Raw genomic sequence first — 144,179 nt, 5'->3', positions numbered from 1 at the left:
GGCCGGAATAATTAAAAATCATGGATATTAGGGCACCCCTGTGGGATACTGATTTTTATTACTTCTCAGATGCTGGTGCTAGGATGCAAGTTGGGTTAGTGATTCATGGCACCTGTCCATGAGTAAATTACTGTACTTGAAATGATATATTTATTCAGTCAGTTATAAGAAAACAAAAAACAACAAAAAAATTGAAGCCCTTATTCAGTATCCTGTATTAACCAAAACTAACATGTGTGTTATTTGACTTTTCTTTCTCTTAATCATCCTGAATTCCAATAACTGGTCTATTAATAATAAAGTGTTGAATTTTTAATATCTCTTTCTATACCAAGACTTTATTACTACTTATATTTTAGCATCTATATTCACTGTGTCATTCTGAAAAGGTCAAAGAAAAAATAATTGTCATATTATAGGGTTTTTAATAAATCTGACAAACATAAATGAATTCCTTAATGTTCTCAGATGTAATCACATGGAGTTCTTTGCAAACTATAATTACATAGGATGCATATAATTTCATCTAGCAGAAACTTTGCAATTCAAGTCTTATTTTATGATTACTTTACATTCAGAGTCAAAAAATCTGTTCAGTTAATCTTTAGCATAGAATTTAGTGGTGAAAACATTTGTACCTTCTTTTCTATTTATGATTGTTTTGCTTTTCCCTTTTTTTTAATTTTTATTTGATTGTGTTGCTTTAACAGTTTAATTCCTGGTTTTCTTTGATATTTCTCTTTTGCATATGGTATTAAAATTCTAATAGTATGTCAGGAATAAAGACTGGGGTTGAATGATATGTTTTACCTTGAATATGACATGTTTTAGAAGAAACAAAATTATGAGTGCTACATTTTTCTTCATTTCAACACACTCCTTTCAGCAATAATTTCAGTATTTGTCTCAAGTTTATATACTCCTAAATAGATTTTAAAGGGCAAAAGAGAAATCTAGATCCATAATAAAGTCAACAGAGATTCAGAAGACCTCAGGATTTCATCTCAAATCTTCAGGGATGTCAGTTCCCAACCTTTGGTCTGAAGGTGGTATCCAAAGGGAAAAAAAACATTTAAGTGCTAAGAAATAAAATATATTAGTGTAGGCTCAATGATAGACTAATGGGGTTGCATAAGTTTCTGGCTGATTTGGAACATGGGCAAAGGAATTCTGCATCTGCTTTGAGCACATGTCAGGATGCAGTCTGTTAATATATGCTTAGAAATAGGAGCTACAAGAAATAATTCCTCAAAGATCCAAGGCAGAAATATTTTGAATAACCTGTAAATTACTTCTTGAAGATACCCTTTAAGTGTCTTTAATTTCTTCATTTATTTATTTTTCTTTCTTTGTGTGTCGGTTAGGATGTACATGTATGCAAACCTAAATACATGTGTAACACAAAAGGATGAAGGTGAGAGGTGAGATTCAGCTCTCCATTTCATACATCAGTGAGTGAGACTTCTAAATCAGAATTAACCTGGGCTTCTTTGTGGTCGATAGAGAGAAATGGACATCTCTAGAGGGTGATTTTTTCAAGACTCCTAGATACCTATTTAAGAATTTATTCAGTAATTCAAAATTTATCACTTTTTCTAGTACTTCACAACATTTGAAGATAAATCACAATTAATTAAAGTCTTTTTCTCTATATCATAATAACATTCTGCAAAGCTGTATACACTAGCAATGAAAAAGAAATATATATATACCCTTATATGGTGTTTGGAAACGAGGCATCTTGCTCTACCTGTGTAGAAGCAATTATATCACTGTGAAATAACAAGCATGATTGAAGCTTTGAATTTTTTAGTTTAGAGCTAAAAGAACTTAAAGCAGGTGTCTGTACTTCAGTACTGTATAGATTCAGTAGCCATTAAAAAAAGACACTATTCCAGTTTTAAGGTAATTAATTAAATGAAAATAAGATATTTTCTTTGCTAGTACACTGTAACCTGAGAGACATAGCTGGTGAACTTCTGATAGTGTCAGAAATTTTGAGCAATTCAGAACTGCAGCTGAGCGGTTCATGAAAGAGCTGAAGTTAAATCTGGAAATGTATTTGATTCTAGAAAAACATGGCACAGCTGTCATTCTTCACAGGGAAGCAGTTACCTTATCTAGACTAGAACACTCTAGGTTTGCTGCTTTATCTCTAGATGACAATCACTGGCACTGTTGTGCTCAGTGAAGAGTACATCCTTCTGCCTTCAAAAAAAGCAGGAGAGAAATCTGTCACAAGAAGGAAGGAGAAGCAGCAAAAAATTATTGAGTAGAAAGCTGAAATAGACTTGAAGGCAGGCCATTTAGTGATCTTGTACCATGACATTCATGACGGATCCTGGCCTAAGAACTTCATCCATAACATATCTCGATATCTTTACAAATACTAACATCAATAAAAAACCCTGAAAAACTCTTTGTGCATCCTATCTTCTGCTCCTCTTGAATGATTTGGGAACTTTAGAGCCATTTATTGAAGAGGTTTTCCAGAAAACCTTCAAATTCGTCCCCAGGAATGGCCTTCTTAACCCAGGACATGCCCAGATGAAAAGAGGACTCTATCATGTTCACAAACTCTGGTGTAACCTCAGGATTGGAGACACAGTTGTCCTTATTCCTACACTGCAGGGCAGGGGATTTATTCAGGGCAAAGGGATCAGCTGTGGCTTTCTCTTTTTTTTGTGGTGGCAAGCTGAATGTTTAATGGTAGTGTGAAAATAATTTGGGTTTTGGACTTTGTAGAGGCAGAAAAGTCCCATTACTATTCTTTGATGGACAAGACTCTCCTGTTAGAGTATTCTTTGTCTACTACTTCCACATGTAGTAATAATAACTTTTCCTGTCTGTTTAGGCCTACAGGACTGATGAGAGAGAGATGTGATTTTTTTCTGTCTCCTAATTACTTACAGCTTGGTGGTAGATGAGAGACTCTAGCAAGAGTTCAGTGGCAGAGTCAGCAAATGCTTAGTGAAGAGAAGCAAGACTGCCTTATAACAAAAAAAAAAAAAAAAGGGGGGGGGGAGGGCAAAAAAAAACAAATCAAAAAAGTCTATCACCTTCTTGTTCTTTGCCCAGCAAGGGCCTTTTAGATTCCACTTTCTAATTCATCTTATTTATGACAGCACACATCTTCAAGCAAATAGCAGTTACATCAAGTGGGGATGAAATCCTGGCATGCATGCCTCACTCTCCTCAGTTATGTTTGTCCAAGGAAAAGAAAGTCCAAGAAATTTTTAGAAAATACCAAAATTGGAAATTTTGTAATAAATACATAAAGTTGAACTCAAATTAACTTATTTTTCTAAGTTTGTTGTAAAACATATATCATTCCAGAAATATGACACATTGTCCATCCTAGCATATGAGATTCACAACGATGTAAAAGGAAAAAAACCCTACTATACCAGAAAATAACAAAAAGCTATTTTAGATTAGAGAAGATGAGAGAAATAATTCAGCACTTTTCAAAGATTTGGAAAGGTGAGATGTGATCTGAATTGGTTAATTAGTATCCAAGTCGTTCCTGTAAAATAGACTTGTTTCATTTTTATTGTAACTCAGTGAGTTGTTTCAGAACCAAACAAATATAAATCTATTATTAAACACTGTATGATCAGCATAAGACAAAGCCCTGATTTTGCCTGGGGTAATATACAGTTAGAATACTAGTTTCATACATTACTGTCAGAGTAGATCTCACAAATATTCCAAAAGAAGACCTTAAAAAATTCAGTCAGGTCTGGTGCCAAATTTTTCACTGGATTACACAGAATAAAGCATATGATTCTCTGCAATAAATGCCTTTGATCTTGAGTCTTTCTATTCCAGATTTTGAGGGCTACTATACCTTTTACTATTTTATTTCATCTTTTTTTTGTTAATTTCATTTTATTTATGTATTTCACATTTTACTAGCTGCAAGAACAGATTATTGTAATTGTCTCTGCTACAGACTGCTGAGTACAGTTATCTCTAGATTACAGAATGTCCGAAACTCCTCAGCTCATCTTTTAGTGTTCAACGTTAAGAGACAGCCTATTAGTACTATCTTCGAAGATTTATAGTGGCCTTCTGTTTCAAGTAGAATTATCTGCAAAATATTAATTCTATTTGTTGAGTCATTAAATGAACTTGAAGCCTCATCTCTGAGCTTCTGGCAAGCATATAGCGTGCTAGGATCTTTACCCCTCTGATCAATGTCCTGTGAACTGTATGTCTTTCAAATGGAAAGCCTACGACTAAAATTTGGTCTTGTCTGTTTTCCTTTTTCTCCATTTTATTAGTTGTTTTGTTTTGTTTTGTTTTGTTTTGTTTTGTTTTCCACATTTGTGTGTCTTCTATCTATAATTCAAATGTACTGAATTAACTTAAGACAGCTTTATATTTTCCCTTGTGTTTACATCTTTGGGGTTTTTTTTAATTAAAAAGTAAAATAATTGGACAGAAAATATGAAATCGACAGCCCCATTACTTAAAGGACTTCCATTAAAACATCATGTCAGATTAAAAACTCCCACTGTTTTCAGAAATGCCTTGATTCTTATTTCTATTTACCAGTTTTCAAAGGTCTGTGAGATTTTTATGTACAAGCCTGAAGGGGACAGCAGACTCCCCTCATTTCATATTATCCACCAAACAGCTGTACAATGGCATTGTTCTTCATATTTGAAACTATTACGTTCCTTTGTAAAACGGATGTTAAAATAGCTCTCTTTCCAAGTGAAAGGAGATTGATACTTAAAAATTTAGGCTACAAAATAATACATGAATTCATTTAAATATATTCATAATATTTTATTTTCAATAATAGTGTAAACTTCAGAGAGGTATTTGGTTGAATGAACTTTTTTGTTAATTTAACTAAGAAATAGAGGTTATAGAAGCTTGTGCTCAAAACAGCTCTGAAGATTATAAATAGTCAGTTTACTAAATGTATAGATGGGGAATAAAAAAAAAATTATTTACCCAACATCATTTAAGAAGCTTGTTTTTGCTAAGAAAGAAAAAATTAAACCAGAGTTTCAGAGTTCCTTGCATGTTGTTTATTGAGTTAATTATTTTCAGTCTGTTTAAATGAATTGGGAGGGAGGATAGTACTTTTTAAAAAATTGTCAAATACACATGCATATGAATATATCAAAATACTTTGGGGATGGTAGTTCATTGGCTGTAATTAGCTAAATCACCATTTCTTTACACTGATATAATTTCTATACTTGTGACATTATCAGGGTCACAAAGACCTTAAATATACTTCATCAACTTCCTTAATTGCTGCAGTAATTTTCCTAATTTCTTAGTTTATCTTTGGTGTTAAAAGCCTACTCTCAAAATTCTTTTGTCATGTAATAGTATAACATTTTTATGCATCACAAGACTTTTATTACCCTCTACACTTCTATGACAAACAAATCACTTCCACCTCTGCTTTGCCAGTCCACATAATTTCCAATCAGCTAGGCTTGTCAAAAGTCTTATTCTTTCAAACTTTCGCCACTGTATACACTGCAAAACTTTTTAATGGTCAAGTGTGAAATATGTGGACTGGCATTTAACTATGCAATACACAGTTTTTCATTAGGTTTCAACTTTGTTTTTCATATTAATTTAATTCATCAAAGCCCAGTACACCAGATTTTGAACATTTAATATTATGCTTTTTGGGTTTGGGTTTTTTTTGGTTTGGGTTTTTTTTTTCAGATTATCTCAGCCACCTTCCCTGTCCTAACCCTATATAAACAAAACCTGACTGTAAAAGAGTTTAAGCTTTCTGTAAATATTTTGCTATACTGTACTTTACCATAGCTGCTTCTTCAGTCTTTTCAGATATGCCTGCTTTATAGAGATTTTATGTTCTTCCTCTGAACTGGAAGTACTGTTGAATTCATTATGGTTTCAGGTTTGATGATACGTCCACCATTGACTTTCCATCTATTGACTTCACCAGTAGTTCCACTGTCTGAGAATGATTAAATCCCTGTTTTGATTCTACATTTGATTTATCTGGCATTAAACCTTAACAGCTAAATGTATATCTATTGCTTGCAGGAGAAAGTTTCCACAGGAAACCAGTCACAGAAAGAAACTTCTGCTTACATTACTACTACACCCTGAAAGATAGAAACTATCTATAGTTATAGCTGATAGAAACAGACTCCATGAATGCGGCAAAACGAAACCCAGGTATGCAAGAGCTTTCTACATAGCTCTGTTCTCAAGAGATTTTTGCAGCTACTATAGTCCCTTCAAGCCCTCTGTATCATGTTTAATGAGGGCTCACAGCAAAGTTTGTATAAATGGTCTCTAATTGTATTTGTCTATGGAAAGCTGGAGTCATTTAGGGGAGGCTACCACTGAAAAATCACACTATACAATTTACAGAGCTTTAGACTTTAAGGGGAGGAGGGGAAGGAAGGACAATGAATAATTTTCATTATTGTAACCAATTCTAATTTCAAGAATTATTTGATATAATTTCAATCCCAACTGCTTCAAAACATTCCACATGATTGCAAGATGATGAAACTAATGAGCATCAGAACTTTAATAATGTTATAACAATTTTTCAATGGTAGAAGGAACTGTACAGTTGAGGACAGACAAATCAGTTGTCTACAGCCAGATAAGAAAATATGTTGAATCACAAACTTCACAGATAGTTTAAGAAGTGATTGCAAAGGCTGCAGAAGGAATTGGGTTTAGCTCTTATCACATTCACGACATTTTATTTGGATTTATAATAATTTAATTAGTAAGAAAAAAACAATTAACATGGAATCCCCTTACTTGGACAGCTTACCTGTTTTTTAATTGTAGCATAAGAAAGACTGAATTTAACTAAAGGAAGCTTGTATGTTTTCTGTAGAATCAGCAGAGAGAAAAGGAAGTCTGCAAAGAGAGAGCCATTCTATCCAGGTCAGGCCCTACTCTCTATCCATTAGCTGTATAAGAAACCCAGGCTGCATTTCCCCCTTCCAGCTTCTACGTCTGCATTTCTTCCTGCTGGAAGTTAAATCTCAGGAGGAAATAAGAAAAGGGAAGAGGAAGGGAAGGGGATCCAGGCAAGAGAGGCTGGTGAACATTTAGTTCTCAGCCAGGAGCTTCCAAGGCATGTTACCAGACCTATGAAATGACATTGAATTCTGATGTTTCAACAAAACTGTATGCAATCTACAAGGAGTTACTTAGTCCACTTTGTATCTCTTCTATGGAAAGTATAGGACATGTTGGCTATCCTCATCTTCTCAAGATACAGTCAGATTTGTCATCTGTAATGTGTCAGCTTCAATGGAAGCAGGAGATCATAGGATATAAATTTGCTGATTTGTCAGGATGCTCACCAAAGACAGACACAAGTTCAGCTTTTAAAAGATAGAGTAGAATCTGAAGTGCAGACTTCTGTTTCTTGGTTTAATTTCCATTTTTGATTGAGAACAGAGGGGTTACAGCACTGCCACAGTGATAATTCAGGATTAATATAATGAACAAATTCAGATTTTCTGACTTCTTGGGTGACTTAAGTGCATTCACCTGAATCTCCGGAGAACTTGTTGCATTATCAGATTTCCAGAACATTTCTGTTATCCAGACAAAAGAAGCTGAGTGGCCAGGAAATCCACAGTCTACAAAGAATGCTTCCCACAGTTAGACAATTCTGCACGGCAATCAACCCAGCAGATGGTTTTTAACACAAATGTTCTCCCTCAGTAAGACTTAGGTGGACTACAGCTAACCTCAAAATATTAAAGCAGAAAACACTGCAAATGGAGTAAAATGTTAAAGGTACCAGAAAGGCTCAAAATAAGCAGAAGAAAAGAGGACAATCCTGATTCTTTATTACATCATATCAAGTCCATTTTAGTGTCGCTCTAGGTGGTCAACACATTTATGCAAATTTATAAAATTATCTGTTCAAGTGAGATTATAGAAGCTAAAAACCATGTCCATTCCTTGCTGATTTGAAGAAGTTAATTTCCATTTGTCCTATGGCAGACAATTTTGAACTCGGCATTAAATGCATCTTTTCATAGGAAAAGGCTTATGTGCATTCAGACTAAGAATGAAATAACGTATGCTGCATCACTGTAAAGGAATTAACATCTGCTTCTATTTAATATTCAAATTAAAGCAAATTATTAATTCTGTATAATGTTATACTGACTGTAAAATTATTAGATAATGGTAGCCATCACTATACAATAACAGATTAATAGTATTGATACATACTAAAATAACAAAATCAAGAAGCTAGTAATTTAATAAAGTAATATAAACACATTAATCAAGAAATAAAACTCTGCCAGTACTCTGTAGCACACAGTGGATCAGTCACTATTAAGATGATTTGTAAAAGTAAAATTCTGATTCAGGAAGCATCTGAAACTGGACTCTCAAAATGTAACAGAGAATGTCAGTAGTGTCAGGTTCATTTCAAATAAATATGCTGTCTAGTGGTCTGTTAAGCCATAGTTTACTAATCTCATTTAATTTATGTAATATTTTATTGTCTTCATCTAAACTATGACAGGTTCCCTTATATGCATTAGAAAAGAGTAAGTACCTCTCAGGAGCTTACTATGCTCTTTTGACTAAAGAGGAGCCTAGAGTGAGAAGATAGATTTAGACACATAAATTTGAATCAGTGAAACAAGGGTGAATGAATTCCACTCATCAACTTGAACTTTTAATTAATTAAATACAAGAGAGAAGAATATAAGCATTATGTTCAAATTGCTAGACCACAGAGCTCTGTGCTCTATCTGCAACACCAGAAATGCTGATTTGAACCCTTGCTCCAAAAAGGTCACAGAGACCTGATAATACACCTTTATCAACTGAAATGATATGCCATTGACTGTTCCAGGGGCTCCTTTTTCCTTCCTTCTCCTCAAATAAATAAATAAAATCTGTATGTAAACAACAAATATTTCAAAAATTCCCCCCCAAGCTAAAGCAGATAGTCAGAGGTTTTAGTGGCCAGCCCTAACCAACAACTGCAATAAAACCACGTGATGTGATGGCAGAATGGGGCAAGCTGTTCTTTACATCATTTCAGTATCCTTTTTAATGCATCTCCCAACAACTGTACTAAATCGCAGTCAGAGCTTCTGACATTAGGTACTTAAAATAACCTGAAGAAAGGACATCTGAATTAACATGAAATAATTAATCAATTTACTCATTAAAGCAGAGCAGTTTGTCCCAAGCTTCACTTAGGCTGAATTTGATCATTCTTTTTTTCAGACTGTGAGTCATTTCTTTCCAACCATAGTATTTGCTCTAAAAATACATACCACTCTATAAATCTGACTCTTTTCAAAATACAGCTTCATTTGGTTAACAACGAAAAAGTACATAGAAGGCAAAGAAACAAATGAAAATCAGAAAATAAAAATTCCCTTTGTTTTCATGTTTTATTTATTCCCTTCAACACGTACTGACATTTTAGGAAAAGACATCCTGAGTTTTGTCTCTTTTCCATTGCTTCCTAAACATTTCCTAGACTTTGTTTTTCACTTCCTACTTCTTACTTACCATTCTCCACATTCATCTGTAGATACATCTTTTAACAGGCTATTATCCTTTTTGATCTGAGCATCAGATGTTACAGGTTTTAATGCTTATTGGTTTGGTTGAAATGAATCAGAGGTACCCCCAGACTCTCAGGGGGACCTTGATAGGCTGGATAAATGGGCAGAGAGGAAACTCATGATTTTCAACAAGGACAAATGCAAAGTCCAGCATCTGGGGAGGAACAACCTCTGTCACCAGTACACGCTGGGTGCTGATTGGCTGGAAAGTAGCTTTGCCAAGAAGGGCCCTGGGGTCCTGATAGACACTGAGATGAACATGAGCCAGCAATGTGTCCTTGCAGCAAAAAAGGCCACGGGCCTCCTGGGCTACATTTGGAAGACTGTTGCCAGCAGGTCAAGGGAGGTGATCCTTCCTCTTTATTCAGCACTGGTGAGCCCACGACTGGAGTACTGTGCCCAGTTTTAGGCTGCCCAGAACAGCAAAGATAGGAACTTACTGGGGCAAGTATAGCGCTGGACCACAAAGGAGATTAAGGGACTGGAGTATCTTTCATATGAGGAGAGGCAGAGCGAGCTGGGACTGTTCAGACTGGAGAAGAGAAGACTCAGGGTAACCCATCAATGTCTATAAATATCAAGTGGAAAAGAATGAAGACAAGGGAAACAAGCTCTTCTTGGCAGTGCCCAGTGAAAGGACAGGATGCAGTTGGCACAAATTGAAACACATTAAATTCCATCTGAACACAAGAAAACGCTTTCTTAACCCGAGGATCATCAAACACTGAAATAGGTTTCCCAGAGACGCTATGAAGTTTCCATCTGTGGAGATACTCAGAAGCTGTTGGGACATGGTCCTGGGAAACCTAATCTGGGTGACCCTACCTAAACAAGGGAGTTGGACCAGATGATCTCAATAGGTCCCTTCCAACCTTAATCATTCTGTGATTCTAATGATCCTTAACATTCCTGTCTTAACACTATGATGTAACAGAGTATTTCAGATACTTGAACATGAAAAGCATGAAAAAATATCCATCAAAAGTAACTCTTGAACTTTTATTTCACAGAACTGCATAGAATTTCTTTTTGTTTTACTGATATTCACGTGAATATTGGTGAGTCTAAATGCTCTACTCTGGGGAATATTATCCTCTTTGCACTGGCTCTGGCACAGTTCTATGTTCTGAATTATGTAGCTTAATGGATGGCATCACTTAACCAGGATATCACCACCATCAGCTGTCCCTCAAACTCTCAGGAGCAAGCTGATCCCAACCAGCCCAATTCTGAAATATCTACTGGAGTTTCTGAGTTGGTTGCCTGCCCTCAACAAAGGATATAAATATTTAGACAAGTGTCTTAATTTATCAAGTCATCTTCTGATTTCAACCACGCAACAAAAGAAGACAAAGATCTCTGAAGGAGAAGCTAGAGAAGAAACAGAACATAGGCAGAAGCAGCAAGACATTTTAATTGTGACGTCCACATATTCATACTTCATTTTTAATGCAGACACACAGTGAGAGTTGGAGCCACCATTGAACTTTCTGCTGACATTAACCAGGAACAGCATACAGAAAGCTCTTGCTCCTAAAATAGGTTGAAGATTACATAGTCTTCAGCATTATGTTTTTGTTCAATTTACTAAGCACAACTCCGAAAAACCACTGCTCATCTATAAAGCCTCTGTGGAACTAGCACTCACTTCTACAAACACTCATGTGTTGTGGTTTAACCCCAGCTGGCAACTAAGACACACACAGCAGCTCACTTACTCTCCCCACACCAGGATTGGGGAGAGAATCAGAAGAGTAAAAGTGAGAAAACTTGTGGGTTGAGATAAAGACAGTTTAATAGGTAAAGCAAAAGCCGCTCACACAAGCAAAGCAAAAAAAAGGAGTTCATTCACTGCTTCTCATGGGCAGGCAGATGTTCAGCCATCTCCAGGCAAGCAGGGCTCCATCGCGCATAACAGTTATTTGCAAAGACAAACGCCATTACTCTGAATGTCCCCCCCTTTCTTCTTCTTCCCCCAGTTTTCTATCACTGAGCATGACGTCATATGGTCTGGAATATCCCTCTGGTCAGTTGGGGTCAGCCATCCCAGCTGTGTCCCCTCCCAACTCCTTGTGCCCCCCCAGCCTGCTCGCTGGTGGGGTGGGGTGAGAAGCAGAAAAGACCTTGGCTCTGTGTAAGCCCTGCTCAGCAGTAACAAAAACATCCCTGCGTTATCAACACTGTTTTCAGCACAAATCCAAAACACAGTCCTATACAAGCTACTATGGAAAAAAAATTAACTCTATCCCAGTCAAAATCAGCACACCATGTCATAGAAACATAAATAACTGATATCTGCCTAGCATGCCTTTATTCCCTTAGAAGAAAAGACTATCACATTTAGTTTATACAGCTTCTTCCAGACAGTACAGATAATACGTGGCAGAAATCTTGTCAGCTAAACAATGCCAACACACATGCCTTTCAATCAACAGTATTAGATGTAGATTTTAGGGACAAGATATTGAGCAATGAAAAATAAAGGCCGAAAAGATTCCAAAATTTTCTTAGCTAAACAATTTTTTTTCTGGTTTGAACCTTTTTCTGTGAAATTGCTTGCAATCAAATAATATAGGTCTCAAACTCATGTTAAAACCCCAAAATGAAGCTCAGTCCAAAATATTATTTTTTCTAATATTCCAGAGAAAAATATTTCCAAACTGACTTCCATTTTCATTTGTTTGCTCCTTCTTTTCTCTTCTCCTGCTTTTCCCTGTTGTGGAAACAATTTGTAATAAATAATAATCTGTACAACTTCACATATCAGCTTAGTAGTAATTAATACATACTGATATCATTATAAAAAAGTAAATTAATTAAATTAATCTGATTTTATAAATTCCTAAAAGACAGGTTCTCAAAATTATTTCAGTAAGCACTGAAACCTAAACTATATAAAGATAACAGCTCTTCATAAGGGCACTGGGCAGTTAAGGAATACAAACAGGATAGGAATTGAGTCAGTCATAACTCCTTTAACTAAGGTTTGTTCAAATACACATGTAACCTTTAGTCAGTAGTAAAACAGTCAATAGTAAATGTTACTAGTTCAATAACAGAAGTTAAAAATAAATTAAATTTTTGCTTGTTTTTTTTTTTACATGTTCTTACTTTTCTTACTGAATGATTTGCAAACTGTGTGCTCTTCAAAGCATGATACTTGCATGGCTTCATGCATTACTCCCAGAACTCTCAGAAGGAGCTTTCAGTTACCATCATTAGTCCAGTGAAGATATAATGTGTAACAAGAGATTCCTAGAGGAAGTGGTTGCTTATGTTTAATTGTAACTGCTTACGACTGAAATTTTCTGGTGCTTGTTCATCTCCTGTGGTGACAAAAAGAATAATTTATTTTTTGCAAGTATGAGATACTTTATAAATTTTAATGAGTAGTATGAGATACTATTTACCATTAATGGCAGGAAATATTCTTGTCAAATACATCATTTGTACTTCCCTGAATCCAGAAGGAAAAAAAAAAAAAAAGCTTGGCATGTTATGTAAAATGCTGTCTTTATTCATCTACAGATGAAGTATAATTGACAGTCAGCAAAAGGTTATTCATGGAATATTCTAATATGAAAAGAGAAAATCAACTTGGACACTCAAGTGATAAGTAGTAAGTTCCATCAAGGTTGGAAATTCATGCAAATTAATTGACAGATATACAAAAAAGAGACAGATTGCCTCTCATTGAATAACAGAAACTGAACCCTCACCACTGGTATCATGGTATTGCAGCAGTCAGATGCATGGATGTCTCTTTCTCTCTCACACACAAGTACATCAACAGCGCTTAGCAAAATGAAGTTATTATTACACAACTTAAGTTAAATCAGATGCATAGCCGTAAAATTCTGAGACTGGTCTTCCTTGTATCCAGTGGAGGTTAGTTCCTTTTAGCTGAAAGTTGGTCTTGTTAAGTGCTAGGTCTTTCCCTACTGGGAAGAAAGTAAATTCCTAAAGTTTTTTTCTGGAATAGTGAGAGATTTTCACCTACTGTTCTTTACAATACCTCTGCAATTCAGGGAACTTTACAAAGATTGAAGTACGTATTCATTGTTTTCATTTTCAATATGTGTTTTTTTCTATTTGCTGAACCAGAATATACAGACAAACAGGAAATAACCCAAACATCCTACCTGTCTTTTACCTGCTAAAAGTAGAGTGCTTGTGCTATCTATTTTTTGAGACAGAATTTCCAGTTGAATTAATCTTGGAAAAACTATTGGATAAATGAACAATTGAAGGGTTTCTGTTGAATTATGTAAATGAATTTTGGGTAGATAAAAAACCTGCGAAGACCTTGAAACATGGTACTTAATTTTGGTGCTGAAGAGCAAGGATTTATAGCAAAAAATGTTAATAACTCCAGGAAATATTCAATAGGCCTTGGACCTCAAGATCATACAACACTTAAAATATTTTTCTGTGCATTTTTTCATGTTTTACTTTTGTCTTTTAAAGAAAAAAAGGAAGAGTTGGGATATTTTAGAGGGCAAACATTTAAAATAATTAAAAGGCCCAGAATTTTAACATTATGAATCATGAATATTATGCATGGTGAATTTATTGAATTTGTAAAAGAATCTTGGATCCTAGGGTTTTTTTAATCTCTTTGACAATACAATACTATACAATTCAAATACAAGCTATTTTACCTGTAGGTTCAGTTTAGACCAATTGCTGTAGAAAATGAGGTTTTTGTTTCTTGATGTCAGGCGTAACATTACAAAATAGACGTAACAAGAAACATGGGAAATTTTAGAAATCTAGTTAACATTGACTGAAAACAAACAGACAAAACCCCCAAACATATATTTGTACTCCACTGGTCTAAAACAATAACCTGAAAAAAAATTAATTCTTATTTGGTAATGTAACACTAGAAAATAAAGTGTCACTTGCCTGGAAAATTATATGGACTATTCATATGGCTTTTTTCCTAAACTGGTTAAATCTCTCCTGGTTTTAATTTTTTTGCAAATATCAATTTTATCTCAAGAAAAGTCTCAAAATATGCTGTTCTTAATGATTCAAAGCCCAAGTGCTTCAGCAAAGAGCTGGAGCATTTTTCAGTCCTTATCTTTATATCTTATATAAAAAAGTCTTTCTGACAAAATATGGAAGATGACTAACAGACTATAGTGGAAAGCCAAGTGGATGAAATTTTATGAGAAAAGAAAACATTGATACCAAAATAGGAAAACCCCAGACTCCTCTGAAGCCTTGAAAAACACACATAATTTTTAAATTTCTGATTTTAATAACATCTAAAGTTCCAAGTATAAAATGATCAGAAAGGTAATGTTTTTTTATACACAAGGAAGTTAGTCTGCAGAAAAGAAAAATAGGTTTACAATATGCAATGTATTAGCTCTTCTGCAGTCACAGCTGAATTTACACTAATTACTTTAAGAAGTTAATATAGAAGATGAACATATCAATTTACTTATTACAGACTGTGTTTACGTCCATCAAAAGACAGAAAACTCTGAAGTACTTGTCTTACCTTTCTTATCCATAAAGAGAGATACAGGAAATTACTTCTCTGACTTAAGAGGGAATCCAGGGCAAAAGGGCTCCAAACTGAGCCATCAGAGTTAAGGTTCAAAGATGGATGTGATGCAGCCATAATCAATTTGTCAGGAAAAAAACCCAAAGTCAACATTACTAATACTCTTGTAAATACATTCATACATACATTACTCACTTTTCCCCCCCATATAAACATATGCATACAGATCTTTCCATGTAGTATATGGGAGTGTACAAGAATTAATATCTTACAGATTAATAATTGTTCTCTAAATTACATGTTTCAAGCAGAAGTTAAATCAAGTATCTGGGTACTGTTTCCAAGTCGACAAATTCAGTAAAGTTCTTTTTTTCCATTGCCTTAGCAGTTGCCAAATACATTTTCATTCTAATATCAGTAGGTTATGAAGAAAACGAGAAATTCCCTATGTCTGTCTAGTCTTTATTTTTAATGTTATCTATGAGATGGTGAACGTAAAACACCCAATAACTACTGTGAGCACCACAATGTTATGAGGAGTAGCATAGTTAAAGAACAATGTACTGGCAGTTTCACTTGCCATGACCCCATAGCTAATATATCTTTGTTGGAGATATTTGCAAACATCTTGCCACAGTCATTTAAAGAAGATTAATATAAAGTGATTAAGACAGGGTTGTATAAAAACCTGCTGCCTTTGACTCTTAGTATTACTTCCATAAAATGGCTTAACTATCAGTCAAAAAGGCTATAGGACCTATTCCTATTCAAAATGAAGTCGACGAGAGCAGAAACTTGGCTTCAGAAACTTACCAAATTGTATTGGTTTTTCATGTATAATATGACAAGGCTATATCACATGCTTGATTACACTTTCATAAAGATGAGGGGGTTTTTTGCCCCATTTTTAGCAGTTAACCCAATAAAAATATTTTGCTCCCTTTACAGATACATAAAGGAAGCCAACCTTTTATGCTTGCTCGATTTTGGAAGTAAATTTATTTTTATTATAAATGATACAAGTAGAAAGTGTTATATAAGAACAAAAATCTTATATAATAGGAAAAAAAAAAGTTAAATGTTCCATCTTCTCCAGAGACTGGTATTGAATTAATCTTACATTTAATATTATATTTTTAATTTGATCATAAATATATTAAATGCCAATGCTAAACATAGTACACTACAAAAGTCTAAAACAAGAATAAGAATGTTTGTATTCAGGTTTTCATTATAAATAAGAGTTTTAAGTCTTGCTCTAGAGGAATGGTAAAAATCTTCAGAAAAGGAAGGACAAAATGTAGTGATTCTAAAACTTTAAGCCAGGTAGAGAGAGGAGAAGTAAAAGGGGAAAGGCCATTTTTAACAGAGTCACTGTGTAGTGCAAAATCCTAATAATGTTTCCTGCACTCTACAGACAAACACTTTAAGTAATTTGGGATTTTCTAGGCTAATGATATAAAAGCATCTCTTCTCCACCTTTTCAGTAATGAACATATTTTCTGCTCCATTACCCTCCATTAATTAGGTACCTTTAGCAGCATTATACAATATTTCTGTCATTCACTCAGGCTAATATGAGCATAAACCAGTGTTTTTTGTTGGTAATGGGAGACATAATAAGGGGGAAAATTGATTGCTTTACCTTTAAGTCAACAGGAATCTTTGCCTGAGGTGAGGGCAAAATCTTGAGGCATTGTATATAATTGTCAGTCTTTGGTGTTGAAACAAGATTGGTAAACTCTATTTATCTATTCAAGTGTTTTCCTTTCAGTATCCTTGAAAAGTGCAGTCAGGAAGAAATCAGAAAAAGACCACTATAAATACTTTTTTCATAGATTATGAAGTCCTTTCAAGTTAATTCACTAAACACTGAGTGCTTGGAAAGAATACTAAGATATTAATGGGTGTCGGTCTCTTCTGTCAGGTGGCTGGAGATAGGACAAGAGGAAATGGCCTCAAGTTGAGGCAGGGGAGATTTAGGTTAGATATTAGGAAAAATTTCTTTACTGAAAGGGTTGTCAGGTATTGGAACAGTCTGCCCAGGGAAGTGGTTGAGTCACCATCCCTGGAGGTATTCAAAAAGCAAGTGGACGGGGTACTTCAGGACATGGTTTAGTGGGCATGGTTGATGGTTGGACTCGATGATCTTGAAGGTCTTTTCCAACCTAAATGATTCTATGATTCTATTAAAATGCTAACCAAAATGTGGACATAGTAAGTTGAAAATTGTATAGCATTTTCAGACTGCTTTCAATTCCACTTTTTCTTTAGACTTGCATTCAAAAAACACCTAGCAAACAATTTTTGCTACATAATGAATAAAAAATAATGAATGATAAATAATTTTCAATATATTGAGAAGCTCCCTAATTCTACCAGCACTATTAACTGATCTCTAATTACAATGTAATATAAAACCTGTGTTTAAGAACAAGTATGGGATTGTCAGTAGCAAAATGTAAAAGGAAAGACATCAGAGTTTGGAATATACAATAAAGTTACTTCCAAAACACCCCAATGACTGGTAAATTTAGTTTGATTTAAGATGACAGGTACAGATTTTGAGATAATTTCACTTGACATTCTCATAAGTATTAAGAAATAAGAAGTAAGGAAATTACTGTGAAGGTACAAAACTAAACAAAAGGAACAGAAATACTCAAAGAAATACTCAAAGAGTAGTTATTGAATTATTTGTTGTTAGTTTGGGAAGACACAAGTAGTCTGGCAAGAGTACAGCAAGGATTTCTCTTGCATTGAGTACTACTCCATTCCTTTATTAATTTTCTGTATAACAGAATAGAGAATATATTTGTCATATATGTACATTACACCAGATTAGACTAGTTGGAAACACTTTGGGATAGTAGAGTCAAACTTGTTTTGATTCCTTGTCGGTCTTTATATTCTTAATCTATTTGTGTTACATCATGAATACCACTGGGGGACAGATTTAGACTTCAGAATAATCAAAAGTCAATAGTTTCTGTGCAGACTCCTTGTACTCCTGTAACTTCTTAGGTATCCTTTACATTTTCATTTTCTATATGAGTACAAAACTCTACCTCTGGAAACAACCTTCTTCAGTTCAGTCCTTAGAATGCACTTTCTGGAAGAAGACTCTATAGCATGTTCCCAGTACAACTGTGCGTGGACTTCCCCTATTGTTTCTGGGTAGGATGTTGTATACAATCTATCCGAGATATCCCTCCATGTCTTGCTCTCTCCTCCATACATATGGCAGCACATGAAAATAGGGAAGATTCTACTTGTGATCAATATGAAGAATTCATTTCCCTTCCTTTTAGCCTTTCTTGGTAGTCCATTATTTACAAAGAGTTTTAAGTTTTTCTTTTTAGATAGTTTGTTTGTTTTTTTTTTTGTTGGGGGGGTGGGTGGGGTGGGGTTTTTGTTGTTGTTGTTGTTGTTTTTTCTCTCAAGAGTATGTACTTACCAATTAAAGAAAGTCTGTAAAGAATTGGAAGTTTTCTGAATTTCACAGGTACTTCTTTACCATACCTAAACCAGAACATTCTGCTTTTTCAACTGATCCCCTTCCTTTTGTTTTTTATTTTTTATTTTGCCATGTTTGGAAAAAAATATTTGCAAGGTATTAAGTCTCTCCAGAAAGTGTGAACACTAGACAGGTGAGATCTTTGATAGCATCAGAATGTAATTATTAGGATTTCTAGGTAAGTATTCTTATGATATGGATCTTTTTATCAGCTCTTGGAAGCAGGTGTACTTTCTTTTTTTCCTTGTAAACTTTTCCTCTTTGGGGGATGTGTATCTCACCTTATTAACAGTCCTACTTTTTGAAATCAAATGTGGGACTTCCAAGAATTGTTTTTGCACCTTTGCATTCTTCCTCAGAGTGCTACTTGAGCACTAGCATGTTGATTTATGGCTATATGGTAGGACCACATATCAGGCAAAGTAGGGAAGATGGACTTTTACAAAGTTTTCAGACAAAATACTTTGTTATGCTTAAGGCACACAACAGTCTGTAGGTAAATTAACAAAGATCTAGACTCTTCATTTATGCACAACTGTGATTGTGAGTTTTAGGCATCTATTATCTATTCTCCAAGCGAGACTTTTCATTTTAACTGTGCTCTGTTTCTCTGTTGTGTGAACAACTGTGAGTAGCACAGCTCTGGTCCAAAGGTTACATCAAATGTTCCATCTCACAGGAACCTGAAATAGAATAATCAGGTTCCTTCAGCCAGACTATTTCTTATAGTGCGAATACTTAAAGAAGTAATTTTTTTCTTGGAAAAGACCCAGTGCTGGTGACTTCTCTTTTACTACTCCAGGAGGTGCCAGACATGATAATATGCTATTCTCTAATCCTCTGTTCTGCAATACTCAAAGTGTAGCACACACTCTTTAGCTGTATCTACAGTGTAAATGAAAGTCCACATATTTTGGCAGACATGTACAAATCTGTCATGATAGTTTCATTTCTTTTTAGATACTAAAAGGTACTACAATAAATATTTTCTCAGGCTGGCAGGTAAGCCACCTTCATAAAGCACAGACACTAAATCACTGTTCACATTCAACTTTTTCTTATTTTCCTCACTCTTTTGACTTCTTTAGGATTTCTGGATTTCCCATCTATTTTGTATGTTGCCATATGTGTTGAAACCACTGTATGTCTATCCTTTAAACATTATATGCCATCATTAGAATTTAAATAATTACTTACAAGTTTTAGTCTTATAATAGGGTATAACTACTTACTGCATTAAATTTTTTGATGTGCAGAAAATAATTTTGACCTTTTAGAGTACTCATCTATAAGTATATCCACCCTTAAGATGATCTGAGCTTTGAAATTCAGCTACTAAATCAGACACCAAAATGTAGACTACAATAAAGGTATCTTTAAAAAAGTTAGATGTCTCATTTCCCATTCCTATCAATGTATACAGACATCTGAACTCGGACATCTTAATCTAAAATTAAGTCTACTTCTAAAGTCAGTAGCTTGATTCAGAGAACAGAAGACCCCTTTTTGAGATTTTCGTTCTTTATATTTAAAAAATTCTGAGTTTTGACTCAGTTTTATGTCTCCATAATGTATGCAAAAACAGGGAAAGCAACAATATTTTGACAGATTTTATTAACAATAAAATTTTTACAACTACATACTTCCCTTGGTCAAAGCATGAGATCACATGTTCAGTTCATACTGAATTCATATGCTAGTTTCTGCTGATGCTCTTGATCAACTCTAAGGCAGCTGTGGTAAGGACAATTTATATTCTGAGAGCAATGGCTTCAGTGTTTCAGAAAAATCAATTCTTATGTACTGAAGATAATCATCTCCCACAGGTTGTGGTAGTAAGGTAAGTCTGCTATGAATAAGTACTCTTCTTGCTGTCAAACTATGTTCCTTTGTACAATATACAACCTCAGTAAACCAGTGGTGGTGAATATAGTTTCAAAAATACCGTTGGATCAATCTACCTTTACTTTGTTCCATACATGAGTAGATTTCTCTTTATGGGCTCCATGATTCATAAGTTTGAATCACTGGCTAAAATATGCAAAAAAAATTCAAGAAAATACACTTTTCTTGATGTCTATGGCATCTAGGCCACAGGCATCCTGTGAGAGAGTGATTCATAACTTAGTTTTATAAGCTGTGATATTATTTACTGTGATGTGCTTAACAGTAGAAGGAAGAAGGACTATCACAGTAATATACTCCAGTGATTCTTCTCCATTAGTCTTACTAGGACAGAGCTGTTGTCAGGCAGCATGGAAGATACACGGCTGAACATTATGTAGATTATATTGTTTTCCATGTCATTTATGAACTGTAATTAGACATTAAGCAAAACTTACAATGACAAGAATAACGAAGGCTGTGGATACTGCTTAGAGAAGTCACAGATTATCCATACAGGAGAAATTTGCAAACAGAATGCATAAATAACTGCTAGCAATTACTCAAGTAAGGTTATTTGCAGGGAGAAGCAATTTCTGTCATTCAGCTACAAAAACAGGCAAGCCTTCAAACTGACAATGCTTCTTTAGGTCTGAAATAGAACAAATTTCAAACTCAGTAAACTTAAAACAATTTATGAATAATGTAGTTGCTACTGCTTTGGAGTCAGGGAATACTCTACATGGTCTCTTGAGGACCCAGTTTTCTATTTTGCAAGTACCTTTAATTTTTCCTGTGCCAATTATGACTACATTAATTTGCAAAGGATCTTCTGTACTCATTGCCTACTGGATTCTTGGCAGTATTTGGCTACATAGCTTCAGAAGATTTTGGATGTTTTCTCATTTGGCTCATGAGAGAATAACCAGATTCAGTCAGGAGTCCAGATCACCAGAGAAGTATGAAGTGATGAGGCAGATCTGAGGTCAGGCTGGGAAAACAAGTTGGCAGATCAGGGTGAGGATCAGTGTGGTACGTGGCCAGGCACAGAAGTACTTGCAATGCATCTCACGCAGGAACCAAGGCTAATATCTAGAGCTTAGATGCAGCTCCTGAGTGCATGGGGATAGGCCCTTGGTGAGGCTTCTTTCACCTTCTTTCACAAGGCTCTTTCCAGGCAGTCAGATCCAAGGTTGCAAAGCTGCACTGTATCAGTGGGTGCACGCAGTCAAACCCCGCTGGGGGTGAGAGGTTGCATTCATGGACTCTTGCTGCCAAACAGTTGGAGAGAAGACCTTAATGCCATACACTGTGTATGCAATATAATCAAATACTCAGAAGAGCTATTCAATTTTCCATATGCATTTACAAAAACCACAATTATTGGAGAAATCTCCTTCCAGAGTAATTTTATTCTCTGGTTTAGTAAAACTCTGTTCTAGATGTTGAGATATCCATAAGAAATTTGTATACACTTTCTGAATCTGTTTCCCTGCATAGTACTCGGTTGCTCAGAAAAAACATCATCTTGGGTCAGAGATGTACATGGAGTCAACGGAATTATCTGCAAACTCTTTGGTTGGCCATGATAACTTAGATGTTTGTTGTGCTCTGTTGTGTATCTGCTGTAATATTTGGGGTACTTTACAAATACCTAACTACACCTAAGTGAGTTAATATTAGTCTAGTGTGAAGTGCTGGGATCTCTGGCAAAAAGACTCTTCACAGGTAGAATGAAGTAATTGCTGCTGATCCGTTATTTGCAGGAATTTTTTAAGTTGTTTTGTAGTTGTTCAGCAGAACAACATCACTTTATTTTGTTTTTAAATAAAAAGGTGATAAATTTGCAGAGTGGTCTGTGAGAAAACGTATCTATCATTTTTGAAATTTAAATAATTTAAGGCTGCTGTTCTTAGCACTCAGGATGTTTAGATGGCCTCCTGTAGATGACCTTTTGCAGAGTGAGGGAGAGCACCCAGCCCAGCACTTCCCTGACTGCACAGGGCAAACATGTGTAAGTTTTGCTGGAGAAAAAAAAACCACAACAAAATAGGTTTATTCTCTAGCTCCAATCTGACATGATCAGGCACAGAGCTGCTCCACAGGTATCCTGAACAGCCCCAGTCATTGATTTACTTCACCTTGTATTTCCCTTTTCCCTTCTCAAGTTCTTCTTCTTTACCACCCCTATTCCCTTTCAAGTAAACAGCTCACTTTCTGTTTACCCTTTTCCTACAGGCCATAGTTTAGCAGACTTTATAACCTTATTTTGTATTTATTATTTTATTGCCCTGGTAATTTCTACCTTGTTCAGTAATTCTGCTAAGCTACTACTTTCTTTTGTTATCTACAGTTTCCTGCTGAGTCTTATGTTGTTGTCTTGTTAATGGTGCTCTGGGTCAGAGCTAGTCCTCTGTGTATACGTTACTCCTACCTCATTATCTGTAGCAGCCTGTTATTCCTCATATTGCTATTTTTTAGAGGTGCCACATGTCAGGATTCACCATAACATCCTATCTGATTGTTTGAACATCTATACACTTCTGTGACACTCTTCGCCTTCATTATCTGGTTATACAGATGTGCGATGGTGGGAAAATACTAAGTAAACAAAATTTTCTCTTTTTTTTTCCATCAATTTTCACAATTGCCATTTTAGAAGTAGTGATCAGTGAAGGTGTTGAGTAACAACATTGTAAACATTGTCTGACACATGATGTGGCACCTTGTCCACTTAAATGAAGTATTTTCTGTGTGCAGCTCTTTCACTGGGAGGATAAAAACTAAGTGCATTTTAGGTAATGAAATTGGACAGACTGGATCCTATCCACAGAGTATAAAAAGGAATAATGAAACACAGAGATAAAGTTCTGGAGCTAATTATTTAAATGGTTAATGTTATTTTATTTCTATTTATCTCATTATGTCAAGAGATCCATTTCTTTGCATTTTGTCAGTGATAATTTTGTGATGTATAACAACTGATTAATCATGAATAATTGATCTATAAGTCTTTCAACAGAAAAAGAGTTGTACATTGAATTACTTAAATAATTTGAAGTTCATTTTTTAAAATAAGCACAATGACTTATAACAGAAGTTATGCCCAACTAAAATATGTGGATTGGATATAGCGCAAAACTGTAATGAACACCAAAAGTGAAAAAGGCCCAGTTAACAGACTGCTGATAAATTAAAGATGTCTCATTTTTTTCTTAACATTTAGGGCATTTGTGTGGTGAACTTGAAAAAGTAAGTGTTGTATCTGGAAGCTAATTCAGTACTTGAGATGTAGCACATAACAACTGAAATTCTCAAAGTATGGTTGAAATCCTTCTATTACTCTTCACTTGGTAATAAATCCTGTTTTACAAGCTCAGGCAGAAAAGGTTTGATGATTGAGTAATCCTTAAAATGTTTGTGCTCATCCGTTGTTTCTTGTAAGGAAAGGTCTTCAATAGCAACCAAAAGATCACTGCCAATTAATGTTTATTTGAAAGGGAAATGAAAGAAAAAATAGAGTTGGTTTAGGTAGTTACCTTCAGGGAAGTCATACATATCTTTCCAGTGCTTCACCACAGTTATGGGAAAGAGGGTAAAATCCTTCTTCAGTTGTCACAGTGACTAGACCAAATCTAAAGTTGATACAGGGCTTTATCCTACAGGCCTTTCTTACTTCAACTGTAAAGATGATTTCTCACCTAAATCTTGTCCTGTCAGCTCTTACTAATTTCTTCCTCAGGAAAAAAACACTTTTGGCTTCATTTGGTTTCACTGACATTTAGTGAAGGGTAAATAACAGTTCTGGGCATTGGGATATTTTTTTCCAGAATTTCTGAGCACTGAAACATTTTGGAGTACAGCAGCATTCAGGCTGAATGATAATGGTGGTCTATGGTAGTAATCTAAAATGCAATGATAAGCAGTTATTCATATAAATCGTCTTACAAAACAAAGCCTGTACAGCAAAATAAGAGAGGCTGGGAGTGAGATGAAACACTGGACCCTTGAATATCCACACTGCTTAATGCTTAATTCATTCCATGGTTTTATCTGAGTCTGCCTCAGCTAGTTCTCTTGTGCAGCCTTAGCTAAGTAGAAACGGTATCACCTTACTAGTATAAAACTGTCTGCGCAGATCAGTCAAACTGCATAGAAAGGAACTTAAGGCTGAATCACTAGTCTTACTAAAACATTCTTGTTCCATGCTTAAGAACTTTAACAGTGAACCCGTTGTCACCTTCTTCAGTGGGAATATCCTACATAAACCTTGAAACTGCACTTCACATCTTCACAGTTATTTTTTGTTCTACTGTCTTGTTAAAACTCACCCTTAAATTCCAGCAGCACTAGAACTGACTAGCTATAGCTAAAAACATGGCTTCCCTTATGTGTTCTAGTTAGCACCTTTTTCAGTTGCATTTTTCACATGTACGAGAAAGAGCTAATTTGAAAAAGAATCTGTGAGAAAGGATTATATATTTGGTCTCTCAGATTTTTATTTCCCCTAACTTCAGCTTTGCATGTGTTTGCCAAAAATGTCAAGTGCTTTTCTATGTTGATTTTGTTTGTCTTGTGCTTTCAGCTCTTGTTTGGGTTTTTTGTTGTTGTTGTTTGTTGGTTTTTTTTCTTTTTTCTCTTTTTTTTTTAATAAAAGAGATTATTTTACTTATTTACTTCTACTAAAAAGGGTAAGGAGTTTTAAAGACCTTCTTTGTGTCTAATAATTGTGTATGCTTACCTTTCAAACTTTATCCTCATTTTCAGGTACATTGAGTTGCTATTTTTTAATTTGTCTCAAATACCTATGGAAGTAAAAATCAGATTTAAGTCAGACATTCCAACACCCAAAATTAAAAGTCTATTCTTAGCAAAGCAATTGCTTGTCAACTGCCTGTATCCAATGACTGTGAAGGTTAATTCTTTTTAAAAAATAACTATCTGAGTTAGAAGCACTTACCTTCTATAGAATAGCTTGTAGAATGCTGGAAACAAACTTCTAACAATCTGTTCTGGCTCAGGATGCTGAAGACATTATGCATTTTAATGATAAAATTTAATACATGGGAAAATTCAAGCCAAACTCTTTTCCTACTAACATTCCAGTGCACCTTGTCTCAGGCTATGTACTTGTGTTTGCAGCATCCTCACTCAGAATGTGTATTATTCTTCCCCTAGACTTCCAAGCACGGATAGATAGCTTTTCATTGCTGATATGTATCTTGCCACGATGGCTCTTGTTTATAGCTAATTTATTTATTGCCATATTGGCAGCAAAAGGAAGGTTAAGTACAGTGTGGGCCCATTGCTTAATGAGGCAGGGCGATAGTGACAAGGAACATGGCTGAGGTAAACAATGTCTTTTTTTCACCTTAGTTTTCCCTGGCAAGACTTGCAATCGGGCAAGTCAGGTCTGCCTATCAGAGTCTGTGAGAGTGAGCAGTACCCCCAGCACAAGAAGAAAAGAGTTAGAGATCACTTAGCCCACTTGAACATGTGGAAGTCCATGGGACCTGATGGAATGCACAGGTACAGGGAAGGAGCTGGCCAATGTCATTGCAAGGCTACTGTCTACCATCTTTGCCCAATCATGGCAATCAAGGCAGGTTCCTGTTGACTGGGAAAAAAAAGTCAGACATCACACTCATCTACAAGAAGGGGAAGGAGGATTGAAGTAACTACAGCCAGTCAGCTCAGTCCTCAGGAATGTTATGGAGCAAATCCTCCTGAAAGATATTTCAAAGCACATGAAGGACAAGAAAGTGATTGGGAGCAGCCAAGGGTAAATCATGCCTGACTGACTTCATTGTTTTCTATGATAAAGTTACTAGTGCTTACTTTGAATTTACCAAGTCTTTTACAAAGTGTCCACTTTTCCAGATTCAAGTTACCAGATTGGTGAGATAGGCAGTGGATAACTGGATGATAAGGTGTGTGAAAAATTGGCTGGTCTGCTGGGCTTAAAGAGTTGTGATCAGTGGTGCATTTTTCAGCTGATGACCAGTTAGTTACTAGTGGGGTCCCTCAGAGATCAGTACCAGGACCAGTGCTGTTTAAAGTCTTCATCAACAACCTAGATGACAGGTCAGAGTGAGTTCTCAGCAAGTCTGTGGACAACATCAGATTGGAAGAACCACTCAATACACTGGAGGGCAGGGCGGCAATTCAGAGGGACATCAACAGGCCAGAGAAATGGGCTGACAGGAGACTCATGAAGCTCAGCAAAGGGAAATGCAAAATCTTGCACGGGGAGAGGAACAACCCCATGCCAGTTTATAGGCTGAGAGTGACTGTCTGGGAAGCAGCTTTGCAGGAAAGAACCTGTCAGTCCTGGTGGACAGCAAAAGGAACATGAGCCAGCCGCATGTTCTGATTGTAAATGTGGCCAACAGTAGCCTGAGCTGTATCAGTAGAATTTTTGTCAAAAGGTCCAGCAAAGTGGTCCTTCCTCTTTACCTGGCACTTGTGTAGAATAATTACTGGAGGTGACTTATTGATATGTCCATCCCCCTCTCTCTTAAGGGGAGGTGAAGCTCCAGGATGGAACACAGTGGATATGCAAGGAATCTGTTCCATAATAATTCCCTAAGCAACATAACCTGCAACCTTAGATGTTAGCAACACCAGGAGAGCTTGGTATGCTGACCCTAAGAGAAGCAACACGGAGAGTGGAGTGGAGTGGACACACCACAGCCAGGCTCTGTGATATCACTGCAGGGATGGGGAACTGGAACTACTGGAACAAGAATGGAAGGTCCCTGCATCGAGTTCACTGAAGCAAGGAGGTGAAACAATGGGGTTCTGTCGATACTGTGGCCTTACTTCTGATTTATATCATAAGAGCCCAGTTCTGGAGTACTGACATGCTAAATCATGTCCTCTGCGTGAACTTTGCTCATTATAATCTCATAATACCAAAAAACACTCCCATCCCAAAACCCGAAACACACCCCCATCCCAAAAGCTACCCACCTTCAAGGTGCGACCACCCCTCACTGAGCATGTGCTCTGAATTTTCTCTAGCATACACCTTTAAATGTAAAGTGAGAGAACTTTATGCCAATGAAAGTAAAGGTATGTATGACTAGAGTCACTCAGGCTCCATCTAAAAATAAGAAAATAGTATAAAAGGGCTTAAGAGAGGAGGAATGCTGGGGAAGATACCATCATAGACAAGTTGGGAGGACATTGCTGACTTCTGGAATCAGTCGATGGGCTGAAACTCTCTTCCTCCCCATAGGGACGTCTATTCAGGAAGATTCAAACCCTTGGTTGTACTGAGTGCTCCCCTGGGAAACTTAGAAATCTCTGTAGAGTTTTTCCATAATTTAGTGTGCTTATAGTCAACTGTATTATTATTTGCACATGTTTTGCAGACAGTGTGTTTATCACCAGCAATCCAAAAGAACCTGTACTCCTATTGCTTTATTAAACTGTACTGTTCATTAATCTAGCTGTGATAGTTCATTGAATGCAAGCAAACTCCTTAAGTCTGGCCATTCTAGTTCGTTGACCGTGACTGAATTGAAAGTACAATGCACTATTAGTGCAACCGTAATTGTGATAGTTCAATATGTTGAATGTGACCGGCCTTACAGCATTGAATTGGGCATCACCCAGAATCTAAGCCTAGCTGCCGCCAGCCCCTCTGATATCTGAGGACAAGCTGGAATGCAAGGGGGTTTATTTTCTGCCAAACTTCTTTACCCTTTAATGCAACACACTTGTAAGACCAAATATGGAGTACTATGTCCAGTTTTGGGCTCCACAGTACAAGAAACATTGACATAGTAGAGTGAGTCCAGGGGAGGCCAATAAGATGGCTTGGGGCTGGTACACAGGACATATGAGGAAAGTCTGCAAGAGCTCAGTTTGTTCAGCCCAGAGAGGACACAGCTTGAGGAAGATTTTGCTGCTTACAACTACCTGATTAGAGGATACAGAAAAGACTGAAGCAGTCTTCTTAGAGATGTACAGTGATAGGATGAGTGGCAACATACACAAGGTGGAACATTGAAAATTCCCACCAGATAATAGGGAAAAAAAATTACCACAAGGGTGGTCTAACACTGGAAAATGTTGTCTTGTAGAGCTGAAGAATCTCCATCTTTGAGGTGTTCAAGACTCAACTTCTAAACAGGAGTTTGGACTAGATGATCTTCAGAGGCCCTTTCAACCTAAATTATTCTATGATTTGAATTATCTATGAAAAATAAATAGAAATTGTGAAAATACCTGTATTCATAATTGTATTTCTCCCAGTATCAGTTATTGTCTATTTAGGATACTGCGCATATAGGTTTGTTATTTTTATTGTTTGGGGATTTTTGTTTTATACTCTGCTGTCTCACATCTTGCGTACAACATGGGGTCCTCAGACTAAAATTAAGAAACATTGGACTACACAGTGCAGCAACTCTCAGAGGCAAAATTAAAGTGATTTAGAGAAATGTGCAAGTTATCTGCTCTCTGCTATACTAACACTTTTAATAAGCAATTCAAAAAAGCTGAAGCTTAAAAGTATTTTTATGGATATATTAATTTATTTGTGCCTCAATCAGCAAACTACAAAATGATCAGTTTAAACATTTACATTGATTTTTTCTTCTCTGACACCCAGTTCTATTCCTTCTCATTGCTTTCCATATTAAGGGAGAAAAAATTAGTTAAACTCTTCTTGAAAAAAACCCAAACAAATAAACAAAAACCCAAACCAAAACAAAAGGTCCTCCTGACCTGCAGGTACACTGCTGAATTCTACTGCTGTGTTATTTTATCTCAAGAAAATCCAGCTGTAACTATAAAGATACAAGCCTATATTGCTCAGTAGCCCAGGAAGCAAAAAGTTAGTCGTCCTCTTTATAGTTGTCAAAATATGCCGTCTCTCTTCCTCATTAGGACGTTTGAAGCAGAAAAGCAGCAGTCATAACTGCAACATGCAGCTGCTTTGCATTTTTTTCCTGGCTGCTGTCATCAGTTAACAGATTCCCTTGCTCAGCCTCAGGTGCCAGGAAAGGCATCTTGCTGAGATGCCTTAACTCATGCAGATACAAAGCTGATGGAACTGTCATAGTTATTGGCTAATGTCACCCCCATCTACAAGAAGGGCTTAGAGGAGGATCCAGAAAATTATGAGCCCACTAGTCTTACTTCAGTCCCTGGGAAAGTTATGGAACAAATCCTCCTGGGGGCTATCACAAGTCAAATGAAGCATGTGATTGGGAAAAGCCAGCATGGATTTACCAAGGGCAAATCATGCTTGACAAACCTGATCACCTTCTACAACAAAGTAACCCGCTCAGTTGATGTGGGGTGAGCAGTGGATATTGTCTACCTGGATTTCTCCAAGGCTTTTGATACGGTTTCCCACAGCCTCCTCCTAGAGAAACTGATGCGTTACGGTCTAGACAAGTGGTCTGTGTGGTGGGTGGGGAACTGGCTAGCAGGCCACACCCAGAGGGTGGTGATAAGTAGCTCCTTTTCAGACTGGCAACCTGTCACAAGTGGGGTCCCCCAGGGTTTGATACTGGGCCCAACACTGCTTGGATGATGGGATCAGGTGTTCCCTGATGAAGTTTGCTGATGATACCAAACTGAGTGGGGAAGTGGACACTTTGGAAGGGAGACCCAACCTGCAGGAAGACCTGGATAGGCTGGAAGAGTGGGCTAACAAGAACCTTATGAAGTTCAGCAAGGACAAGTATAAAGTCGTGCACCTGGGAAAACATAATCCAGGAGTGTGGCACAGGCTGGGGTCTACCTAGCTGGGGAGCAGCTCTGTGGAAAGGGACCTGGGGGTCCTGGTGGACAACCAGCTCAGTATGAGTGAATAGTGTGCTGCTGTGGCAAAGAAAGACAACAGGATGCTGGGTTACATCAACAAGGACATTGCAAGCAGAGATAAAGAAGTCATTATCTCATTCTGCTTAGCGCTTGTCAGGCCACACCTGGAATACTGTGTTTAGTTTTGGTTCCCGCTAGACAAAAAAGATGTGGACAGGCTGGAGAGGGTGCAGAGAAGGGCCACAAAGATGATCAAAGGACTTGGAATCCTGCCATATGAGGAAAGTCTGAGAACTGGATTTATTCAGCCTTAAGAAAAGAAGGCTTAGGGGATACCTTATCACCATGTTCCAGTATTTAGGGGTGGCTAAGATGGAGACTTCTTTTTCACAAGGAGTCAGATGGAAAAGATGAGGGGTAATGGGTACAAGTTACTCCTGGGAAGATTCTGATTAGACACAAGAGGAAAATTATTCACTGTGAGAACCATCAGCCATTAGAATAATCTCCCCAGGGAAGTGGTGGATTCCCCAACACTGGATGCTTTTAAGATCCAGCTGGACAGGGTGCAGGGCCATCTCATCTAGACCATGCTTTTGCCAAGCAAGGTTGGACCAGATGATCCTTGATGTCCCTACTGACCTGGTATTCTATGATTTTATGACTCCTTCAGTGGTCAGAATACTAGATGCATGGAAGAGCATCTGGAAGACATCTAGGTTGCAAATGAGGGTTTGTGCAGGGTGAAAGAGTCATTTGATGCAATAATGAGAGATTTGGCACAGTGGAGAATGTCCTCATGACACACACCCAGAAGCTGAAGTTTTCAACTTTCAAACAAGCAAATACTATAGCAAATTAAAATTTTCTTCCTGACCAAAGGGTATTTTCCTATACATTTCCAATGACTGTGATTCCTAAGGTCAGTTTGGCAGACTGCGCTAGGGCCCCACCCATAACATGCTCAAGTAAAGCTAATCACAGTTCTTGTAATGAAGATAATGTAATCATCAACAATATAGTAGAGACCACCATGAAAGATTCCAGAGGAAAGGTTTGCCAGTTCATAACAGAGAGGTCCTAGAAATGTTTCTCTTGATGTGTCATACTCCAAAAGTGTATGCTTGTGCATCACTCTACTCTCAAGGGAAGAGCAGCCAGTTTTTCCACCCAGGAAACAAGAGAGGCATTACTAAATAAAGGCTACTTTTCCATTAGTTACTTGTTTTCTGTTTGCTTTTCATTCAGCCTGCCACAAACCTCCATGGCATCACAACCTTTTGGTACCCTTCCTTATTAAAACTTTTCTAGTTACTTAAAATATATGTTCCATATACAATCAGAACGCATAACATTCTTGTTCATCATTATTTAAGCTTCTGTTTGTATTAGTCTTATGAATCTATTAAAGTAATTATTAACTGAATGTTTTTGAATATATACTATTTACAGAGTATTACTGCTAGGTCTTTAGAAACTCATAATAAAAGAAGCTAAGCAGTAACACTAATTAAGAAATGTTAAAGAAAATATCTTCGTAACTTCTTGATTATGTGATATCTCTGTAAATACAGCATAAGGGTTTTTTTTAAGGGGGCTTAGACAGAAAGCAAGGGAGTTAAGAAGCTGTCTTCAGAACTCTTAACTTTGTTCTTTCCAAGGGAGAAGGACAGGCAACCACAAACTTTTTTAAATGGTAAAACAGAAGTTGGTGGAGTTCTGAAAACACTCTACAGTACGCCAGTGGAGAAGCATAAGGAAGCTAACTTAAGAAAGTAGGGAAGATACTGATTAAACTAATATATAATTAGTTTTTATTTTAAGTACTTACAGTTATGTGACTTTTAAAATATTTCAAGTCATTTTAGACATCCAGTACATTTTTTATAAAATAAAATAAAACAAATCCTTTCACCTTTAAATGTTATGCAGTACTAAAGCTGACCAAAAAATTTAATAAACACTAAAAGTTCTATCCCCACAATGTGGCAAATGTGATTAGGGTATTGTTATAATTCTTGTAAATGATAGATGCCTTTCACAGATTTGTATCACCAAAAATGAACTGGAAACTTTTCTATTAAACTATAAAGCTGTAACATTTTGACAGACTTTTGGAGAAGTTCTCTTAGAAAACATTACTCTCAGAAGCTTTGGATTACAACAGACAATACAACTGAGAGTTTACCATACTTGCCATACTCATAGTGCTGAGTTTTGCTTTTGTCTCAAGGATTCCCTCCCTGTGATGGGTAATTAAAAACAACCAACCAACCTACCAACCAACCAATACAGAAAAACACCCTCATTCATTTCTGCTTGAAATAGTATGCTCTTGTGTAATGAAACACTGATTTGGCCTCAACCTTCTGGTAGAACCTGATTTAAAAAATTAACTACATATGAGAATGGTAGGAGAGATTCAAGTGCTCTTAGTCCCTAAATTAAAGATTTGTTAAATATAATAATAAGCCTAAAGAAGAAAAACAGCAAAAGAGAATCCCGCAAATCCCAGGTCTATTGAGTGAGATGTATTAATAAAAGGTGGTTTGAAAAGAAATTTCCCCATTGTTCATGATGTTATTACTGGGTGGAATCTTACTACAGTGAGACTGAATATATATATTTCATATATTGGGCTACAATATACAGAGGTTACCTCCTCTCACTCATTTTATGTAACTATATGTACTTCTGGGTTTGATTCTGTGACCCATTGACAAGATACTTTATTGGAATGAGAAGTAGAAATCTTGGCCTTTTGTGCCTGGCACTATCCCACTTCAAGAAACTCAAAACCACCACAGTTTATCCTTAGTGGACTCCAGGAAATGAGCAAACTGCTGATCAGTCAGTGTACTTGTGTGGAAAAGAAGAACCCTGTACTTCAGTCCTTGTACAGATTTAATTTCTCAGTTTAATCAATAACTATTCACATTAGATGAACAGATTCCCATCAAAGTATTCTAGCCACCTAGGAGGTGGAACTAAGCTTTTTCTTGCTTGCTTGTTTTCTCTGATTATGATGGTGTGAACACCAATATGAGATGGGAGTGGGCAGTATTTTCTTCTTGAGGTTGGTACCTTGGATATATGCAGACCATTCCAGTTTGAATCCCTCAGGTTGAGCAGCCTCAATTTAGATCCTCCACTTCCCCAATGACAGCTCTAACTACATACTCTTTGTATTTGAGGTACATGCTTTAAATATAAAAACAAGTCACATCCTGATAAATTCATAAAACAATTCTGGACATTTGCCTTGAGGAGTGGATTCTGAGCAGAAAGAGGCACTTGCCTGTAGCATCAAATTCAGCACCAATAGCTGGGGAAAGGTGGAGCTGAAGACAAACTCCTGTAAGAGCCCTGGGCTAGGTGCCTGTTGCTTACTACTAGGCATGCTAAGCCTACCTTTTCACCCACTATGTGTTTTGACATCCATTTCTGATGTGTCTAACTGCCCCATGCTCTTTAAAACAACCTAGTTTCTTTATTCCAACCCTAGGAAGCAGGAAAAGAGGATGTGTCTAGTTCCCTAATTATCTACTTTGGGGACTGCAGATACTTTAATCCTTTGAATTGCTTTCCACTAATACGGAAGTAGGATGTAAAAGAGAAATTGAAAGCAAGAGAAAAGAATAATCAAAATACTAACTGGATGGGTAAAATGTTTGCTCTTGTGACAAAAGAAATTTAGACTACGGTACCAAAGCCCTTGTAGAATAATCATCTTCAGTAAGGCAGCAGCTTCAATAGAAGCTAGAAACAGTAATCTCAAAACTAATTTCACAGAAACCTCTTTGGCTGTATCACAAATTGCATGTAGGGAATTTACTATATTGTTTTAAAATCAATTTATCTGTCCATGAGGTGTAAAATATAAAGTTCCAACTTTGTAACCTACAATCTGAAATAGGAAAGGTATAAAATTCTTAGTACAAAAAAGTGAATCAGAAAGTCTACTTACCATTAGCACCAAACACTGCAGAAACATTTAGAATTGTTAGACAACTCCATTAAGGTGCTGAAAGTTCACTCAGCATCCAGATATGAATAGAAAAACACTGAAAGTTATTACAAGTAAAAGATATGACAGTTTTGTGAATTCCACTTAACTGCTTGCATATTAACTTGATTAATTTTCTCCCAGAATTTTTAATACAAATAATTTTTTGTAATATGCTAGTCATGAGATTGTTTGCCAGGCAAATTATGCTGGGTACCCATCTGTTGGTAAGCCCCAGGAAAATGAAATCCACACCATTCATAGGAGTGTACTAACCAAAACTACAAAACATTATGTGTAGCGGGATATGTCAGTTGGTGGTACCCTTTGTAACTTTTGATCAAATTTTATCAATATAAATCCAAGAATGCAACTTCCTGAAGAAAAAAATAATGTATTCAGTTGTCTATTTTTTACATCTGCATAGGATGTTCCCTGAAATTAGGTTGCCTAGTAGCAGAAGAGTATATGCATCTTTCACTAAACATTCAGTTGATAAAAAAATAAAAACACAAACACTTGAAAAAATTACCTTTGGCCTGAACAGAATACCATCCTTTCAGGTAAGGGTGAAACTGAACTTGCAGCTCTCATTCTCTGAATGAGATCAGTAATTTCTGGTAAACATTATCTCTTCCTTTGCTTTCTTTTAAAAGTGATATAAAAGAGATCATATGCCAACTTTTGCATTTGAGGGGAGAAATGTGCTGAGGAGAATATCAGGAAATCACGAAAGGAGGAAGTGAAAAAATACCCTAAAACACTGTGCCTATCATGTCAGTAGCTACCTATGAGAGGCAGTTTTAGATTTGGTTCTACCCTTTGGAATCTCTTAACATTGTCTACCAGACTGCTTCAGAAGTTAAGACAGGCACTTAATTCAGTCACTTTGATTGATGGGCTGGGTCTCAAGTTCTTAATTTTTAAATAATTACGTTCAAGGTATGTCATTTTGGGATGAGTGCTGCCGTCTTGCTATGCTTCCTTTTCCATTCGGCAAAGCAGCGTGTGTGCAGCTAACTGAGGCATCTAACATATGCAGCAGTTTGTGCAGAAAGGCACAAAGAAGGAGCCAGCAGCTCTGTGCCAACCAGCACACATGTCCCTAGCTATGGTGGTTACGTGCCACAGGTGACAGGGCACAGTTCCCAGCTGCTGTTAGAGCTACTGTCCCTGCAACATCCAAGGCTTGACCCAGGCAAGTCTTCAGAACGAGGACCTACAAATCTCAAGCTGCGGGGACTGCCTGGGACATCTCACTGACGTAAGGCCAGATGGTCTTACAGCTTGTAGCAGCTGTGCAGTTGTCAAGAAGCTGTACCACCAAATGAAAGAGCTGCAGGAAGAGGTCAGCAGACTGAGCAGCATCAGAGATGAAAAGCAAGCAATTGAATGGCTCTTCTCTGAGAGACTGCAGCTTCAAGAGCTCAAACCTCCAACCATAGCAGAGGGGCAGGCAAAGCCTGTGCCTGTCAGGGTGGCTAGTGGAAACTCCCATGATGGCAAAGCCTGGAAGCTGATACCAGGAAGATGGCTTCTGCTACTCCTGAAGACTTGCAGCTACAGAATATGTTCACTGCCCGCATAGTTGATGAGAAACTGGGAGCATTGTAAAAAGAAACATCTGAGCCAGTTGAGCCTAAGCCACACAGGAGCACCAGTGTTAGTAGTGGGAGACAGCCTGCTGTAGGCAATGGGTTTTCCCATCTGCCAACCTGACCTGTGATCTAGGGACGTTCACACCTGAGCTGTCGTGGAGAGGCTAACAAGGCTCATCCAGTCTTCAAACTATTACCTGCTACTGCTTTCCCACGTGGACATCAATTATACTTTCAGGGATGACCTGGAAAGTATCAAGTACGGCTCTGGGAGTGATGATCTAGGGTGTGGGGGCCCTGGTGGTCTTTTCTTCCATCCTGCCAGTGCAGGGTGAAGGGCTTGAGAAGGAGTGGCTGGATCCTGCAGGACAAGAATTGGTTGTGGAGCTGGTGTCAGAAACAGGTTTTTGGTTTCTATGACAACTGCATGGAAAAGATGTTATCCAACTGAGTAAGTGAAGCAGAAGTATCTTTGCCAACAGGCTGCCCAGAAGACCTTTAAAGTAAGAACAACAAGGAAGAGGGAGAATGATCAACAATCATGTGAGAAAGTGGTGGATAGAGTTGGCAACAAGAGGATGCAGGTGACATAAAAAAAGAACTTCATAACCAACAGAACAGGGCTGAAGTGGGGTCACTCCAAGTATACGCACATAAATAAGTAACTGCCTGTGGGACAACATTATGGGGAATACTCCCATGTTGTTTCTGGGAAATCAGCATGTTTAGGTGCCTCTATGAATTGCCTGTACACTGACGCACGCTGCATGGGCAACAAATGGGAAGAATTGGAAGTCCCTGTGCAGTTGAAGGGCTATGGTCTCGTTCAGATCGTAGACATGGTGGGATAGTTTGCAATGGATGGAAACAGGGTCTTTAGGGTGGACAGATTGTGACCATGAAAGCAGGGAATTGCCCTTTGTGCGAGAGAGCAGCAGGAATGCATGGGGCTCTGTCTGGGTGTTGGTGAGAAACCATCTGAGAATTTATGGGTTAGGATTAGCGAGCAAACCAGCATAAGTGAGGTTGTGGTGGGTGCCTAGACCATTTGGTCAGTAAATTCACCAGTAGCTGAGGCCTTCTTTAGACAACTGGAAGAAGCCTTACACTCACAGGCCCTGGTCCTCATGGGGAACTTCAACACCCCAATACCTGCTGGAGGGACAATACAGCAGAGCACAAGAAAACCCAAAGGTTTCTGCAGTGCATTGATGAAAAATTCCTAACATAGGTGATCAGCGAGCCAATGGGGAGATGTGCTCTACTGGACCTTGTACTTACAAACAAGGAAGAACTGTTTGGGAATGGGAGGGTCATGGACAGTCTAAGCTGCAGTGACCAGGAGATGGTGGATTTCAGGACCCTAAAAGGACAGAACACGGCAAAAAGCAAGACCATAACATTAAAAGGAAGCATAAAGGAGGTCAAAGCAGGGACAGGTGACCCAGGAGGAAAATAGAGGCACTATCTGAACATGCATGGATGGATTAGGAAAGCCAAAACCCATTTGGAGTTGAATCAGGTGAGGGATGTGAGAGATAACAAGAAGGTCTTCTACAAATACACATGCAGCAAAAGGAAGGCTGGGAAAAATGGACCCATTGTTGAATGGAGCGGGGGCCTTGGTGGCAAAGCACATGGAAAAAGGCAAAGTACTTAATGCCTTCTTCATCTCGATCTTTATTGGTGAGACCAGCCTTCAGGAGTCCCAGGCCCCTGAGAGAAGAGGTAAAGTCTGGAGCAAGAGGAATTACCCTCACTGGAGATGGATCAGGTTAGAGAACATTTAAACAAACTGGACATAAACAATTCCATGGGGCCAGACAGAATGCACCCATGAGTGGTGAGGAAGCTGGCTGACATCACTTGCAAGCCCACTCTCAACTGTCTTTGAAAGGTTGTGGTGACTGGGGGAGATTCCTCAGTCTGGAAGAAAATCCTATCTTCAAGAAAGGAGGAAGATCCAGGGAATTACAGGCTGATCATCATCACTTTGATTCCTGCAAAGGTGATGAGGCAACTAATACTGGATGCTATTTTAAGTCACATGAAGGACAAGAAAGTGCTTGGGAGTAGTCTGCACAGATTTATGAAGGGTAAATCATGCTTAACCCACCTGATAGCCTTCTGCAATGAGATGACTGACATGGTGGATGGGCATAGGGTAGTGATCATTATTTATTACAACTTTTTAAGGTTTTTGACACTATTTCCCATAACATCCTCACTGACAAACTGATGAAATACAGACTAGATGAGTTGACTATAAAGTGGATTGAAAAGATAGTGGGCTCAAAACTGTTCAACATCCCCATTAACAACCTGGATGATGAGACAGAGTGCATCCTCAGCAAGTTTGTGGATGATACAAAATTAGGGGGAGCAGTTCATGCACCACATAGTTGAGACAACATTCAGACGGATCTTGACAGGCTAGAGAAATGGGCAGAGAGGAAACTCATGAATTTCAACAAGGAGAAATGAAAAATTCTCCATCTAGGGAGGAATAACTGGCTGGAAAGCAGGTTGGCAGAAAAGGACCTGAGGGTCCTTGTGGACAAAAAGTTGATCATAAACCACAATGTGCCTCTGCAGCAAAGAGGACTGACAACCTCTTGGGCTGTATTAGGAAGATCATCTCCAGCAGGCTGAGGGAGGTGATCTTCCCTCTCAATTCAGTACTGGTGAAACCACAACTAGGGTACTGGGTCCAGTTCTCGTCTCCCCAGGACCAGGAAGACATAGACATACTGGAGCAAATACAGCAAAGAGCTATGAAGATGATTAAGGGACTGGAACATCTGATATATGAAGAGAGGCTGAAAGAACTGGGATTGGTTAGACATATGTGAAGTAACAAAAAAAAACACTTTTAATCTACTTCCATTAAAATTTAATCAATTTGCATTAAGGTTTAATCAGAAAGGTTTCTTACTCTCTTTCTCCAGCTGAATTGCTATAGATTTTTCCTGTCACCCATCTACCAGGAAGTCTTTATGTATAAAATCTACTTGAGGTTGCATTTATTAAAAATAAGCCCTTATTTATGTAGTGTCAGCTGTGATCATTAACTGAGTTTCTGAAGTTATTCAGAAGATGTAAAAACACTTAGTGTCTGAAAACTATTTTCTTTTTTTTTTGTTAAGGGATAGTGAATCAAATTTAGTTGTCTAAACATAGTTACCTAATGACAATTTAGGCAAATACCTGAACTATCCATAAGGGGCTGGCAGTTACAACACAAAACATATGTGAGATCGTTTCCTCTGGCAGCGGCAGTTAGAAGACAGACAGGATGAGCCAATGCAGCTCAAATGGCTTCAGGAGGTACCTAATTATAGACAGGTGATACCACCAGTTCCTGTACTTTTACTAGTTAGTTACCTTTGCTTTACTTCTTTGAGAGGTAAATCTCTTTGTTAGACCGAATATGATCACCTGTTTTAAAGGATTATCAGCTCCTGGCATCCACAGGTAACTATGGCATCTTGCTGTTTTTACCTTTCTGTATAGGCAGATCAGCAATAGCAGATATTTAAAAATGGCAGTATACCCTCTCAGAATGCAAGCAATGTGAGATGTTACTGCAGATACAGCTGCTGGTTTTGAACTATAACATATGTTATTTGTGGCATAGTGATAATGTGCTCTAGAACATTTCCTCTCACCTCTCCAACTCCTCAGAACACTACCTAGCCAGCCTCCAAAAATTGCCATCCATATCTTTTTCCACACATTTGTAGCATATTTTCTTCCACAGTCAGTCTCTTACAGTACAGGATGCAGAGCGTTCAGTTAGCAACTCATTGATTGGAACTGAAGAGAGAAATTCAGTTGCTAGCCATTTCACTATACATGACAGGCACCTGGCATGAGGAAGTGTTATCAGAGTTCATCTGGCATCATTGAATTGTCTCTTGGACAACCAAAACAATTCTCTTACTATTTTAGGATTGGTCACTGTCTGTATGACATAAATAGCTATTCCACATAGTATTCAATCTGATCTCTGGACCCTGCATTTTCTTCCAGGTTTCTGAACAATTAAGGATTTATTCCTTCTGTTTTGTATTCTGTGTTAAATGCTACTTTTGGTCTATATTCTATGAATCGACCAGGTCAGAATTCAGAAATCAAATACAAAATTGCAACGTTTGATCCCAGTGCACAAAGTGTCAACAGAAAGAATCTGACTAACAGGACATTGCTGAGCTCATGTCCAGACCTTGAGGAAATATTAACAGGGTTGGGGAGAATACTTGTTTCCTTTTCATTTCTTCATTATAGATTCATGTGAAGCTGAATCCTCAGTTTGATTAATTCTCAAACTGTCTCAAATGCATAGAACAAGAAATAATTTATTTTTGGTGAAAAAGTACCAGACAAAATCTTTGCTGAGCTGGACAACAGAGAAAACTGTCTCTAGGGAGACAAGAGCGCAGGCAGAATTGGAGCTGTCTGGGAATGAAAAATGGCACCTTTTCATTCAGTTCATAAGAGGGAGAACTGGTTGCATAACTGTATGCCAACCTGAAAATGCCTTTCAGATTCTTCAATTAAAGCACAGGAAGGTAAGACTGTGCCTCTGTGTAGCACCTATTGGCTACCTACAGGTAGTTTGTCACTCTGTCATTGTTCCAGCTTGAATTCAGAGGCATATAACTGATCATGAATTGTAAAAAAGGTTTATGTATCTCACACAAGCTTCCAGATTACACTGTCAGGGGTTGGTTACACTTAAAAGTCAAAACCTGAAAAAGTTAACATTTTCAGATACAGTCATTCATTAAGTCTTATCATTATCTATACAGCTTAGAGAACTAAAAGCTTGTTCAGTGGCCCAATTCATTACTGTTTGCACATCTCTTATCACAGCCCAAAATGGCTATAGACATTATAAAAAAGTCTTTAGTGTCGTAGATTTTGCATGTGATTTCATAATGTATGTAATGACTAATCATCTTAGGAAACACATTTAAACATATAACCCCCCTTATTTTATATGTCTCTATTAAATTATCTTTTAGAAATCAGCACTGTTAGAAAGATTATTAGGATATAGAGTTATATTTCAATCACAGCAGGACAAACTAATGGTTAGAAAATGAATCTGCTAACTAGGGCAAATGATAGGAAGAGAACTGTGAGAAACCAGCAGAAATGTTTGATACAGAAAAAGGTGATTAAACAATTCATGAAAGTGAACTTTTTAATGTCCTTTTCATTAAAATAAGACTTCTGAAACTGTCCATTTCCTTTCATTATTAGTTCTGTAAAATATTACGCTGAAATATTACACAACTTGATATCAGAAGAAGAAATCACAATGTGTAACTGAGGCATATACAGCTGTAGACCAGTTGCAGGAGCAATATAATACATTTTAAAAACTGTTTACCCTAAAGCAGCTGTTGGAGGAAAACTATCATGCGAGATAAAGAGTAAGTTCTATACGCCGTGTTTCCTGTGCTCAGTGGAAACCACATCCTCTCCTTTACAGTCATCTGACCTGCTGGGCCTGGAAGTCCCTCCCCTTTACCATCACATGACATGCTTACCTGCCTCCCTTCATCCTATGTGATCACTGAATGCCCAATGATTGGATGGCAACTGAAGCCATATGGCTTTGTTTACCCCATAAATATATCAAGTCCCTCCCATAGCCTCATGGTGTGCTGCTATTTTGTCACATGTACATCCCATGTGATCTTAGAATGCTCTGTGGTCACTTGGTTGCTTCAGAAGGCTCAGGAAGCCCTCATAAATATATATCTATATATGCACATATAAAAAAATATATAGATATACATTTGTTCCCTTATATATAATTATATGTATATTATATAGAAACAAACCTGTCAATGTATATAAGTGTATACATAAAAAGGGTGTACAAATACATACCTTTATATATAAATATAAAGGTCAACTTTTAATAATTATTTCTATAAATTGTAATACAAATTAACAATATAAATTAACATACATACCTATTAAGGTTTTTATATATTAGATATAAAAATATTATTTAATCTGAAAGAATGAAATAAACTAAGTTTAAATGTGAATGGAAAGAAAATCAAATTAAAAGGCAGCTTGGGGTTACTATTTCAGAAGCTTTGAATAACTCCTAACACATTGTGAGGATGGTAAGCTTAAGAGGGGCAGCGTGCCCTGAAGAGGGTGGAGGGACATGAACAAAGCTGAACATGTCTGTGGGGCAAGGGATCACTCCTGTGAGGTCAACCATGAAACAACTGCTGAACCCTTATGCCATGCAAAGAGGAAACCAGTTGTGGGAGTCTGATCAAGAGGCACATCCCTCAGCCCCAAACCTTCAGGGTGGCCATACAGCATTATTGGGGAAACCTTTGGGTTTTGTGCTGTGCTGCAGGATACAGGCATCATTGTCTACTATCATGAAAAGCTGGAACAAAAAGACAACGTCACATGAGCTTGTGCAGGAAAATCCCCAAGGGTATCCTGAAAACAATTATATTCTTCAGAAGAAATTACGGATGAGCCAGGGATTTGAGAATGGAAGACTGAGATAAGTGCCACATGGAGATGGTGTGTGGTAGCAGAGACACCCTTTGACCACAGCTTGAGTGAACTTATTGCGTGTAATGCCATTATGTGGTCCAGACTTTGCTATATCCAAGACTTCTCAAATACCCAACTTTACTCTCACCATCAAATGCTGCTGGGGAGGTGGAGGCAGTGCAATACATGGCTTAGAGAATGAGCAGCAGTGGGACTGGCCAAATGAGAAGTTCAAAGCTATGCAATATGTGTAAGTATGCAGGCGAAGCTTCTGAAATATTTGTATGTAGACTAGATCAATTCTGTTTTTAAGATTTACACCAGCTCTTTAAACCTGGTGATTATGCTGAGCTCTTTCTTGAAGCCATCAGCATGCATGACTCCCTATATTCTCTCTCTATAAATATAAGCAGTGTGAACACAGAGAAATTTTTAGACTAGATTGGTAATCTACAAAGTAAAAGGGAGATTTGTTTCAATCAAACATTCCACCTGGCTGCCTGTAAAAGAAGTTGGAGGTTGGATACACAGAACCCTAGATCTATTACCCATTCTAAAATTTTAGAAGTGGGGATACTTAACTGATCTAAATAACAGGGCCAATAAACTCTGCTTTTCTGGAAGTTTTACAGTGCTGAGGGATCTGACATGCAGAACTATTAAACAGTGCAAAAGTGCTGCATGACAAATTAGGGTGGTCAGTGCACAATAAGATTCCATTGTTTGAGGTTTGCTTTATATTCATATATGTACTGTCATCCTGACTGAGCTTAAAAAAAGACTGAGAGATATTTTAGCCAAATGACAGTCTTTTCCATGTTGAACTTTATTATATTGTTAAGGCTATTTGGGGAAAAAAAAATTGTAAACTTTGTCAGACATTGTACAACTACTTTCACAAATGTAAATACTACTGCTGTGCCTGCCTCTTGCCAGACCGTGCAGACTACAGACTGCTGTGCAGTTCTGGGCAATGTTTACAGTGGGAGAAGGTCCTGGCAGTTAAACAAATAGATTATCTAACATTTTATGTGAGACTTGCAAAACCTACTGGAAAACCTTCATGAATGTAAAGGCTGGAAGAGTAGTATGTACTATGAAGAGATCTTAAATATAAACCAACCCAAGTGGTTCATGCCCATCATCAAAAATGCAGAAACAGATAAAGGCCATATTTTCTGTGACCTACACAAACTGGGGCATATCTTTGGAATTACATTTTTGCTCTGCACTTAACACCAGAACCATGATGGGATGAAAGAGATGAAAAGGAAAACTGAAGGACAATGAGAGTTTAAAGGGGACAGATGACTTGTGGACTTTATTTGGCTGTTTATGGATGCAAAGTTTTGGGATTACAGTTTCATAAGCATGTAACACCAAGGGTTATGCTGACTATTTTTTAGTTAGCCAGCTTTTGGAAGAAAAAATGGATATGCAGTGAAGGATACAAGTTGACAACTCCTATGTGTGTGGAAATCCCCACCCCGAGTATATGTTTCATAGCCTCTAAATTTTTAACCTGTGAAACTTAGAAGCTTTTCCTAAGCACTGGGATTTGAGGGCTGAAAAGGTTATTTCCCCAATTTCTTCAATATTGCTAAAAATCAAAACTGTGCAGGCCCTCATCCACAACCAGAATATTATGGAGTGAACAGCATTATGCTTGGGGAAGGAAAGCAACTTTTTGCATGGTCCTCAGCTAATAAGGAGAAGATTTTTGACCTACAAAAAAACCCCAAGTTACTACTGTCAACAGGAAGTGAAAACTTTGAGGGATACCTGTAGTTTATACAGGAATGAGCTTATGGTGCTGATTTGTAATAGATTCTATGAGAAAGAAAGTGATGAAAACATGCAGCTAGATCAGTCTATAGATTCCTTTTAGTATCCTGTGCTGGTCTCTGCTTGTATGGTCGTGTACCATTTTATGTTCAGTAGGCACTGTAGCTCTCCTGCCCCTCCAGATGGCTCACACTGAGGAGGACAAAGAGATGATTGATCTTCCCTGCTCAATAGCTGTACTGGGGGCAGGTGCCCAGGTTTTGGTAGTGGGAGGGCTACAGGGATGGTCTCTGTGAGGAGGGGCTGGGGCTGCCCTGTGCAAGACATAGCTGGGTCCAGCCAGCTCCAATGGACCCAACGCAGGGCATGGCTGAGCCCCTCAGCCAAGTTTGTGGCACCTTGGGGAAAGAATATTTAAAAAATGACAAAAAATGCCACACAGGTGGAAGGAAAGGGGAAAAAAGAGTGAGAAACACTAGGGAAAACCATATTTAAGAAAGGTTAAATTGTGCCTGAGAGAGAGGAGGGAGGGAAAAAGTTGTGAGAAACAGCCATGCAGGCACCAAGGTCAGTGAAGGAGGGGGAGGACGTGCTTCAGGCGCATGAGCAAAGACTCCCCTGCAGCCCATGGTGAAGACCATGGTGGAGCAGTTCTTGAAGGACTGTCTTCCATAGGAGGGACCCTACACTGGAGCAGAGGAAAAGCATGAGGAGAAAGGAGCAGCAGAGATGAACCATTATGAACTAACTGCAACCCCCCATTCTCCATCCCCCTGCACTGCTCAGGGAGGATGTAGATAGCCACCAACTGTTTTCAATAGCTTGAAAGGTGGTTTTGTTACAGCAGTACCAAATGTTACCCTGGACCACATTAAAGCATTTAAAAAGTGTGAGCTTTAACATTACGTCTATGCAGGAGTGTGAATGGACCACTATAACAAAATCAGATGGGGAGCTTGAAGTGTTTTTAGAAACAAAATGCATACAGTGCTGAATCCCAGTGATGCTCTTTTTAGTGGCAAAACAAAAGTAGTCTGCTTATATCAAAAAACACCCCCTGATGAAAAGATCATTCGTAGAATTTTACTAGCCTCTAGTCATTCAGTAGCAAAATAAAACAATACCCTCCTGGGCACCCTGAAGTTATACCTGACAATTTTGACACCTCGACAGCCTGTTTTGGTACACTCAAAGTAAAAGTTTATTCACTTTATGGGCTTTTCCCCATGGTTTCTGTCAGGATTAATGGCAAGCTATTCTTCTTGTACTGCACCTGTGCTGAAACCCTTCAGAGATACTGAATCTACAGACATGCATGGATACCTATAATACTGTTGAACTAAACAAGGCTCTGGAATAGGCATACAATGTTTGTGAAATCTATGAAGTTTTGCATTTTGAATAGAGTCAAAACTGGTTTTGGGTTTGGGGTTTTCACTTGGGGGGGAGGGGGGGTGGATTATATAAACCTGTACCTCCATCAGAAGCAGAAAGCTTCAAGTTACCCAGCTTGGAATGCAGGCAGAGTGAAGGCTTGGCTCAGCAGCCTGAGTGTATAAAGAAAAACCCCACAAAACCAAAATTGCCTAAGTGTTTTAAAATTCTCTGTGGGATTTTTTTCAGGGATCCAATGTTCCCAACAGCATCGTCATAATAAAAACAGATGAACTGTATGGTTACCTCTTTTATCTGGTTAATGATGCAACCCCCTGTGAGTTTGTTGATGAAAATGTGGCCACTTTCATTGTGGAAGCATAGCAAAGGATGTGTGACCCTGGAATGCAAAAATAACAATTTTATAGCATGCCTCACCATTGCATGTGCACACCTAGAGCTTTATGATTTCATAGATGCCCTTCAGGGCATGATATGATATTCATGAGTTGTCAAGATGACTGTTGTTTAAAAGTTAAATGCATCTATGTAAACAAAAAGTACAGACAAAAAAGGGGCCTTATGTTGAATGTAAATGTTAATAGCCTCCCATACAGCTTTGGGTAATGGGCATGCAATGACCATGGTTGGAGATACGACTGGAGAACACTAATCTCTTACTCCTTTGTTTTGCCTGACAAAGCTATGTGGTGTTAGTTTCATAAATACATGCTGACTGGGCCTGATCACCTTGTCCTGTCCATGCCATGTGATGGCACTCAGGATGATCTGCTCCATAACTCCCTGGCACTGAGGTCAGACTGACAGACCTGTAGTTCCCCAGATCCTCCTTCCAGCCCATCTTGTAGATCAGCATCACATTTGCTAACTTCCAGTAAACTGGGACCTCCCTGGTTAGTCAGGACTGCTGATTGATGGAAAGTGGCTTGGTGAGCACTTCCACCAGCTCCCTCAGTACCCTTAGGTGGATCCCATCCGGCCCCATAGACCTCTGTGTGTCTAAGTGGTGTAGCAGGTCACTAACCATTTCCCCTTGGATTATGGGGGCTTCATTCTGCTCCCTGTCCCTGTCTTCCAGCTGGGGGGGCTGGGTACCCAGAGAAAATCTGGTCCTACTATCAAAGACTGAGGCAAAGAAGGCATTAAATACCTCAGCCTTTTCCTTAGCCTTTGTCACTATGTTTTCCCCCTGCATCCAACAGATGATGGAGATTCTCTTTAGCCCTCCTTTTGTTGCTTATGTATTTATAAAAACATTTTTTATTCTCTTTTATGGCAGTAGCCAGGTTAAGTTCTAGCTGGGCTTTGGCCCTTCTAATTTTCTTCCTGCATAACCTCACAATATCCTTGTAGTCTTCCTGAGTTGCCTGCCCCTTCTTCCAAAGGTCATAAACTCTCTTTTTTTCCTGAGTTCCAGCCAAAGCTGTCTGTTCAGCCAGGCCTGTCTCCTTCCCTGCCAGCTCATCTTTGGGCACATGGGGACAGCCTGCTCCTGCTCCTGCTCCTGCTCCTTTAAGATTTCCTTCTTGAAGAATGTCCAGCTTTCTTGGACACCTTTGCCCTTCAGGACTGCCTCCCAAGGGACTCTGTCAACCAGTCTGCTAAACAGGTCAAAGTCTGCCCTCCAGAAGTCCAAGGTAGCAGTTCTGCTAACCCTCATCCTTACTTCTCCAAGAATCAAAAACTCTGTCATTTCATGATTGCTATGCCCAAGACAGCCTCCAACCATCACATCACCCACAAGTCCTTCTCTGTTCACAAACAACAGGTCCAGCAGGGTGCCTTTCTTAGTTGGCTCCCTCACCAGCTGTGTCAGGAAGTTATCTTCCACACACTCCAGGAACCTCCTGGACTGTTTCCTCTTTGCTCTACTGTACTTCCAGCAGATGTCTGGCAAGTTGAAGTCCCCCATGAAAACAAGGGCTAGCGATTGTGAGACTTCTCCCAGCTGCTTATAGAATATTTTGTGTGCTTCTTCATCCTGGTTGGGTAGTCTATAACAGACTCCCACCAGGATATCTGCCTTGTTGGCCTTCCCCCTGATTCTTACCCATAAATACTGAACCCCATCATCACCTTTGTCAAGCTCTAGACAGTCAAGAGACTTGCTAACATACAGGGTTACCCCACCACCTCTCCTTCCATGCCTATCCCTTCTGAAGAGTTTATAGCCATCCATTGCAGCACTCCAGTTGTGTGAGTCATCCCATCATGTTTCTGTGATGGTAACTATATCATAGTTTTGCAGCTGCACAGTGGCTTCCAGCTCCTCCTGTTAGTTGCCCATGCTGTGTGCATTGGTGTAGATGCACTTCAGTTGGGCTATTGATCCCGCCACATTTTTGGAGGGAGAAGCCCTAATTCCTATGTGACCATTCTCAGGTGCTTCTGTGGTTTCTAACACATCAATAACCCTTGTGTCTTTGCTGCCACACGGATCTCCATCCCCTACCTCCACTGACCCAGCAGACTGAAGGAGCTTGCTAGCACACTGACCCTCAAACATTAGCATGCTGCCCCCAGGCTTATCTCTAGAGAGCCTGGTTTTATCCATTTGCCCCTTTAAATCTAGTTTAAAGCTCTTTCAATGAACCCTGCTAACTCCTGTGTAAAGATCCTTTTCCCTCTTTGAGACAGGTGTACCCCGTCTATTGCCAGCAGGCCTGTAAACCTACCCATGATCAAAAACCCCAAAATTCTGCCAGTGACACCAGGCTTGGAGCCAGGTATTGATCTGCTAGCTCTTCCTGTTTCTTCCCTCATCATTCCCTGCAACTGGAGGGATAGAGGAGAACACTGCTTGTGCTCCTGATCCGTTAACCTGTGGTCCCAAGGCCCTGAAGTGTCTCTTGATTGCCCTTGGACTTTTAGTTGCAACTTCATCATTGCCTACCTGAAAAATCAATAATGGATACTAATCCCAGGGCTGTACCAGGGTAGGAAGTTTTCTCTTCACATCTTTAGGCCTGGCCCCAGGGAGGCAGCAGACTTCCCTAAGAAGTAGGTCCAGTCTGCATATTGGGCCTTCTTCCTCTCAGGAGAGTCTCCTATGACAATGACCCATCTTTTTTTCTTTATGGAAGTGGTTTTGATGCAGGGTGTAGGCCGACTTAACCTCAGCGACACCTCCAAGCTAGATGAACCGTCATCCTCGTCATTGTTCGGCTGCACTTGCAGACCCTTGTACCTATTATGCAAGGGCACCCAGGAAGGTGGAGTAGTCTCAGAGGAGATGCACCTGCTGCGCCAGGCAGGAACTTGTTGCCATTGCTCCCTATCCCTTCAGTCACCACACTGAGCCAGGTGGAGAGAGGATAAAGAATCCTCCATATCATGCATCCTGTCTGCCTGACAGGCCTGTCCCAGGGAAGGTAGGGTGTGATTCCAGTAGTCTATCTCTTTCTGGCTCCGTGATACTCTTCAACATACTCATCTCCTCCCAGAGCTCTGTCACTAAGCGGAGGAGTTCCTCTACCTGGGCGCACCTCCCACAGGTGTGCTCACCTCTGCCGTCCAGTGCTGGTGTAAGAGCAGGGCACAGCCTGCAGCCTGGCACCGGGGTGGAAGTGTGTTCTCACTAGAGCTCTGTCTCAGAAGCTGCATCAGTTGTGGCAGATGCAGAGCTTAGAGCGGACATGGCTTTCTGCCTGGTGGATACCATTGCTCCCTGGTCAAGCTGGCAGAGCTTCAGTGCCCTTCCTCTATGCCCTTGCACACAAACTGACGCACTATGCCCTGTTTGCCCACCTGGTCGCTAGCACTCCCTAAGGCCTTCTTTTATATGTGTGGAAGGGACTTGGTCAACATTGCTCCTGGCCCCGTCCAGGTCTCATCAGCTGCTGTGACACGAACTGCAGGCTCCCAGCAGGTCTCTCTGTTCCCCAGAGATTCCCCCGGTTTAGGAAACCCCCTGTGCACCATTCTGTAGCACTCTGCTGCGGATCCTGCCAGCACCAGAGCTGCTCACCGCAACTTATTATGCTTGTAAGCAGAAATGATAACACAATTATAACTCTTCTGACATTATAAGTATTCACAAAGTATTACAATCAAGTTTGTAACATTGACATATTAGTATATTTACACAATTCTCATTTATGAAATGACACTTTCAATCTTATAAATTAGAAGCACTTGTACATATATATAAAAATAATAAAACTCTAATTGACCGGTATAAAAAATCTTTGTAATATAAAACATGACCTCTAAACCAGTGTTATATTACTGGTGCACAAATCTATTATGGTTAGTGCCATTTTAAATTATTTATTATTTTGTTGCCAATTTTTGTAATAAAAGTGAGATTAAGCAGTACTCAGGTTAGACTCAGATATTTGAGTGATAAAGCAAATGTCATGAATATGTTACATATTCCTATTTAATTGTTTCCATTTCCCAGTCATTGTTGACATTTTAAATCCAGGATGAAACAATCAAAGGCAACAAACCAGAACTGTGTGATCCTGTGGCCTACTTTCCAGTGGCTTAGAAAAAGCAACCAAAGTCACTGGAATGAGATTATAGACATGAGCTCAAAGTCTATGTACTCAGCTCCATTCCTACTGCTGTTTCTGTTTTCCTTACAGGACGAACTCCACTGTTCTTCCATAGTTACCTACAAAAATAGTCATCATCCTCCCACCCTGACAGAAACAATATCCTTTCCAGACTATCTCAAGTGTAGCATAGCCACCATAATAATTCTGTGATGATACATCTTATATTGACAGGCACAAACTTTTCTAATTACAAAAACATTACGTAATCAATATACTATTTTTTTTACATTTAGATGTAAATTTTGTAGAAAACAAAGGCATAAATTGATTATGTCACATTTTTCAATTCACAGATAATGTTTTTATCTCTTTTCAGTTTAGTAAACAGCTTCTATCAGCCATGTTATATTTTCAGCTAACGTTTATGTCTTTCTGTGTAGGTTCTGTTTGGAACTATTGTCCTATAAATATCTAAAAAGCTCTCTTATGATCTTTTTTTTTTTCATAAATTCTTCTTGTCCATGATGAATTTAAAAACCTTAACAACAGCATATATGCCAAAATCAATCATGTTTTATCATTGTTTTCTTGGTTTTCCACATCTGCCTGTCTATGACCATCTGTTATCTCACGTTTTACACTTACATTTTAAATTCTCTCAGGCCAGGAATATTTTTATTCTGTGTGTCTACATTGCCTAATGTAACAAATTCTGTTTCATTATTTCATCAAGAGACTATTATTAGTCTAATTCATATCTTAACAGTATAATTAAGACTTCACTTGTAGAACAAGCAAAATTCAGCTGAGTCTAAAGGAACCCCAGAAAAGTCCTGTGACCCTGCTCTGCCAAGTCAATGAAAAGTCCAAGTCCTTTTATCGGTAACGTGAAAAACACTACTTGCTGGGCTACACTCCGAGTATATCAAAATAATTTTGGAAGGAAGAACAAATAAGTAACGATTACCCTATGACTGCAATAGTAGACAGGCTATATTTTTAATTCTTTCAGAAAAGCTTTAATTTGCCTAGATTGATTGCTAACTTTTAGCATGTACCCAACATACTTGCAGCAGTGCAGTTTTCCATGACTATAATTTCAATAGGCCAGTATAGGTGTGTCTATGGCTCATACACTATGCAGTTCTCAGACTAAACTATGCCTGACTGGTAAGAAGTCTGAAGAGTGCTGGTCTGGATGTAATGGTGTGGTTATGAGCATTGTCATTTACTTGACATGTTAGGATGGTGTTCATCTGATGAAAAACAAAGGTCTACATCCAAACCAATCACTTAAGCTTCACTTACAATCAATAAGAGGAGCTGGCATATTTATTCATCTTATTAAATAAGGATATCTACCTTAGGACAAGCTAAAGTGTGCTTTTGGAATGCCCATTTCTTTGAATTGGCTGTAAGAAGGACTTGGGATGTCTACCTCACAGAAGTGTCCACATTGCTGATACCTCAGAGAAATTACACCCTAAAACCATTTGACAGCTCCAAGATTAGATGTTTTCACCCAAACACCAGACATCTATATTAAATTCTTTGCTTAAATATATCTGTGTCATATCTGTGTGTGTAAGTGTGCTAACCTCCAGAGTGCTGCCACCATATAGTAGGGCACTTGGTCCTTTTTGTTGAAGCAATCTACATGACACAACTATATATCTGTAGCTGGTAGAAATATTTTGCTGTTAGTAGTCTTAATATTTAAGTATGTTATTGTAAACATTTACTAGGTGAAGAACTAGAACCCATATTATCTACTTTCTAAACCAGGAGATTCAAGAGCCTAGTTTCCTTAGCTTTCTCTCCTCTCTTTCTGGCTCAGTGATAATTTAATGACTTTATTCAAAATGAACAAGTATCCCATTATTCTTTGTAGCATTCGCTACATATCAAGGTGCCACGCTTAGATCACTGGTCGGCCCGGACCAGGGAAAGAGACAGATAACACACGCAGTGTGAGCGCCAACTTCCGCCTTTTATTGCGCAGTTAATTCCTTTTATACTAACAAGGGGAGGTGGGGTTACAGGTACATCACAAGGCTGCGACTAACCCTCTAACTTTCCGTGACAACGCGAGATCTTCCGAACGCCGACCCCTACATCTCTCCCCTCCCCATGACGAGTTGGCTTCTATTGTTATGAACAATTCCACACAAAGAAATAACTATATAAAGTGCCATGAGTAGAAACATATCTCTACAACTACTTTAAAACACTCTATCTTAAACACCCGTAAATGTCCCATTTACCCTGCAGAGCAAAAAGCTCCTTTATAGAAATTCACACAAGAGGTAGATTGAAAGTTAAGACTTGGAAAGAGTTACTTCTATTACTCTATAAGGCTTATCGTTGGTGTGCTGATGTTAAGGCTTAATGTCCGAGGCACCTAGATTCCTGGCCGCGAGTTCCGACAGTCGGATCCCATAAAGGCACGTATTGATGGACTCTGAGAGGGATGTCATCCGGATACCCAAGGTGTCATAAGCCAGGACAGGATAACAGCAATCTGTAAGAAAACTCAAACACTACGAGGTTAAGGCAGGACGAATCATACAACTAGGAACCCATTTCAGGAGCCCTTCAGGTGTTTGTACACAGGCATACCCTCGCCCGCGCTATGTTTAATCAAAGTATGCTTAACACACTTTTTACCTAAAGCAAGTACTACATACAAGTACTGGCTGTATCAGTAAGTGGATTCCGCACTGACTCACAGCATTCCTTAAGTTCTCAAGGACTTTCCAGTGAAACGCCTCTCTCCTTTTTTTTTTTTTTTTTTTTTTACTCCCCTCCAATGCATCTGTAAGGTGTCCTGTCCCTCCCTTGCCTGTCTCTGTGGCGCGCTTCTCGATGGCCGCCCTATCGCACTATCCATCCTCTCCTCATCGGAATAATCGGAGTCTATAGCTGCTGGTACCGCGCGCCAGTTTCGGAAGGGCCCAGCCGAAGGATTAACCCGTTCCGGCCCAGGAGCGGCAGATGGCGCAGTTGATGGCGCAGCAAGAATAGGCACAACAGGGCCAGGCCCCGCAGGCAAAGGCGCAGCCAGCACAGGCTCAGTACGCCCGGCCCGCACAGGCAACGGCCCGGCCCTCACAGGCAAAGGCTCGGCCCGCACAGGCAACGGCCCGGCCCGTACAGGCACGGGCCCGACCGCCGCAGGCATAGGCTCAGCCGCCACAGGCACTGGCGCAGCCTGCGCAGGCAAAGGCTCGGCAGGCAAAGGCTCAACCTGCATAGGCTCGGCAGGCAAAAACTCAGCCTGCTCTCCCGGCAAAGGCGCCTGGTTTCCCTCACCGGGGGGTGGTTCCCCCGCTACTACAGTTTTTAACTCTCTCAGCTTCCTGAGCTCCCCCTCCGGGGGCGTTCTTTCCTCCCATTCCTTCACCTGACGGTACAATTCCCCCTTAACATCCCCGCCGGGAACCCAGTCCAGGAGGCAGTCCCGCAACTCCTTCAGAAGATCCTGCCGTAACTCCTCCCATGCCCGCCGCAGAGAGGGCCCATCCAGTCTTGCAGGTACCGTCTCCACCGGAAAAACCCCCAGCTCCGCCGCACCCTCTGAGTCCACGCTATCAGTCAGAGAGGAACCGCTCCGCGAGCCCCGCTCCACAACCACCCACTCCATCTGATCTTGTCCCACCGTCCCTGGGGGCACTGTCCCCCGTCGTTTGTGAACCGGCGCTTCATCCGCGAACAGGATAGCTCGCGCTGCCGACCTGCACTCCCTAGCCTTTAGTCCTACCGTAACTACCCCCTCCACCATTTCCCAAGCTCGTAATCGTTCCGCAGCTCCGCGCTCACCCTCGAGCGCCGACTGAAGCAACATCTCCTGAACCACTCCCCAATTTGGGGGACTAAAGACTTCTGTGGGAGAACTCATCCCTCCCCGGCGCAGCACCCACTGGATGCATTCGCCCGTGGGGCCCCTCCTAATCGTTCCGCAGGCACCCACCTCATTAGCCAACTCTTTCAACCCCCTAATCACTTGCGCAAGTTCCATCGTCGCCATGGCAACCGATCAGGTCGGGGTCACCACTATGTAGCATTCGCTACATATCAAGGTGCCACGCTTAGATCACTGGTCGGCCCAGACCAGGGAAAGAGACAGATAACACACGCAGTGTGAGCGCCAACTTCCGCCTTTTATTGCGCAGTTAATTCCTTTTATACTAACAAGGGGAGGTGGGGTTACAGGTACATCACAAGGCTGCGACTGACCCTCTAACTTTCCGTGACAACGCGAGATCTTCCGAACGCCGACCCCTACAATTCTTCTAGTGATACCTTTTTTTGTTCCCAGTTCAATAAAGGTCCTCTGACCATTTCCCACACATTAAAAAGAGAAATGCCTGAGTAGGATATTGGCTGAACTTGGCTTCTACCTTCTGTTATCTTTCAAGACTGAGGGTCTTCTGGATGTGTTAAGAAACAGATTTTTAGGTTCTTGGCTCACAACCTCACTGAAATTTAGCTGCCTAAAAGTTATATTAGCAGCAGCGCAAGCTAAGCACCCAAGTTTCCTATAAGGTAACAGATATAAATACTTACAAGTACTTGCAGAAGAAGTACCATTGTCAAGTATTACGAATTTAAGTTGTCTGAGTTGCTCTCTGCACTTTTATATATATAATCAACAGACAGTTTATAATCCTAGTTTAGAACAGCATTTTCCTAACTGTTAGGCATCTAAAGCTGGATAGGAAGAGTCTGTAGGAAGATCATAGTGAGTGCTGATTGGCATATCTGCCTCTTGTTCCATCTACTAGATGATTACCTCCCACACATCACTAGAATGATAATCAAGATAAGCAACGAGAAACCTAGTGCTGTTTGGAAGTTATAATTAATTTAAACTTTATTGTTGGCTTTTTTTTTTACTAGATTGTTCTATCATATTGAAAATCTTCTACATATTTTTTTCAGGATTTCCAGCCAAAATATGCATGTATTTCCCTGACCAAAAAAAAAAAAAGAAAAAAAAAAAAAGTTGCTTGTTTTTTATAACAGCATCATCAATTTTTGCAACTATGTACAGTATGTATTTCATTTCTCATTTCCTTTTCTTTCTTCATTTCCTTTTCTTAAAACATGCAGTTCAGACACTGTTACTAAAATCTTTGGTGACTGTTTGCCCTGTTTTTTAATTTCTCCGCTTCCTGTTGTGTTATCTTTGTTTTTCATCTAAAGACACTATTAACATAAACTGTACTACAAAAATTAATATAAAACATTTAAAATCAAATATGAAACGTTCCTGGAACTTTAAAATGTGCTACAGGTTTTAACAGTAGTGATCAGGCCTCTATTTTTTGAAAAGTTTCTATTTACATCTTTCTGATGAGTTTAGATATAGGCATTATAAACTGCCTGCAGTCAGATATTGAATCCCATCCTAAAGCTTTTTTCAATTTTCTAAACATAAACAAATATTACCATTTGAGATATCCTAGAGCATCTTGCTTGGCCTTTAGATGCCCTAGAATGGCAAAACTTTCCATCAGGTACCATATATCTGTCATATATATCAGTTCTATATAAATGTCTAATATAATCTGCAGCATGTAAGATAGCTCTTGTGGGCTATGTTTAAGTACTTGAATTGAGCCTCCACTGTATCACAAAACATACACATTTAAATACCAGCTTTTGTTGTCTGGGATCATACTATAATTTAATTTCTATATTTTTCATGAAGTATCACTTCCTGATAATTCCTTTGATGGTAAAGCAGGATTACACATACATTCTCCTGACTTGTCTTACCACCATTAGAAAAATCAAAACACTTGCAAGTCATTAGAGAATATCTATAGGACCTGAAGGGTTCTTTCTCCCTGATTATAGAAGTTCCTTGTTATAAAGTGGTGTGTAGCTTTTGTTTTATTTGACATCAGGGACAAAGCCTAGTAGGAGATGACTTCACCACAAACATTGAATTAAAACTAAGCTGTTATAAAAGTACTCTCAGATTTTGATAAAGAAGATTGCTTTATAATTTTATGGAAAACTGTGAAAAACTTAGTGATTTTCATCTGTGTTTAAATTTACATTTGGGATTTGTAAAACATAAAGCATGAAAACATAGGAGAATGAAAATAAAACCAAATTATATGCCTGTGAACTGAATATCGCGAAGCTCTAGTTGTAATATTCAACTGAATGCAAGGCCTGAAGATTTAAAACAGAATAATATGAAAGCAACAAACTGTAACACAGCCACACACTCTAAGGAGATGACAGAAATTAGTCTGAGGATGAAAGATAGAATTTAGTATTTGAAATGGAACAAGGGCAAGATTTGAATGAGGAAAAGTGTTTTAGAGAAACGAGCAGAAAGACAATTTGTAAAAAGGAAATAAAAGGATCTAAAGGTAAAATACTTGGATATAGTGAGCTATTTGAGACCATATGAGAAAAGATAACAGAAAACAGCTAAATAAATATTTATATGTGGCATAATAACATGAAATATTTAAAGAAACCCAGGAGTAAGTATTGCTAAAAGTGAGAAAATAACTGCTAAAGGGAAACAAAAATGGTTTTCCTCACAGGAGTTGAAAAATGAAAGTACTTCCTACAGTCTAAGAAAGAGAAAATCTGTATTTTAGTTTAGTTTGGTGTTTTTTTTCATACAAATACTATTCGATGGAATCTGTCTGAAGGAAGTACTCAAGAGACTCACAAAACTTGGTTGCCTTGAGAAAAAGTATTTAATTAAAGGTCAAACACATTTCTAGAAACCTGCACAAGAGGGAGCTTTAGAGTGATTAGGATGTAATCTATAGAAACATGATGGGTCAAACACGACACAACACAGGTTTAGTTATTTGGATCTGGTCTACACAAGAAAATGTCTACACAAGAAAATGTAAAGAATTGCAGAAATCAAGTACAACGGTTTTACACTAAGATTTTAGGCACAAATAGACCATGGTCTACATTTCTTACATCAAACTATGCAATACCTTTAAAAGATGTGGATAAAAAAACCCTGGCTACTAGAAGCAGCTTATCAATTGGTTGATCATGTGGGTGGATGAATAATTAATACCTTATTGTTAAATTTATTGTAATCATGTGTCTTGGGTCTGGCTGAGATGGAGTTAATTCTCCCCATAGCAGCCCTCATAGCGCTGTGCTCTGCATTGGTAGCTAGAAAGGTGCTGATAACACACCCGTGTTTGGCTACTGCTGAGCAGGCTGGCACAGCATCAAGGCTGTCTCTCCAACATTTTCACCCCCCTCAACAGCAGGCTGGGGCTGGGCAAGATCTTGGGAGGGGACATGGCCAGGACAGCTGACCTAAACTAACCAGATATTCCATACCATATGACATCTGCTTAGCTATAAGAGCTAAGGGAAATGGAAGGGGGGGGCATTTTCGTCTTCCGGAGCAACCACGACGCGTACTGAAGCCCTGCTTCCCAGGAAGTGGCCAGACATGGCTTGCTGATGGGAAGTAGAGAATAACATCATTTGTTTTTCTTTGCTTTCGCATGCAACCTTTGCTTTCACTTTATTAAACTGTCCTTACCTTGACCCAAGGGCCTTTTGTTATATTTTCTCTCCCCTGTCCAGCTGAGGAGGGGGAGCAATAGAGTGGCTTTGGTGAGCACCTGGCACCCAGCCAGGGTCAACCTACCACACCATGGATGAGATTGACCTTCCCTAATGCAAGTGCCTAAGCTGTGGCATGTAAATCTAAAATAAGAGTGTGTTGCCAACTTAGATGGTAGGTATGATAATTTCTTTTCCTTATATGTCTTCATACATAGGGTGGGTTTTTTTTTTCCTCCTGACCTTTTCAGAGGAAGACTGAATATCAAACATAGCCACCTCATTTATCTAATTTTGATGATTTCCTTGTCCTCATAGTTCCACACAATGGAGGGAAACACATCACTTCTGAGGTAAATTTCCTTTTATCTCAGCTTAAGCACTATGAAAATATCAGGCGACTAATACTTTAAGAGCTTCTCCTCCTTCCCCTACCTCCCCAAATATTTTTTTTCTACTGACTATAAAGGAAGACTAGTGTGACTAGTTACAGTGAACATGCCTATGCTTGGTTATTTGAATATCATCCTCAGTATTGGCAAAGTTTTACAGTCCTACAATTAAATGAAATGGATACCAGTCTTTGTTTTGGAAAAAAGCAAATTAAATTTGATCAGCTGGGCCCACAGTTGTAATTTCTGGCACTATTTAAAACCTGACCTGTTTTCTTAGCATTTTTTTTTCAAATATTTATAGCACTGCTTGAAACCCCCAAAAATTTAGCTAACATTTTTGAAAGAAATTACTATATTTGCATATGTGCATCTGTGCATATAATACAGTTATGTAATATTAATGTGTTTATAGGTATATATTCAATACAGATTTAGTTTATTAAAACTGCAGTGTCATTTCTGAGGGGTAAATATTAATTTTATTTATGTCTTTCTGTTTGTCTTAAGAAACAAAAACATTTGTAGAAATCTTTGAAATTCAACTAGTTTAAAATGAATGTTAATAGAATAGAATGATTATGTCTGACACAAGTATAAAGCCTGACCTAGTGGGTTTTGGTTTACTCTTGCAGCAGTATGAATCCTTTGTTTCCTCCTTTAATCCTACATAATTTTTTTAATAAAATGATTAAATTTTTTCTGTGTATATTATAGAGCATGCCTGTCTAGTATACTGTGAAGGGAATATCCTGCTTCCATCTATCAGAACTCTTAGAGTATTTTTAACAGTTGTATATTCTGGAAGTCAGCTGTCTGTTTGCTCTTGCACCAAAGTAATTTGAGTGTAGCAGCAGACTGTTAATTGGCTTGAACCTGAAAGCTATCGTTCCCTCAGGAGCGCCATCACTGGAATCAAAAGGCCCGTTGCAGTTCCCTGACAGGGAATATGTTTCTTTCACAAGAAGTCACTGTTGGCCAAGTTAGTCAAGTAGGCCCAGCTCCACTAGGGGATCTGATGCTGCAACAGCCAGCAATATCTAAAACATACTCTGCAAGCTCTACGATAATTCACAATCCTGATGTGAGCATTCTGAACAACTGATGCTTGGGGCACTGTGATATTTAACCCAGACATCAAGAAATACCATAAACAGCTGTTTTCTTCCACTGTTTTCTAGACTTTTATCTTCTGTTGCAACTAAATGATACTTTATGCTCCTAAGTGCTTTGTTAGACCTAGACCACAGTACAAAACAGTAAAAAATAAGCCTTAGGTTAAAATTAGTAAGTCATTTTAATTTAAAAGCATATAAAACCAGGATGCATTTGTTAAACAAGGAGGGTTCATTGCCTGTACCTCAAGAATGAATTTTGTCCAGAAATATCAAATAGAAAACTCTTATTTGTTATACTTCAGTTTTCTCTAATTTCCAGCATTATGGGTTTTTTGTATACAAAGTGATAGAACAAGTTAAATCAGTAAGTGACAAAGAATTAAATTATTTGTAATATACCAATATTATTCAGAATTAATTGCAAAAATCTCTTTCTCAAAGTGAAAAAAAATTATTTTTGTTATTTTTTTTTTTTTCTATTGAAGTTCTTTTTACAGATCTGCACCAAAAGAAGAACCAGGCTCAGGAAAAAGCTCAGGGGAACCAGACCTGTGAACAGGCAGTTTCAATTGTGCTGAATAACAAATTCTGTCACATGTTAAATCTGTATTTATGTGTTCATTTGAAATAATTTCTAGATTTAAGACTGCAAAATGGGCTGAGTGACAAAACACAAAATAAATTAAAACAAAACAAAAAAAGAAATAGTCCTGATCAGGTAAATGCTTTGGAACATACATTAATTCCTCCAGAAATCACTGTAATTATTCTACTAATGTAAGATAAGCAAATGCTCAAATTTTATCAGGATTCTAACTTTTTTCTTGAAATCTTTGTGGGAATTTCTGTGTAGTATGCCTACACTCCTAAAGACATTGAAAGAGTAATTTTTTAGAAGTCAGCTAATGCTTTCTTCTGAGGGGAGAAAATTCTGGTGGAAATATCTACCTAAAGTTCATCTTCTTAACTTGAAAAAAAAAAAAATTCTGGCAAAGGGCCACTTTCCTTTCAATTACTTGAAATTGCCTCTACTGATGTATGTTTCAGAACCAGTTAAGTCACATCACTTTTAAACAATGTGATCGAGAGTAGTGAAGGCAATAAACAAATCAAAGAAAAAAGGAAGTGAATATGAGTAGAAAATTATAAGAAGTTCCATTTCATCTTCTGTGAAAGTTCTATATTTAAGGTATTCAGAAAATGAAAAGTAGAAGTATAATTTGACTGTTGAGTAATCTCATCCATGCAATTTTCTATTTTGACTTGGCATATCCCTTAATGATATTTCAGTTAGAAAATAAACTCTCTTCATCCAAATGCTTTTATCAATAATTACACACCTACAATGCCATGAAGTTGATTCTTTCCTATAACATACAATATATTTTTCTAGGACTCAGTATGTCCTCTAAGTGAAAAGAATGTATTGTATATTACAGACAAAAGACTGTTCTTAATGTTAATTTTTTTTCATTATGTTGCTCTTATTTTATCTGCATTAATTATTTATGTAAGGCTGTTGAGTTCCGAATCAATAAACTCTGTATTCTATGTGCAAATTTGAAAGCACAGAAGATGTTGGAGAGTGATAAAGGTAATACTACAACATATATTATAGATTGGAGTTTTTCCTGGTGGTAAATTGTCCCTTGGAGTTTTTAGTGGGTTTCCATACGCCCTTGACAAATGACCTTAACACCAGTTTAACAACATACATTATCACATATAATTTAGGTTACAGCTCTTCTCAGTGCTAAATTACACAAAGATGGAACTTACTTTCCAATAATAATATAACAAAAGAATAAATTAGACCACATTCTGGATCAAAGTCTGTTAGAAAAATCATGGCATCAAAATTACTTGGGAGATACCTGAATGCCATGTTTATACGATGAGGGAAGGATGGACAATTGCTCCAGCTTTGAACTGAAAGACTTCTGATGTGCTCAGTGCTGCTTGTTTTACACTCTTCTGTTCCTACCCTTCAATCTCTGTTGACCTTACTTCTTTCCTAAAAAGAGAAAGAGGGCAATTCTACTTCTGAACTTTCACCCATCAGGTATGACAAACTACATAGATGTAAAAAAGGACTTAGTCCTCTGAGTTTACCAATCCTTTAGTTTAAATGTAACAAATTATAACAAATTACCCTTGTCTCAAAATGTGTCCTTAATAACATTTTCAGGATGCAAAACATTTTAAAACCTTGAAAACAACATCTTCTAATGTCAAATTTAATAAAGCTAGTATGACTACCTAACAATCGTAGAAGATAATTAAGTTAATTGTAGTACCTGAACTAATTAGTTCCAAGTTCCCTCTCTTATTATATATAAAACTTTCAGGACATGCTTTTAAAGGAAACAAAACAGGCAGGGCTCAGACTAATTTCCTCTATTATATACATGTTTTGTTGTTGTTTTTATCATAAATACATATATAGCCATTTAATTAAATAATGTGTTTTTCTTTCAATGTTAGATGTGTGAACTCAATAGTCTCTAAGTCTTCTTCCTGCTCTGTGTCCTGTATTTCTAACATATCTCTTGATAAATAAACAAAAGACTTATTCTTAAAAAAAATGACAACACTAAAGGTCTGGATATTTCTGAATACATTACATGTAAAAATTACAGTCTTATTATAAGCGCATGAGAAGAATTTTTGTACAATATAATTTTGGCCAAATGGGGGGGGGGGGGGTGCATTTGTTGCTCTACAGCATTATATATTTAGTGTGCTAGCCATATTATAAATGGATACCAGCAGCATTGAGTTAGGAAAGAAATCTCAGTCTCAAGCCTATTATTATCCAGCTTAATGTTTTTGAGTCTATCTTCTGTGAATTTACAAGGGTCTAATATACTAGTCTGTGAAAGGCAACTAGGCAAAAAAGATACAGTGTTGTGAGTAAGGCAGTAGGAGACTATTTAAAAGTACCATATTCCAAAATGAAATTAGGGATTCTGTGATCAAGAAGACTCTTAACGGATGAGAACAATCAATTAATCAACCAAAGAGGAGTGTGTTTAAATACTGGAACAGAGAATACGATTAAAAATAAATCAATGTTAGTAGGTGAACTCTTGAATACTTATTAAAACTTTTTTGGCTAGCCTGATAATATGATAGAAAATTCTAGAGGAACGTAAAGTGTAAGCATACATAAGGCATTTCTGTAAACATCTGTACCTCAAATATCACTTCTTAATGATATGTTTATGGGTGTTGTCACTGCAAAAATAAGACAAACTTTTATTTTTTTCATATGCATGATGTATATACAGGATTGATAAAAAGCTTATTTCTCTAATGAAAGAGCTTTAATGTTACATTTCAATCACCTGTTCTCTATGTCTGTTTACTGTTGCTCAGAAACTAGTGTTTCAAAAAAAAAGAATATATCAATTCTCTGAATGCAGTTTAAACATCAAATTATTTTGACAAAAAACAAGTTGTATCCCAGTTTTCACTCCTATCATGCCTCCCACATATTTGCTGGAAAGAAATTAATCATCATGTTACAAATGAGCTATTATAAGTAAAACATTATCAGTAAATTACCAAAAAGTACAATTTTTGAAGAGAGAAGAAATTTTTCAAAATCACCTGCATTCTTGTAGAGTGTAATTGGATGAAAAACAATTTTGCAAAATTTATTTTCCCATTTTGCACTGAGAAAATGTTGTTCTTCCTCCCAAAATGCTGTAGTTTGTTAGAGATGCAGCTTGTAGCCTACTAACAAAGAAAGCCGAAAGAAAGAAAGAAAGCCGAAAGAAAGAAAGAAAGAAAGAGAGAGAAAGAAAGAAAGGAAGAAAGAAAGAAAAGACAGAAGGAAGGAAGGAAAGAAGGAAGGAAGGAAGGAAGGAAGGAAGGAAGGAAGGAAGGAAGGAAGGAAGGAAGGAAGGAAAGAAGGAAGGAAGGAAGGAAAGAAGGAAGGAAGAAAATAAAGAAGGAAAGAAAGAAAGGAAGAAAGAAAGAAGCATAACACAGAATAATATACACATCTAGGAAACAAGAAGATACGTGTAACTCTACCTACATTTCTTCCCCACTTACCTTCCATATACTGGTCAGACTGCAAATTTTGGGCTGTAAAAGTCAGAAAGAATGCCTATACTACACACAGCAGTACAAGTGTCAGGGATTCCCTTGGTCCTACTGAGGTAATACATCTGCAGAGTCCAGAGGAGGGCCTTGGACAAACAGTAGGTCAGTTTCTGGCACAGAACTGCAGGCCTAGTTCTGGGTTTTTTGGCTCAGCTAACCAGCTCAGACCAAATAGCATATACTCTGTCATTATGATGTAGGGATATCACAGTTTTTGCTTATTTTGGTTCAATAGTTAACTTATTTCAGAAAGAACTGAGCCTCTTCGTGTAGCACTGCACTAGCTTTGTGTAGCATTTTACTGGCATAGATATAAAGTAAGCTATAAGGCAAAATTACAGTTACCCCTAGGAGTACAATAGACCTGATTCATATGCTACACCCATGTGATGGACAAATAAGCAAAAACCTATGTAGATTCTAACTGAAGACTGAAAGGCAGTTTCCAGGCATTGGAAGGCTACTATTTGTGTGATTATATTGCTGGAAAAGATCCCTAGAACATATTTAGCTTATGTCAACAAGCATTCTCCCAAACATCCATCTGGGAACATTTCAGGATTTAGCACAGGGTGGGGAGTACTGTTAAAAGGGTTGCTGCCATGTGGCTATCTTGTTTCGCAGAGCAAGAGGGTTTAATAATGGGCTGTTTGGGTAATTTGACCTCAGGCCTAGGAAGTGGCAGGAATTTATTTTTATAGATGAAAACAGAGTGATTTCTTTGCAAGAAATCCTCCTGGTGATAGTTTTCCCCAAGTTTATGACTGTGTCATGTAGGGGTCGTTCAGGTAAACAGTTACCTCTAGCAAGTTTTGCTCATGCTGCTTTTGCTGCCTCTTTACCCCATTCAGCTCTGCTTCCGACCCTCCTGCTTACCTCCTATCTCTGAAGTTAAATGTTGTGACTTTATAATTATTCTTCTGATAAAGCTCTCCCTTTTGATAGTTGAAAACAAGTGGGAACACATAGGTGATGCAGTGGAGTGCTAGTGTGCTCCATGCTAGCTCAAAACCTTACAGGGACAATGGTGCAAAACAAAGGGTGAGTTTGCCACTGTTTATTTCAATCTGAATCTCTCTTATAGGATGCGAAAGTGCCATATGGTTCCTTTCATCCTGTTTCAGTGAAAAGGAGGTGATAGAGGAATTCATAAAGCCTGTGTAATTAACAGTAAAAGTCACATCAAATATGTACACTTAAAATGTCAGAGTGGCCCTGGCCGAGTGTATTATCTGGATTTCAATATATGATTGCTCTCCCACTTACAATACTGAATCTCCAAGGTGACAGTGTCTGTGCATATGCTTGTGGGTGTATTACATTTTCCTTGCATCTAGTATGAAGAAAAGCAAACAATCTGCAAAGACAAACACTTCCTTATTTTTTCATACGTGGGAAGTGAGCAAACTGGAACATCATGTTCTCTTGCTCAAATGTATGTAAATGGAAGTTAAATGCCTTTGGAACAGATAAGAAAATAAATCAAAAAAAAAAAAAAAAGGAGAAGGAAAAAGAAGCAGAAACCAGTTCTTTGGCTCTGTTTTGAATCAGACTTGGCATTCAGAGAAGTTACTGGGGCAGTTGCTACAGGAAACCAGGCAGGAACAGTTAAACTATTGTATAAAAAGAAGAAAATAACTGCTAGTTAAAAAATGCAAAGCCATAACCATTGGTAAGATACATGGAAATGTGCTTGGCAATAACTGCAGAACCAGGGACAGAATGCCGATGCCTAAATGGCAGTGTTAGTGGCATCTTCTCCCACTATGCTCTCTGGGGCAAAACACATTTCTGAGATTCATGCCTTGTACCCATATTGTCCAGGGAGTTCATATTCTGAGATTGCCACTGTAACTTCAATTGGACAGTAATGCTATCATTTATAATAGTATGCATATAAAATATGTAAATAACAAACAACAATAATATCTAATGATTAAGTGGATATGAAATATGTATTACTATGAACTATGTTATAGTTCATAAATATATATAACAAAAAGAATATGAGTTCTTTACATTAACTGTTCAGGAGAGCTGAAGGCGACAAATTTAGACAGTCATCTGCAATTTGTGTAAATGACGCCCAAGTCATTAACTAAATAAACCTTACTACATCCCCTTTTCAGATGTATCCACACTGGAGGATATGTTGCAAATAGTAAGCACTTACAGTAAAAATGACCATTTCTTAGACTGTTCTGGAAAAGATTGAAATTGCACAACTTGGTGCTTTGACACAAAGTTTAAAATCGAAGTCCTAAATAACTCCACAAGGTATGTGAAATTCTCTGAAACATAAAAGTGAATTAGTTCTCAAACAGATACCAATTGATATAAATTAATGTACTAATTGAAACCAATTTATTATGAAAGCAGGAAGAAAACATCTTCACCACAATCTTACAGTAAGAAAACAGGCATAGTGCAAACTGCTGTACCATGCTGTGTAACTGAACACTGTAACACCCAGCAAAATGTAAAAGACTGAAGACCGTAAGAATCCACATTTCTTACATCACAGAAAGGAGTAATACAAGATCCAAAAAGAAGTATCAGGTACACTGTGGGACTTAGGCTGAAATCGGACATCTAAAATTCCTTAAAATCTTCCTTCAACTTTCATCTCTTTTGAGAGTGTATCATAGTAGACACTTCTGAATGCATTCACTGTTGTACCTTAAAATTCCCTGAGCCCTTAGGGTAGGATTCCTACCACTTGGCCTAAACTGTCTGAAAATTAAGCACCTAGATTAAATAAAAATATTTCCTTACCTAACCAATACAGGCACATAGCTACCTTCAAAGCATGATTCTTTCCATCCTAAAATGACATTCAGTGTTAGACAGCAAGTACTACAGGTGGCTTAGCATGGAATTCTTTTTTTATCATGTGTCTGTGGAAGGCCAAAACACCATTGCCCAGTTGGTTATGAAGGCCTACCTGTGTGTATCACCTCCTTCATGTGATCAGGTTATTTGTTTCAAAACTTAAAATATCATGTTGTCTTCTAGTGTGACATGGTCAGGCAACAAAATATTCAGAAGCCCTTCTGTTCAATTTATCCATATAAACTCACACAGACAAAACCACAAAAAGTCATTCACATAAAAGTCATTCATTCCTAGTTACAGAGTTGCAGCAGTAATTGGGAATCCAGTCCCAATTATATGATTAGAAATAGAACTCTTATGGGCACATCAGTTGCTTCTAAGATTTGGAAGAGCTCTCGCATAAGGTTTTGTTTCTGTTCACCTTGCATACAATTCTGAAGCCTTTGTTCGCTCAAACAAGCAGCTTCCTCCCACCTCCCCACCCTTTAGATATATCTGAGTTACAGGATTCTTGATATACTATACCTTTATGCTTCCCTGTTTAACTTGATTTGTGGATTCAGCACTCCATCAGCTTGCCAGTTACTGATATCCTTGAGAAATACCAGCCCTTTGGCACTTCACCTTATTAGTCAGCCAGTCCTTGGAAAGATTTCACATAAAGTTTTTACAATTCTGTGTTATGTTTCAGCATACATTTAGCACTTTTCTGTTCTTCAGCCTTTATTCTGTCAATGATTTCTCTATCAAAGGAATGCATTCATTCCCCTAAGATTTTGTTTATTTGTTTTTATGATGCATCACTTCATATGAAAATGGTAAACTTATTTTCTATCACATGAGCAAAAGAAAGGGACCACCTAGCACGATTGTGTCTGCCCTCATCATCTGACTACATATAAATGTGTCCTTTAGGTGTGTCACTCACTGCAAATTCAGCCACTTCTATGTCGGCTAGGCTATCAGCATTTTGACTGAGGAGGAGGCAGTGACATACTCAGGAAAAAAAATATATTACTTTTGATAATTTCTTTATGTGATGTGACCTCACATAGAAAGGAGAATATTCACAAAAATTATCTGATTGTTCAATTCCATATCCCATATACAAATACACCAAATATGCCCTAGTGAAGAGGCATATTTGTGGGAATTTGGGGGTTGGATTTTTATCCAAAAGATATATATATAATGGTATATATGTATATAAGGTATTGAATCTTGGTCTTTCATTTCTTCTGTTGAGGAAAGGAACAAATGATAGAGGATAAACAAATGAGAGAATATGCTGGTCATCCTCTGATTAAGGCACCATCCTTAGGAGAAAATCCATCCTTTTTTATTTTTTTTTCAGAGTGCAGAGCAGAATGGTTGTCATAGTATAATCTGAGAACAGAAGTTTATCATGACACAGGTACAGAGGGACTAATGAGAAGGAAGGAGCAAAAATGACTTGTCCTTAGACAACAGAATCATTTTCTCCCTTTTTCTGTCATCTTTTCTAATGATTTTCCTACAGTTGTTAAATTATTTTCTTCCATTGGAATAGTTGTAATAAAATATTCTGACACACTGTGAGCTGTATATCTATGCTTTTACTCCTTTTTATGAACCATTTTTAGTTTTACATCTTTGTTTTGTACTACTGTATACCTATCCATATAAACTTGTAAGACTGTCTTATCATACTGAAAAAGTACCTTTCTTACATTCCTACCAATCTAAGAGAAGGATATGTTCAAATAGACTTCTTCATCTATTTTCCTTATCCATTCTAACTTAGCAAGGAGTGTGAAGCAGGCACAGTATCTGGCTAGGCCCAGAGGGTGGTGATAAGTGGCACAAAGTCCATTTGGAGGCTAGTATCTAGTGGTTTACTCCAGCGGTCAATACTGGGTCCAATCCTGTTTAACATCTTCATTAATGACCTGGATGATGTGGCAGGCTGTACCCTCAGCATGTTTACTGATGACACCAAACTGGGAGGAGTGGCTGATACACCAGAGGTTTGTGCTGGCATTCAGAGGGACCTCAACAGACTAGAGAAATGGGCTCATAGGAACCTCATTAAGTTCAGCAAATGGAATTGCAGTGTTCTGCACCTGGAGGAGAATAATTCCATGCACCAGTACATGCTGGAACCTACCCAGCTGGGAAGCAGCTTTGCAGTAAAAGACTGGGGGTCCTGGTGGACACCAAGTTGAGAGGGAGCCAGGCTCTTTTCAGTGCTCTCCAGTGACAGGACCAGAGGCAAGGGGCACAAACTGAAACAAAGGAGGCTCCATCTGATCACCAAGAAACACTTTTTTACTGTGAGGGTGACTGAGCAGTGGTACAGGTAGCTCAGGGAGGTTGTGGAGTCTCCACCCTTGAAGATATTCAAAAGCTGTCTGGACATGGTCCTGAGCAAGCTCATTGTCCAGTGTGGAAAATTTGGGGGGAAAAAAATAAAAAGAAAATAGAAGATAATATAACTGTAACTTCCACACTGAGTTATACAAATATTAAATTTGGGACAGTGTATTTCAAGCATTAGCAAGACAATTGATCTCATGAAGTTGTTTTTTTTTAATGTAAAGATCTTTGCAGCTCACAAAAATCTATGTTGAAAAATGACTGAAATATTTCACACAGGAATAAATTTTATAGATACAAGCACACATTCACACATATATGCACTTACATATACATGCACACATATATCCATATATTTTATATATATAAACACAAAGGATATGGAACTCAGCAAAAAATGTCAAATGTAAGCCGTGCCAGTGGCCAGCAGCTGAGTACACAGAAAATGTTAATATTGTAAAAAAAATAAATAAATAAAAAAACCAGCTTGAGCTTCTGACACTTAGCTCTGTTCTTTCCATGTAGACTTAGACAGATGAATATCTAAATGCTTCTTATTCAAAGTTGCCCTGTACCTAAAGTTAAAACCCATCCATTAAAAGGCCTGGGAAGATAATACACCATTTAGGTGACATCTGATTTGTGTCCCTTCTATCAAGATCATTTGTATAAGAACTGTGAAGAAATGTGAGTTTAGGAGCAGTGGATTGCACAGTTACTGGCACCTTCAAAAGAGCAACACTGAAGCAATATGTAGAATGGCTAAATCAAACAGCAATCAACACCTCTATTACTTAGTAATGTTATATGCAGCTTTACACAAACTGCACATAATGAGAATGGCTGATATGTCATGAAATATGTAGATGTTATGATTCAAACTGGAATGGATGTTGGGACTGATGTACTTGACAGATCAAATAATTCTTTTGTTCAGTTGGCTAAATAATACCCTGTTTGATTAATTCTGATTTAAGCAAATTATTCATTTTCTTTAGAAATGCATAAGTGTGTGATGTATTAGGTGCTAAATATATGAAATAGGAATATGGTGAGACTGGACCTAAGAAGAAAGGTCAGCCTGCACAAATATTTAGTGTTCTTTGAAATACTCTAAGCTACTTGAGAGATTAAAGGAGGGCTGGTGAATATGAAACTCTTTTGGACAGGCAAGTGGAGAGCTGGCTGTAGGACATCTCAAATGGCACCAGAAATTTATGCTTAATCTAACTGAACTAAGCCATGGCAATTTTCTTGACTACCTTTTCATTGACCATAATGTCAATGAATATCATGTTAGGCATTTGGCATTAGGTATTTGGCTCACATGTGGGTACCTTCATGTGTGCATGTTTGGCTGTGGAAGACTTTGCCAAAGTGTCAATGAGTAAACAGCAATCGGAAATCTGATCAGCTTCTTCAATAACTACATTGTGAATCACAAGTTGAAACTGTTTTGGAAAAAGAAGCGATACTCATGGACACAGAGGAAAAGGGAAAATATTTTTTTCTTATGTGTGGCTGTGAAGAGTTATTTTAGATTTTGTGGTCAGTGAAACAACCTTGGGAACTTCCAGGCAAATCTACCCTCACAGATTATATGCGTTCAACCTTTGTTCCTGATGTGTTCTTTACTTCCCTTAAAGCTTAACAGTAGTCATTAAAAGTCTTCATATAGATTTCTGCTCATTTAAACATCACTATATAATGCATGCATTCCATGCTGTAGGTCCCAGGTTGTACTTCTGAATTCAATGTTAGGAAGGGAGACGTTAAGATGAATCATATGAGACCCCTATTACCATGGATACCTGCAACATCGCTTTTGAGTTAGTCTTAAAGCAGAGTGAAGTGTCTTGGAAAATAGTGCCCTCAGCTCAATGATTTGGCTGAGTTTTAATTGCCAGGGCATGTTTTAAGGAGATGTTCCAGCTTATCATCTCCATCTGGCTCATAGACATGCACGGGACTCAGCTCCTAAGCAGCATATGTATGCATACTAGCTCCACTTACGACATCTGTCGTGTGTGGCAGGGCATTCATCGTGTGGTTGCCTGTGGTTCTGTCTGTACCGGATGTATGCAAGGATTGCTGTGTGCAAGCTCATCCCGAGGAATATGGCTTATATCAGGCTGTTTGGAAATTTTGTTGTAAATTTGTGATGTTGGTTTCTGTTTCTTTAACAGATGGCACTAAGCTGTAATACAGTTGAAGTTGCATATGGGATTAACAAAAATCTGCAATGTCTCCTGTTGCTTCTTGAAGCTCTTAACTTGTCAGGCCTCTGTAATTGCTTTCTCAAGCAATTGACACATGAGTGTCAAGGTACAGACTTTCTGACATGCAATGTTCTGTGATGCCATAAACTATATGACCCTACATCATCTTGTCCTGAAGTCTGAAAATGAAGGTGCCAAACTTTGCTAGAATTTAAAGCATGTGACAAAATTTTCCACTTATTCCCACTCTGTATAAATCAGTCATATGTGTAAAGAAACAAAAGAAGTAATTAAAGGGATTAAGAAATATTGGAAGGGGATAAAATAACAAAACCAAACTCACCAAAGACAGCAGCATATGATTTTTTTATCTGAGACATCTGGATGAAGAATAACTTGGTATTTTCAATCTGTAGCTCCACCAGATACAGAAAGGAGTCAATTTGCTATTCTTCTGGTTTGCTTCTGGCTTTCCTAAAATAGTTAGTTCTCAGACCTGTCATTATCAGCCTTGTAAGTAAATTGCCTTGGAATTAATATCTCTGTTAAGAAGTTGTTTGTGGCCATTGCTTTCCACAGAGCTTTCTTCACAAATCATGTTAAACTTGTACAGAGTGTTTTCAGGGTTTCCATGACCCCACTTTGACACAAAATTTAGCATGACTGTATTATTTAAACAGAAGCTAAGTGTACAGCTCTGATCTACAGTGTGCTTTTATTCATTCTCAGCAAACCTGCCATATTAAGATGAACATTTCCTGAAAAAGTAAAGAAAAGCATTGCAACTTCTTAATGACCCATATAGTTACACTCTAATAACAGTCTGCATAAACTGTATTACTTCACAAGTCCCAACCATCACAGCTTTGTGCAAGTTCATTTCCTTTCTCACCACTGATGAATGCAGAAGTATTGACTAAGGAAGTCAATTAAGAGCTGATTTTCTAATAATTATTTTAATATGCAATAAAAAATAGTAAATTCTAAAAAACTGTAAATAAAGAATGTACATTCAGTACATGGGAATAGGGATCTCACAATGTGTAGCTTTCCAAGCAATGTATTTATCTCACTACTGAGTGGAAGACATCTTTTCCCCCCTACTCATATCTCAAGAGGCAGCTGATCATGCAGAAGCAGAGTAGAGAAGGTAAGTGATCCTCTCATCTTCATAGTCAATCAGCTGGAAAGAAGCATGGAAATATAACTCTTTTTCTTTCCACGAACCCCCTGTAAGCTCCCCTGCACCAGGGTTTAGCTCCCTGGGGATTTTAGCTTGTTTAACACTTTTCCATACATATAATGAAACATGCTTAGACTGGTTTCCAGAGATCCCTAAAACAAAGATTTTGTCAAAGTTTCTGGTCTCTTTCATAGTAGTGGTGACAACTGTGAAAGAGTTTGGGGAAGATGGAAGTGATGAATGGTTATGCTGTTTCTTCCCAAAAGAGAAATGAGAAAGACATTTGGAATTAATGCGTCTTAGATAAAGCTTACCAAAGTCCATCTGATTTTGAGTCTTTTGACTCAGAATCAATTTTGAATTAATGTGACAAAGAAGTGAACTCAACAGAGTGTGAGTTGTAACAGTCCTTAGTCAGCTGACACCTAAAAATCAGCAATCTCCTTCTGCAAGCTGGAAGTAGAGATTACCCTTATGTCCATAAACATGGAAGAAATGAAAAAACAGAGGATATACATGAATAAAATTTGTGCATACAAGTTGGATTTCGTTTTGCCTATATGTAGAGGCTCTGTTCTTATTGAAATACAGTTGCCTAGTGTCATTTGAGATATGCTGGGGTAACCTACCTGGTTTCCTGCAGTGAATCCAGACAGATATAGGTTTCCCATATTTCATTGTCCTACATGTGCTAGCTCTTTTGTGGATACATCATTTACCTCATAGCATCTGAAATAATAAAAATGCTTATGTTTAAGACCTTCTTTGCTGTCTAATTTCACATTATATGCAATGCATTCAGTTCAATCTAATTGGTAGTGTGAGATTCAGTTGCCATTCAGTGACATTTTTTTCTTTGTGGTCTGCAATTCGACAGCAGAGGATTGACTGGATCATGTAACACATGAAGTATCTCTAATACAAATTCGGGTCAGTCAGGGTGACCTCACTTATGATTGACATCTCTTGTCCTTCACCTTGCTGATGCCTATGACTTTCAACTATCTTTTTTTTCCTGTATGTGGTTTGCTTGGTAATGGCATGTAATACAATTTTGACTGTTGTTGACTGAACAGATACAAAACATGTGCCTTCTGCACATTAAAAAAATAAATAAATCTTTCTTTCTGCCTCAGGAAACACTAAATTGCCTTGAAATTAGATGCTGCCAAGCATTCTGGATCATTACAGTAACTATTGCTCCCACACTGGTCAGTTCTTGGACTTATGATTATGGCTGAGATCTCCATCAAAATATTAGCCATACAAAACTTTGATCAGACACTCTTTCAATAATAACAATAACAACAATAATAATATGTGCTAGAGGGGAAATAAATTTTTGTTTCTAAATATGGCAGGTTAACTGTGGCTAGCTGCCAGGTGTCCACCAAGCTGCTCTATCACTCCCTGTCCTCAACAGAACAGGGGGAGAAAATACAACGAAAACCCTGTGGATGGAGATAAGGATAGGGAGATCACTTCGCAATTACCGTCCTGGGTAAAACAGGCTTGACTTGGGGAAATCAGTTTAATTTATTGCCAATTAACACTAGAGTAGGATAATAAGAAATAAAACCAAATCTTAAAACACCTTTTGCCCACCCCCCCCTTCTTCCCAGGCTCAACTTCACTCCCAAATTTTCTACCTCCTCCCCCGCAGCGGCACAGGAGGATGGGGAATGGGGGTTGTGGTCAGTTCATCACACATTGTCTCTCCTGTTCCTTCACCCTCACACTCTTGCCCTGTTCCAGCATGGGGTCCCTCCCATGGGAGACAGTCCTGCACAAACTCCTCTAACGTGAGTCCTTCCCACGGGCTGCAGTTCTTCATAAACTGCTCCAGCGTGGGTCCCTTCCACGAGCTGCAGTCCTTCAGGAGCACACTGCTCCAGTGTGGGACCCCCACGGCGTCACAAGTCCTGCCAGAAAACCTTCTCCAGTGTGGGCTCCTGTCCACAAGGTCAGGTCCTGTGAGGGCATGCCCCTGAATGGGTTCTCCATGGGGTCACAGCCTCCTTTGGGCACATCCACTGGGTCCGGCGTGGGGTCCTTCCTGAGCTGCAGGTGGAGATCTGCTCCACTGTGGACCTCCCCGGGCTGCAGGGGCACAACCTGCTTCACCATGGTCTTCCCCACGGGCTGCAGGGGAATCTCTGCTCTGGGGCCTGGAGCTCCTCTTCCCCCTCCTTCTTCACTGACCTGGCAGTCTGCAGGGTTCTTTCTCTCACATATTCTCAGTCCTCTCTCCCAGCTGCTGTTGTGCAGTGTTCTTTCTCCCTTCTTAAATATGTTATCACAGAGGCACTACCAATGTCACTGACTGGCTCAACTTTGGCCAGTGGCAGGTCTATCTTAGAGGCAGCTGGAACTGGCACTGTCAGACATGGGGGCAGCTTCTGGTGTCTTCTCACAGAAGCCACTCATGCAGCCCCCCCACCTTGCTACCAAAATCTTGCTATGTAAACCAAATACAGTGAAAAATAGAGTGCATCAGGCCCTGAAATCAGAAATAGGGAAAATATTTATTTTTATATATATGCTTAGTCACTTGAGCAAGATATTGTTGTAGAACATATTTATGTAATTTTACTGACAAATAATCAGTGAACTAATACAAATTTGAAATGTGTTCCAGTGGTTTTCACTGAAAACTTGAAACTACTGTTATATTTTATAAGAATAAATTTTACTGTAAATTAAACCTTTACAACTTTCTGAAACTAGATAAGTTTTGGTCTAAAACTACATGAAAGCTATAACACATTCAATGTATCACAGTGAAAGAGGATCTCTGGGCATAGTTTGGCTTATAGTTGGTAAATAATAGAATCTGAGGTAGTAGTGTTTGCATCAGCAAAAATCAGGGACTAATTCATTAAAAATAACAGCATTGCATTGATTAAGATTTGCAAGTTAAAATCTATTTGCCTGAATTGAGTAAGACATGCATTAGTCACTGGTGAAAAAGTTATTGGTCTTTTAGTCTGGGATTTTCTCAGTTCCATTCGCAAACGGTTTATGTTTTGAATGAAATATTCTGCTGATAATTTCAATATGATTTTCCTGAGCGTATTTGATAATTCTTTATATTTTTTACTTATAATAAGCAACGAAATACCAGGCGATAGAAATTTTGCATATTCTTGCATTACCAAGGCTAACTACCTGCCATAGTAGGGTAAAAAATGGTAGACTACAGCAGTTGAAGATCACTACAATACATTTACAACAGCTGCTGCTGAGAGACTAAAATTGCTATGCATGTTTTCATATTACTTTTTTCTAAAAACACTACTTCTCAAATATCTAAAATGTTAGCACTTCTGACAAAATGATTCCCTCTCAAGTATAAATAAATAAATATTTTCTATTTTCTTAATTTTTAGGAGCTTGAATACTACTATGAAGACAATTTCCAGAAAAAGGACCATATATCAGAAAGGTGAAAATAAAGTCATACTTCAAGACAGCTGCCTGTCTGATGACTCCTGGACTAATATATATTAAGATCTCAAAAAATCAAGAACTTGAGCCATCAACAAATGTCAACAGAACAGTTTGTTCAGAAGCTGTTACCTAGGTAGTACTTTGTTTCTCAAAATATAGAAATGTTAGCAGTTTCTCAGTTATTGTTTCTGAATAATTCCTTCTTTCTTCTTATTTTTCTAGCCAATAACATTTTCATCAATTCTTATAATGAAGGATTTTCTTGATTAAGAGAAGACTTACTATGTTTATCTTACAAAACCAGAGACTATAATTGTAATTTGTCATAACAGAGCATTTTTTGAGACTACAAGGTCATAGAAGATCATGAATTCCAGCTGGTGGCTAAACCACAAAGAAATGTGCAACAGGCTTATCTCATTGCAATAGGCATTTTGGATAAAATTCCATCTGGCATATGGTCCCAGCAATTCCCAGCTGGTTCATGGTCCATTGCACAGTCTACAGCAGCCCCTGGTGGGTTAACACTGGGCAGCAAATCAAAATGCTGCTTCTGGCTTTCTAACAGACACTCAACTGCTGAAATTCAACACATCAAAAGCTGTATGAGTAAGACTCAAAAAGTTCAGCGGTAATGAGGAAGAAAAAAATATTTGCATCAAGGGCATCAAAATATTCATGTTGCCTAGCTGGGAAATTAACCTATCCTTTACGATCAGAAATGAGATCAATTCTTAAGTATTAAGGGTAACAATGAAGAGTTGTACAGTAACTTAGTAACTTAAACTCTAACCTTGTCTTTTGCCACAGCTTTCTTCTTAACTTAGCAAAGTGAATGTATGAGGGTGAGGAAGGACGCAGAGATGTAGGGAACAAAGCTTTACTGCATTGGTTGGATAGAGACTGTTCACCCATCTGTACTGATTTCTATATTCTTCATGAACTTAAATGCTTAGCAATACTGAGCGGTTTTTTACCATTACAAATTATCTACATGATATGGAAGACCTAAGAATCTCCTTCAAAATTTTGTGAAGTCTTTTGTAGACAAAATGGAAGAAGTAAAAACCCAAATTTGAAGATGCAAATGGTTATGTTAATGTATTTCCTGTCTCTCTCCATTTGAAAGGAAATATATCTTTTTGTGAATACAGACACCTGCAGTGGGATTTTTAATTGATTCTTATATGGTTTTGTGTGATAACAATGCATCTCTCACACTTCAGTTTCATCAGAAAAATAAAATTGAGCCCTTTCACCTGACAGAGTCCCTCTTCATAGATTTCTAAGAATGTAATAGTCAAAAAGAGAAAAAGAAGTCCTTTGTGTCTGCCTCAGTTAAAAATTTTGTGTCACTGAAGTATAAGTATGCATTCCTGGCCCACTGAAATTATTGTTTTCCTTACTGTAATTGCTAACTTCGGAATAGAAGATGTCTATTCATCAATGGATTTCTTTTTCTATGAAAAATACTAAGACATCACTAAAGCCTAAGAAAACTGTATTTACTGGAAAGAAAATGTAGAAGATAACTATTTGACAATCTTTATAGTTGACAAACTTTATAATGAGACAAAAACTTAAATTGTACTCATTGTTCATTAATATATACTAAATATATTACTATTACATGCATTATTACTATATGATAGCATTAACTAAGGAATTTTCTGGATGCAAAAGACAAAGCTGAATTTTTACATTACAAGAAGGAATATTTACTGTCAGATTTATGTTTGTAGAACACTGCAAGTGACTGAGAATACATGACATTCTACATTAAAAATATTTCACAGGAAAGCAAGATAAGAATGAAATAAAAATTCTTCACAATATATCATAGAATCATGGAATCATAGAATCATAGAACTACAGATTCATAGAATGGTTTGGGTTCAAAGGGACCTTAGAGATCATCTAGTTCTGACACCCCTGCCATGGACAGGGACACCTTCCACTAGACCAGGTTGCTCAAAGCCCCATCCAACCTGGCCTTGAACACTGCCAGGGATGGTTCAGCCACAACCTCTCTGGGCAACTTGTTCCAGTGTCTCACCACCCTCACAGTGAAGAACTTCTTCCTTACAGCTAATCTAAATCTACCTTCTTTCAGTTTAAAGCCATTACCCCTTGCCCTATTACTACAGGTCATTGTAAAAAGTCGCTCTCTGGCTTTCTTGTAGGCCCCCTTTAGGTACTGGAAGACTGCAACAAGGTCTCCTGGAGCCTTCACTTCTCCAGGCTGAACAATCCCAACTCTCTCAACCTGTCTTCATAGGAGAGGTGCTTCAGCACTCCCTAATCATCTTCATGGCTCTCTAGACTTGCTCCAAGAGGTCCATGTCCTTCTTATGTTGGTGGCTCCAGAGCTGAATGCAGTACTCCAGGTGGGGTCTCACGAGAGTGGAGTAGAGGGGCAGAATCACCTCCCTCGACCTGCTGGTCACACTTCTTTTGATGCAGCCCAGGACACGGTTGGCTTTCTGGGCTGTGAGCGCACATTGCCGGGTCATGTTGAGCTTCTCGTCAACCAAAACCCCCAAGTCCTTCTCCTCAGGGCTGCTTTCAAGTCACTCATTGTGCAGGATCTACTTGTGCTTGTGATTGACTCCACCCATGTGCAGGACCTTGCATTTGGCCTTGTTGACCTTCATGAAGTTTGCACGGCCCCACCTCTCAAGCCTGTCAAGGTCCCTCTGGATGGCATCCTTTCCCTCCAGCAGATTGACTGCACCACGCCGCGTGGTGTCATCAGCAACCTTGCTAAGGGTGCTCTCAATCCCACTGTCCAAGTCACTGACAAAGATGTTAAACAGCGCCGGTCCCAATACCAACCCCATAGGAACACCACGCATCACCGCTCTCCACTTGGACAACGAGCCGCTGACTGCAACTCTTTGAGTGCAACCATCCAGCCAATTCCTTATCTACCAAGTGGTCAATCTTTCAAATCCACGTCTCTCCAATTTAAAGACAAGGATGTCATGTGGGACAGTGTCATATGTTTTGCACAAGTCAGTTGCTCTTCCCTTATCCACCAGCACTGTAACCCCATTGTAGAAGGCCACCAAATTTCTCAGGCACGACTTGCCCTTAGTGAACCCATGTTGGCTGTCACCAGTTGCGTCCTAATTTTCCATGTGCCTTAGCATAGCTCCCAGGAGGATCCGCTCCATGATCTTGCTGGGCACAGATGTGAGACTGACTGGCCTGTAGTTCCCCGGGTCTTCCTTCTTTCCCTTTTTAAAAATGGGGGTTATGTTTCCCCTTTTCCAGTCAGTGGGAACTTTCCCAGACTGCCACAGCTTCTCAAATATGATGGATAGTGGCTTAGCCAGTTCATCCACCAGTTCCCTCAGGACCCATGGGTGCATCTCATTAGGGCCCATGGACTTGTGTGCCTTCAAGTTCCTTAGATGGTCTCAAACCTGATCTTCTCCCACAGCGGGTGGTTCTTCATTCTCCCAGTCCCTGCCTTTGCCTTCTGTGACTTGGGCAGTGTGGCTGGAGCACTTGCTGGTGAAGACTGAGGCAAAAAAAGTCATTGAGGACCTCAGCTTTCTCTGTATCCGGGGTAACCAGCTCTCCTGTTTTCTTCCAGAGAGGGCCCACATTTTCCCTAGTCTTCTGTTTGTCACTGACGTAGAAGCTTTTCTTGTTGCCCTTGACATCCCTTGCCAGATTGAATTCTCTTGGGGCTTTAGCTTTCCTAACCTGATCCCTGGCTGCTCAGACAATTTCTCTGTATTCCTCCCAGGGTACCTGTCCTCACTTCCACCCTCTGTAGGCTTCCTTTTTGTGTTTGAGTTTGTCCAGGAGCTCCTTGTTCGTCCATGCAGGCCTCCTGGTGGTTTTGACTGACTTCCTCTTTGTTGGGATGCATTGCTCCTGAGCTTGGAGGAGGAGATCCTCAAACTTTAACCAGCTTTCTTGGGCCCCTCCTTTCTCCAGGGCTCTATCCCATGGTAGATCCCAAGCAGATCCCTGAAGAGGCCAAAGTCTGCTCTCCTGTAGTCCAGGGTAGAAAGCTTGCTCAACAACACTAAGAGATTCAGCTTCTCTTTTGTAATGCATGTTTTTATTAGGCACTTCAGAATTCAGCATAGGAAGGGGTATCAGTTTTTTCTTGGGTTTGGAATTGTTGGAGTAGCAAAGGCAAAAACTAAACAAGCTCTATTTGAAAGTTTCTCCAACAGAAAGTAGGTTGCTGATTGTTGTTTATTTTTTCATTAATTTTTAAGCCACATGGGCAATATCTCTCTTAATATTTTGTGTAGATTCGGTGTTTTATTTTATCTTTACTTGCAGACACAGCTCTAAAATATTATAAAGATGTAAAGAATAAATTTGATTTCAGTTTCAGCTAAATAGTCATAGTAATTCCCAGTCCAAATTGAGAATCTACAATTTTGTCCTTTATTTCCATGAGGTACACAATACTTCACCCTCACCTTGTGATGCTGTCTGCCCACTTTTGTTCATCCATCTACAAGCAAGCAATATTTTTCATCTATTCAAAAATGCAAACCAAATACTGCCTTAGCAAATAAAAAAACACAGCTTTGCAAGCACTCTCCAAAGTGTGTCACTTATGATTTTAAACCCAGCATGTGGCTGATTAGCCCACTACATTTAAACCTAAGAAAGGAAACTAGAAAAACCAGGGATTATCCCTGCTCTGGCTTCACAAACAGCTGAGTAAGACAGAACTACACCAGGAACATGCTTACTCACATCCCTATGAGCGAGTGTTAATATAAAATATTTCAATGACTTTTTTTCCCCCCTTTGCTCCAAGCAAATTCCAAAAGTTGCTTAGTTGTGGTGGGGCATTGTTGTTATTTTTTGAAGTAAACCCAGATTTAACTTAATTATACACAGAATCTCTACAATGTTCATTTCACTATTGGATATTATTGATAGTATTATCGTAATACTGTTGTAGCAGAGTAAACTTGTGAAATTTGAAGCCACATGGAGTCTCCACAAGCAATATGGCACTAACTCTCCATCTCTGCAGGAAAAAAAAGTACTCTCCTTTTGTTATCATCCATTTCTAACCCCTTGTTCTGCCAGAGAACAGCTTGTTTTCTTCTAAACTATGATCTTAATTTTGCTCCTGGTGTGAGAGTGAACCCACATGCAGTGCACAGGGAATCTCAGGCTGGGTGTGTCGAAGTAGCTGAGAATAAGCAGTGCATTTGACATGCACATGGTGGGACAGGAGGTTGCTGGAAGTGTGAGCTGGAGGGTGCTAGCAGCTGTGGCAAGGCATTGGCATGCATCACTTGTGCCAGGGCTGCTCTGCACACGCCTCTGCACTGAGGCTGGGGAAGCGGGGTTTCTCTCGTGGCTGTAGGATTATTCACACTGTTTTAACTCCTGGAAAACTAGACCGTTACAAAATTGATTTAATAAAATCTAGAATGCTCTGAAGTCATTAGGGTTATATTCTTGATTTCAGCATGGCTTTGATTAGGAGATGAAAGCCCAATATATCTACCAATTACTTATCATTAGAATACATAGTACTGCCTTGCTTAAGTGCTCAGATGCTACTGAACTGATGCATCTTGCTGTCCAGGAAATGAACCATAATAAAGGACGAAATTAGAACTGTGATAAAAGACACCCAATTTGCTATCCCAAGTAGTTAGCTGAGACAAGAGGTGAATGCATTTCTCTATATAGACAAAGAAAACAGCCTTTTATTGCTTCAAAGCAATGAACATCGTGTAACTTGATAACTAAAACTACCCTTGATATTTGACTGGGATTCACTTCATATAGCAAGATCATGGTTAATTAAGTGTTTAGTCTGACCTAATTCTTGACCAAAATGAGGTCAATATATATAAGTGTTGCCGCTTTTTATTTAAGAAACTTCACCAAATTATAGTAATAATAAATTGTCCTCCTGATTAGTTCCAATGTGCTTATTAATATAAAAGTGAAGTATTATGGAAGTCAAATAATTTTATAATGGCAATGTTTTATTCCTTTTTTGAAATATTCTACTTACCACATAGAGTTAATACTGAATGAGAAAGAAACAATTACTACTTAGGAAGTTATTGTCACATTTCCACTTAGCAGATTAGAAGCCTTTGTATAAAATAAAAATTATTTTTGCTGAGTTTCTTATGGTAGTGACTTGTGCAGATGCAGAAAGGAATTTAATTTCTTCTTAACCCCATCAACATGCAATTTTAAGGGTTTCTGTTCATGTCCACAGGTCTTGAAAACCAATTGCTTTGTCTTGGATTTTTTTGTATTGCCTTTATAGCCTACACATACTCCCTTAAAGTAGCTTCACTGTGGGTGTATGTGACAGATTGCATTCCTAACCAATCACATTCTCACTGGATAAAATGATACTTTTCTATATCTGAGGACTAGTTTGTAACCCTTTATAGCATTCTTAGACTTTCAATTGTGTAGTTCGTTTTCTGGTAGTTCAGCTATGTCTGGCTATCTTTTCCAAAAAGTTCACATAATCCCATTTCTCTGAGTCTAGTACTTACATACAGAGTGAAATTTCTTTTTAAATTCTGCTGCTGGTTTTGGATAATTTCAATTTGCTTGGCCAGAGAAACCACTCTTATTCCTAGGCTATATCATTGTCAAGTTGCAGTTTAAAAGGTGCTCCAGTTTCTCCATGATCATCTTCAAAATACTTAGATTATTTGACTAAAAAGTACTCACATCTGTACTCCAGAGGTAACCATCTGTTTTCAACAGAAGTCTTGGTCCTTGAAACACTTATGTACAGTATTGAAGAAATCCAGTTGCTTAAAACCAGACACAACCATCAGAAGTATTACTTATTATGTCCTACACATTTAGGACAGCAGCAGATTATATCTTGTAGTTCTGTTTCTATCCTTTTTAAAAATACCTTAACACTCCTACCCTTCACTTGTTTACTGTTGGAATTCAGAAATACATATCATTTACATGCAAAGGAATTAGTGCAACTAAATTATCCATCTAAGTGAATAAATCTAGGCAGATATTTTCCAGTTTATGTATTACAACTTCGGATTATAGGTACTTTATTGGAATATAGGAAAGTCATCTAAGTGCTTGATATAATAGTCAGGGGTGATTTATTAATCACGGCACTTTTACACATTAGTCTCTTTTTACGTTTAGAAACTAAACTTCAAGACCTAAGTAAGTAAATTTTAATCAAAGTGAAAAAAAGCCGTAATACAAAATGCTTCCTGCCTGTTTATTTAAAGATTAGTCTTCAACAATTTTTCAAATAAAGGCAAAACCTACTAAGTACATTAGCTCTTTAGAATTAGTCTAAGTTAATATACTGAAAGGCAGGTATTTTCTTGTATTTTTCTCATTCTATCCCATGGCAACAAATGTAGATGGATGGAAAATTATGAGCTTCCCTCAAAAAGGGTGGCCACTCTAAACCAAATAGGGCAGTTCTAACTAAATTAAACTGCTCATTTCAGATTAATTATCCCACTATTTTAGTTTTAATTTCTGTTCATGAATCAGCTACTTTTTGTCCATGTGTTGACTATATGCTATTTATAGTGAACACAATTGATCTCTGTAAGTGGGGACTTAATGAATGAAAAACACTGAACCACAAATAAATAAAATGGATTTTTTTTAATCCAAAATATGCCTTTTGCATACCAAATATTTATCTATATAAAGAATAATCACTATCAGCTTTTAAATAAACAAAGAATTTTATTTCTAGTTATGAAGTGATAGGTTTATAGCCAAATGAGGCACCCAGTGCAGAAGGCAAGTATTTGCAAATACATGATTTGTATTGTTTGACTGTCTAGAGTATTGAGCAGATTACTGAAAGCTGTTTTCATGCTTATCGATTATTTTCTTGCATAAGATATCATAGTGTTATCAGTCACAGTAATAATTTGTAGAAGACGCCTTTTTCTAAATGAAAAGTGATGGATTCTGATGAAGGTTCCTTCCAGGTATTCTATGCTGAAGTTGTTTCACTATAAAGCTCCTCTTCTATCATTGTAAATTTTCGTGATGTATGAAATATATCATGACATACTCCCCATATGTCAGATGTTCCAAGCCCTTCATAATCTACATGGTCCTTTATGGTCTTTCTCGAGTATGCCTGTGTCTTCTTATACAGGGGAGCGCAGACCTGCACAATGTACTCTAGACATGGCCTCACCAGTGCTGAGTAGGAGGGGAAGGATCACCTCCCTCAACCTGCTGGCAATGCTCCTTCCAGTGCAGCCTAGCATGGTTTTTGCATTTCTTTGCCATAAGCAAGCATTGTTGATTGCTGGATCATCTTCAATTTGTTGTCCACCAGGACCCCTAGGTCCTTCTTTTCAAAGTTTCTTTTCAGCTTGTTGTCCCCTAGCATGTACTGGTTCCAGTCATTATTATTGCCCAGAGGTAGGACTCAGCAGTTCCCTTTTTGGAAATTCAGGAAATTCTTGTCTGAGCATAGCTCCTTCTGGTTTATCACCCACTCCTCCCAGTTTTGTCTTGTCTGAAAACTTGCTGAGGATGCACTCTGTCATATCATCCAGGTCATTAATGAACATGTTACACAGTTTTGGCTCTAGTTTTGACCTCAACGAAACCCTAATGGTTACTGACCTCTAGCTAGACTTTGAAACGCTGATCACAATGCTCTGTGCCCAGCCATTGATCCAGTTTTCAGCTCACATCACTCTCCACTTACCTAACCCATACTTTGTCAGCTTGTGTATGAGGTTGTTACGGGAAATAGTGTTAAAAACCTCACTAAAATTGGGACAGACAACAACCACGGCTCTCTCCTTGTCCACCAAGCCAGTCATCTCATTATAGAAGGCTATCAGGTTGGTCAGGCATTCCTCCTTCACAAAACCATGCTGACTACTTTGGCTCACCTTCTTGTCTTTCACCCTCTTGGCCTGCAGTTTCATGGATTCACCTTCTTGTCCCTCCTGAAGAAAGAAATGACATTTTATCTGTTTCAGTCCTCAGGAACCTCCCCCAGACACTATGAACTTTGCAAGATAATCAAGAGAGGATTCACAGACATCAGCCTGTTCCCTCAGCACCCATGGGTGCATCCCATCGGGTCCCATAGACTTGCATATGTCTGGTTTGTTTAAATGGTCCCAAACCTGCTCCTAAACTGACAGCAATCTCCCTTTCTCCAAACTTTCCCTCAGGTCCCAGAGACCTGGGATTCCTGAAGGCCAGTCCTGCCAGTAAAGACTGAGATAAAGAAGGCTTTGAGTACTTCAGCCTTCCCCATGACCTTTGTGATGGAAGGAGAAGGGAAGAAGAATGCAAAGGTGAAGAGTTCACATCATGTTATTTAAAATGCAATAGTAGGCAAGCTCTTTTTGGATTTCCAGGAACTAGGTAGTCAATCTCAGATGAATTGATCTTATAATGGAAGGTGACTTCTTCTGTGAGGTGAAAAACATACTTGACTCATAAAGGAGGGCAATGTTTATCAGCAACAACTTAAGACTGGAGTGAAGCTTTCAAGGCGTGTTTGTAACCTCAGTACAGAATAGGCTTCTGCACACAGAAATGTAATGGACTTGAGATGCTGGGTCTTCCGTTCTCAGTTAAAATTAGAAAGATCTAGTGCTGCATATTTTTGCACACACACACATAAAGCACACACCCACACATGCACACATGTTGTAATGGACACGTACAGATTTACAGGTCATCCAGTCCACAGTGATGCTCAAAGCAGGTCAAAAAGATCACGTTTCTCAGGGATTTGTCCAGCCAGGTCTTGAAAATTCTAAGGAAAGAGGTTCCACAACATCTCTGGATAGACTGTTCCAGTATTGTCCTTCATAATGGAAAAAAAAGCAAACAAAAAAAAACCCCAAACATATTAGCTTGTATCTAATCAGATTTTCTCATGTTCCAATGATATCCATTGCTTTTCGTTCTATTACTGTGCACCTCTGAGTCTGACTCCTACTGCTCTATACATTACCATTAGATACTTGCAAATCAGTTGCTATACCTTTGTTTTAATTTTGTAAATGAAAAGTCAAAGCTGATGACAGTAGTAACTTTCAGAATGTCCAGACTGGCACAGAAGGAATCCAGTAAGATATGCAACTATGGGTCACTGTTGGTACATTAGAGGGAAAAATTATAATTCCTTAAGGATAAAAGAGACACTAAACCAAAAGTACAAGAGAAAATGTCAGTGTGTTACCCAGCAGTGGAATGACAAATATTTTTAAAATATTTTAAATTCGGAAGCATAGTGTAAGACCTGCATTTTAAGACCTTGTTTATATATTAAGATATGAAAATTAGAGAAGACTCCATGTTTTGAAATGCAAATCATGACTATAATAGGAAGAGGCTGTGAAAATGGTATTTAATAGTCCCTTGTTGGAAACAAATCACAAGACTTCCAACATGATGTAAAAGGTTGTGCGGAAGGTGGAACTACTATGTGTGGCAGCCAGACCATCAGCCAGGACTCAGACATGGTGACAGTTGGAATGAGTTTCCTATTTTCTCTGAGCCTGCGGTACTGGCCACAGCTAGACCAAAGGGTCAGGCACCATGCCTGGTGTGAGTGCACATTCTTTACAGAAGGTATCTATGTGCCATAAAATAGAGAGCTTAGAATATAAATTGGAGAGAGAGTTTACCCTAGGGTCTGATTTGGAAAAAAAAACCAGATGGAACAAGACTGTACTGCATTTGGCTGACTTCACATTGAATAGTTTTGGAAATTTTGTAACAGTCATTGCCTCCCCTCGGCATCCTTCACCTCCTGATGACACAGATGCATATTGGCATGCGACACATATCATAGGCTTTATGCCCTATTTTATACCCTATTCTAGTAACCAACAGAAAAAAAAAAAAAAAGGAAAAAAAATCAAGAAAAAAAGATTAGATGGTTTAAAATAAGAAAGAAGAAAAAAAGAAGGAAAAATAATAATCCCTAGTTATTCATTATGAAATGGAAGCATCCTAACAAGTGATACTGTGACTCTGAACAATTTTGTGAAAGTACTAAAAACCCCCACAACAGTGTTTTCTTAGAATGAGGGAGACTTGAAGATAGGAATTATGTCTAAGGGCTACAGGAGCACTCACAGAGCCCAGAAATGATCCAGGGCCAAGAATTACGTAGTATGGATACCATCAGTTTGCCCTAGAGAGTGTTATCCCTGTTGGGGTAAGACAAATGGGGGTTACAGACACAAGCTAATTCATGCCACTAGCCTTCAGAGTCTAAGATCATCCTTACCCATCTTTCATGTAACACCACAGACACTTTCAGCATCCTTCTTCCCAGTGAATTATACCATTGTCTTGTATCTACACCATTTGATACTTGGAAGAAATGCTTGGCATTTATAGGCAGTTGGAGTTTCCGTGTTTGGAAGAATAGCACAGACTGGAGGGATCAAAGTTTTCCAAGCCTGAGATAATCAACAATGCTATCTTTATCGTGTAGTACTTTTGCTTTACTTCTGCTTCTACAGAGAGTTCATGCTTTGCAGTTCAGAGATTAGAGGATGAAAGAAGCCCTGCCAACATAGATTAAGGTAACAATTACTCTGTAGAAGATGATGGCATATGTTTTTTTAAAAAAGTTCATAGAAAATAATCTCATACCAGAAATTCTTTGGAGAAACTATTCTCATTAGGCTTGGAAGAGCTGTTACTTAGTCTTCTACCAGGGATATCTTCCTGGTAAACATACAGATAATAATTTATGGCATGAAGTGAACAAGCTGTTGTAACACCATATGAAGCCTCACTGAAAGAAGGAATAATATCTTATGAATGATTCAGACATTACTGAATCACAGGACAAAACTTATGGACATGTCATCAAGGAATATCTATGCCAGTTGCATTTCCAAGTATACTGATATCTTTCAGAAATTGATTCTCAAACCTAACATCAGCACAGGAACTCTTAAATGCTTCTGAGGAATACTACCTACCTTTCCACTGCATGATCAGTCAGCTGCTTTAGTATTTTAGAGTGATGCTAAAAATGTCACTCTCTGAGTGCTTCTATATTCTGCTACAGGTGCAACATGCGATACTCCCCCAGGGTACAGATGTACACAGGGTACATTTACAACACAGCACTTTTATCCTGCTTGATTTCAGCAGCTTCACACTGATATCCCCCCGAAGCATTTCTTTCATTTGCTTGCTCCTGAGCCTTGCTGATACTGTGGCAGGCGCATCTCATAAGGCCACTACACTTGAGGGATGCTGATATAAAACAATCACAATAGACTAATAGTAGTTTTGCAGACAGGAAAAAAATGCTAATATTTCTCTGAAGTTATCTTTCCTGTCATGGTCAAACAAAAAAACATTCTGCTTGATGGAAAGCTTTCTGATAGACCTCTAGCCCTTCTGCCAATAGGAGATTTTTGGGCTAATATGTATCTTTTCCTGCTATTTGATAATAGCAGCTCTGCTGAGAAGCGCTATGACAGCTCAGTGGATAAAAAAAGTCAAACCAAGTTCCAAGGCATTGTTGTGTTTACTAATGTTCCTTTGTTATAGTTGAGTGAAGAAAGAGAAAGTGAATACATCAAAAGGCCAGGGATTTTCCTGAGATACTTGTTGCTAGAGACAGCAATAGCATGTCTACTAGTACTTGCAGAGTGGCAGGGAGACTGTCCTGCCAAAGAAAGAAGCTAAGACATTCCTGCAACATCAAGAATCTCCCAAATGAGATTTGGGAGTTTGGGCAGGTTTCTCAAAATAGTGCACGAGAATTTTATATGCGTGAACAGCATGTTGGATATTATTTTCAATACTTTGTCAGATCACTAGGAACTGGTTTCCCTTACAGGACAAAAGTTTCAGATAACCTTCTGCACCTTTGTTGGCGCAAATATCCTTGGTTATTCATTACTAAATGGAGGCATCCTAACAAGTGATACTGTGGCTGTGAACAATTTTGTGAAAGTACCAAAACAACCCAAAACTTTTGGGAATGAAGGAGACTTCTTCTGGAAGCTTATATTTAATTATTTATTTTTAAAGCATAACTCTCAGCAGTATAATGAGTTGTCTAACAATTTTCAGCAAAACAGCACAAAACATGCATAATGTTTTTGTACAGCTTTTCATATTTATTCTATTGCTAATTCAGCCTTTACTTATAATTCTTTCCACAGTGTTCATCAGAATTAATTATTGATATGTGGGAAAAATATTCACTAAATTGGTTAGAAATGAAATGTGTATTATTCTGAAGGTTTTATGTTTGTAGAGGAAACATATATACCTGCAGTAACTATTGTAAATTTATGCTGAAATGTCAATTTCTTAATTGAATACTTGCTATTCCATCATTCAATAGTTATTTTCCACCTAAAACTAACAAATACCAAAAATTAATAAAATATTTGCATCACATATTTATTAATAATTTCTAAATGCTGTTTTGAAGTAGTCATGACTGTAGAAACTTAATCCAAAAAAGTGTTTCTTAATGAAACAGTGAGATGTTTTAGAGTCTGATGAGTATCATTCACATATTTGTCAATCTTGTATTATAGTTTTATGCACTTTTGTTTTGAATGAAATATCTTACATAAGTAGTGTCCCCTAGCCAATACACGATCAAGAAATAAGAATGAAAAGAGCCTCAAACTCCACAAAATTTTTTGGCAAGAATACAAGCATTTATTGAAAAGAGGAAAGCAATATGCAGAATGATACTGCCAATTTTATTCTACAATATTTCCAAGCACATCACAAATAATGGGGTTTAAAATAAAAAATTAAATCCTCTGAACAGAAATACTGAAACACAGCATGTTCCCATACACTAGGTGAACCAAAGAAATCAACTTCATGTATGCCCAGTTGACTGTATATCCATTTTCTAAGAGTCCAGTCAGCTCCTTGTTTGCAGAGACCTAATGGTCACTTCTTCTATTTCCTTTATCAATATATTTGAAAAATATAAATGATTCAATCACCTCCACAGTCATTCCCTGCATCCTGTACTTAACTTCTGGGTGGTAAACCAACTCTAGAAATATATATAATCAGAATAATGTCAGTTATATAGCATATGTATGTTGAGGCATCTAATGTTTTCTGCCAAGGACAGCTATTTGGAGAGAGACATTGCCATCTGCAGCAACAAGGAAGTATAAAGAAGGCAGTCCTTCTCGCTATTGCCCTTCTGCTAACACATATGTTCTTGAAAATTAGGGGAGCTTATAACCATCAGAATGAGGTGCAAAACTTTCTTCAAAAGGAGGTTAAACAAACTAGTTAGGGTTAATTTTGAGTTTCATAAGATGGTGCGTTGCAGTTCAGTTTACTCATTCACCCACAACAAGGTCTACATTGAGTGTAGGCTCAATGACCAAAGATATCCTACATTACTGAAAATACCCTCTTGCCTCTAAGTTAATAAAGGACAAACAAAGAACTCTATTTCTTAATACTAAATATATATACATATAAAATTATTGATTCCCTTTTGCACAACCAGCTGCTTAGTATTATACAATCATATCGGCTATCTGCTTATTTCACAGTAGTATGTGGAAACTGCTAAGAGGGAAACACCAAAGGAAATGAAGAAAACACGCTGAGATGAAGCTCATAAAATTCTAAGGAGTCTAGTAAATTTCTCCTATCTAATAGAGATCTAAGATCATTTGAGTTGCCCTGTGAATCCCGATTGGACATCTATTAGTGGGCAACTGAACTGATCCTAGAATAAATTTCTCAAATGTAGGGGCTGGATTCTTTATTATGCAAATAGATATTCAATGCCATTTTAAACACTTTTGAATATCATGCTTAGCCTTCACTTGTGTCGTGGAAATCAGAGGTTTAGATTACTTAAAGAATCACTATCAAAGGTATTAGCAAAAAGTGATTTTAATGTGAATGTGTAAAAGTGTGACTTCACAAAGTTCAATGGCAAGGTTCACTCTATTACTTATTACATGGAAGAAACATACAAAGGAAAATTGAGTTAGAATCTATTTAAAGTTATTTACACAGAGACCAGAGACATAAAAAGATAAGGAAGACCCTCCCTGAGGGTCAGAGTCATGAGTCGTGAGGTTCAGAATGGACCCCCCTTGCTTTCGAAACTCCTGATGGAGCTTAGGTGTGGCTAGATCCAAACTTAGTCACAGACTTGGTCAATGGTTTATGCCTAATGGAAGGGATACAAAAGGTAAGAAAAACGTCCTGTTGAGTTACTATGCTAAGTTGTCAGGGAATGAGTGATTATGGATCCTACACAACTTTGAGGTAACAGAAATTTAAGATTTTTTAGCACTATTATGGTAATTCACAAGACTAGGTCATATGATTTTTAACAGTACTTAATCATCAGCCAATTATCAGAGTGATTTAAGAAAATTTGCTATAAGAAACAGTCCAAAGTTTCCTAAATCAAATCACACACACAAACAAGAATCAATATCTAATTCTTGAACAAAGTAAATTTTGGATTCTGACTCCAAAAGAAAAGATTTTATTCAAATCCCTTAATCCGTGTTTGGCTCCAATATAGATAATATTTACAAACATACTTTTCAGTTAGTAGAACTACTAATAGTGGGATGCAGTTGCCTAGCATATTAAAATAGGGGTCAACGAGAAGCGAGGTGTGTGTCATAAGTCATCTGTGCTTAAAAAACTGAATTTCAAATCTTTCTGCATTTTTCAAAGTCTGACTTTATTTAATAGTTTAATCATTACGAAGCCAAAAGTTCGATTCACTTGCCTCAAAATAGTCATCTGAGATGCTCTATTGCTGTCATTCTGTCTAGCCTCCAGCTGATGGTCAATTAAAGTATGAATACTATATTAGTATAAGGAGTGATGCTTCAACTTCCATGTGATTTCTCAACTATGAGTAACAATGTGTGCAAAATTAATTGTTCCAGGGGCATCAAACAAAAGAAAATGTGGCTCTATAGCCTAACGATTCTGGCATTCTCCTGAAAACAGGAGAAGTCCTTGATCTTGTTCTTTCCTTCTATAACTATTTTTTTTTTTTTTTAGTATAGGAAAAAAAAACACATAAGCAGTCTTTAGACCAGAGACTAGAACTCCCATCTTCATAGCCAAGTGAATTATATTACCTTCTACTTCATGAAGTTCAGATTTTTGGCTGATTAGTAGCCTAATTTGAATACAGGACACTTAAGCACTCCAATCCTAATTATTTTATTTTCTTCCTAGTGCTATTTTTGCACTTATATTAAGCATTCAGTAAATAAAATTGTAGTAAACAGTCTTTGAAGGATTATTTATACACATATGCTAAGCAGTGGATATGTAACAATCTAGAAAGCAGTTTCCTATTTCATTGGTCTGGAATCACACTATACTTGCTTACTGTTCATCTAACCCTGCAACCATTGCACTCACAGCTGCATGGCAGTTTAGCACTACAAAAGGTAAATTAGAGATTATCCTTCTAAGTCAATCAATAGAAAGATGGGAAGAATGACTGATGAAAGGAACACTTTACTTGGATTCAAATTCCTTCAGGGTTAGGAGAATATACATTTCAAACTGCTGGGTCTAACTTGGATGGAGTTAACTTGCTTCATAGCAACCCACATGACATTGTATTTTGGATTTGTGACTAAAATTGTGTGGATAACACATCAATGTTTTGTTATTATTAATTATAATTAAATCAACATTATTAATATTTGAAGCAGTGCTTTCACAGCATCAAGACTTTCTCTGTTCTCACTCTGCCCCCTTCCAGAGGGGTATTACATGCCATATAACATCATACTCAGCAATAAAAAAAGGGGGATGGAGAGTGTTTGTCTTCCAAGGTAGCTGTTGCTCAGAGACTGACTGGGTATCAGCCTGCTTGTAGGAGGTGGTGAGTAATTAATTACCTTTGCATCACTTCTTTTTTTTTTTTTTTTCTTTCACTTCTTGAATTGTATTTCTCTCAGCCCATGATTTTTCTCATTTTTGCTCTTCCTATTCTCTCCCTCATTCTGCTGTGGGTAGGAGAATGAGCAAGCATCAGTGTGGGTACTTAGCTCCTGGCCAGTGTCAACCCACCGCACAAACCTTCTTCTTTGCTTGCTCCACAGACCAAGAGCTCCAGATAAGACCCAAGAGAATGTACCTAGCAGTGTGCACTGGGGAAAGAAAGGAGAGAGAGAAGGTCAGCAACAACCACGTCATGGACTAGTTTTGCTGCTCTTACTCATGTTCCTACTGAAGAATCCTACCATACCTGAGAGAAGAATTGGATGTCAGAAATAGCCCTCATGAGCAGCCTTTGCTTAGTATCACAGCTTGTAGAATGAGACTCCTAAAGACCTTGGATACTCCTAGAGATTTAAATCAGACTTCTATATGTCCCATCCAGGAACTGGGAACTTAATTACACTATTTTTATTTCTACTGCTTCTCAGTTATACTTATTTATTTACTTGTTTATTTAACTTGTCATCATTTTCTTCATTCCTACTGAGGCTGCTAACATGTAACAGCTGATGACATTTGTGTCTGAGTCCGTATCCTTGTATCTTTATCAGCTAGAGTAGTAGACATAATGATTCATGACTCAGTCATATGTATCTAGTACAAGAAGTCCAGGATCCAAAGTCTAGCCTGAACCATCATACTGTCTCCATCTGTAAACTTTTCATCTTCTAGGAAGTGGAAAGCAAAGAAATTCATGTTATATTAATACACTCTGCTCACCCAAATATCTTGTGATCTTATTTCAGTAGTCTTCATTATTTTTTATAAGACTAAAAGGAAAGGTTCTTGACAGGAATCCCAAATTATATAAAATATTTAAATTCTTTAATTCCCAGCTATATTCTTTGTTTGTTTCTCCATTGCTCTTAATCAAACTGGACTCAAGGAAGAAGGATTACCTCACGGCAATTTTGCTTTTTGTTTTGTATTTTCACTGTGTGTAAATCAGCTCTTAATGAATAAAACATAATTCTTAAGCTGAAATAAGATGCTCTCAACATTGGCTTGATGCAAAACTGTTTTTAAATTGCAAAATCATAGTAAACAAGAGGTTCAGTAGGTTTTTCTTCCATGTTATTTTGCTATAGTGAATTTTTATACCACTGAATTATCAGTGAATTTGTATAACAAAAAGTCTCTTTTTCTCTTGTATTCTTAAAACTCTGACAAATAATAGTAAATAGATGCTAAAATTAAAACTGTGTTGCCTGAACGTTACATACACAGCTACTGAGCATGTGACAGCATCTTTTTGACCATGTGCATAAGAATAAGTTTAACATTCTTCTTCCTATACAAAATAAAAACTTGGAGGCAAGCTGAATCATTTCTGTAAGGAAACACTGATTATAAATCAGCTAACCCCCCCCTGAATTTAAGAAAAGGTATACATTGATTTTCTGAATGAGACTACATATTTCAAAGGAAATATTAAAAAAAAAAAAAGTCATGATGATTAAGTTACTAATATTAAAGTTCAGGTTATAGTGAGGGTCACTTCAATAACACAGCTATATTCTTCTTATAACCTAAAGCTCTCAGCTACATGTAACTAGGTCTCCAGAGCACTTACAACCAATCGATAAAGTAAGGAGGTAGAAGGATGTCTAGGAAGAAAGATGTGTGACTTGCCTTTCCACTGTGTTTCTGGAGTGTTCTAAAACCACCTTTTGATTAGCCTACTAAAATGGGTACCTGTGTAGTGGGATTAAATTACCTAACATGCATCTGGTGAAATTTCTGATATTATAAGGTATCAAAGATATGCGCCCAGCACTAGCTGAGAGCCTCAGAGAGACATTCAGCATTCTAAACAGCATATAGAAGGTCACTCATGATAAGTTCAGATATTTTAAATGTCACTACATGTTTCTGTTTCTACAGCTGAGTCTCAAGCTTCATGCTTATTTTAGAGTGATCTGATGTACTAAGTATGGCTGAGATGGAGTCAATTTTCTTCATCGCAGCGCTAATGATGCTGTGTTTTGAATATGTATTACTAAAACAGTGTTGATAACACAACAGTCTTTTTGTTATTACTGAGCAATGTCTGCATAGGGTCAAAGCCTTTTATTTTTCCCACTCTGCACCCTCCAGCAAGTAGGCTGGAAGTGCTCAAGAAGCTAGGAGGAGACATAGCTAGGATAGCTGACCCCAGCTGACCAAAGGGATATTCCATACAATGTGATGTCTTAGTTTCATAAGTCTTTCTATATCAGGTATTTTGTGGTAGATCAATCTGTGGAATATTTATATTCAGGCATAAATAGATTATCATCATTGTATGCAATGATAGTGAAACAATGCTTTACAGCTCTACAGGACTGTACAAAATCCAATTAATTAAAGGGGAATTAGGGAACAGTAACCTTGAATAATAAAGTCTACTCCACCCATATGTTAATTTTTACTTTAGTCCATAAGAAACTGTAAAATCTATTTCAGTTTATTTGGCCTATATGGCCTAAATCAATTCTAGGGAAAAATGACCTTCTAACTAAAAAACAAACAAAAAAAGAAAACAAACAAACAAACAAAAAAAAGAAAAAGAAAAAAAGGCAACGAATGCATTTGTATTTCTCCAACAAATGCTCTGTTAACTTTTAAATTCAGTTTAGATTAGAACATTTATTCCTAGTAGTCAGTGGTCATGAAATTCATTCTCTGCCCCCAAAATGCTTGATCCTGGGAGAACTTCAAATGACTTTTCTATTAAATTTCACTGAACTGATACCTGTCTAAAACAAAGATTAGAAGAAGATGTAGTAGAAATCCCTTCTAGCTGGCCCTTCTATTTCCTCAGAATTAGCCTGAGACATGCCCCAAACCGACACTTCTTTCCACCAGAGTGACTGCATGGCAAAGAAAGGCCCATGCTGAACACATAAGCTTATCTATGTGGTTTGCATCTCCTTCTTGTTTTCTATAAACAGATCTTAATATGGCTTACAGGTTAGATCACGTGAATTATACACAATACTGTCCCCTCTGATACAAGCATGGCTATACTGAGCTTTGTGGAATTGATCTCCTTCCAATTCTAAGTAATAAAAACTTCCTTTACAGACATCAGCACAAAATAGATATAATGGACTGAGACTCAAGGACTGAAAACAAAATAAATGATCAATAACTGCTAGCTTAACTTATATCAACCATCCAAATAACAGAAAATACCCCAAATGGATTAAGTACTGTGATTAAAGCAATCTCACTTTCATTTCTGTGGAGGTACTTCCTTGTTGCTGGCTTGGGACTTTTACCTTTTGACTGAACAATGAAAATGAGAGTTGGTGACTGACATTAAGTGTGTTACACAAGCCTCTATTTTGAGAAGACAATAGTTCTTTAACTTAAGAAAAAACAATTCTGTTTCAGTCATTTACCTCAAGATTTCATTCATCTTTGAGAACACTACAGTGGCCTTCATCTTTTCGATTTTCCTAGTCTTTCTGGTCTTTTCTTTGTAGTTACCTTGATTATAAAATGCTGCCTTGACTAGAAAATGTTTCCTTTGTGTTTCCTCCTCTAGTTTTAGGGGATATGTTGACCCACTTTGATTTGCAGTACTAAATAACTTTGTTTCCATAAATTGCTGTTTAAAAAAAAATTAAACAAAAGAAAAACAAGCAAAAAATTATCACAGTATGGAATGCTAGATTAGCAGAAACTTATTTAACAACCAACTTCAGAAGAGAAGTACGATCCTCTTGTCTGCTCTGCCTTTGCTTCAGTTGATAGCACAGGTTTCCTGGACTGACTGGTGTCTACTCAGGACGTTTAACATAACTCATTTCCCTTCATATTATGTATTCAATTATGCCTCAGTCACAGTATCTGGAGAGATTTTTTATTTTGAAATATGGCCAGAAGTGATGCTATATGCTCTTTGCATAATAATATAATGATGAGAATGTCAGTTAAGATTGTTGGAGATCTGAGTACTAGAAAAAAGAAGCTTGGATTCCAGGACCTAGTTTCAAAGTTTGCTAAAATAATTTTTGTGGTGACTGGTAATTCTTCCCTCACTGTTGTTGAAGTCAGATCATCATGAGGTAAAGAACGTATGATTTATGGAAACAGAAAAATAAATTGAAAGGGGAGTCAATGTGGATAAAATCCTGTGAGGAGCTAAAGAATTACCTGTATTTTCATCATGTTTCAGGAACTTGTATATATTTCTTTTGGGGAAAAAAAAAAAAAAAGAGAGAGAGAGTCTTGAAGTACACGAACAGTAGCATGACCTATGGATCAGGATCTAGGATCTTCCTGCTCCCTTGCCAGCAAAGTGGTTCATTAATGAACTACAGAGAGTTATTCTTATTCCTTCACGCACAGTGTTTCAGTTTCATCAGGAAGGATAGAAAACAGCACCATTACAATTAAGTGTTTTCTTTATGGCTGTGACAAGTTGCTGGAGGTGAGCCAATGCACCACGATTCCTTCATTATAAGGCAGGTCTAAACCCTATTATCCAGCTTTTTTGGCAAGTTCTTTCACAGCCAACAAAGTTTGAATTTTTCCCCTATTACTCCTTCACAAGCCTGTCCTCAGAAGACTTGGTTATAAACTTCAGAGGATGGAGACATGTTTCTGGATACCAAAAATTCTGACATTATTCATATATTCTGACTACCAGTGTTTCCTACTGACTGTCTTTACAGAATATATGACTGATAAATACGAAGCACTAAATCTCCCCAGATAAGTGCTATGGGGTCAAGAATCATGAATGATTCTCCACATTGCAGGAGGTAATCCCCTCTTCTCATTAACTGTAAACCCAGATGTTTAATATCTAGGCATCATAATATCTAAGTCACACGTATTCAGCTGCCTAATCTTACTGATCCAGTGCTGTCTGACATGCAATATGTATCTGAAACATAAACACAGGTCTGATAAAGAAGACACAGGGCCTGCAAGAGACTTACTTTCTTCTGAAACACCAGCTGGAAGCAAAGGATACCAGATAGCACTAAATGTTTGTGTTTAGGGATTGTACCCAGTCCAGCGAATGTGATTTAGCCCACAAGTTAAAAAAATTGTTGTCCACATGTAGGTACCTTTATGTAAGCAAGTTTGGTCAACTTTTCAGTTCACCCTGAACCAGAAGTAGACATCTCCTTTTGTTCAGCTGATTTGCTCTCTAAAATCTGTTCTTCATATTGGTAAGATCTGTAAGGACAATAGTGGGAGGCCTGAGACTAAGCTCATGATTAGAAATCTAAATTAGGGATTTTAATATGGAAATTTAAATGAAATATACATTGCACAGAGACATTCCAGCTACTTTTTAGTTCTGTGAGACCGCCACATAGGGCTGATAGATTTGGCATAGATTCTACAAGAAGCGTCCCTCAGGAGGGATGTGCTGATACATCTCAAAAATTATTAGATGCTTTTGTATGAACAGTTACATTCAGCCCACAGATATGACGATCTGAAATTGTTACCATAGTCATAGCCAGACAATCCTAGAGAATGATTCATCTGCTGTATTTTAGAAGCCAACTTTTGGATGAGATTAATTATGACCTATAAGTGCATGTTTCTTCAGAAAAAGAGAAATAGCAGATATCTACATTTCTTAGATAAATACCTGTAGCATTCGCTACATATCAAGGTGCCACGCTTAGATCACTGGTCGGCCCGGACCAGGGAAAGAGACAGATAACACACGCAGTGTGAGCGCCAACTTCCGCCTTTTATTGCGCAGTTAATTCCTTTTATACTAACAAGGGGAGGTGGGGTTACAGGTACATCACAAGGCTGCGACTAACCCTCTAACTTTCCGTGACAACGCGAGATCTTCCGAACGCCGACCCCTACATCTCTCCCCTCCCCATGACGAGTTGGCTTCTATTGTTATGAACAATTCCACACAAAGAAATAACTATATAAAGTGCCATGAGTAGAAACATATCTCTACAACTACTTTAAAACACTCTATCTTAAACACCCGTAAATGTCCCATTTACCCTGCAGAGCAAAAAGCTCCTTTATAGAAATTCACACAAGAGGTAGATTGAAAGTTAAGACTTGGAAAGAGTTACTTCTATTACTCTATAAGGCTTATCGCTGGTGTGCTGATGTTAAGGCTTAATGTCCGAGGCATCTAGATTCCTGGCCGCGAGTTCCAACAGTCGGATCCTATAAAGGCACGTATTGATGGACTCTGAGAGGGATGTCATCCGGATACCCAAGGTGTCATAAGCCAGGACAGGATAACAGCAATCTGTAAGAAAACTCAAACACTACAAGGTTAAGGCAGGACGAATCATACGACTAGGAACCCATTTCAGGAGCCCTTCAGGTGTCTGTACACAGGCATACCCTTGCCCGAGACAACGTAACTCAAACGGCCCGTCCCATTGGCGTGTCTGAAGGTCACGCACGTGGACCAACGGGTAAGGACCATTCTCTTCCATGTTCATAAAATGGCGTTGCGCCGCCGTCTGTTCCAGGTTCCCTCGAACTGTCTGATTTAGTGAAGTCAACGCAGTTAGCAGAAGATGCTGCGTGCGGAGAGCAGGTGTATTTTCCTGTAGCCAGGAGGGCTCCTCCTGCTCCCCCTCCCTAAGCCGATCGAGCAAGGTCTTCAAGGTTCGATGTGCTCATTCTACAATGGCCTGGCCAGTGCTATTATGAGGGATGCCATGTTTAAGGTCAATGCCCCAGATCGTACAAAACCGCTTCACCCGTTCCCCGGTATAAGCTGCACCATTGTCTGTCTTAATCTGTTGCGGAATACCTAATTGGGCTATGCAAGCACACCAATGCTGTATAACTGCCAAACTAGTCTGTTTACTATGCGCTGTAGCAAGAATATATCTACTATACGTGTCTACCGTAACATGTAAATACTGCAGAGGCCTAAAAGGAGCATATTCTGTAATGTCAGTTTGCCAGATCTGATTTGGTTGCAAACCACGAGGGTTGACCCCTGCTTCCCAAAGGGGTCCTTTAGCACAGTGAGGGCAGGCTGCAACAACTTCTTTGGCTTCAGCACGAGAGATGCCCGTTAGAGTCACCAAGCCTCGCGGACCGCAATGCAAAAGACGATGCAACGTTATGGCGCGGGCCCTTGCTGGCGAGGTGTTATCGCCACCAACAGCAGCCATCCACGCTTGTGCCGCTTGGTCAGCGCGGCTATTCCCTTCAGCTAACGGTCCAGGGAGACCAGAATAACTGGTGACATGAATAGGGAAAACGGGCGCACTACGTAACTGTAAAGCATTCAGCAGCATACCAGCTATCTCCGTAGAAGAAGCTAATGCCCATTCCCCCGCAATCAAAAGCTTATATACATACAGTGAATCCATGACCACATTCAAAGGCTCAGTCGGCCAACGTAACAGTGCCATGGCCACTGCTTTGGCCTCCAAAAACTGCACCGAGCGACTCGGCTCAGTATATGCTACCTGGTGCCATACCCCCTCTTCTTTCCAAACACAAACGGCCTTGCTTGTCTTGGAGGAGGCATCAGTAAAGATCGTTCGGCCGTCGGTAGGGCGCTTCGCCACCTGCTGTGCTGGAAGGATAGGTAAAGCGTGCAAGATCTCCCCACAAGGATGGACTTCATGTCCCACTACTGTCCCAGCAAATTCCGCCAATGCACCCTGCAAAACAGCCACCTGCTGATAAACCAAATTCCACTGCGTTAGTGAGCAAGGCAAAACAATGCGGTCAGGATCTCTGCCGGTGAAATGTGACAAGCCCCCCGGCAACGAATGATCATGGTGGCTACCAGCAGAGGCCAACTAACTAGAGCTGTACGTACCTTACTCTGATGTAACCACACAAAGGGCCACTCCGGGCCGTCAGCACCCTGTATCAATACTCTGTGGCAGCTCTGGCTGGCTACAAAGAGCCGCGCATCAACGGGTCGTGTGGGTTGAAACCTCTGCAAGCCCCACTGCTGGGCCCGTTGGGCTATATGTGCCAGCAACTCACGTTGTGCTGGTAACAATGTACGTGGTGTTTTCAAGGGCTCCCCCCCGCTAAGTAATTGGTACAGGAGATCCATCTCATCTGCAGCAATGGGAACAAAGTTTCTTAACCACAATAGTCTGCCTACTAACTTCTGGGCATCATGTAAAGTACACACTGGGTCAGGGACCAGAAAACTTTGAGCAGTGACCGTACGAGGTGTTATTTGAGTGCCTAGATAACTAACAGAGGGCCCCACTTGTGTCTTGTTAGGGGATACATGCAGCCCGTATTCACTTAGCTGCCGGACCGTCTGGTCATAAAGGTGTTGCAACATAGACTCGTTCCGATGGGACAATAGAATGTCATCCATGTAGTGCATGATGGTGGCCTCCGGGTAGTCTTGACGCAGTGAGTGCAAGGCCTTACCTACCGCAATCTGACAGAGAGTTGGCGAATTCTTCATGCCTTGAGGGAGCACTGTCCACTGATATCGTTGCACGGGCGCCTGATGATTTCGCTCTGGGATAGAGAAGGCGAACCGTTCCCGATCATCTGGGTGTAAAGGAATACTGAAAAAACAATCTTTAATATCAATTACAATGACACCTTGTCCTTTCAGCACAATGGCCGGAGAAGGAAATCCTGGCTGCAAAGCCCCCATGTCCTGTAAGCAGGCATTAACCGCTCGCAAATCATGGAGGAGTCGCCACGCGCCTGATTTTTTCTTTATGACAAATATAGGAGTATTCCATGGACTAGTAGAAGGTTCTAGATGGCCCAATTGTGCTTCCCTATGCACCAATTCCACTACTGCCGCCCTCTTCTCCTCAGTCATAGGCCACTGCTCCACCCACACCGGATTATCCGTTAGCCAGGTGAGCTTCAAGGGACGGCAGACAGCAGTGGCCACCACTAAAAATCCGTGGAAAGGCGACACCCCCAACGTTCTAGGCAGCAGCGCCCAAGGATGGCTGTCGGGACTGCCGCCACCATCGGGTTACACCACGCCACTCTCTCCGCATCTGCAGCTGTTGTAGGCTGGGCAAGAGTGATTTTTACCAAGGCCGTGCTCTTTCTCGACTCTTGCGCCCCCCCCACCCCCAGCAGTTGCCCTTGTGTGACGGTGGGCCACTCCGGGGGCCAAATATGAATCGGAATCACAGTAACATCTGCACCTGTATCTAGCAGGGCCATCATACTGACGCTTCATGGAAAAAGAGGTGGTCCCACCTCTAGCCTGATTACTTTTTCTGGACGGGTATTCATGCCCATTGTCAGCGCTATCAGGGTGTCAGCAGGAACAGATGTTACTTTGTCCTGACCCTGTCCCTGCCCGTCGGCAGTTAGCGCCACGGAAGCATGGTTTGATCCTGAGGTGTTGTTGTCGGGCCCTGTGCAAAAGCCGTAGGGGAGGGCGCGGCCCCCATCCCCCCCTCCGAACCGTTTATCGACTGCGATCATTGTTGTTGTCGTGGTTGCTCTACAACCCCCTGCTGGACCCCGGGCGCACGGCAGTCTCGGGCTCTGTGCCCGGACTTGCTACACTTCCAACAGCGAATGCCGCCCGCCCCCGCGCCCTGGCCCGACCCTTTGGGTTTGGTAGCGCAGTTCCTTGCTATGTGGCCCTTCCCCCCGCACCGGTGACAAACGCCTGCACCCTTGTGCAAAGCTTGCTGTAGGGCCGACACTATCGGTTGCGTTTCCTGTTGTTGCTCCCTTTCCAGGACGTGGCGAATCATATCGCCCAGCGTGGAACGCGCTGGCAACTGAGCGAGAAGCGCCGCAGTCTGAGGGTTAGCTTGAGCCTTAGCACACTCAAATACGATTGCGTCTTTAGCTGTCTCCGGAATGTCTGCAGCCTGCATAGAGAGCTGAAGCCGATCTAAAAAGACAGTAAACCTTTCGGCAAGCCCCTGGCGGATCTTTACCCAAGGGGGGTCTGCTCTGTCCATAGCTGCGACACGTCTAAGTGCGGCCATGGCGGTAGTTGCGACCGCCGCAAAGTCACGTCCGCGCATGCCCTGTGCCTGTGCCTGAGGCGTGGCAAACGGCCCTTCCCCCATGAGCTGTTCTATGGTCACTCCCGCTAGGTGGTGATCAGGGGCCTGGGCGTCGGTCACCACCTTAACGCACTGAGCTCGCCATTCCTCCTTAAACAACAGCAGCAAAGATGGAGGCAGTACCCCTCTCATCAACTGCATCACATCATAGGGCGCTACAGGCGTTGCGAGCAGGCATTCAAACAAAGTGAGCGCTTGCGAGGAATTTACTACATGCGCCTGCACAGTGCTCGCGAGTTCTCGAACGGTCTTTATATCAAAAGGTGTCCACGCATACCCGCCCCGTGACGCTGCCCGAATAGGGAGAACAACCAGCTGAAACTGAACTCCTGAGAGGCAACATTCTTTGGCCACTAGTCGCCAGTCCGTACCTTTCTGGGTGCCTCCTTCCTGGCTGTCCCCGGCCCCCTGCGTAGGAGGCATTAACGGCACCACACGCTCCGCATTCACTATGGCCCCCTCAAGCCTCTGTAACAAACCCCTCACCCTCTGTAAGGTGTCCTGTCCCTCCCTTGCCTGTCTCTGTGGCGCAATTCTCGATGGCTGCCGTATCACGCCATCCATCCTCTCCTCATCGGAATAATCGGAGTCTATAGCTGCTGGTACCGCGCGCCAGTTTCGGAAGGGCCCAGCCGAGGGATTAACCCGTTCCGGCCCAGGAGCGGCAGATGGCGCAGTTGATGGCGCAGCAAGAATAGGCACAACAGGGCCAGGCCCCGCAAGCAAAGGCGCAGCCAGCACAGGCTCAGTAGGCCCGGCCCGCACAGGCAAAGGCTCGGCCCGCACAGGCAACGGCCCGGCCCTCACAGGCAACGGCCCGGCCCACACAGGCACGGGCCCGACCGCCGCAGGCACTGGCTCAGCCGCCACAGGCACTGGCGCAGCCTGCGCAGGCAAAGGCTCGGCCGCCACAGGCAAAGGCTCAGCAGGCAAAGGCTCAACCTGCATAGGCTCGGCAGGCAAAAACTCAGCCTGCTCTCCCAGCAAAGGTGCCTGGTTTCCCTCGCCAGGGGGTGGTTCCCCCTCTACTACAGTTTTTAACTCTCTCAGCTTCCTGAGCTCCCCCTCCGGGGGCGTTCTTTCCTCCCATTCCTTCACCTGACGGTACAATTCCCCCTTAACATCCCCGCCGGGAACCCAGTCCAGGAGGCAGTCCCGCAACTCCTTCAGAAGATCCTGCCGTAACTCCTCCCATGCCCGCCGCAGAGAGGGCCCATCCAGTCTCGCAGGTACCGTCTCTACCGGAAAAACCCCCAGCTCCGCCGCACCCTCTGAGTCCACGCTATCAGTCAGAGAGGAACCGCTCCGCGAGCCCCGCTCCACAACCACCCACTCCGTCTGATCTTGTCCCACCGTCCCTGGGGGCACTATCCCCCGTCGTTTGTGAACCGGCGCTTCATCCGCGAACAGGATAGCTCTCGCCGCCGACCTGCACTCCCTAGCCTTTAGTCCTACCGTAACTACCCCCTCCACCATGTCCCAAGCTCGTAATCGTTCCGCAGCTCCGCGCTCACCCTCGAGCGCCGACTGAAGCAACATCTCCCGAACCACTCCCCAATTTGGGGGACTAAAGACTTCTGTGGGAGAACTCATCCCTCCCCGGCGCAGCACCCATTGGATGCATTCGCCCGTGGGGCCCCTCCTAATCGTTCCGCGGGCACCCACCTCATTAGCCAACTCTTTCAACCCCCTAATCACTTGCACATGTTCCATCGTCGCCATGGCAACCGATCACGTCGGGGTCACCACTATGTAGCATTCGCTACATATCAAGGTGCCACGCTTAGATCACTGGTCGGCCCGGACCAGGGAAAGAGACAGATAACACACGCAGTGTGAGCGCCAACTTCCGCCTTTTATTGCGCAGTTAATTCCTTTTATACTAACAAGGGGAGGTGGGGTTACAGGTACATCACAAGGCTGCGACTAACCCTCTAACTTTCCGTGACAACGCGAGATCTTCCGAACGCCGACCCCCTACAAATACCTCCTAGGTGAGGAAGTCTTGAAACAACCACCAAAGGAGTCTGAAATTCAGTACTTCCAGAATTAGTAATGTTTGTAAATTCAGAAGTTAATTTAATTATTAGAGTCAAACCCAAGCATTTTAATTCTTCTTGTAGTTAGATGTTCAACATAATTTTATGTATGGAATCACCTCTATATGATCAAAGGTTGGCAAATTATCTGTGGTCTTATTTTTCTTAACAATTTTCTTTCTTTACGAAATACAAAGGAAGTTGCAATTTTGCGGCCATACTTAAGAACATGATTATTCAAGTAGTCGGTCTGCACAACTAATGATTCCTTGCAAGTAGCTGATTCTGATGCAGGTAGGAGGATAATGACTTTAGTGACTTGCCAAGAAAATTATCAGATACATAATCATCGCCAGTTCATTGTTCAGCTGCACAAAAATGAAAACCTTCTGGATCTTTCTTTATTGGAGACAAATGTCTCTTTAGAAACCCCTGGATATATTTCATTGTATCAGTTACTACATAAAAGGTTTGACTTTAACTGAAGCTAAAGATTAATTTCTTATGTCCTGTTCTGTACATTCATGATGTCAATTTCAGTGTATGCTAATGATAGCAAACATTACAGTGCCACCAAATTCTTGGCATAAGCAAACAACCGTAACAGGCAAATAGTTTTGTATTTATTTGGAATATACATTAAACAATTTAGGGTATTTTTCTTTTTGTTTTTTTGAGTTAGGGTAGGGTGGGGGGTTGGTCACAAAAACTGTGACAAAACCAGAACTATAACAATTTCAAAAGTTGAAGAGCCTTTGTTACATGTTATTCTTTTTTTTTTCCCCAAAGGAAACAGCATTCAATGAAGTTTAGTGCCACCTGTGTGTATGAAAGTAGATGCTTTGTTAAAAAGCTGAAGAGATATTATGGTAAGAAATTTGAAAAGAATTGTAGGACAAAAATCCTCTAAAATTTTTATATATATAAATATATATATATAAAGAAAAGCAAACTTTTATATTAAACTAATGACTTTGCCTTGGAAGACAGTTTGACTCCATTTCTAAGACAGTTTGACTCCAGTAAGAAAGTGTACTTCTACTTAAAGACACAGAGAGGTGACAATAGGATGGTTAGTTACCCCTGTATCAAGAATCATTACCCTTGTGTTTACCAAAATAGGAACATAGGTGTTTCAACATTAGGAGATATGGCCAATCACAGAAGCTGACTAAAGGGCACTGCATGCCTGAGTCTCAGTGCCTGAAAAGAATTAAAGATAATATGAATGAAAAAGATCTACAAAGTCATATTTAAAAAAAAAAAAACAACAAACAACTCTGCTACATATCTGTACTAATACCACGTAGATTTTCTATAGCACTTTGATTATTTAATAGTGAAATATTTAACAGAAATGTGACATTTGTGGAATCAGAAAAGTAATTGAAACAGTAAGCTAAGCAAGTACTGTACTATGCAATTTATGTGTTCAAGTTTCAAAAATGTCTTTTTTTTAATTAAAAAAAAATTACAAGGCACACAATGCCCTATCCAATCATCATTGCATGTAAAATTCTTTTGTGTACCTGACTGGAGGGAAAAACTGTTAAACAGCAGTAACAAAACTCAATTTTAAAGATCTTTATCCTTACAGAATTTGAAAACACAGTTTAATGCCTTCTTTAAGTAGACAAACAATCTTTTACCTTTTAATTTGTTTTTCAATCCATGGGAAGAAAACACATCTCATCAGTTTGTGATAAGTCCTGAAATGAAAAAAATGTATCCTACTTTGCAAATACCATTTAATGCTATTTCCATTTCTCATAAAATCCACTTGTTTCTCATATTTTTTTTAAAGAAATTCACCTTTTTTTGTTGTCTGGCAGTAGTTTTTGGCAGTTTTTCAATTCCCAACTTAAACTCCTCCAGACTCTGATGAAGGCTTGTGGTTGTTTGTTTCATGTTTTATTGACAATAAAATGAAATGTTATCTACTTCCAGATGCTGTCCCTAAAGAAGAAAAACAGGAGCAGTGTTTTCCAGGAAAAGATGAAACAACATTTCTGAAACTAGGTATCTTACAGAAGGCGAGTGTTAAATTGCACGTGGAAGAAAGAGGCTTCAGGAAAGGGAAGAATTAGCATACACTGGATGAAGCTATGAACTGAAATCCTCAAAGTTATAACAATTTAAAATAAAGAATGCAGCTGATCAGTACAGACTTAAAACTCTGCTAGCCTAGTGTGGCCAGACAACTGAACTGTCTTAAAGCTACTGTGAAAATGGGTATGAAGCAAGCTGGTATCTATAAAAAGCTTGATAACAGATAATGAGATAGTTGAGGTTCCTATGGGTTCCTATCCAGTCTCCCATCAACAGTATGTGTAAAAATCTTTCAACACTATCAAGATAGTGCTTAGCAGCCCAGCACATTAATATAGAGAAACAAGGAAAGTCAATGTCTTTGAATAACATTTGGACTAATGATTTAAATTGAATCATATTCACAGTTTTAAAATAATAATAATTTAAAAATGTCTTTATTAAAATCCATTATTAAAACATTCAATTTCTCATGAGCAAGACTGTTTACTCCTTAAGATAATCTGATTAGTTGTTTTCTACCATGAAAACTTGCAAACACAAATGCATTGCCTCTTTCTTCTGCTGTACCGTGTGACAGTTTCAGTTTCTTGCTTTTGGGCTTCTGGCTGTGGATTATCCACAACAGATCTAAGAAGGGTGTGTAAGAAACTTATGATTGAATGTGCCATATAGTACTGTATACATGTCCAATGGTGCATTTACATCCATATTGGGATAAAAGGAAAAATTTATAGTTCCCAGAATAAAGGATTAAAAAGCATTGCTAGAAGAAATTGGATGTGAGTTAGTGGTACCTCTATGATGAGTTTTCAGAGGAAAAAGAGGTCTTAACACTAGTTTGAATTCATTTGGCAAACACTGCCTTTGAAACTTGGCCTATCTTTAAGAGAGGTCTCCAGACAACGAATAAGCATTATCATTATGATTTGTTTAATCAACCAAGTTTCGCTTTAAATCATTGTTCTGTATTGTCTAATGATACAAGTTATATATTCATTTTAGGTGCCACAGTTTTTAATTTCAAGCAAACACCTGAAACTTACTGGATCTAGCTTCATAAATTTATTTGTTAAAGGATTTGCTCATTTTTCAGTAACAAATGTCCTAAAAGCTTGTAGTATTATTTTAATCCCATCTTGTGAAAGTTGTAACTCTGGTGTAACTGTTTAGAAAATAAAGTATTCTGAATATGAAAGAAGAAGAAGAAAAAAGTCAACTCTTAAAACATTTTAAATTGTGTAAATATTTGAATTTGAATTTATCAGAAATTAAAAACAGTAATAACATTTTGGTAACTATAATCAACCAATAAAACCTTTTGCAAGTAAGCAATTAATCTTTTAAATAAAGATATGCCTATAGCTGGAATATTTGGGAGGTGTAATTGACTCCACTAAAGTTGTGATCTGAAGGTGCATTAATGAAATCTTACTAAATTTCTTCTTATGATGTTCTCATTTAAAATTTATGTGATCTGATATCTAGTAAGGTTAGCTCACTACTAGAAGGAATTTACTTGTGGATGAATTGAACAAAATCTAATGCCTGCTTAATTTCGAACTGATGTGCTGTCAAAATAATTTAATAAAGTTTAACTCATGTTTTAAAAAGAAACACATTTTATTTGCTTTATTTCCTAACAGTTGCAGCATTGACAGGACTGAACAAAATAAAATTTTTACCTTTTTTTTTAAGCCTTATAATGTTATAATCTAACATGTTTATAATCTAAGTTAACTACTTTTTTATATATTATTCATTTATAAGCAAAACTACTGTTCACCTGAGATCGCTCTGGTCATAATCAAAACATTAAAAATATAATTACAACATTGCTTTGGAGTACTTATGTGAGGCCATTGAAAGTATGATCTTTCTTTTCTTTTTTTCTTTCTTCCTTTTTTTCTTTCATATAGAATATGCATTGTCCTCATGTATGTCACTGCAATTACATTTGAATAATCAGAATTTTTAGAAATTCTGAGACTTTTAAATATTCTCTACAACATTATTACATCTTTCTGTTAATGTAGTTAAAGAATTAACTTTTAAAAAACTATCTGGTAACAGATTCCTAGTTTTATTGTTTAAGTTCTATTGCTAAAACATATTTGCATGCTTTTAATAGCTTGAATATTATTATAATTGTGATCTGAATGACAGCAATATTTACAAAAACTTCATTCTAAAACATAGTTTGCTTTTAACTTGTAAGGATATTGGAGTTTAGCTACCTTTCGTTATATTGTATCACTACAGTGATGCTGACACCTTTCCTGAATACCAGCAAATCATGATGTTAATTCTAACAAACTTTGAAAATCAATTAATTGGACTGAATCAACCCCTTTATGGACCTTTTTTCCTCTTAAGGTCTTAATATGATTTAGCTTAACTCATTTTCAAAATAGATTAAATTAAATCATATTAAGTTTATTCTGAAACTAAATGAGAATACCTACATAAATATCTTAGGTAGTTTAATTACCCTATATCATTATCCTAGTTTCTGTGTAGACAAGATCTTATTTTCATGGTCACTTTTTGGCTTTTAGTGGTTTGATTTGGTTGGTTGGTTTGATTTTTTTACTTTTTAAGTAAGAGAAGTTGATATATTAATTTGTAAAATTGGTGAAGATTGTTGGGATTTTAAAGGTAAAAAGCTAGCAAGAAACTGTATAATCATGTGAAGTCGGTCCTTGGTGTCATTGTCCACTGCTCATTATGAATATATCCAGCAGTGTTGAGCTGCAGAAAGGGAGCTCCTGAATTACAGAAATGTAATCTCATTCAGAGTTTAGGATACCATTAGTGGAGTCTGAGAATAATTTTAATATGCAAATTACATACAAACCTACAGTAATCTTCAGTGAATCATGAGGATGATACTTTCTTTAAGTTATGAAATGGCTCTTAAAGGGGGTCTTCCTTTTCGAGGGGAAGGCTTTCTATTTGTCCTTTTTGAAATTCAAGAGGTTCCTGTCAGCTCGTTCCTCCAGCCTGTTGAGGTCCCTTTGAATGGCAGCCCTGCCCTCCAGTATATCAACTGGTCCCCCCAACAGTACTCATCATAGATCTAGTTGAGCTTTGTGACGGTCTGACAAATTCAATGTCTCAAACATCCACTAAAAGAGCTTTGCTGGAGAAATCGACCTCTAAAAATGCTGGAGTTTTGTGAACAGGACAATGTGGACAGAGGAGAGGGCCCCACGGAGGGTGGGAACGCACTTCTCCAAGGCCCCAATTCCTTATCTTAAGTGACCAGGAGAAGGAACACAATTTATGCCTTCCTGGAGGAAGAAGGCCCCATGGAAGCTGGGACTGTGCTTCTATCTTAAGTGATCATGCCAGCAGAAAAAGAGAGGCAACTCCACAATGAACACCCCCCCCCCCCCCAAAGCTCGCTGACCAATTCCAGTGAACCCCGGGTGTGGGAACTGCGCATGTTGAGATCATCAACTAACACACTATAAAAGAGGAGAGAACGAATCCTCAGTGCGCACCCTCCAGAACTGGATCTCTACGCTGGCTGGACCAACGCTGGACCCAGGACTGGTGAAACCCTTCTCTTCTCTCTTTCTTTCTTTTTTCTCTCATTCTCTCTCTCCCTCTTTTCCTTCTCTCTTTTCCACAGTCCCTACACCTCATCCTTTGAAACATAAACCGTTGACCAAGTCTGAGACTAGGAGTGGATCTAGCCACCCCTGGGCTCCTCTTTGAGAAGGAGTCCAGAAAGCAAGGGGGTCTGCTCTGAACCTCGTGACTCAACGGGAGGGCTCTCCTTCTGATACATTTCATGTTCCTTTTTCTATTTCATTTTTCTATACTTCACTCCTCTTCTCAAACAGCGGCTTAATGACATGTTGCAAGGTTCATATTAACAAGTTCATGTGTACTTGGACAAAGTTAGCTAGGTTGAATAAATGTTGATTGTTGTTTGAACTCTCCTGGTGTCTTTTCACCTTAATTCTGACAAAGGAAATCCACGAACCTGAGTCGCTCCAACTTTGGGACGCGACAAGCTTCTTGTATTTTTCTTACAAAAAAGCCTCTTTAATAATTTGCAGTGTGAAATGATAAATTTTCATACATTTTATTCTGGAATTTTAGGGATATGCTCACTTACTCAGAGGAGAGCTTTCTGGTCTGAGTATTGACCTACCTTACATTTATATGCATATATAAATGTAAATCAAATTACGTAGATTTACACTTGTATAGAAGGTACGAAATTCTGCAAAATCACTGTAGAAGTGTTACATGTTCCCATTATGTGGCCATTCTCTGTAAGTAATAGTATCATCAGCCAGAACTTTCACATACAGAAATATTTCTGCTGGCCATTGTAAAACCTTCTGGATGAATGTTCATGAGTTTTGTTGTAATTTGTTGAATGCTCTTTACTGGGGAATTTCCCATATAACACTGAATTAAGCTATATATCTGAGGATTTATTAAGTACTTTTCAAAATGGAATGAAGTAACATTCTAAAATATATTCAGTATATTATGTGAAGATAATAAAATCATGAGATGAAAAAAGACAGAAATAATATAGCTTCTCATTTATTGCCGAATAGAGACATGAAGCCAGAAATTTTCAGTGTCATATTTACAAATTTGAATTGAACATAGAAATGTAGAAATGTGTCAATTATACAAGGGGAATGTATTCTCCGTGTATTTTATGTTACACGAGGAATTGACAGGACTGAAATGCCATCTGAATACTAATCTTAAAGTATAGTTACCTTATTTCCACAAATTTCAGAAGAATCCTGAGGCTAATCCCATTGAAACCAGCAGAGCACCTGCTAAGATAAAGATGTGTTTCAGAGTGATGCTGAACCAAGTGTGACATCAGGACAGTAGTGACCATTGTATGTAAGAGATTTGCAACGAGGCTTGCAGAAAAGTCAGCCTGTGGAATTCAGGGAAATCCAGCAAAGATTATTTTTTCTATTCTTTTACAGTTTGAAAGATGACTACTTATTGACATGTATTCATCTAAAGGTATATTCCACCATTCCTTTATGAATTCATGAGTTTATCTGTGGTAAGTTTTAACCCTCTCTCTAGCTCTAACAGGTTGCACATAAGTTACAACAGAAGTACAAATTATATTCCTCTGTGTGTGGGAACACCTCCCAGTGCATGTCCTCTGTGGCAGGTGTGTCGGAACAGCAGGGAGACAGGCAAAGCTGGAAGGTGTGTGCTTAGCTGTGTGTGTAGGCAACTTCTTGACATAGTTATAGAAAGGGTTTTATTAATATGTAGGTATATATTTATACTTGGAACTATCTAGCATTATGTTTTATCTGTTGTATTGTTGATAGTGATCCTGAATGTATAGTTCTGTGATTGCCATTTAATTACATACTGTTGAAAAAAACCCATAAACTGCTTTGATCCTGATTTATCATAAACTGTATGAATAGAGCTGCTTTTTCCCTGTGACAGTGATATCTCATCATATTTGAGAGTATGAATTTGAATAACAGGGTATTAATATAATGGAAAAAATTATTTCCTGATCATGTTTTGTCTGTCCTGAAACATCTTTGGAGTCTCATTCTTATGACATTTGATCTGATAAACTTATTCTGAATCCTTAAAGGGAGGAGAAATGTACAGCAAAAAGACCACTTTTTCTTCCCCAGTCCAACAGAAGCCAGATTCCTACTTTCAAGAAACAAAGACAATTACTAGAGACAACATTTGCTTTCCCTGCCACTCCATGGTTTTATTAGTTACAAGAACTTGCTATTTGTGCACATTTCTCTTAAAAGCTGCCTCAGAAATGAGCACAATTCCAGAACATGATATATTCTGAGATATGGTAAAAACAAAATGAAAAGTAAATTAAACAACCTAGATTGCTTGCACCTAAGCTCTATCCATAGAAGCAGCTGGAAAACTGCATATGATTTTATATATATATATATATATATATATACACACATGCACACACAAATCCTGGGAAAATGTTGAAGAAATTAAGACCTTGGGAGTGTATCAAGTCCATCTTCCTGAACCATGATACAATCAACTATCCATAATCAATTACTATCATTTTTGTCTAACCTGTTTTTCAAAGTCTCCACTAAAGGAGACCCCGATGTTTCCTTAGGCAATCTACTCCGTGCATGCAGTTGAGAACTGTTTCCTAGTATCCAACCAAAATCTCTGTTATGGAAGTTCAAGCCATATTAGTTCTTACCTTATGTTTAGTCCAGGGACAGGATATTTCTATGTGTAATAGAAATATTTCAGCCACATTATTCTAAATATTAATAGAGAGATTTTGGCCTTTAAATAAAAAGATTGAAATTGTAAGTTTATTCTAAAATAGTGGATACTCTTAAGAGATTTATTTCACCTTGTTGTGAGAAAGTTTTAAAAAAAAATTTAATAATTGTTAAAAAATAATTTACAAAATAATAAAAAAGAAAACACTAAGGGTTTTATTCTCTACTGCTGTGCACATTGTATAGTCATTTGCATTAATACAAAGTATATGTAAATGGTCTGATTTGTAAGTGAATAAATAACTAACCAAGGTGAAAACTGACAGAAAGCAGGCTCAGAATATACAGCTGTAGGACTTGCAACTGACTTTGAGCTTTCCTAACAAAATTCAGCTTTGTATTTCATGAGCTATTAAGTTAGTCACTAAAATAGGGCTACTGAACTTAATGGAATTAATGTAAACTGTAGAAATATCCTACATTTGTGGTTTGAATTCCCATTTGACACATAATAAAGCTGGTTGAACATACCATACTTTCCTTCATCAGAAAATTCCTAAAATTGGACTTGTACTTAGAACAGGTTTAGTGACAGATCCACACAGTTACCAGTTAGTACTAATTTTGCCTCAGCTTGGAGAGCTCGGTGAACATGCTGTACACAAGCAGTTTTACAAATCAAACACTGTAGATTTTTGGATGTTTGGGTAGTTCTGACTTTGAAAAAAGTTTCCTTTACTATAACAATGTTAAAGTTCATAAATCTCATTTCACAAGTATACAAATACAGTTCACTATTTTCTTTATATCAAGCTACTTCATGCATTAAGCTAAAATTTTCTGAGCTTTACAAACTATTCCAAACTTTGCAAGCCTTCATACCATATTGAGCATAGTTTTTTTTTTTTAAACAAGGTTCTTCAAAGCATTGTTCAATGTAGTTCTATGGAAACTGGTTTCACTTTAACTAATACTGTGTCTTTTTGGTCAATTCAGACCCACCCTGTCCTCCCTGCACGTATCTGAGGTCTACAGCATGGGCACAATGTACTTACTTTCACCAGTTGTGATGCCAGGCTTGGTGCTGGCATATGTACTGCCATCGTCAGCCACTGTCTGTGCTTGTTTAGGGCAAAGAAAACAAGAAGATTTAACTCAGGTGAACATGTGTAAGGTTTTGATAGTGACAGGCTGCACTGATGCCAGTAGAAGAATTGTTCCTCTATTTAACAATGGCATAGGTCGCAAGTCCCAGACATTTTACTAGTGTCTAGATACCTAACTACCTTTGAAAATCCGTGTCTCTTGCTGACTGTTGAAATAAGCATTACACTTTGCAATATACATTTGCAAAATTGCAATCTCAATCTTACAGAACTTTTCAAATATGTTCATACTTAGCTAGGAGTAGGAAGTCCTTGGAGGAAATTCTTACCTTGTTGAAGTCAGAATTGTGCCATTGACTTCAAAAAGATTTGGAATTTTCTATTCTGTTTAGAAATTATTTAATTAGGTTTCACATTTAAAAAAAAAATAACTTATAATTTCCTTTCTAAGAAACTCTTAATTTACTTCAAGAATTTTAAATCTTACAGAGCATCATCATCAACAGTAAAGGTTACAAGACTGCTTAGGTAGTAAATCTTAACAATTAAAAAATTAGGAAATGATACATGAATGCAGCCCACTGTAAGATAGCCCTCAATAATGTGATCATATGCCTCCCTCTTTCAATGAAAGTAAAAATATTTGATTTTAATTTCTATTCTCCATACTTATGATGTTGACAAACTGTAACTTATGATGCAAGCTGTTCAAAACCATAATTTCTGAAAGTAAAAGTATTCATTTCTGCAAGGTTATTACTGCAGTAGTTTTGGTACTGTGTTTGGCAGCTTTACAAAGAACACTGTATGCTCAAAATATTCCTTTAATACTAGACAATATTCTGCATTTTCCAATTTTCAGTTTCTAAGCCACAGTAAAAGGAAACGAAAGCAAAAAAATGACCATTGATTTTAGGAGATACAGAGGACCTAAATTTTTAAAGTACCACACATTTTTACAGTGACTGATATTTCAAAGGGTATCATCAAACTGTACTGACTAAAGATTCCTGCATATTTAGTATTGCTATTTCTTGTTGAGCACACAGAAAACAAGGAGCATAAGATTAATGAATATCTGTGATTTAATGACTTGCCAATATAAGGCATCTGAAGAACAGACAGAGAGATACAATCATGTTATCTAGGAAAGATTCCAGCTCAGCCACAAGACCTTTTGTCTTCCTCAGATTCCCTCATCACCTGCTCCATTTTCTAGCTCCTTAGCCTGGTAGGATACAGGAGAGTATTTCCGAGCAACATTTGCTGTCACCATTTATAGTGTTCAGACTTCTAGTTCTGCTCTTTTTCTCTTGCTTGCTTGCTTTCTGTCTTTCTCTCCCCAGCTCCCCAGTTTCTTCCAATTACCTCCAGTCTAGCAGAGATAGTCTTTAATTAAGAACGCCAGTGCTCAGCCATAACAAGCTGATCCACTAAGTGTCCAATCTGATTCATATTTCCAGCCAAGGTCTTTAATGGGCACAGAATGCAGAGCATTCCGTAGATAAAAATTTTGTACGTTAGTACAAAGCAAATATCTGAATTAGAGAATTGACCTTAACTGAGGAGCATCTTCTGTTTTGTCAACTTGTGCATACTTTTAAGACACAAGTATTTTAGGAAGGAGAATCTTTATCATTTAAATACCAGTAAGAGCAAATTGTATGTGCTTTACTGAAGGTTGTGAATCTTTTCATGGAGAGGTATGAAGCCTGATTCACACTCTGAAACATTGACACTATATTTAATTTTTAATTTATGACATATTGTGTTTTGGGATGAAATGTTGCTGGGCATGGAAACTGGAATAACAACTTCGCTATGTAAAATTTGTAGGGTTTTATTTTAAAGAGTACTTTAATTAAATTTGCTTGCTTATTGTTGATTCATGCTTACTTAACCATATAGTCTGGTTAAATTAGTTAATATACTTGGTAGAAATGAGGAGATCAATTCCATCTTTCATAGAATATTTTTAATTTAATTTCATTTTTTAATATTTTTCATAATTAGGGGTAAAAAATAATTGAAATATTATTCTTCTTGACTTTTTACTTGGTCACTGGTATATAACACAGATATATAATGGAGAAATCTCTATATAGAACTGCAATTATCAGAACTGTTTTGTCACTTAAACACAATATTCCAAACAGTGCAAATGTACACTTAAAGACCTTAAGTGGGTTTGAGGATTTCAGTTTTGAGAAGCTGCACTTTATGAAGACAACAGATAGTATCAGGGAGCCACGCTTCATGCAGTACTGAGTTATTAGATATTTTTTAGACCGATTATTTCCAACTCTACTGAGTGGAAAAAGGAGCGTAATTACTCGGCAAGTGTTTCTTAGCCTTAGCTGTTTCATCATTTATTGAACATAATGAGTGTTAGTTGCCTGAATATTGTAAAGTTCTCTCTTTGCTTGGGATTCATTTGTATTTAAAAAAAGTCATCTAATATTTTTGTCTTCATAATCAGTTCTGCATTATATGCTCATTTTCCCTAATCAGATCCTAACTTATGATACAGTACACCATTTTATGTAGAAAGCAATCTTAAAAATGGATATGTTCCTTTGTATAAAGCACAGCTTGCAAAACATATAAAACCAGCAAGACTACAGGGAAATTTCAGGCTTTGTTATACTTGCAACCATGACATTACAAAACCATGATACGTGCTGTGCTGTTTTCTAATATATGGTTTTGTTCTTGCTTCCAAGGTTTAATTGACATAGAAAATGAGGGGGTGGTATCTATCCTGCCTTAGATGCATTTCAACTCCAGTTGCCCAGCTGTCTTATTTCCTATGTGCATCTGTCTGTCTGATACTGGTGTAATATTTTTAATAATAAATTCTACTGAACTGCCAAAAATGTGCATGATATAAATACACATACCCAATATAGGAATATATGCATATTAGATATACACAAAATGTTTTAAAACAAAATAAAACAAAACAAAAACATTATTAGGGTTGCAGAGTTAAGCCTTACAAGCTTGGGAATTTTTTGAATTAACTTTTCAGTGCAAACTAAATTCATTTCCTCTTGTCTATAACTTCCAAGAAATAAAAGTACATAATTAAATGTATTGTTTTTTCCATTGTGCCCTGGAAATGAGTACAGGAGACTATTGCAGACTCTTACTAACTTTGATTATTTGCTGTGTAGATGTCTAGTAGAAGACAATACTGCAGAGAGAACATGGCTTTAATAAAAGCACTTTCAAAACATCTAGAACTGATTTTCTTCATCTTACTTCTCTTCCATGGCAGTCATATTTTTTTCTTGTCTAGGCAGGAATATTGGGGACCAGAAGGAAAATCTTACGTCCTAAAATCCAGTTATATGTCAGTTAAGGGAAGAAATAACTGCTGGTGAAAAGGTAGTCTGTATTTTAATATAAGATGTTTTGACCTTTCTACATCTAGTAGTGGGTTATTTTCACCTCCATTGTTTAGAAACGTTCTTTTAATTTCCAGTATAGATGTATTCCAAACCACTATATACAGATACATCCTTGTATCAACGTGGTTTATTACCCTAAATAGGAATTCTTTGTCACTGGAGCTTATCCCATGCAAATTTAGATACCCATTATATCCCCTTTCAAATTTTAAATTGCAAAATTAAGCACATTAAGATGATTTGATTTCCATTTGAACACTTTCCATTCTTCTGATCGTAGGAGTATTCCTTCTCTAGACTTACAACAGGTCAAATTAACTTTTGTAACAAATCATGGTGGCTTGACCCTACCTGGACAGCAGGTTCCCATCAAAGCCATTCTATCACTCCCCCTCCTCAACTGGAAAGGGGAGAGAAAAATATAACAAAAGGCTCATGGGTCAAGATAAGGACAAGGAGAGATCACTCAACCAATTACCGTCATGGGCAAAACAGACTCAGCTTGGGGAAATCAGTTTAATTTATTACCAATCAAATCAGAGTAGGATAATGAGAAATAAACCCAAATCTTAAAAACACCTTTCCCCCGCCCCTGCCTTCTTCCCGGGCACAACTTTACTCCTGATTTCCCTACCTCTTATCCCCAGTGGTGCAGGGGGTTGGGTGTTGTGGTCAGTTCATCACACGTTGTCTCTGCCACTGCTTCCTCCAGAGGAGGACGACTCCTCACTCTTCCCGTGCTCTAGCATGGGGTCCCTCCCACGGGACACAGTCCTTCATGGACTCCTCCAATGTGAGTCCTTCCCACTGGCTGCAGTTCTTCATAAACTGCTCCAGTGTGGGTCCCTTCCATGGGCTGCAGTCCTTCAGGCACAGACTGCTCCAGCATGGGTCCCCTGCAGGGGTCACAAGTCCTGCCAGAAAACCTGCTCCAGCATGGGCTCCTCTCTCCATGGGGCTACAGGTTCTGCCAGGAGCCTGCTCCAGTGCAGGCTTCCCATGGGGTCACAGCATCCTTTGGGCATCCAGCTGCTCCAGTGTGGGGTCCTCCCTGTGCTGCAGGTGGAGATCTGCTCCACCGTGGACCTCCCAGGGCTGCAAAAGGACAGCCTGCCTCACCATGGTCTTCCCCACGGGCTGCAAGGGAATCTGCAGAGATTTCCCCTGAAGCCTGAGGTGCCCTTGCAGAACCATTTCACCACTCCTCAGACTGAAGAGGAAAGACGGGTCACATCAGGAGAGACGCTGGAACTGAATAAGGCAGTCCAATCTGCTTCCCGCATAACAACCAGTGCAACTAAGAAAAGATGAGAGGTGATAGTAGTAGGTGACTCTCTTCTGAGAGTTATGGAGGCACCCATTTGCTGACTCGACACACTCTCTAGGGAGGTGTGCTGCTTACTGGGGGTTTGTATCAGGCATGTCACTAAGAGACCACCAAGTCTCATACAGTCCACCAACTATTATCCACTGCTGTTGTTTCATGTGGGCACCAGTGATACAGCCTGGAGCAGTCTGAGGAGTATCAAGAAGGATTACAGAGCCCTGGGAGTGGTGGTAAGGGTCTCTGGAGTGCAGGTAGTTTTTTCATCAATCCTCCCGGTCAAAGGGAAGGGGTTTGAAGGGTCTAGTTGAATCTCATGAATCAACAAATACTTATGGAACTGGTGCCATAGCCAGGGGTTTGGCTTCTTAGACCATGGGACTCGCTTCGAGAAACTTGGTCTACTGGGAGCTGATGGGGTCCATCTGTCAGAGAAGGGGAAGAGCATCTTCGGTCGTAGGTTGCCAAGCTGGTGAGGAGGGCTTTAAACTAAAGTTGCTGGGGAAGGCGAACCTCAATCCATCCCACTCCTACCAGTTTGATGCCAGTGCCAGCAATAGATGCCCAGAGCCTGGAGAGGGATCACAGGTCATCAGGAGAGCACCTGAAGAGCAGCACAAAGGAATTCCAGCCACTCCAGCCATCTTCATCAGGGCCCAACTTAAATGCCTCTATACAAACACACATAGCATGGGCAATAAACAAGAGGAGTTAGAGGTGTGAGCACACCTGCAGCGCTATGATCTTATTGGCATTGAGGAGGCATGGTAGGATGGCTCCTATGACTGGAGTGTTGGTGGGATGGTTCCTATGACTGGAGTGTTGGAATGGAAGGATACAGGCTCTTCAGAAAGGACAGGCAGGGGAGATGAGGAGGAGGTGTCACCCTCTATGCCAATGACCAGCTGGAGTGCATGGAGCTCTGCCTGGGGATGGATGAGAAGCTGACCGAGAGTTTATGGGTCAAGATTGAAGGGAGGGCAGGGACAAGTGACATTATAGTGGGGGGGTCTGCTACCGGCCACCTGACCAGGAAGACTTAGCAGATGAGGCCTTCTACAGACAGAGAGGAGCAGCCTCGCATTCACAAGCCCTGGTCCTCGTGGGGGACTTCAAGCACCCCGATATGTCTTAGAGGACAACATGGCAGGGTATAAGCAATGCAGGAGGTTCCTGGACTGCACTGATGACAACTTTCTTCTCCAAGTGATAGAGGAGCCAATGAGGAGAGGTGCTATGCTGGACCTTGTTCTTATCAACAAGGAGGGGCTGGTGGGGAATGTGAAGCTCAAGTATAGCCTTGGCTGCAGTGACCATGAAATGGTGGAGTTCAAGATCCTTGGGGCAGCAAGGAGGGCACACAGCAAGTTCCCTACCCTGGACTTAGCAGACTTTGGACTCTTCAAGGATCTGCTTGGTAGAATACCATGGGATACAGCACTGGAGGGAAGAGGGACCCAAGAAAGGTGCTTGATATTCAAGGATCTCCTCCTCCAAGCTCAGGAGCAATGCATCCCAACAAAGAAGAAGTCAGGCAAAAACACCAGGAGGCCTTCATGGACGAACAAGGAGCTCCTGGACAGACTCAAACACAAAAAGGAAGCCTACAGAGGGTGAAAGCAAGGACAGGTAGCCTGGGAGGAATACAAAGAAATTGTCTGAGCAGCCAGGGATCAGGTTAGGTAAGCTAAAGCCCTGCCAGAATTCAATCAGGCCAGGGACATCAAGGGCAACAAGAAAAGCTTCTATAAGTATGTCAGTGACAAACAGAAGACTAGGGAAAATGTGGGCCCTCTCTGGAAGGAAACAGGAGACATGGCTACCTGGGATATAGAGAAGGCTGAGGTCCTCAATGACTTTTTTGCCTCAGTCTTCACCAGCAAGTGCTCCAGCCACACTGCCCAAGTCACAGAAGGCAAAGGCAGGGACTGGGAGAATGAAGAACCACCCACTGTAGGAAAAGATCAGGTGAGATGCACCCATGGGTCCTGAGGGAACTGGTGGATGAACTGGCTAAGCCACTATCCATCATATTTGAGAAGTTGTGGCAGTCCGGGAAAGTTCCCACTGACTGGAAGAGGGGAAACATAACCCCCATTTTTAAAAAGGGGAAAAAAGGAAGACCCGGGGAACTACAGGCCAGTCAGTCTCACCTCTGTGCCCAGCAAGATCATGGAGTGGATCCTCCTGGGAGCTATGCTAAGGCACATGGAAAATTAGGACGCAACTGGTGACAGCCAACATGGGTTCACTAAGGGCAAGTCGTGCCTGAGAAATTTGGTGGCCTTCTACAATGGGGTTACAGTGCTGGTGGATAAGGGAAGAGCAACTGATTTGTGCAAAACATATGACACTGTCCCACATGACATCCTTGTCTTTAAATTGGAGAGACGTGGATTTGAAAGATTGACCACTTGGTGGATAAGGAATTGGCTGGATGGTTGCACTCAAAGAGTTGCAGTCAGCGGCTCGTTGTCCAAGTGGAGAGCGGTGATGCGTGGTGTTCCTATGGGGTTGGTATTGGGACCGGCGCTGTTTAACATCTTTGTCAGTGACTTGGACAGTGGGATTGAGAGCACCCTTAGCAAGGTTGCTGATGACACCACGCGGCGTGGTGCAGTCAATCTGCTGGAGGGAAGGGATGCCATCCAGTGGGACCTTGACAGGCTTGAGAGGTGGGGCCGTGCAAACTTCATGAAGGTCAACAAGGCCAAATGCAAGGTCCTGCACATGGGTGGAGTCAATCACAAGCACAGGTAGAGCCTGCACAATGAGTGACTTGAAAGCAGCCCTGAGGAGAAGGACTTGGGGATGTTGGTTGACGAGAAGCTCAACATGACCCGGCAATGTGTGCTCACAGCCCAGAAAGCCATCTTCCACTTGGGACTTTATCTGACTGAGCCCCCTGTGAGCTCCTTCACAGAGAAGAATTGTTAAGAGACCCAGGGGTGAGAGACAGGAACTTTGTGACAGGAAGCTCATGCAGTTCAACAAAGGGAAGAGCAATGTCCTGAACCCAGGGAGGAATAACACCATGCACCAATATACACTGGTGGCTGACTGCTTGGAAAACAGCTTTTCAGAAAAGGACCTGGAAGTCCCGGCGGACATCAAGTTGAACATGAGCCAGCGATGTGCTCTTGTGGTAAAGAGGCCTAACGGTATTGTGGGCTCCATGAGGAGGAGTGTTGCCAGCAGGTCGAGGGAGATGATCCTTCCCCTCCACTCAGCAGAGGTGAGGCACACCTGGAGTACTGGGTCCAGTTCTGGGCCCCCCAGTACAAAAGAGACATGGACATACTGGAGAGAGTCTGAAAAAAATTGCCACCAAGGTGACTAAGACTCTGATGCATCTCTCCTATGAGGAGAAGCTGAGAGATCTGGGACTGTTTACCCTGGAGAAGAGAAGGCTCAAGGAGGATCTTACCAACATGCATAAATACCTGAAGGGAAGGTGCAAAGAGGACGGTGCCAGGCTCTTTTCAGTGATGCCCAGTGACAGGACCAGAGGCAATGGGCACAGACTGAAACAAAGGAGGTTCCCTCTGAACCGCAGGAATCACTTTTTCACTGTGAGGGAGACAAAGTATACTAACACAGGTTGCCCAAAGAGGTTGTGGAGTCCTCCTCCTCGGACATATTCAAAAGCCATCTAGACCCAGTCCTGGGCAATCGGCCCTCGGTGGCCTTGCCTGAGCAGGGAGATTGGCTGAAATGACCTCCAGAGGTCATCAGAAGAGGACTTTTTTCAGTTTTGTTTTTCTACAGACATCTAAGGTTTTGTGTATTCTCTTTCAGAAGAACATAATAATATTATAGTGGATTTTATTGTCAATTTTTAAAAAGTTTTCTTTTTTCAATTATGCAGCAGTTAAAAGGAAATGGGTTTGGGTTTGTTTGTTGGGTTTTTTTTAAACTCCTTAGCACTTTGCTTTATGAGTGCCAACTGATTCAATCCAAGTATTACAGTTAAAATCCCAAACTGCTTTCTTAACAGTCAATGTCATTTAGGAATAGCTGTTCTCCAAGTTGCAGAAAAGATTGCATTTCTTCACTTTTGACATGGGAGAATATGAAGCAGCTTCTTTGCCTCATTTACCAAGAGAGAGCTGTATCATTACCAGCACAGAATGTGAAGTCTGGATATTTAACAGAATGAAATGTCAACATTAAGGCCTCTAATGTGGCTTAGACAGTATTGTAGCAACTCTTGTCTTTGGGATATAATTTATACTTTGTAGATATATGTAGCAAAAAATACGTTTTTCATTTTCCAAGACGATTGTTAGCTGTTTCCACCTACCACGTTTAATTTTGTATTTGCAAAGAAGTACAAGGAGTATTAAGTAAATGATACTATGCTTAAATTATGTACACTATATAGAATGTTATATTTTCACCCAAAACATTACAGAGCATGAAAACAGCACAGAATAGAGCATTTGGTAATGTAATATTCTCTCTAAGTCTAATGGTGTGAGTAAAAAACAAATGAAGTTACAAATTTTAGTAGAACAAGGTATGTGTGTATACTCACAAAATCATGCAATACAGACATCTGAGTGAAAAGTAATTACAGTTGTACAGACTTTGGATACACAGAATATTGAGGATTTTAAAAATACATAGTGTGTACAGATCTCAAAATTTTTTGTATCATTATTAAGATTGGAATTTTCAAAGTGTTTCTCCATGGACTAATTCTACCTTTTCTAAAATCAGCATTAAACCCCTGACTTTGAGAGGAATAAAACACAGAATTCCGTATGAAGCCTATTGGACTTGGACATGTCTTGGACAGAGCAAGTGCCCTGTTCCTCTATTTTTGTGGTGGGGGTATAAACAGGTCTGGAGAGGATTAGACAATCCTCCTTAGTAAAGAAGGACATGATATATCACTGGGTGGTGTAGTTCTGTTCTTGCATCTATCCTACCCTAAATTAATCTGTGACAGTTTTCAGGAAAGGTTCAAATAGAGCCAGGTCAAATAAAATTATTTCTGTGCTATGGTTCTACATTTTTCCAGCTAATGAAAAATAGCTGCATTGTAATCTTCTAATCTATCCCACTGTTCCATATAAAAATAACAAAGCACTAAAATGTCCTTTTAGACTGATTTGCACTACTTTACAATTAGGAATGTTTTGGATTTGGTTTTGTGGTTGGTTTTTTTTTTTTGGGGGGGGGTAGCAGGGGAGGATATTAGTCCTGCAAAATTCAGTGGAGCTATTTGAAGGAATAAATGTTGCAAGGCCAACAGTTTCAGTCAAAATAATATACTCCAATTTTTAACTAGCTAAAATATTTGAATAACAGTTAAATATTTAATTTTTATTATACTGTATTGTGCTTTTGCAGTTATTACATAAAGTTTCATTATTTTTAACTGCTAGACAAAAGTATGTAGGCTTTTGTGACTATAATGGAAATAATCACACTTTTTTTGCGTAATGAAGTAATTTGGAGCCGAGGTGTTTGGGGTTTTTTTTAGAACAAATGAGTAAATAAAAGTCTACAGGATGCCTTTCCTATTATAGGGCTGGTTTTTTAACATTCTTTTGAATGACACCTATCAATGTATCTGCAGTTAGCAATCTTGTACCACAGTCACAATAGTTTGTTGCCCTCAATTTACGACTTTCAAAGCAATTCATAGTCTCTACTTTTGAAGTAATTTTTGTCCTTGCTTGCTTGCTTACTTCCTGCCTTTGCTTGCCTACTTGCTTGTACTGGGGAGCCCAGATCTGGACTCAGCAGTCCAGCTGTGGCATCGCCAGTGCTGAATGGAGGGGAAGGATCACCTCCCTTGGCCTGCTGGAAACACCCTGCCTAATGCAAACCAGGGCGCTCTTGATCTAGTTCAACCAACAGTTATTAAGAGAAGCTCAATAACTTCATTAAGGTATTAGCTTTTTGGTGATATGTGTCATTCTGCATGCTAATTTTGCCTTCTGATCCTTATGGAAAAAGGGTAATTTGCACCCTTTTTGTCTGAATGATGCAATCACTTACGTAGTCAAGTCCAAACAAGAGGGCTGTCCCAGATGTCCAGTTAATTATCATGAAAGGAAATAAAATACACAAAAGATGCCATACCATGGCAGGAACAAAAGGTTTCTTATTTAGAGCTCAGAGGAAGAGGGAGGGAAAAAAGCCCCATTCTGCCAAATTCCATTTCATTTACTAACAAAATACTTAAGAGAAAATATATCAATTGGTGAAAAATGAGCAAGAAAGTTCAGTTAGACAGAAAGGACCAAACTACCCTGATCAGTAGTTTCCTCATTAGTATGACCAAAAATATCCTTGCTGTCAAGAGACAGAACAGTATGCCCTATTTAACTTGAATTGGGGTTGTTTCTATTGGAAGTTATAAACAACCCATGTTCTAAAACGCAAACATTGACTCCTCTTGATTCACACATCATCTTATCTTTTCAAAACGTGGTGAGCAGCCCCCAGGAGTCTCCAACATAGCTGCTGCTGTAGCATTTCAGGTTATTCTATAATCACCTTGAGGCAAGATTTAGCAAATACCCTAAATCTCATCCTACCATGTTTGTTCAGTCAGCTCCCTTTACAACCTGAAATTATTTTCTGTGAAGGCATTACAATGGCATGATAGTAAATTCAGTTTGTTGATTTCAGGATGTCAGCTAAATGCAAAATGTCACCTGCTTACCATGACAGTCTGAATTTGTCTTACAAACCAACCCTGAACATCCAGGTGAAATGGCTGTCTTCCTGTAGGATCAATTTTTATGCACCTAAGCATCACCTTTCACATTCTGAGTCTTTAATGTCTACAGAGGATGGGAGTACATGCCAAAACCGAGAAGGCTCAGGAGTCAAGACCTAGCAGTTGCCTTTCAGAGGTAACTTTACCTATATCTGGGTGAAATCTGCAATATTGTACAAGCAACTAAGCATTATAACTCAGTAATATGATCTTGAAAGGATAAAAAGCTATAATATATCTATCTCAACCTTAAACCTTAGATGAAGTACTGGACACAGAACTAATAATTTTTAATTTAATGAACTTCTATGTACTTTTACCTGATATTGAAGGAACAGAGAAGACACTCAGCCACTGTGTCATCTTAGAGAGACATCCACTTGTAATTTTATATGGAAACCACTCAGCTATCACTTGCCCAATACTTTGAAAGAGAAAAGGCAGGCAGCTGCTTTTACTAGGTCATGCTATTGCTGTGACAATCTCTTGACTGGCCTCTTCTTTCAAATCATGTTATTTAGACACCATAGGCAACCCTGCCTAAGCAAAAAATGTAAAAAATGAAGGAGAAAATGAAATCAATGTTTAATGAGACTATCAATTCCTTATGCCATGGAAACCCACTTTATCAAATGGAAAGTTATGTCTAACCAAGAAAGAGCATGTGATGTTGAAGCTGACACACATACCCTGCTCATGGCCACTTTCTTTGACTTCTGTTTTGACTTTGTTTCTGTTATGAGAGCAGGTACTGGGCTGTCGTTGGAGACTCCAAGTTTCTATGAAAAATTTCTGTTACTGATCCATAGAGTGAAGTCTGATAAAAAAAAAAAAAGAAAGAAAAGAAAAGAAAAAAATAAAAGCCTCTCTTTGTGCAAAAGAGGGAACAGATTTTGCAAGAGCAATCTAATTGGCACAAAACAGGATATGCTCTCTGTTTCTTGCCCTTGGAGGTGCACCCCTATTATTTTCTTGCTGTTGTTGTTTGACCAAACACCTTTAAGGCTTCAAGTACTGACTATTTACAAACTTTCTCAGTCAAAGACTAGAAACACTTTGAATTTCAAGTTGGGTCTCAGAGTACATGTCTTCAAGGTTCAGTGCAAACACTCTGCATAACTCTAGGTGCAATATTCTACAGGTGGCTAAGCAGATTTATATAGCTGTAATAAGAACAAAATAGTTACATTTACATTAAAGCAGAAGGTTTTCAGGAACTGTTCTACAGGCTTGCTTGGTCTGAAGTGTAGCATGAAATATGATTTTCAATGTGAGAAAACTGTTAAGAATGTACAACCAAACATACTATTACAACAGGCAGGTAAGAGCCTTTCGGCTTACTGATTTACTTATTAGATGTGTCCCTACTTAAAATATATGTGTCTTGTTTCTAGTTTGATCAGCCAGGAGGTTAGATTTTGAAGTTCTGAACTGGAACATAATACCATATAAATAGATGGCATGCCATATTGAATCTTCATACAAGTTTATAAGAAATAAGGAGGAGAACAAGGCTGAAACTTTCAAGCATTGTGGAGTAAATGTATATATTTTTCAGGATTGTACTTGTTCTATGCTAGAACTAATATTAGTCATTTTTATGTTGTTCCTTCAAGAATATTGTAATTTTTCTTCATAACTTTAAATATGTATATAATATGATACACTTTTTCCATTTATTGCTAGAACAGTAAGTAGACTAAACACTTATTAATATCATTAGAAATAACTAAAACTTTTACAGTTTTAAAAAACCATAATATTTTACTGTACTTACTATGTCTATAAATAAACTCATATTTTTTTAGTCCAATACAGAATGACTAAAGAAAGACTACAGGATCCTATACAATTGATAGGCATAATGTGATTTTCTACAGAAGTTGTTTGTCAAATTATTTGATAGTAGTAGAAACATAAAAAACAGTTTGAAAAAAGAGCACTGATTATTCGATCTATATTACCTACAAAACCCATGTGAAAGGTCCTTCTGTTAAAAAAAATAATTAATAATAAAACACAAATATGACTAACCACTAACTTCCAGTTGACAATGTACTTGAAGGAATTGTTTTAGCAAATCCCTAATTATTAAAATTAAGGATAGAAACTCCAATATCAGCTTGTGATTTAGTTTTATTGCTGTTTGGATGTCTGGATGTACACTATATAGGAAGTGGCCAGTGACTTTAGTGTTACTGTAAAGCAACAGAAACATTTAAACAAGAAATGGCACAATACAAGAAGCAAGAAACACAATGATGTAAAGTTCTAAATTTAGCGGATGAAAGTTCAAAAATGGATTTGCATTTTTCCCTTCCCTTCCCTCTGACATTTTTCAAAGTATCTACATTCAAGAAACGTGATTATTATTAAGAAGCACCCTGGCTCTAGGACATAGGACTAGGACTGTTTCAGACTGAAGTACAGTGTGCAGGAGTCACCTGCCGCACTTTTAATTTATGCTAAGGGTCTTCATAAATCTACTGCCAAGTCCCTTTTCTTGATGGAGCCAGTAACAATTATACGTTTCAGGGAATTTGCATTACAGTTTACAAATTGCTGACGTTATACTCAGTTCTGTGTTCAATACGAAAGAATCTGAATAACTAACTTGAACAGCACATCTGTGTAAACAGGGAAGATTAAAAATCAAGGCAGTAAAACCTGGATTATTTCACCTTCCTTTTCAGCCGTTTTCCTTCACAGTAGGGAAGAAGTAGCATTTTTAGTAAAACCTGTAGCTTCTTAGTTTCCTGGAAGAAGATCTTAGTTGAATCCCCTACACTTGACAGCTCTTGAAGCTGAGGATGAAAAATGGTAAAGTTGCCCTCGTAAAAAACCATTTCCCAGCAGGGCAGTCGCGGGGGTTTGCTGGGGTTGCAGGACTCGGGATTTAGCTCTGGTTGCCAAGGCAACAGGTAAGGAAGGAGCAGGTCTCCTTTCTTAAAGAAATTGAGTGGTCCTCCACAAGTGTTTGCACACAAAGAGCCACAGCTTGAAAAACAAGAAACCACAAAAAAAATCTATTTCTGCACAGACAAAATTACTCTGAACATTTTAAAGAGGGAAAGGTTCTGCAGTCCACAAACTACTTCCTGAGATCAATAGGACCGTCATTTCTTTTTCCTTTATATCACCTTAGGCACCGGGTTTGTTTGTTTGTTCTTTGAGTTTGATTTTGTTTGGTTTTCTTTTTTTACTATTTTTTCCCCAACTTTGAAGTAATTAATTTTCAGACAGGTGCCATTTCGAGGATTTTATTTATTTATTTATTTATTTAAATCTTTTAATAGTATGTCCTTTGATATGAAAAGAGGGTTCAACCTCTTTGCTTAAATAAACATGCCCAAAATGGGACATTAAAATGCTTCTAACAAAAATAATTTTATTGTCCAGTCCTCTCTCCTCTCAGGCAGAAATAAACAAAAATAAGTACCTTACTAATCCATTGTGAAGTTCCACATTTTGATCTTATATTTTATCACTGAATTATTATTTTCCATGCTAATCTAATTTACCATATGTGGCTGCATTCAAAGAGGAAAACAGAAGGTTTATCTAAAAGAACAGGTGGTATTTTATGTTGACTTTTTATTGAGATATGTAAGTATATTACCAGAAGTCACCCAGATATACACAACTATAGAAAAATTGGAATTTAAGTGGAGTATTGTCCTATTTAAGAAAACAATGATGTTTTTGTTAAGTTCCTTTGTTTACTGGAATGATTTATAGGTAAACAAATGTGATGTTACACCTTAAAAATGTAACTGTTCGGCTTTTCCTATCTCTGCTTAACTTTCTGATAAGCTTTGGTAGGGGACAAGATAACATTCTCTCCTGCAATCAAACCGCCTGAACGGCAACATTAGAAGGAGTGATTTAATTACTATGGAAATTAAGGTGTGGTTTTAAAGCTTAGAAGTTAACTAAAATATAATGCATTCCATCTGCTGGTATCAGAACAATGCACACTGAGGAAACCATCTTCCATCACATCTGATGCAGATAAAAGCATTATGCAAAATTAAATATGTTGGTCCTAGTGCATAAGTCATCAAGAATAAATAAACTTACTTCAATGAAGAGTGAAACATGCAATGAAATAAAATCAATTTTCTATTGTAATTTTTGTGAAAATTTCCATTGTGAACAGGGGATATTTTTCATATATTTAAAAAAAATTACTCAACAGTGTATTGTAACATCATGGCTAGCTGTCAAAAATGAAAATCCTGTAAACATGTAAACTAACATGTTTATATCTTTGTGAGGGGTTTTGGTTTTGTTTGTTTGTTTGTTTCTTCCTTTTCATCATTTCCTATTGATACCGAAAAGATGGTCGAAGAAACTCCCTAAGACTCGTTTTGGAGGTTTAGAAAGCAGGCATTCTTTATTGCAGCGCTGGATGCATGAGGGATAGTTCCACCTAGCATGCATACCACAGCTTTAGCACAAACAGGTTATATAGAATAACTAATTGCATATTAATCAGATTAGTATACATATACATAAAAATGATTATAACTGATTATCATAGTACTGCCTACATCCAATCAAGCGGAATGAAGGATCCATTTGAGATGAAGGGCTGCTTTTATGACCACTGACCCATTTGAAGTTCTTGCTGGCTGTCCTTGAGGTCTTTGTTCTTGTCCTTGTTCTTTGATCTTGAAGCTTAACACAGTTTCAATCACGTGGTCAGTTTCAACGTTGTTCTCAACTGGCGTACAGGAACATCTAGTCATAAGAGCAAAGAACTGCAAAACTTATGAGTGACTACCTCTACTAGTTAATTGCTTGGCTATACTTTTGTCTGTTGTTTCAGTCATAGTGTTAGTATAAGATTTCTAATAATTATTTACCAAATCTCACTTTTACAGTCACCTAGCAGCAAACCAGGTTCCATGGCTGGTACAAAATATTAAAACCATCAAAATATTTCGACATACCATACAGAATGTATGGAAATATGCTATCACTATCTATCTTTTTTTTTTTTCTTTTACTTCCGTTTTCTTAACACCATCAACAGTTAGTTCAGAAATCTGGAATAATGGCAGGATATTTGAAAGCACAAATATTTTCAAAGTCATACAGCTACATGGCATTTTTCTCACCACAATCTCAGTTTCAGTCATTTCACTTTAAACTGAGGGAAACATCTGCCTAATCTAGAGGCCTATTTGAATCTATATTTTAGAAACTATTTTTTAAAAAATCCTGAAAAGAGTGCCTTATGTCCTGTAAAAGTTAGCAAATATAAGGAAGTGTTTATGAACTTAGGCAATTTCTTCAGTGAAACTGGCAGATTGGGCCCCTTAAATTTAGCCAGAAACTACTTACAAAATTAAGACCTTGTTCAACTCCCAAATGAACTTTCAGGATCAGTTTCCTTCACCTATATAGTTGGCATACACAATCAAAATTAAAATATTTTGTTGGAAAGATGTGAACTTTTTGAGATTCCTGATACAGTGTCTTTCAAGAAAGCGTTGGGACACCTCAGGCTGACTAAGAATTATCCACACCTGCTTGTTGAATCCAAAATAGAAGTTTATGTATTTTAGGATGTGTAAAGGGAGTTCTTTGGATTATTTTGAATAATTTAATTCAGTTTAGGACAATAAAGATGTGTTATCTGATCCCACCTCCTCTTCCTTTCCATCTTGGCACATTCTGCATTATATGCATGTAGTTACGCAGCTACAGCCAGGAAGCAGCAGGAATCCTGACCCACAACAACACCTGCTGCACGGCACCAGTGCATACAACTCACCCAACCCCGTCATCACTTTCTAATGAGCCATCCAGCCACAAACTTAATAGGGAAGCAGTAGACATTTAACCACTGATATGCATTGTGCTACAATTGTCCAGAGCAAGTCAAGACTTCCATGAGATTTAGTTGGGAGGATGCCTTCTCTGAGGATTTTAAGTGAGCTTGAACACTTAGGTGATCACTTCATCCACGGTACAGTGATTCTAAGAATAAGCCTCTGAAGAAGTTTTCAGTAGAAAACTTCAGCATGATTGCTACCCTACATAACTAAGCAGGTTAAGGTTTGGCATTGTATTTTCCAATTTGCTTTCCTAAATATCGGTGCTGGTATTTAGGACTCTGCCTGACTGGCACAACAGGATCCTCAGTTTTGTTTCTGATCTCATCCATTCTCATTTGTTACCTCTTTTTTCCTACTACAAACAAGCCAGATTTGTATTTTTTAAACAAAGAATGCCTTAGTGTTCCTGATCATCCCTACACTGAAATTCATTATCTGTATTTCTACAAATCGCACTCATTATTAAAAGCAGATCCCATGAATGATGTTTGATAAAAATACCTTCGGCCCAGGACAAAAAAACACATAGACATAAAGAGTTCTTAATTTCTCTCTGAAGACACTTCCACATTCCTCACGTATTGTGACACAGGCCTAAAGTTTCTTTTCTTCTGGTGGTTTCTTAGTATTATATTCACTAATACATTGCCATACTTTGATTTGGCACATCATTTTGTATGGAGGAAGCATGAGATAACTCAGGATTTCAGAAACTTCCTTTTCTTTTTATTTTGTTCACACTGCATAAATCCCTGGGATTTCAGTATTTTACCTCAAAATGGCTAATTAAAAGCATATGAGGTTTTACAAATATTATATTTTATATTCCAAAAGTGGATTTCCACTGAACTGTTCTCTTACAAGAATTGAAAATAAAGGCTCTTAAATGACTGAAGTATTGAATCACCACTTGTGAAGTCTTTATTTTCAAGGTTTACACTGCTGTTTTTGCACAGGGAATTTATAGATGCATTAAGCTTGCATGCTGTATGCATTTCATTTGGGAAATAAGACAAAATTTACCAAATTTTGAATATTGAATAATTTAGTTCTCCCTCAGTCACTTAACTATTTAATGCAGTATTTAGCAATTGAAAAAAAAATCTGCCAAATTACATACTTTTTGTCAAAAGAAGTCCTTTATAAAGTCTCAAGATTTCTTCTTCAGAAGACATTACATTTTTTATGCCAATATGCTAAATAGAATCTTTTTTTAAACACAGTCAGTGAAATATTTTTCAAAGTTCACAGCCATCAGAGGCATTCAGTAATGCTAATATATTCCTTTTCTACACATCTGTAGAGAGCTTTACTTTAAACCTTGTTGATTTATTTATTTTTAAAATAGTGCTAGGAAAAATTGCACTTAAACATTCTTTCAGTTTTCCTTAATTAACCACCTTTTTGCTAAGCTTTGTAGAGTTGGTGGAAGAGGTGTGATTTCTCCATAAATCCTCCTCTCTTTCTACTCCTGTTTCTTGCCCTTATCCCACCAATCCACTACCCCTAAAGACCATTTTGACTGTGTCATTTTAATTAAAAAACTATTATAAATGAGATGGAGCAGACATATATTCCCAACACTTTCAAATTAAGGCCAACCTGTTGAACATATGACAGAGAAAAGAACATTTTCATTTGTATGAGTTATTAGTGTTTATTAAAATATTTTGAATACAGAGAAAGCACTGAAGCAGTAAGTATTCCATGTAGTACTTCCTGACCAGGGTAAGAATTCACATCAGAACACACAAATCAGTATTTCTTAATGGTGGGATGTATGATACTCTCAAAACCCCATAAATTCAGTTTTGAGGAATACTGTAGGAACATAAATCACTGTAAAGTTCATTAAGACAACAGATTCCCAGATAGATCACTTTTTTATCTGAGCCAAAAAAAATTGCAAACAACCAAGTTTTTTGTGTTAACTATGAAATAACTGTTTAGGTAAAATATACTTATTAATATAAACCTGTATTAATCGTGAAATGACTTGCAAAACCAAAACACTTTTTTTTGGATGTTAACAATATCCCAGGCACTGATGCCAAAGTGCTTGTAGATATTTATGTTTGCAGGCATCATAATAAAATGCTAACTGAAACCCTCTTGTGAAGCCTCAGAAGTAAAAAATATTTGTTTTTTAAGGACAATAACTTGCAATTCTCAAAATTCACTTTGTTTAACAATATGTTAACAGCTAACATAGCCCAAATATCTGCTATCTATCCTTATTCACCTGCTTGATAATGATCATCGTGACACAAAGTCAGTCTTGTTCAGATAACGTCACCTCATTTTGTACTTGCCTCATTGTAAAATGTTTAGTTGCAACAGTTTATAGTCCTTTGAGAAAAGAACTGGATTAGACACTCAAGGACATATAACCTCAGAAATTACAAAGAATATGTGACAATAGGGCTTTGTTAAACTATTTGACAGTAATAAGAACATCAAAAAGAAATTGAAAAAGGAGCACTAATTATTTGATTCATAGTACCTATAAAACCCACGTAAAAATTGTTAAAAATTATGATTTTTATAATAAACAAAATAAAATGTTGCACTAAAAAAAATTCATTATTTCAAACCTGTCAGAAAACAGATGCCCATATTAATTTCCATTCACATTTTCATTACAGCCAAAATGTATATTATCTATAAAAGCAAACATAGAACTGCAGTCCAGTAATTTGAAACTTGTTGTCTGACAATGACAAAAAAAATCAAGTCAGCTCAGTGAAGATGCTGTTTTTTTCTGTGAAACTATTATTAGAGTGCTTATACATTTGAAACGGAAATCCTAATCAAAGAAGATTAGTAAAGTTTCAAGTGTTAAGGGCATTAATAATTATAAAACTTAGCATTTCAAAGGAAAGCAATTTTAGCTGTTTGCATAAGTCTATTCTGCATTTAAATTGCTAGCAAAAAAAAAAAAAATATTCCTTCAATTATTCAGAGATGTTGGGAAATTCCCTTAATGGAAATAAATAACTTATTCTGGGGAATAAGGGATATATATTATTTGCTGATATTTTATTTTTCATCACATTGTTTTCTTTTCACTAGCTTACATTAATCCTGCTCCCTGTGGGTCATGTCCTTGTAGAAATGTAGGACAGTCTGTACACCTGAGACTCAGTAAAACTTACACAAAGGGACTCATGTTGTGGGGATTATTTATGAAGTCACCAAGGATCTCAGAGAAAGGAAATCTGCAAGAAATTATTGGCAGTAATTTGAGTAAGTAGGAGTTTTACTTCATCTTTCCTTGTTCCAGCACATTCTGAAAATACATACTTGTAATATTTGTGCTTATAATATATGCACAAATAATAATGAACCATTGTAATTTTTTAATAAAAAATGAAAACCTGAAAGGGGCAAAAAGAGCTGAGTGTCTAAATATTTCCCAGTTACGGATTTTTATTGAAATATTATGAGTTGTGGAGTTTTCACTGAGTTTAGAAACTTACCCTTGGATGCTCTCTCCTTATTATATCACTATTCCACTTTGTGATTAAAAGGTGAAATAAATATATTTTGTAGATTTTATGTGCACTCTTGTACCCTTTACAAAAGCTAAAATAATAACAAAAACTGTTCTCCCCTATTGTGAAAGGGACAAAAAAACCTACACCCTGCGCCACTATTCAGCTTTCAGAGCTACTAAGATATAATGAAAAAGTTGAGATTATCTCTTAACTATGAACAAAAGCCATATATTTATACTTGAAGTTTGGTTTTTTTTCTGTGACTTTGATCTAGATGGAACAAATTCTATGGAGCAGATACAAGATAGAAATCCTTCTGTTCTTACTATGGACATAGCAGAATGCAGTTGGAGAAATAGAGGTGCATCTTTACTACTTATATTTCTTACTTGTGTTTCTTCAGTGAATCATTCCCTTTCTAAAATCTTTTCAACTTCTCTATGAATTTTAAATATATTTTGAATCACAAATCCTTCCATGAAGAAACTTTGGTGACTGTGAACATATACCATGAAGTGTGAAGTGCATTCAGCTTTCTAATACAATATAAATGAAACAGACAAAGCCCTTCCTCATAAAATAATCAAAAACTCAGGTTAACAGAAGAAATCCATAATTCTAGGAAGTATGCAAATATTTTTAGAAAAAAGACTATTAAAAAAAAGAAAGAAACAGAAAATGGCAACTGTCTTGAAGAACAAATCCTTCTCAGAAAAATAAATAGAGAAAAGGTTTTTGCTGGTTTGTTTTCAGGGGGTTTTGGTGGGGGTTTTGTTGTGTTTTCATTTTGGGTTGTGGTTTTTTTTTTTTAGAAGTATCCTTTCAGGAGAATAGTGATTGAGTTGAAGGCAGAAAATGTGCAAAGAAACACAAATTAGATCTTGAAACATGTAGTCATTTAAACCAGTAACTGTATTGTACTGTACCACTTTTTTTTTCTCCTGTTCTTTTCCCTTTTCCTTCTCTTATTCCCTCTTCCCCCTTCCCTCCTTCTTTTTCACAAATGAGGAGGGCTCACTAACTTGTCATTGAGGGCTTCATTTGACCACACACCACACAGGCATTTCTTGTCATTTGACTGGTTCTAGGGCATCTTGCCAGGCTTTCAGTTGCCTGTTCAGAAGGGCACCCACACTGCCTGGATGCCTGGTTTAAAGCCACTGGCTGTGTATGAATTATTTTCAGTAAGCAAGCCAGTTGTCTTGGAACATACCAGACACCTATGTGGGACAACTGAATGAAATCCTTAGGACCTACTTCAGGATGAGATGAATAACTCACTAGGCTCTACTGAAGTACATTTCCATTGACCACAGTATATGTTTAGATCCTAGCTGATATGTGCACACCTGGAGGTACTTTTAGATATCTCTGTCATTAACAAAAACCTACTCCCAGGTCGTAGGCAAAAAGAGTTGCAAAGTCCTTTTATCTGCATATTTGATTTATAAAACTATCTACAGTCTTACCATCTTTCTTTTTTTTTTTTCATGACAGAAGGGTCGGGATTCAGCTTGCCTAATTTTGGGAACCTGATTCATTTGCCTAAACATTTGCATTTATTACCATTTAAGATGCACTAGTTTTTCTCTCCTTACCTCCAGCTACTAAACTAGAAGACAACAGGTCTCCCATAAGTCCTTTGTCATATCTGCCAGCTTTCTGCAGATGTCTTCAGCATCCTACTTAAATGGCATTAGATGTCTGTCTTTCACAACTGACTCAACCCTTAGGTGTCAACATAGAGATATCTACATTTGAGCTAGTCATTGTGGCTGTCTTTGTAGCTAATGAAGAGAAATGAGGCACAATTTATTTGACTTAAATAATGTATGATAGGATGAGATGACTGGCAATTTGTAAGTTTGTCTGTTTCCATCTCCTATAAAGAGAAGAAACTAAGAAGATTAACTCAGATGTAGAGACCCACACTTTAATTTATTTGATTTATTGGTATACCTGGTCTACATTTGGTTAGATGTCTTCCATTCAATATGACCACTCTGACGCTTGCAATCAAACGTAAGAAATAGTTTATTTTGGTAACATCAGCTATGATTACAAAAAGGAGAAATTCCATGAGACTTAATCATTATTGCCAAGATAAGTTTTTTTTCTCTATTAAGAGCGCATTTTTAAGAATTCTGTTCTTGTTTGGTTTAATATTCTACTTCATCCTTCCTTGAACATCAAAAACTTCTATATAAATGAAAATATCAATATATATTTTCATTGATTGTGTTCTGATTCACTGAAACTGAAACCAATACCTACTAAAAAATATACAGCATACAGATTATTTTCTCTTTATTAAATAGATGCTAACTAACACTTCTGTGAAATTCAATATATTTAAATCATAGTTTACATGATACTTCATCTTCAACCTACTATTTTTAGTCATATATATACTTCTAAAAACTTTAATTCTTCAAAGTCAAAACAATGGAAGTTTATCACAGTTTTAATCTTCCCATATTTGATTTTGCTTCAAAATAATTCTTATAAGGCAGCTTTATAAAAGGATGAACTATGTCAACAGGTTAATTCTGTAGCCACAAAAAATAATAGGTTATTAGTCATCACCAAATTTTAGAGATTTTGGCTAGAAACACAGGTGTAATATAGGAATATGCCTGCAAGGTAGAAAGGTTTTCATATGAAAGGGGAAAAGAATCTAAGCCATTAAAATCCTGCCAATGCAAAGACTTAAGTGCCAAATTGTCCTGATTCCCCACAAGTATTCCAATCTGCTTATCTTCTAATGCTGACTAACCTGTAGGGGACTGGACTATTTAAAATCTTCTCCATTTTGCATGAAAATCTCCTAGGAATATAACAACAGGCATGCATTTGTGGTCCGAGGTATCTGTTTTGGCTACAGAACTGCCTATCACTTAGCTTTTCCATAGTGCTGTCTGCAGTGAGTAACTCCTAAAAAGTGCTTAGTGTCTTAAGAAGGCTGAAAACATAGGTTTGGCACCAATATTTTTCATAACAGATAACGGATGTAAGTGATTATTCCACATGAAACACAAGCCCTCTTTCAGTTTGAGGGACAGCACAGGTTTTCTTCAGTTTGCAGTAAGTTTCTGGGTTATGTTGCAACAGCTTGTCCCACATCCCTTCCACTCTTCTTTTAACTGGCAGGTATACAAGGGTGACAATGAAGAGGCAAATGAGAATGTGGCTTCAGTCACAGTAAAGCCATTTTTATCAAGGTGGGGGCCTGGGAAGAACAGACTTAGGATCTTGATCTCATCTGCCAGTTTCTGTTCTATAGACTGTGAAAGGTAAACTTAACATGCTTACATCTTTCAGGGAAATGAGATCCTGCTTCTTCCTCCTGCAAAACATGAATCAGGTTCCCTTTTACCCTGGCATCCATGACTTGCACTTCCAGTTACACCATAGCCAGCAACAGAAAGACACAGTATGTTTTAGGCTAAAGAAGACTAAACTGCAAAGTTTATGCCTGCTGAGCAATTGATCAAGCTAACAGCTAATTAGAGAAAGAATGTGTCAGAGGACTGTCACTACTCTCTTTTCATTTCTTCTGCCCCATTAGGCACTTATACTGTGAAACAGACTAGGAGATAGGACCAACATTATATTCCTAGTTTCATATTTTCTATATTTTCCTTATGGAGCTGAGTAAGGCTAAGTTTTATATGGAGGATTTTTCAGTCCATTGTTTTCGCAAGACTTGGAGTGAATCTCAGTGGAGACATCTTCTATAGAAAAATTTAGGCTTTTCTTGAGGAAGACTAGATTATCCTGCCTGAGATTAATCTTCTTTATGCTTTAGGTAAGTGCTTACTTGGGAAATATTAGAAAATGCTTAAAAATATCCTTTTGCATACCATTAATTCAATATTCAGAAACTTCAAACTATATACCAAGAAATTACTAGCTCATTTTTCCTAAAAAAAAAAAAAAAGAAGACAACAACTGGTGCTTTTCACCTGAAAAAAAAAAACCTAAAAAAAATCATTCTGGTTACAGTGTGCCTGGCCTGTACATGAAAAAAAGGAAGTGAAAGTGTACCCTGATTTAAAGAACATATTAAGTTTTCATGTAGGTAACCAGGGCTAGAGCTGAAGATTGCCCAAGTCATCTCTTCATTGTCTTACACATTTTTTAAAAAGTGATATGACGTTCATCATAACCTACATAGCTGCAATCATTCTTGCAACCATAATCACTGGAAAAATCTTGTACTGTAGAAACATTTGTCTTTTTTGGAGTTTACCAGTCTAAGTAATCTGTCCCTTTGCGTGTTTTGTGGTTTTATACTCCCTCAAAAATGAAGGGAAAACCCCACTCTGCTCTCCTGCATAAAATCATTCTTCACCCCCTTTTTTCTGTACCTTCAGGGCTTCAGCAGCAACTTCAGGGAACAAAAGCCCTTTTGAAGTTTCAACTCAAAATTAATATCCAAACTCGATGATCAATGGCCTATAACTTAAATCCAGTGGATAACATCTTCAAAACAATTGACATTGCAGGTAGGCAATCAAATCTTCAGAATGATATTTGTCAAAAGCTGAAAGCAAATTATGACCATGTTTTATGAAACAAACTGAATGACTATCTTACTCTCACTGATCATATTTGTTCTTGGCAATCCGATATAGCTGGATTTCCAACTAAACAATTTTCAGATCCTCATAAAAAAGCCTCAGACCAACATATCTACTTCCATGTATTGTTGCTGTTCAAACAGTAAATTTTTGTGAATATCCCCAAAGAAAAAATAGTCTGCAATATTTCCAATATGTCCGGTTTGTTAAGCTTATCAATGGTGCATGAAAATCTTCCTTTTCATTTACTGCAGAAAGAGTATTTCCATGTCTGTGAAAGTAATACTTTTTTGCACTGTATATTAAACTCTTTTCTAAAGCTGAAAATCATAATTATGTATGCACCGCAGATTGTATCAGTTTCAGTAAAACATTTTTTATTGGTTTTGTGTTAGAATTATGCTGATTTTCACTCAGAAAGATGAATTAGATATAGAAGGAACTTCTATATGCATTAAGTAACTTTTATTTTAAATTAGTTTTTTTATATAAACTGCAACAATCAGTTCAATAAAGAGTCTGTGAACCATGAATTATAAGCAAATCCTTCACAAAAACACACAATTTAAAGAAAACTGTCCCTTTTTCCACTGGGACATCTATGTATCAAGAAGATTTTCCCTGGGATGTTATTCTCTACCACAAACACTTTGGCAATAATGTCTGTAAAATACTATTATATATATCCATACTAGACCATACATTTCCATGGCAAACTCAGGCCATTAACATAAGTACATAAGCCCTTGCTCCAAGAACAGAGACAGCTGCAGGCTACCCTAACAGGGAGTAGTGGATGGAGGTGCCAACAGTGGAGGAGGCTAGAAACTTGTGACTTCTGACAACACAGCAAAGCTCCTTCTCTTTCTGCAGTTCTGCAGCTATTGAACAGGTGTAGTGCCCTGGGAACAGGTGAGGACCTTGACCTGCAGTTAGGCAGGGATCAGAGATGCCTGAGCCTGAACCAACAAAGAAAAGGAGGGTGACAGTCACTGGAGATGCCCTCTGATGGAGGATGGAGGCACCCACCTGTTGATGTTTTGGAAGTCTTGCTGCTTGCCACTTGGTTGCCTCTTGGATCTCAGAGAGAGACTGATAAGGCTTGTCCAGTTCTCCGACTATTCCCCTTGCTGCTAATCCATGTAGGCATCAATGATACTGCCAGGGGCAACCCTGCACATGTCAAAAGTCATTACAGACCTCTGGGACCAGGAAGGAAGCAAAGGACAGTGAGTAGTGGGGACCGTTACCCCAGCTAGATGCCCAGATGAAAGTCTCAGTCCCTCCAGTAAAGGGGAAAGGCTGAGGCAGAAGTGGATGCACCAGCATATCAACACCTGGTCAGGTAGCTGGTGACCCAGACAGGACTTTGGCTATTATGACCATGGGACCCTCTTTGAGGAAAAATGACTGCCTACGAGGGACAGGATCCATCTGACAAATGGGATGAAAGGCTAAAGTAGGTACATCAGGGAAGGGCTGTCATCATCTGAAAAGAAGCAAAGATATGGAGGGGCAGTGAAGAACTGTCTGGGGCACTGCACGATGCGGGATGTTCTTGCACTTTCCCAGTGAAAGCAGCACGGCTGGGGTCCATCTTAAACACCTGCATACAAACACATGCAGCATGGCAAACAAACAGGAGAAGCGCAAAGTCTGTCCACAGCTGCAGAGCTATGACCTCACTGGGAATACAGAGAGGCGGCAGAATAGGTTGCATGACCGAAGCCTTAGTGTCTGAGTGGAGACTCTTCAGGAAAAAGAGGTGAAGAAAGTGAGGAGGAGGGGTTGCATTCAATGCCTTTGCATTGGCTGGAGTGCAGGCAGCTTTGGAAATGGGAATGAGCTGCTCAAGCAGTTCATCATGGGTAAGGATAAGAGGACAGACCAGAATGAGTGACAATGAGGTGAGAAACTGTTATAGAAAGCCTGATAAAGAAGAGGAAGTTAGATGAAGAGGTCTTTAGACAACTGGAAAAAAACTCTTCACAATTGCAGGTCACTTCACTATCTGCTCAAAGGGTAACAGGGCTGGATATAAACAATACAAGAGATTTCTAGAGTGTTTGCAGAAAATTTCTTGATGCACATGATCAAGGACTTGGGTATGAGACATACATTGCTCCAGCTTTTAGTCACAAATCATGAACTGCTGAAGATGTGAAGGTCAAGAGCAGTGACCATGAGACTGTGGAGTTTAAAACCCTGAGAGAATCAAGGAATATAGATTGTAGCAAAACCAGAGGCCTGTGATACCTATAAATTATAATTACAAAAATCAATACAATGAATTTGCTTTAAACCCAATATAATCTACCAAAATAGTGTAATCAAAACCAGTATGTATCTTGTAACACTGTGGCACAGCCACATATAAGAGTTTTATGCAAGTATGTGAACACCAAAGGGGCAAAGATTTGTGTAGCTGCGTGCAGAATAAATGGGAAAACATGTCAACAGTGACCCGAGTAACAGAATTCGCAAGATAAAGAACAAAAAATAAGAGAAGTGCAAGGGGCTGCAAATAAGCAGAACATTTTGTTGAATACAGAAGAAAGATGACTGGCAAAAGCAGCAAGCAGATAAACAACCTGGGGAGCACAGGAATATGCTGGACTGCATATCCCTAACCCTTGAGAACTTTTGAATATCATTGTTATTAACCCTCAGCTAGCTGGGATGGAATTTCTGTGAACATACGTAGACATTTACACCCAATTTGTAAAAGGATACAGTGAAAAGAAGACAGATGAATCCCACTTTTGAAGCGCTTATTTTTCCTTATTGAAGAAATCAGCATCAGGTCATATAAATCGCACCTTAAGAAATAACTGAATCTCAAAAGACAAAGAAGGTTCGAAGAGAAAAAGGCACAAAGGACACTAGAGGGCTAATTATACATATTGAATACAAGATAGGGATATTTTCCACTCCAGCCCCAAAATCTCAAACAAAGCAGAACAAATCAAACCAAACCAACCAAACAAAAACATTGGACAGGATCTGCTTGCTGTGGTTATTTTGCAAGAAAAGTTCTGTTCTTTTATGTGGAAAGTGCAAATGATATGTTGTTCTGTATCCAATAGTCTGGTTAACCTATTGGTTAAGCCAAAGTGTCAGATCTAGAAGATCTAACTAATGAGACAAGGTTCCTGAAAAGAATACTTGCCTTTGGGGGAAACTGTAAACAAACATTTCAAATCTCTTCAAAAGCTCATTGGGATTCATCACACATTGGGCAAAGTAAAAACAAACTCAGTGATTTACCTTGGAACAGGCCTTTCAGGTAATCAGAGAAGAGCAAGCAGACAAACAAGTAGCAGTGTTAATTTCCTGATTGGAAAATTGGTAATTTTGACAGTTACTGATTTTGCTGGCAACTGATCACCTGATTATCAGTTTTGGAGAACTTAATCAATAATTGGTGACAAGTAAGTGCTTTCTTATTAGATTCTTATCACTTATTTAAATAAGACTTTAATTTCACATGTGTGTGTGTATATATGCCACTCTTAAATGGTGACAATTTGTGGCGACATGTTCAGCAGATTGTTTCCTAATCTTCGTAGAGGTATTTTAAAGAAGGCATTTTAGCACTACTATGAGTTCAAAAGTCTTTGTTAAATGCAGTAGGGAAGTCCGTTTGATTTCATTGTGTTGAATATGTTGAGTGTTAGTCTCTCCGAGGCATGTGGTTGTGCTATTCATTCAACACAGCTGAGGGTGGGTCAGTGATCAAAGACTGAGACGGAGTCGTCTCTTCTTCAAGCAAATCTATTCCTGTAGCCTATGTACTTGCTCAAAACCATTCTGGTTCTAATGGAGACTTGTGTGAAGGCACCCAGTTACATCCATTCCAGCCATTTCTAGAGTGTTGTAGCTATAAAGGTGTTTATTTTTAAAGTATATATACTAAGAGCTGCATACATTTGATGCTGACTTGTACAGGGTTCTAGACTGCGCCAGAAGATGTGGCTCTCCTGTATCATTAAACACTGCCCCTCAGTCAAAATTTTAGTTCCTCTAGTTTCACTTAAATTTAGCAACACTAAGCAGTCCTTCATAGACCTTTAACAAAGTAGACTGTCATCCAGTTTGGGGTTTTGTTCTTAAAGAGTAATATCTGGTTTACAATGCCAAAGTGTTGTTAGGGTAAAATGAACTAAATTAATCTTTACTGATATCAATGTGATGCAAGTTAAGGTGGCCCCACCAGTTTACGATTGCATTCTATTTTATCCTGATAGCAAAATTCACTTTCTAAAAAATTACTTCCTGTGACTATGTGTTGTCTTGTTCCTTCATTTCAGTTTCTCTGATGAGCATGTTTCTTCATTACTTTCTTATATCTCCTACTGATATAAACACTGTTGTTTGGTTCCTTTCTGTTAGTTTCTGTCTTCACATGATTCATTACACAAGTCATACCCACAAACTTGCTATATGAGGCTAAGGATCTGCCTTCTCAATCTAAGTACTCAGTACTACTTCCATTTTGTCTAGTGGTTTGATTAATCAGAGAGTAAGTTTACAAGCTAGACTTCAAGTACTGAGAAACATTATTGAGTATATTGTCTTTTCTACCTGGATGTTAGCATTATAAGCCTTCCCTTTAACATATTTCATTTTCCAGCACTCTGTGGCTACCTGTAAAAGGGGTAGCCCATTATTCAGTAGCTTTATTCCTTTCACTCACTCACCAACCATTTCTGGAATTGTCCTCAGTCATACCACCATTTATCTTAAGACTGAAGAAATCAAAAGTAGTTTCATAGGAATAATTGCTCCTTTATAGTTTTATTACAACACGAACAAAGATGGTATTGCCCAAAACTATAGGTTCATCTTTGGACACCTTTGCAAATACTGTAAAATCAGAAAAAAACCCCCACCAACAAACAAACAAACAAGCAAAAAAACCCAAACCAAAAACAAACAACCCAACTAGTTTTGTTTGTTTGCTTGTTTAAATAAA

This window comes from Buteo buteo, chromosome 14 (assembly GCF_964188355.1).
Source record: "Buteo buteo chromosome 14, bButBut1.hap1.1, whole genome shotgun sequence".
NCBI classification, from domain to species: Eukaryota; Metazoa; Chordata; class Aves; order Accipitriformes; family Accipitridae; genus Buteo; species Buteo buteo.
This window is presented reverse-complemented; position numbering follows the sequence as displayed.